Below are 121,896 nucleotides of genomic sequence, written 5' to 3'. Positions count from 1 at the left end.
AAAGACAGCAGAGATATGAAAAGCTAAAAATAGAACTATTTTTCCTAAGTTATTTGTTGAATAGCATTTCAGTTGAACACAACTCAGAGGTAACAATAGATTATTTTTTTTCTCAATCATAGGCATGTGGCACTTAGACAATCATCTTTGCACAGAAAGCTTTAACAGTCATGCGAGGGCACAGTAATTATTTTAAACAAGGCAAATTTCTCACCACAGAGAGCAGTGGGGAAAGAAAAGGAGGCACTGCACTGGAACATAACACCTAGTAAACTCCACATTATACAATTTCAGTAACAAATACTTGAAAAGATCATTAAAAGGTATACAATTTTAAATGTTATTTAGTGCTAGCTTTGTTTGGTTGTCCTAACTCAGCATTATCAGAAAAGTTTGATAGTACTTGACAACAGAACAGTACTTCATGTCACGAGCTCATGGAGGCTTGATTACAAATCACCATAGTGTAGGTTGCAAGAAATGAACTTGAGATGCTGACATGCTGTAGGAGCAAAAGTAAAATCAAACTTTCTCATTTGAAGATGCAGTGTTCCTCTCTGCAAGAATCTGAATGTCAGTGATTAGATTCAAATGTCAAAACTATCAATCCTCATTTGAAGCATTTCATTGGTATGCAGGATGTAGACTGAGTTAATTAACATCATATTCTGATTTCTTGCTTGCCACCAGATACGGCTGCCTTGCCCAGGAAAAGCACTGGCCGTGGGGTCACGGTGCCATCGTGGTCTGTGTTAACCCTTCCAGCACTCAGGGAGCAAAGAGCAGCTGCAGCTGCCACCTTGCCTTGCACAGGCTGTACAAACACTACTGCACGGTAGAACTTTGGGAGTACTATGCCTCCAGCGTGGGTAAACTTTAAATGATCTCTCTTAGGAAAAGCAGGGAAAAAAAAGGTACAAATTTTGTCAATACATGGAAAAATGTTTCTTAGATGAATTCAGTTAAGTTGGGCTCCTATGTAGCTCTTACACTGGATAGAATACCTGTATGTACAGCACAGGACACCCAAACAAGTGCATAAGCAAGATTAACATGAACACAACTTATGCTGCAATCCATAGCATAATGGTACACTCTGCTGGATGCTAACCAACCATTTCTATTTAAAAAGGACGTGCAAAAAAAATCTGGGATGTCACTGACTTAAAGTGCCCTGAATAGTAGCTTTTCTAAAAAAAAATGCCAGCGACTTCAGTAAAGTCAGAAAAACAGTTCATGGTGTAAACGTCTTACAGGTCAATGGATTCTCTTCTTGGACATTGATCCAGGAGTGAAAGGAACCACTGCATCTTTCAAACCAGAAAGCAAGCAGTTAAAACACGGCAGCAGTAGGTGCACGTACAGTACAGTACTGCAACAGGTCAACAATGGGCATTACGCAGAGGAGTGTCAATTACAATTCTTCAGGCTTAAAAGATTCATTGAAAGCATGAAAAGCCAAAACTACCAGGAACCGCCCTCCTGAATGGCTCAAAGGAGTTAGTGGATAAGCTGAGAGAGGCCACAAGACATGACCAACAATAAAGAACTGGGAAGAGGAACAGCAACATTTGAGCATGCCCAGTCCTTTAAGTCCTTGTCCTACAAGAGAGCAGAGACATATTTCAGTGAAGGAAGTTTAACATCACCTTTTAAAACCTTTTCCTATTTCTGTGCTCTGTGCACATTGTGTTTACCATCAGCCAGAGCCAGCAGGATCCACAGATGTTAAAAAAGAATTCAGAGACAGTGGATCTCAGGGCATTCCATTTTAAACTATTAATTCTTCAAAAGATTAGGAAGATTAAACACAACTAATCAATGAAATACATTGTTTGTCTGAACCAAAAATCTGTTATTTTCATATTGCTTCTCAATTCCAAACCCCACAGCTCAGGGGACACTTTGAATCTCGAGAAACAGCGCAGTGAGAGGAGCTGGCTGATGAAGCCCAGGGGGTGTGCAGGGGAACAGGAATGCACAGCAGGACACTGGCACTGTGCATTTGAAGGCAGCTCCTGGGGACTGGCCCTCACTAGGATGCCAAGCAGCTCTGTTTAAACTCTTGTGCTATGGCAGAGCTGGCAATGCTGACCACAAATGACTCGGACAAATTACCAGCATATCCTCACCAAGCTAAGTACAATATTTCAATTTCAGTATTGTGCTGGCCAAATCAACTCTGCATAGTAGCATTTGAAGGTAACATTTTTATCAAACCAGAAATTTCTGCTAGCAACAGATCACTGATATCTTTATCCCTAATCCTTTTATCCCTTAATCCCTAATACAACCTAGGTAAGTATGCTCTGAGCAATGAGGCAAGCAAGAGATCACAAACCATGATTTACCACATCAGTAACCACTCACTGCCCTTCCTTGAGACTGCAGCCTATTAGGAACAGGCTTCATCTTGTTCCTAAAGATTTCTGTAACTTTCTTGCACCATGTGTACATGCACAGCTGTGCTCTCACACACAAAACATGGGTGGGACATGAACACCAGTCAGTTATTGTGTCCCAGGTCTGCTCTATTAACAATGCCAACTAATAGATCCAGTGTGTGAACCTCAGGCTTCCCTACATTTCAATTATTACAACAGTTCCAATATCACCTAGCAAGCTTAAATAAACAAAATGCAGTATTTGTAAAAATTGAAATTTGTTCATTTGTGAGCTTCTATACATCTAAATATTCAAGCCAGTGGCAACAGCAGTTACCCTAATGAAGAAAAACTTTTAAAAGTTTCCCCCAGTTTCTTTTTCTTTCCTATGAATTCATTATTAAATGAAAACCTGAGGATATATGCAATGCAGAAACTGAAATCACATTTTTAGTGCAGAAAAATTATTGCTTATAGCAAAGCCACAAAGCTCCTGCACACTGCCAGCAGAGCTGTGGATTTCTGGCAGCAGGGAAGTGTCCTGGCTCAAAACTTCACCTTCCTGCTGGAGCTGCCCACACAAAGCAGTGATGGCAGAATGCTGCTCTGGGGGAGGAAAACAGAGCACAAAGCAGGAAACCCAGGGCAGCCTGTTGCCTTTTGCTTGTTTTTCCTTTCCACTCATAAAACTTTGATACTTTCCCCTATCAGTATCACAGAAGTTTCACAGGTACTCCAATCAAGTCCATGTTTGACCAATTTGTATGAAACTCCTGAGACTTGCAAGCCTTGTGGTACAGGAAGACCAGTTAAGTTCATTGACTTAAAAAAAAAAAAGTCAGTCAGTGAGTATCAGTACATTCAATCTTAAATTAAACTTTCAGATCTTCAAAATGCTAGGAAGGCTAATCATAATTAATTTATGGATATTTAAATACCTATTCTTATTTACTCACACTATTTGGGAGCTACTTAAAACTAAAGATAACTCCTGCTGAAGTTTTGTGTATGTGTTTTTTCCTTTAAAATAATTTAAGAGATTTCTCCTCTGTACATTACATTTAGGAGTAGGTTTTTTTAAAAGCATTTGAAGCCACATGGTAAAATTATGTATCTGTAAAATCTGAAGAACATGGCCCCCTAAAATGTTTTTTTTTTTTAATAAAATTTGCATTTCAAAGCATTACCACTGCCTTTATTCTAAGCAGCACTATTGAAATGCAATTCTTGTTCCCTAAATGCACCCACACTAAGGTAAACACCTGGGACAGCTGCCTGGATTCCCTGTGGACACTTCCCTGCTGAGGGCAAACAGAAACTTCCCTCAGAAACAGGACAGGACTGAGGTCAGGTCCTTGGACAGGGAGTTCCTGGGTACTGGGAAAGGCAAGTCCCACATTTCACCAGCAGCACCAAAGTCCCACATGTCCCCCCTGCCCGAGTGTCCCCTACTGCTGGGACTTTACCTATGCATGATTTAAGATCGGTATCCTGGCTGGAATCTTGCAGTTTCCTCAAAAATCAATTCTTTCAGCTTTTCCTTCGGCAAGTCATCCAACTCCATATCAAACTTGAAGGGTGCTTCAGCTACAGGCTTAATAACACAAAGAAATATGATTATTTTAATGTCACCATGCTGTTCAATTTCATGCAGTCCTTTTATGGATGGGGAAAAAGTCTGAAAATGTTCTTCACAAAAATATCTAACACTGAGCAGTCTTCAAGGCAGAACTCCCCCTGTTACTCCTATGTGTGCTTTAGGTATTAGTTTATCAAATTTTACATCAAGTACAGTAAGTAGCTGGTCAAATCCAAACTACAAGTTGAAATATTTATTTGAGGCTCTTAACTCAGTATCTACTTGAAGAAAAAAATTATCTTAAACATTTTTTTTAAATTGGAATTAATATATCTGGCCCTTAAGGGAAACCAGGTTATTTCCTCCTTCCCTATTTCTTCACAAAAATGAACCAGAAATCTCCTCAGAACTGTACCTAAACTACAGCCAGTTCCAACTCAGGTTTATAAAGCATAATCTGATGGCAAACGCAGCCACTTTCCTCCTTTACCTCAGACATCATGAAACCAGGCCTCACATGAGCTGAGTCTCCATTTTCTGGAGAGGGAGGACACTTTAGTATCTATTTATTGTGTGGCATCCCCTGAGTGTTGTACTGAAGTGAGAAATACAAATTGTGGTAAATTGATGCAATTTGTTCTTCAACTCTGTTTGTGCAGTAGAAATATTACCCTTGAACCAAAGTAGAAAATAATCAGCTGGATCATTTTATCAATGTTTACATTTTAACAAGGTCTTTACCTCATCACTTGGATCGTAATACTGCTCCAGATATGGATGGGCTAAAGCTTGCTCCACTTCAATCCTCTTATGGGGATTAAAGGTCAACATTTTATCCAACAAATCAAGTGCTAAGAGGAAAAAAAGTGAGCAAGGATTTAATACACACTCCAAAAAAGAAAAGTGTCACAAACCTTGACCTTACCCAGACAACACCCACTGCCCAAGGTGTGTGCTGATGGCAGTGCAGCCCTGCTGGAGCTGTAACTTGGGCAGAGGCTGTGCCTGCCCCTCTCAGCATTCCTGGGGTGCAGCTGCCCTGGGCACCCCCTGCTCCAGCCCAGCTCCCGCCCAAGCCCTTCAGCCCCAGAAGGGATACAAGGCAAGAAGCACAACAAATCCTACAGGACAATCTGGCTTGAACTACAACAGAAATTAAATAGATGAGGCTTTTACTTCTCTCAGAAAAATGCTTTGGATTTTTGTGCCAAAATCCAAACTAAGATGGAGCTTTTCTGAAATAAATAATTATGAATATGTTCTTATTCTGAAAAGAGATCTTGGCTGTTTACAGATGAAAATATCATCCAGAAGTCATTAGGAGTTCTAGATCATCACAGTGAAATATTCTGGCACAACCAGCAGCACAGAAGATACTCTCCAGAGAAGATGCAAATACATTTATATTCAAGAGACTCAGGCAAAATCTGTTGAAGACAAAGAATCCATAAAGAACCTGAAGATCCAGTAAGACAGAGTGAGGTGTGGTGAAACTCTGGACAGACATCACAAATCAGTGCTACTGCAGTTGGTCAGCTACTGTGCCTGTAACACATCTCCCTTTTCCAACAAGAGAAAAACCTGATTCTAGGAGCAAGAAGCCCTAATATATCTGCAGTATCCTAAATTCCATCACATTTCTTTTCCTCACCACATCATTTATGAACCAGAATTTTAACAGAGGCTTCTTGATGCAGCACAGCAGCTGCAGCTTTGCAGCAAGATGAGGAGCACAGCTGTGACCTCAGGTCATGGCACAGCCTGGGGAGGGGAGGCACCATCACCATCACCCCACACTGCAGGGAGCTCCTCTGGGTCTGTGCAGCACCCAGCACTGCACAGGAGACCCAGCTGCACTCGAGGGCAGCTCCAAAAGCCTCAGGCCTGCACTGGAGCCATCACTGGAGCCATCACTGGAGCCATCACTCTGTGCTTTGCTCTGGTTCCCTCACTCAGCCCCAGGCGGGCACAGAGCACAGTGCTGTCCCTGCCCTGAGTGCCAGCCAGCTCCTGAAAGCTGCCCTGGCACAGCTGCCCTGGCACAGCTGCCCTGGCACAGCTGCCCTAGGGGTGTCACTGCCAAGGGGCTGCACCAGTGGCACATTCCCCCTCAGCTGAGGTAGCAGCACTGCTGCCATCTGAGCTGTCAAAGCCCACAGGGAGGATTCTCACTCTGATGAGCACTGTTAGAAAAGCAGAATAAATCACTGCTGTTTTCCTCAATGACAGGGATAATCAGCTCCATACAGTTCCATCTGCAGAAATCAGCTTTTACAGGGTAATTCAGTACCTGATCATATCCACTAAGAGTAAGTTATCATATCAGTTAAAAAAGAAGTGACTTAGGAATTGTGCTAGAGCAGGTAAAAGAGCACTGCACTGTGAATATAACCACCCTTAAACTGCACAAAGTTGAGTATAAAAGGTAAATTAATAGCTATCTAGCAAAAAAAAAAGCATATTTACCCTTTACTAAAGCCTTGTTAAGAAAGGTTAACAATTATTATATTCCTTGCTTTTATAACTTTTGCTCCACACATCCTCACTGAATTTTTTAACCCATTAAATTTTAAGCTGTCATGGTACCTAAGGATCCCACCCACTGAGGAGACCCTGTTTAACCTACAAGTGACTCACAGTCTGCAAAACTCTACCCAGGGCAGCAGCAGGCAGCTGCCCCCTACCTGATGTCAGAAACAAAGTTCAAGACTTGTTTGATGCCAGTGTTGAAATCCAGTGCTGATGATCAGCAGTTGAATAATGAACTGTGCTTCCAAGGGCAGTGACAAGAGTTTGGATCTCACAAGTCAGTTAAAGACCAAACTCCACAACAGGTAATCTTAGAGTTACTAAAATTGCATTAAAAAGATAAACCAGTGTGAGGGCTTTGTGCTGGTTGATGATTTTATATTAGATTTACAGTGCTATTTTAAGGCACCTGCATGTTCTATTTCCAATATAAAGATAAATTCTTAGGTTACAGAACCTCCCCTCCTGCCATTACTTTGATACAATGTAATAGAGTATAAAATACCTTTGGGGTCAGCGTTTGGAAACAGCCTGTTCCATGGTACCTTATTTTTGTGTGGTAGAGAAAGCAAGTAGTTTCTGGCCTTTAAATTTATTATACAATTCAAATCTTCTTGGGAAGGGGATCCAAGTATACCTAAAAAATATGAATACAAACAATATATGAATACAAACAAATGCATTCTGTGAAAATCACATTAACACAGCTGTATCATATCTGCTAAAACTCAGTATTAAAACTGCTGGGAAGGGGATTTCAGACCAAATGTTTTAAGGATAGAGAACACCTGAGTAGTTTTTAGAAACTTTTACTAAAAACCATTTGTTAAATAAATAAATGGATTTGAGTTTTCTAATGTGAAAGATCCCAGTAAGTGGTGTACCTAAAGAAATTCTAAAAAATTTTACCTGGACCTAATAATATATGAGCTTTTAATTTATTTTTTTAAATTTTGTTTTAAAAATATATCTGCTGATGTAGTAAATAAATTGCTAAGTATTCTCCAGTTGTCCCCAAAACAATGGTTACCTGTAGCACTTGCTGCAAAAAGAACAAGAGGGGAGAGCAGACACACCTGCAGATCCACACCCTGCACAGTGACCCACTGGAGAAAGGCCAGCCCAGCTGGCAGAAACGATGGACAGACAGATGGATGTGGGAATGCTGCTTTCCCATAAAGCTTACCAAGGATATGGTTAAGTTGGTCAAGGTAGTGTTTTCCTGGGAAGATGGGTCTGTTGGAGAGCATCTCTGCCAGAATGCAGCCCACTGACCAGATGTCAATAGACTTGGTGTAACCCTGCAAGTGAAGCAGAAACACATTTTTGTCAAATTGTTGTATAATAGCAGCAACATGTTACTTTGGTAAACTGTGGAAGTGCACACAAATCATCTTTTTCTTTGTTAGATGAGCCGTGCTTGCTCACGCTGTTTGATTTTTCTGTACAAATGAAATAGTTAAGAACCATATATCAAAACACTACTTTGAAGGGGTAGCAAGAACTGAAGTCTCCAAGAGACAGTTTTCAAAAAGGATTTTTTTTTAAGTTTAGCTAAATCTGTTACCAACTGCAAATTGTTGAGATTCCCTAATTCTATAACCAATTTAAACTAAAACATTTTGGAAACCAGCTATTCTGAATTGCACAGCCCCTGACAGAGAGCTGAACATGTGTGAAAGAGCTGTCCCTGAGGGGATCTAAGCTGTACTCCAGGATGAGGCCTTTGGCAAAGGGGAAATGGCCAAACCAATGGCTGCTGCTTGGCTGCTCTGTACAACACCCTGTACAGGCAGGAGGAGGTGAAGATGCTGGGAGGAGAGCACAGCAGTCCCTGGGGTGTAACAGCAATGGAACAGTAGGATACCCCCATGTATGGCCAACCTGTGCCATCCCCAGGGACAGGCACAGCAGTGACACCAGTCAGTGACAGAGCCACACCTGCCTGGGCTGCTGCCACTGCCCCTGCCCTGGGAAGCCTCTGTCCCACTGACCCCACAGCCACTGGGCTCCAGCTCCTCAGGATGCCATCCCTTCACCATTTGTGTTCAAGGTGCCAGAATCATAAAAGGAATCACACACTAAGTCAGGAGTTTTTAAGCTGACCACCCTCTTACAAACACAAAATATATTTGTTGTGAAAGCCTTTGATAAGTAGATGTGGATAGCCCAATGCTGTGGCCTCAGTGCATGTTTAAAATACAAGATGTGAGTTTAAAACACAAGAAGCTGGAGGAATACACCCTTAATTGGTCAGATGTCTATTTTCTTAAAGTGCTTGGACACACCACTGACACACCAAAACAAACACACCAACTGGAAGAGCTGTAAATCCTCCAGGAACAACAGCTGTCCCAGAATGTCAAATACAGCTCCAGGTGCCACCCAGGTGCTTTGCTAACAGGTGTCTGACTGTGGGAGTGCACACAGGTTCTGAAGGACACCTACCACCCACACAAGGACTGGATGCACCTTAAACAGCCACAGAACACAACAGTAATTCCAAATACATAAAAACCAAAGGAATGATTTCATGGAGACTATAGGAATGCAATTAAGACTGACACATTTTTTATGTGTCACATGCCTTCATTCAGAAGCAGATTCACCCTCATTATACATTCTAAACCTAAATTAAGATGTCAAGATGACATTAAGGCAACATTTGCAGCCTTGATGGAGGCAGCAGCAGAATGCTCATTCCAGCACTCCTGTCCTGCTCAGTGGCACAGCAGGTGATGGAAGCAGTCTCATGACTGGCAAGGAACTGGAGGTGTGGGAAGCTGAGCACGTGATTTCTCAGTTCTAGTACCCAGTAATTGATTCTGGAATCACAATTTATTTCAAGCCAGCAGCTCTACTGGAAACCATGCCCACTCCTCCCCAAGACTGTGCGTGTGTTCTGATCCTACAAACACACAAGGGCTCGCTGCTCCAAGCACAGCTGGAACTCACAAGGGAAAAAGCAGCAACAGCAGCACCCCAGCAGCTCCCTGTGGCCTTACCTTAGAATTCAGCATGATTTCAGGAGCCCTGTACCAACGTGTGGCCACGTACTCTGTCAGGAATCCTGTGTGATCATGGTCGGGATCTGCAACGCGAGCCAATCCAAAGTCACAAATCTGGTTTGAGAGAAAAGGAAAAAAAAAGGCACATAAGACACACATATAACATTACTGATTCACCATTCCCCAATCAATGTAACACCCACAAATGCAGAGATGGCAACCTATGCTTTTAGAAAAGTTATTGCACAAAGGTGAAGAACAATGTTTTGGATCAACTACAAAGAACATCCAACTGCCATTCAGGGGCCAGTAAGAATAAATAAGAAATAGTTCACAATTTATGTTCCACTACAGGCTTGCTTACAGCAGCTTTGCCAAACAGGCAAAGATACACTGCTCCAACCTCTCAGAAACTCACCAGAAAACAAAAAGAATAGCAATTAAGACTTCCAGAAAACCTAATTAGCAACCAACACATATGCAACCAAGCTCAACACTCTATTTTACAAAAGCTATCATCATAACTGCATCTTTGCAGAAGAAACAACCTATCCAATCATGAGATGATGGTAGGCTGGAGAGATTATGGGCTGTTGAAGGAAGCATAAGCCTAAAAGACAAAAAAAAAAAATCCCCCAAAAACAAAACACAAGCAAGAAAATAGTTCTCAAGCCCTTATAAGGAAAACAGTTTTATCTAACTATGAAAAGAAAAACAAACACCAATTTAGACTAGTGAGTTCAGCAAAAAGTAAAAGGTGGTTTTAGTTATGCTCTGGTAAGGAGGCTCCATGGTTTTCAGAGCTATTCAGTGTCTAGAGAGAAATTAAGAAAATTGAAAATGTGAAGACAGACTGCTGTAGAGCAGAGCAGCTGCTCCTTTCTTACCATCCCAAAGGTCAATGGCAAGGTTGATGAGTGGCACATCAGACACATTCACAAGCTTCTGCTGCCCCCCAAAAAATAACCAGGTTATGATTGCCATACAAAGTGTATTTCCATGAAAGAATACATACTTTCAGGAAAACCAGGCATCAAATGCAGGAGTGGCAAACAGTGGGAAGTTCCTCTGCTACATTTGCTTTATAATATTTACTCTTAGATAGTTAATTGTCTACAGTGATTATATTGAAAATGTGAAGTGAAAATAGGCTGCAGTCAATAAAGTCAGTAATGGAAAATCCTACCACAACCACAGAAACCTCCCTTTGCCCTGGCAGATATTTCTTAAATTTTCTGTAGGGACACCCTGTCAGAGAAATAACTGACAGATCAGTTAGGGAAGAAATCCTTCACCTGACTAAAATCTGCTGACTCAGCAGCTGACTGTTCCACAGAGGGTCTGGAGGAAAGGCAATGGTGAATGCCATAAGCCAAGCTGGATGCCATTACTTTAGCTACATATTAAAAAAATAAACCCAGCTCCTTGGATCCTTAGAAAACAACCCCAAAAAGAACCTTTCTAAAGCATGGCAAGGTTCTGCCAGGCTACAGGAACAGAGGAGCTGCCTTGTGTGCAATTAGCTTACATAAAGTGACTCAGTACAAATAATCAGAAGAGCCTCCTCTAAAGACAGAAACAAAGAAACTGTAGAGGACAGCTTAGAGACTTCAGAAAATAATTATGCAGCAGGCAAAATTGTTGTAATCTCTTCCTCCTAACCTCGAGAAAGCTAGATAAGATTACAGGCAAAGGGACTTGTGCAGAATTTCAGCATTACACAAAAGCAAAGCACTAGGGTTTGCCACATTAAAACAAAAGAAGAAAGACATTCTCTGGTCCAATGTGAAAAGCAAGAACTGAATTACAGAAGATGCCTCTGAATCTCTCAACTCAAGTAGAAAAATGCTCATGGGATGGAAAGGAAGAATAATGACAAAGAGAGCTCATTAAAATGACAAAAAGCCCCTGCTGACTGGAGCAGAAACAGGTTAAGCAGAAAAGCAGAAACACCACTAGCGAGAAAGACTTCAAGGTTGAAGCTGCAAGGAAGAGGTTTTGGCTGCAGAGCTGGCAGGGGTGACAGCACAGGGTGACAGCACAGGGTGACAGCACAGGGTGACAGCACAGGGTGACAGGGAGGCACAGCCCTGGCTGCAGCTGGGGAGGGCAGACCCCTCTCCCCCTGTGCCCAAGGACACCCAGAGAGCAGCTGCCCTGCTGAGGGGCTCTGGGGACACTGGGCCCGTGCAAATGATGATGCACAGCAGGCAAAGCACCAGGAGTTGCTTTTTAGGCTTCTCCACGTGAATGAAAACAATGAAAAAATAAATAATCTGAGAGCAATATAATAACAGGCCAATTTTCTTGGCATTTTCACTAAGTCATAGCGGAGAATAAAAAACTACATAATGAAAGACTCAGGTATGTCAGTCAGTACTTCATGCCTTGGAGAGACAGAACAGATGCTACTGAGACAGAAGAAATTACTTCCCTGCTTAATAAATTTTAAAATAATACATAAAACCAGCATCCTATCTATATATTTAGCTTCCACTTCTTGAAAACAATGTTCTTGCAACCAGTATCAGGGTTTTTTAAACAGAGATGGCTTAAAATTGGATGAAGCTATCAAGCAGATGGGAAGATTTAGGAGGATCGTGTACATGCAACCATTTACTAAGCAAATGAAATGACACCAACAGTACTACTAATATACTGAAATATCTGCAGTTGTATTGTTGAGTAGCCTGGGCCTCTGTGTATTTGTATAAAAGGAAACAGAAAAATTAAGCTTAACTGTTACTGATAAGATGGTGGTTCAAACAGTTGCATCTCCTGTGTAACTGGTAAAATCATGAAACAAACACTAACTTGCAGTTTTCCTTTAAAAAAATCCCTCTCATCACCTTTTCATGCCTGCTGTAGGAAGTAACAATTCTTGGTCATTTAATAATTGTGAGTGTTCATTATATAGACAGAATTGATGATGTAGCCAGTCTTTAGAATGCACCAGCATACAAAGAGCAAGGGATTGTGTGACACTCTTGGAATTGTGACAAACCTGTACAGCCCACAACTGGCTCACACTTTGAAGAGGGTATTTTTATTTTGTGGTTTGCTTATTGAGAAAGTTAGAGCTACACTAAAAACCAAAGGGTAATTAGGAGCAACACAGTATTCCACAAACACAGTTGTACCAGCTGGGATCAAGCACTGTAACTCAGCAATTCCACTCCATCAGTGGCCAGCAGCAAATACATGAAATATATACATTATATTTATATATACACTGAAAAGGGAAACAAATTCCAATGCCTCTCTCATCTTCCATGGATCTGCCACTGTGGGACTCTAAACCACAGGGAGCACTCAATGAGGGTTTTTCTGCTAACTTGCTTGGTGGTTTTTTAAAAACTGCAGTATCTAGAGTGCTCTGTGATACCAAATTCCACAGCTTAACAATGCTGCAAGTAAACTTCACCTGCTCCCTTCCTCCCTCCCAGCCTTTTCAGTAGGTACAGAGAGTGAGCACAGCTGCTCCCCAGTCACTGTCCCTGTGCCACTGACAATGTTATCAATGTTGGCAAATCCTACTGGATTCCTCTGCTCCTCATGCAGCATGTTCCAGCAGAGGAGACCCAGGCTAAACAGCTCTTCGTGTTATGGAGAGCAGTACTTTGAAATCCTGCTCTCCTCATATCACTGGAAGAAATGTAATAACTACAATCACAGACTCAAAACCAACTGAAAGGTAGAGAATGGCATGTTTTCAGTTTTTATTCTCTATTTCTGTTCTATTTCTTCACACTTGGTTTGCTTTACTGAATGCCACTAAGCATTGAGCTGACATTTTCCAAGAATCATAACAGCTCTAAGCTCATCCTTCTGTAGTATTAACGAGTACAGAGCTGATCACTGGAAATGCAAATTAGGAACATTCCCTCCCTAAGTAATTGCCATGCATTTAATCAGCACTGAATCTCACATGCTGCTTTAGCTGCCCACTAATATGAAGTCCTTTTCCAACAACAAAACATTAGCAGTGTAAACAGAGAAACCAAATCTTGAAACATACACAGTTCTGAGTTTTGAGGTAAACATGATGCTGCTTCAGATCAGTATTTTCACCCAGCTTTCAAAGAGGCTGTTTCCAAGTCAGCCTCCAGATGGAAACAGTGATGCACTCATTACAGAAGTCTAACAGATTCTTAGTCACTCAAATCTTGATAATTATTTCATCAAACCAAATAATGTTTTGGCAATCTTTCCAGGACAAAAACCACACTGATACCCAGTAAAAACCCCACATTCATGGTTACAGCAGTTTGTTTATGAAAACCATGGCAGGAAAATCTGTAAGAAATTTCAACTCACCTTGAGATCACACGTGGTGTTAAGCAGCAGGTTGGAAGGTTTGAGGTCACGGTGAAGCACATTGGCTGAGTGGATATATTTTAACCCTCTCAGAATCTGGTAAAGGAAGTAACAAATGTGGTCATTGCTGAGGTGTTGAGTCTTTAGGAGCTTGTAAAGATCTGTCTCCATAAGATCTTGCACAATGTATCTGTGGGGTATTAGATGTAAGGCAGCAAAAAAACTCGGTGTCATATCAGGTATCAACATATAGTACCCAAGGAAACCTCTAGAACATCTTTTCTCTCTTATTTGGATGTTTGATGACAATTATGACATTGTGTAGCTGATTCTTGCTTTAGAAGCTTGGAATCCAATCAATCCTGATACATGATGTAGCCCTTTATAGAATAAAAAGGCACCAGCATGTCATCCTCTCAAATTAATCATCATAAACCTCTATTTCTTCATAGCAGAGCTTGACTTTATTAGAATCTCAATTTCATCTGATTCCTATCCTGCTTGCCAAGAAACAAAGGGTGGGTTTTGGTTAATGAGTAATAAGCTTCCAAGATACTTGTTTGCAGTTGCATAAAAGCAGGAATGTAGAAGATCTCATCATTTCTGATCAATTTTCTCTACCATCTCCTCACTCTAAAAATTCAGCTGTTCTTCTCTATATATATTTATTATGCTACATTGAACACAATAGTCCTTCTCTTACCAAAATTAAATCCCAATATACTCATTCAGATTATTTTTTTAATAAGATTGCAATGAAAATTAAAAGAAGGGGCTCTTTTGGTCTTTTTTGCTTCAACAGGAATGAGTTGAGTAAAATTTTCTTCCCGAGTAATTCAAGAACATTTGAGACAATCATAGCAGTCTGGTCATTTTACTTTCTCATCAAAGCAACCAGTTGTAACAGCAGCTCTACTAAGAGCAAATACAGTTTTAGAATGATGTGACTAAACTAATTCTTCTCTAGAATGTTGAGTTCTTTGCCTTGGAAGATAGAAATTATTCTTTTTTCCTGGAAAAGAAAGAATTAAACTAGTGCTCATCTACATCAAAACTACAAACTGATCAAATACTATTAACTTCCCTTTTGATTTACAATAATAGAGCCAACTTTTATTAATATTTGGGAAGGGAGAGCATGAAGGGAAGAAACAATCAAAAGAGAGGAGGCAACCATTACTAATGATGCCAAAAACACTTTTAAAGGATACACATCTTTCATCTGTTCAATAGTTGGAGCTCTGATAATGTCATTTATTCCAATAATATTCTCATGCCTGAAGCGCAGCAGGATCTTGATCTCTCTCAGAGTTCTCTGGCAGTATGTCTGGTGCTCAAAAGGACTGATTTTCTTTATAGCAACTCGAACTTTGTTGACGTTATCATAAGCAGAACTAGAAGAGAATCAATAACATCAATTACAAAGAACATTAATTAAATTCAGAAAGAAAGAATGTGAATTCATTTAATACAGGGGTGGTGCATTTTGTTTACATTTATTTTTATCAAATGGGGAGAGGTGACAGTGACAGATCTTTTAGTTTGGTGAACTGACAAAGCACTGTTGTTCTTTCACCAGCCTATTTGGGTCTCTACCCGCTGGCTTTCCCAGCTGACTTGGAGTCTCTGATTCATGGGTCCTGCACAAAGGAAAAGGTATTTGGTATTTGTCCTCTTTATCAGCCTGCCCAACAACCAAGTCTGAGTTTTTTTCTACATGCTGCAATCATCAGAAGTTTGAGAAAGTTCATCCAGAGTTAACCCATTCACTGTGGGGTGCAGAAAACCCTTCAGAAATCATCTCTTGAGCAGCAGAATACCACATCCTGTGTCCAGACCCACAAGTAAGAGCAGTTGTCACAATCTTTCATGCTTCCATCAATCTACACTGTCAGCACCTCCACAACAGACATGGAAGAACCAAAGGGATGGAGAATTTGTGACAACACCTTGCCAAGGGCAATTCCAAAGGTAAGAAGAGCCTGAGGAAAGCAAGCTGGATCAGGCACACACATGGAGTGGGAGCAGGCAGCAGCACAATGGGGATCACAGTGACTGTGAGCCATGGTGAGGAACTCACTGCCTCCTACATTTCCATGGCTCCTTCCAGGAGCTCAGAACTCCATTCCCAGCTACACCAACAAACAGGCTCAATAAATAGTATCTCTGTTCAACATGCCTATGCATTCATGGGGAGTATCACAGCCTGAGCCTAATTAAAAGTCTCAGTAAAATATACCTGATTTTCTAAATTCTGGACTATGAATCCTAACAAGTTTTAGTATGTTTTCTATGGTCTTGTTTATAGAAATGACAAAGCATCTCATTATCATAACCTCCACTGTATAAGTATATGTTAATTTAATTAATTAAAATTTAGATGTGTTTGTATGGTTCTTGTCCCTACTCAAGCCTGCTACTGAATTATTAGGAAATTAAAAAATAATCAAGCCTACATTCCATACATTTCTGTTAGCCTCAACTATTTAATATAAAAATATAATCATACTAGCTGAGGAGGCTTTACATCCTACCAGTTTTCTACAATTGAGTCCCAGAACTTTCTTTGATACACTTTTAATTTGCCTTTCTCTGCTGAGATGTCCAGGTACCTGGTGACCAGGTAAAGCAGAATAACATGCAAAAATCCAATTAGAAAAGGAGAACTTATAGGAATTCAAATGCCTGGCCACATCAAGGCTCTTTGACAACTCAGCAGAACTATGGTGTAACAGGGTGTTTTTGAGATGGTACTGTCATCACTGGATGAAAAACTTTAAAATTTCTCACTTTCATTATTCAGATGGGCATATAACTCAGTCAATTAGGGTCATCAGGAAGATCTTCATACAGCACATGCAGTTACATCTGTAACTGTAACATCCTTTTTGCACAGTTTTCCCACTCAATCCCTTTGACCTGCTTGCATCCCCAGCCCTGACCTGTACCATTTATTTGCCTCTAGAAACACTGAACTCAAATGCTCCATGGGGAGCTTTGAAATGCCACATGCTGAGCAAGTATTCATTACAACTGTTGCTGCTGCATATGTATAGATAACACATTAGCAGTTCCTCAGTCCCAAAACAGATAATAACCAAGTGCTGTGAGTGGAACTTGGCAGTGCCTCCAAGAGCACTTGAGCTCCAGTAATTTTCTTAGCTCATCACCTGTGGTGTTTACAATAGACCAGTGAGGTCTGTCACAAGCAGAAAACAAAACCAGAAATAACTCTGAAGCACAAACAACCTGGATTTGGGAAAGAAATGAAAGAATCCTACGGGCCATTTCATCATTATAAACAAATCTCCTGCCTCCTCCTCTGTACTGAACTGAGCATTTTTTCTGCCACAATGCAGAATCTTACTTCCTTTCAAAGGACTGGACAACAGCAGCTATGCAGAGTACAAAAAGGCAAAATGCCAATATTTACCCATTGATGCTGCTTAAATAAAAGCTCCCAGTCTCTTAAAATATTTGATAAATCAGTTATTGCTTTGCAAGGGTTGCTTATTGATGGAAAATACGTTATCTTTCCTTGTACAGATTAAATGAACATGAATTTATCAATTAAATATACCAAGATTTCCTCTCTTGTAGTGTTTCACCTACAGGCCTAAGCATTACTTGTCAAAAGGTTTATGCTGTCATAAATGATGGCTAATGAAAAGGATGGCTAATTTTGCTTTCTGAGAGATCAATTATAATACACCTGGTTCACTGAGGGAAAAAGCTGCATATTTGGAATAAAGATGCAATCAGTTTCCAGGGTACCTTCTCCATACAGTCATCTCTTGCACAGCTAAGCTTCCATTGCCTCAGCTGAGGGGAGCAAAACTGAAATATTATCTAGTTGAAAAATTAAAAGGGACACTGGATTTATTTCTGATGTCACATTTTTTGAAATATAAGCCTTTCTGTAAGTTGATTAAACATCCAAGAGATTATCTCAACTTCTATGAGCAAGAAGCTAATCATACAAGCAGTCACGTACACTTGCTGGTGCATAACATTTTAAATGTCATGCATAATGCAGGTACACTGAGCATCTGTATTACCTAGTTAACACCATTTCACTTTCTCAGCCACAGCCCTTAAAGCACATACTGCTTAAGTAAACTCTGTGACCCTTCAAAAATGCTTTCTCGATTTGACACGTGCTATAGGAAAGTGTCAAAGCTGCACATGAGGCTGAACTTTAGTGGAACTGAAGTGTCAGGCTACAACCAGAGCCCTCCTATGAAGCCCCATGGAAATAAGTGACTGACGATGCAGGAAACCCCTTCAACCCCCAGCCCTGGGTCCTCTGTAGGGCAGACTGAGCCACTCCCAAGCTTTCCCCCCATCCCACCGTTCACTGCCTGCAGATTGACACACTCCTCCCAGAGCTCTGCTGCAGGAATGCGCTGCTCAGAGTGTGCATTCCAGTAGCTGCAAAAAAAACCTCCCTGAAGGAGCAATGCAGGCCCCGGTGCATCGCCCTGCAGCCCGTGCACGGCTCGTCCCTGCGGGCTGCAGCCGCAATCACCGATCTCATGTGCAACTCCTGATCGCCCGTGCTCCCCCTGCAGTCCGACCGGGATCAGCTCCACAGCACATCCTAAATTTAGATTATTTGCATTCTGGTAGTGCTGTCCCAGTGTGCACAGTGTAACCTCTTTGTCTGGGCTGCCAGCTTCTACTAAACCAAACAACAGCTGGTTATATTTGCAATGAAGCAGTTAACTGGGACATCTTCAGAAGTCAGGAATAGTTTCTATTATCTTGACATTTTTTCCAGAGAAGAAAAAAATCTGTAAAGTGGGAATAACAGTTCTCTTATTAAGAACTCTTGGAGTGCCAGTTTATTCCTTTTAGCTTCTAGTAGTTAAGGACATGTACTGATCATCACCCACAGAACCGTCCCATTATGATGAATCTAGACACCAACACTTTCAATATTTAGAAGGGAGGATTTATTTCCACCCCAATCATTTGCAGTCTCACAAGCTGAAGCAACCATTGAGCTGTGAGTGCTATTTATCTGTAATGTCATTAATTTAAATATAGATTTTGCAACTGCCCAAGTGTTGTAGCCACAATATTATTCCTATTTCAAGCCATGGTTACTAAACTGTGACAACCTGCAATGGCACCGTTATTTAGATACTTTGGCAACATCGTCTGAAAATCAATACAAGCCCGAGCAGCAGAGTTTATCATTCCCGATTTTAAGTATCTTGTAAATACATAACAATGTTTTGACTAAATAAAACAAAATAAACAAATGAGCATTTATAACCCAAGAAGTTGCACCACATAACTTCTAAAGCCAGTTTTTATCCTTCTACTGTCTGGTACAACTTCCTTTTTAAGCAGAAGCGCAGGGCGGGGCCGCTTCCAGGAGCAGTGACCAGAGCGGCCCCGAGCCCACAGCGCTGCCCAGGCGGCCTCGGGCCCCTCTGCCACGAACGCCAGGCAAGGCAAGGGCAAGGGGAGCCCTCACCAGGCACGTGTGGCCCAGTGCCAAGCTCAGCCCCTCCTGCCCGCAATGCCTGCCCCATGATCCTCACCCATTGCTATTCCCCGCGCGTTGCACTGGGGCAGAGCTGGAACAAGTGAGAGCACGCTGCAGGAGAGGAGCCAGCCCTGGCAGTGCCTGATCCCTGCACACCGACAACAACTCCCTGCTCCTTCCCCCACCGCGGGATGTTCTCCCAGCATCTCCAGGATTATTCACCTCGTGGCTGTTTTACAGGCTGCTCTCAGCACACACACACAAAATACGCAATGCTACCGGCAAACATCCTAATTACAACTCTAAATAAAAGACTGGTTTGAAGTTTAAAAGGGATTTTTTTTTTGTCAGTAGCTTTGTGTTGCTGTGGAAACACGATTCCAAGGGCATATCCAGAGATAAGAATCTTTGTGAAATATTGGGTAATTCGCCTTACTTACAGAATAAGAAAGGCAAAAATAATTCCCAGCAAGCAAGCTGATATACAGAGATCTTAATGTTTTCATTCAGTCCACATTTAGCTCAATCACGGACATTTCCACAACACGCTGACATTTATCAAGTTACAATGCAAATAGCTTAAACTTATTTTTAAGACTCCTGTAAATACAATAATCCAATATTATGACACAGTAACAACCACCCTAACAGACTGTTCGCTACAATTTTTGGGGATGGGGAAGGTGGTTGCAAAAGTGCAGATTTGCAGAGGGTTTTGGGTATTTTGTTTGGAGCTGTTTTTTTAATAATCAGATGTTAACCCTTGCAGATTCTTCAGAATAATTACTTTCTTCTTCTACATGATTGAACCACAGAGAGCAGCTACAGCGTACAACTTTTTTAATAAAGAGAAAAGACTGGAAAAAGGATAAAAATAGTCAAAGACTATTTGAGGACACTGAGTAATGTGTCATTTTTACACTGTTGAATGTATCTTTTGTAGCCAACTGTAAACACCTACGTTTACTAGAAATATTTGTTACTTTCCTCCATTTATTCATAATATTTTGAAGACAAGTGTATTATTCATTAGACTTTTTATTAGCACTAATTTAGAAAATCAGCACCTGGTTTTAGAAGGAACAAGTGCCTACTTATATTGGGATATATTTGCCATGTTTCAAGAAACCTATTTATAAAAAGACAACCCATGTCACAGTTTCATTTTGATTTCTCAGCTTTCTCTAGAAGAGGTTCTCAATAACAAAGCATTTCTCAGGTTTGTCAGCTGAGAATTCAGGAAATAAGCTACAGAAACAGGGGCATCTTAAAACACTTTTACTTTCCTCCATTAAACATTTAATTTTACAGACTAACCCCTGCCATGGAGGAAAGTCAGCAATCCATGAAAATGGAGGTATCTCACTATTACATTCTTTAAAAAACAACAAATAAAAAACCAACAAGGGAGAAAGGAAATATGATTTCTGAATCAGTGCCCTTTATTGTATCACAGGTCCATAGCAAGGTGCCCATTGAAGCTGAACTGGAGCTGCAGACCCCACTGAGCTTTTAGTGAACCTCTGAGGCTTTCTGAGTCAAACTGGACCAGCACTGCCTCCACCTCTGCCCCTGCTGCTGCAGGCACCTTCCTTTCAACAATCCAAACCATTCCTGACAGTAAAGCTTCCTGCTACAATTACGCCAACTCCTTCCTCCCATGACAAAGGTGAATAATTACTCTGAAGTGATTTTACTCAGATCTGATCTACTGCAGGTTTCTGCCCTTCACACCATAAATTCTTAAGGCACTTTCATAACTTCCTAAGATTTGCTTTCATTTCATTTCATTGTACCTACTCAAATGAATCTAATTAATACTGGTGAGACATTGGCACAGGTTTCCCAGAGCAGCTGTGGATGCCCCATCCCTGCAGGTGTCCCAGACCAGGCTGGAGCATCCTGGTCCAGTGGAAGGAGTCCCTGCAGGGGCTGGCTCTACTTCATCCTTAAGGTCCCTTCCAACTCAAACCATTCTAGGCTCTAATAGGTTACAAAGGCACAATTTTATTTTTCAGAATTTGAAAAGTAGTATTTGATGGATCCTTGCAAAAAATTAAATTTCAAGCTACTTACTATGCACATAATAATTACTTAATAGTATAATTCCTCAGTCACTCCTAGGATTTTGAAAATGAACAGCTAGTCATGCAAAATGGAGTCTGTTAAATTAATTACTTTTGCCAGAAGCTCAGTCAATTCATAATCCTGGGTGTGGCAGACCAGATGATTTGTGTTTTGTTAGCACCTACTAAACAGAGCTATGAAGAGCAGCAGTTCTAGAACTACACCTTAATACTGGCATTAGAACAATACTGGCTATTCCACCCAAGGTTCTGTATTGTTTGGGTAAAGATGTTATTTAATTTTATGCTTTGATTAATCTTAGTTGTTTGGAAAAAAATCAATTCTCTCACTCTCTTCTAACATGTATTTTTCTTTCTATACCTTCAGCTGTACAACACTGACTTCAAACCACCACATATGCCTACTCTGTTTTTTGCCACTTCAAGTTGGTCTTCAGAAAATAGAAAGCTCTTACATCTCACTTTATCTACTTCTTCTCTTCCCACTTCCCTTCCTTATTTTAGAGGTTTACTGGTTCTCCACTGCCAGTATTTCCTTTGATAGCACTGATGCCAAATTTAACAAACTTCACTACGTTTAAAGGCCCCTTGGCATCTGTGAAATAAATTAATTCCAAAGGCACCAACTGCTTTTGATAAAATATCACAATATTAAATAGCACTATCTTTCTCCTCTGTATATAAATTCCTGTGGGAATGAATTTTGGGCTAAAATTGTAAGAGCTCAGCAACATGAGCCAACCTAAGGTCTCAGTGAATTCAAAGGAGGGGCTGTGGTTCACCTTCCCTTTTATGCCTCACATCCCTGCCCTTTCTCACTTTTTTTGTTGGAGCAGTGCCTTTGTGTCAGTTCAGAGAACTAAAGCAGCTCCAAGTTGAAGCAGGAACAGAAGGAGCTTTCACCTGCACAGCCCTATTCCCTTCCTGTGTCAGCACCAGCACTCACAGGGCTTTGTGTCCATCATTTCAATTTTATTTTTTTATGAAGTCACTCTTCAGCTACACCAGCTTTCCAACACAGCAAATGCTCCAGCTGTGCAGGCCTCAGCACAGGAGAGGAGGGAGTGACAGAGCAGAGGCATGGAGGGCAAAGCTGCCCCTGCAGCAGCAGCACAGCCCCAGATCAGCACAGGTCAGCCTGCAAGGCTCAGCCCTGCAAAGCTCAGCCCTGCAAAGCTCAGCCCTGCAAGGCTCAGCCCCCCCACAGCCACGGATGAGGTGCCCAACTCCTGCCCTGTGCTTAAGGCTCCTCAAGGGGCAGCAAAAACCCACCAGGACAGCAAAGGACAGGTCAGCAACATCATCACTGTTACTCCAGAGCCTGGAAAACAACCAGCACATCCCCAGGCAGCAAAGCAGGAATCATAAATGTGTGCAGGAAACACTTCCCCTTTCCTAGAGAGAAGGGAGAGCACTACCAGAGAGCTGTGAGTGGTGATAGGATTAACAAATCCTCCAGTGTGGTTTGGTCTTTTGTCTGCTAAGGTTCTAATTTGACTTATATTCCAGATACTCCTCCTAAAATCAGCTTATTTAATTGATTCCACACCACATAAATCTTCAGAAGAGATAGTTCACAGTATTTCATTCCAACAGAAAACAGAACAAAATCATCCATGCACATTCAAAAGCAAAGATTTTTCTGATGTAGAAACATCAGGTTTAGAATTTTGCATTTTCAGTGCAAAATGAAAACTATCCCAAAGCTCTGATGAAAACAAGGTCACTGCCACTGTCCACTCTGCCACGGTTGGTTCAGTATTTCCCTTGCAAACCAAAACTGAGTGTGCATCTCACCACTATCAGCAGTTACTTCCCTTTGTGTAAGATTACAAGGCATTTTCTGCATGTTTTTTCCATGTTTCTAAAGAGACATGGCAACAGTAAACCCTCAGCATATTCACAGCTTGGTGGTTTGTTCAGAGGAGGCATCAGCACTAAGACATGTTGGCTCCAGTAGTTGAAAGGAAGCTATTTCACAATTATGAAACACTCAAAAAAATCCAATATGAAAGTCAACCTGAATGTCATTTGGGATATTTTGCAACATCCAAATCCCAATAAAAATGGGCAAATTCCAGACTGAAGCATTTTGGGGAGTATTGATTTGGAGTGCTCAAATGACCTGAAATTTTAACTCAGGACACATCAGCAATATTTGGTGAAGCAATCTGCCTCCTTGTGAAGAAGCAAGAAGTGAAGTACTGCAGTGGCAGCTGCAAACATTAAGAAAAACTGCAAAATGAAGTAATTGCACATTATAAACTGCAGCCTAATTGCGAGCTGCTCGTACTTAAAACATACCCACAACACAGACCAATTACTTTCCACCATGTAACAAAAACTCTCATTTGCATCCCAATCACCACAGAGTATTTCAGTATTTTATGAAAATTCTCTTAAAATACAAAAGAAGGACTTCCAGGAGAAGAGATTTCCACTTGGGGAGCTTAGGTTGTGATTTTGGGTACTGCAAATAGATGGACAGTAAAAGCATGTGCACAAACAACTCTGCTAAAACTGAAGTGCCATGAAGATTCTGCCCAAATCTAACAGAAAAATATTTCTACTACAGCCTTTCTCCAGGACAGACACACACAAAGCAGAATTGAATGCAGCAGTGCGAGGGGCACGGCCCAAGGCCAGGCAGCCGGGAGGGTCACAGGGGCTGTCCCTGCTCTGCTCTCCCGGCGGAAACGGGTGGGGACAGGAATGCTGGGAAACAGAAACCAACTCCTGCACCCCGATGGAGCACAGGAAACCCTGCCAAAGGACCCAACAAACCAAATCAAATCACGCTATCTGAATCAGTGACATTTAGTACAAGCTGTAATTATCTTACCCATCTACCTGCTCAAGGCTGACAACGAACTGCGTTTGATTTTTTGTGCACCGTGCGAAAAGATGAGTTTGAGAATAGCTCAAACATTTACCCAAACGTTGTACTAAAGCAAAGGAAAACAAGCTCTCTACTGAAAAGGAGATTCATCCACAAGCAAACCAGCATCTTTAACAACCATCCTGCTAATTAACAAAACACAGATTTCACACAGATAAATCACCTGAAATGAACTATACTGCTGAATTTCATATTATTACACTATTATTTTTATTTCCCTTACAACACAAAAACATAGAAGCTATATTTTTGAATACATTTATAGCTCCATACACTTCATTTGAGTGATCTGGAAATCAAAATAAAATACAACTGAAATCACTTAATAAAATGTTTCTGGGTTTGGGATTTTTTTCCCGATATTATTTTAAAAGTTCCTAAAATACTTCACTTTAAGTGAAATCCTTCTCCAAATTACCAGAACAACATCCAACTTCATCCACAGCAGTGCCAGCTCCCAGTGATGAAGGCTGACCAAGGACTGAGCTGTGCTATGTGCACACCCAGCAGGTCAAGGGACTGATTCCTGCTGTGAGGGCACATCTGGAATTCTGCATCCAGTTTTCCTCCCTTCCAGTACTGGACCAAATCCAGCAGAAAACCATTAGGATGCATAGGGAGCTGAAGGATGTGACATGAAAGAAAAAAAAATTGAAAAAACTGGGTTTGTATAGGCTAGGAGGGGGAAAAGGGGTGGTGGTGAAAAATATCCAACTGCTCTTTAAAGTCACATAAAGGGGAATCACTGAGAACAGTGATCCAGATTCTTCTCAGAGACAAAGAGTACAAAGGACAAGAGGGGATGGTCCCAAGTTGCAGCAAGGCAAACTCTCATGTTTTTAAGGGGAAAAGTATCACTGGACAATTGGTTTAACACTAAAACCAGAAGTTGCCCATAGATGTTGTAGAATCTCCATCCCTGGAGATTTTGGAAATACTCAGTGGACATGTTGAGCAACTTGGTCTAATTTTGACATCAGCCCTGCTTTGAGTAGGAGGTTGCACTACATGACCTCAGAAAGTCCCTTTCAACCTACATTATGCTGTGAAATAGTCCATAACAAGATGGCATAAAATATTTTCATTAAATACCAAATCAATCAGTTATTTTCATTTCTAGATCACAGCTGAAAACTGACAAAGCTTTAACAGAAAAAGCATTAAAAAAACCTTGGATGCTGGTGAAGTACTACTTTTCAACACAAGCTGAGCTCTACACCTACTCAATTGGTAAAGCACCAACTCTTCTCTGGGCTGTAGATCCCTACCCCTGAGAAGCCACTGAACTAACAGAGCCTGGTGTCCTACAAATACACATTTCTAGTCTCAGGAGTAGCAATAAATCCATCTGTGAAACTGGGGCATGTCATGTCTCCTCAGGGAGTCTGATTTCTCACATGTGACCCAATACAGTCTCTTCCCCAGTGGAGCAGCACACAGGATCTCTTCACTCGAGCAAAATACCTATTTTTGTGAAACCTGCAGAATAACTTTCCATCTTTAAGACTTTTACCATCTGTCAGATTTGATGGAAGGCAGGCAACAGGTACTAGAATTCTGTGTAGGGGTATGGGAGATGCAGATGCAGCCACATACACACACTGTGAACGTACAAGCCTTATTTCCTTAATAAAGCATGCTTCTAAGAAAACCCATAAGTTATCTCTGTCCCATGGGATGGATCATGCTGTGCTAGAAAAATGTGTATTTATTCATAAAATGCAAGTGTCCACGAGCTGCACTCTTCAGCTAAGGCAGCATCCCATTGCTCTGGGCTGACAGCACAAGTTCTGCCTCGTATCCTCCATGAACCTGGAAGGCAGCTCTGACACGAGCCAGGGGCTCCTGCCCGTCCCTGCTGCTCAGCTTGTGGGGGCTGCTGTCTGTCCATCCCCGGGCAGAGCAGGAAAAGCAGCTCCAGCTTCTCCTCTGGGTTCCCACGGCAGGTTAGGTAAGTGCTAGAAGCTTGAGTGACTGGAGGGAAGTGCTTCCATCTGCCTTCCCCCAGAGGGAAGAAGCTGATAACCAGCCACCAATTACACTCCCTAATTCCCTCCTCTGATCCTTGCACTGGGGCGGGCTGGCTGAGTTGTATCAGCTCCCTGCTGTCTTTATCACGCAGACAGAACACGTTAATTAGCAGGAATTGACACGCAGACCCAACCTGTGCTCCCTAAAGCGCACACAAACAGGGCACGGACCCGGCTCTGTGTCTCTCTGGAGCAAGGCAAGAGTTAACAGAGCAAATGTGAGCAGCCCACCCCAGGCACCGTGCTGACCCCCACACAGGATGCAAAACCCACCTTTTTATGGAACTCAAAAGCAACTATTATGCAACCATCAATTCCATTCAAATTTCATGCTTTAATATCAATATCTATGCCTTGCAGATTGTTCTATTCCTGATTTCTTTCTGCTTTTAGTTTCTTTATTAATATGCTTCTCTTCATTTGAATTATTGATGCTCTAAAAGTAGGGCAGTTCCATGAAACAGTAGAGAGAAGTGTAACTTTAAAGAATCTACTGCCAAATGTTTTAAGTATTCTTTTCAGTATTACTTCAGCATTTAACTATTGACTACCTAAACTTCTAATATCACTCTTTCACAGCACATCCGTAACACAAAGCTCTCTTTGTAACATGGCAAATTTAGAGCAAGAAATCCAAAATTTGAGCTGGCAGATTATTTTCTTCCAACTGCACTCATCTGCATTCAACTGCTTATTTATAAGCAGTTATTTGCAGCACTGATATTACTTCACATTCATAGAAGCTTGATGACAAAAAAAAGCTTCCAAAAGCTAGGATAAAAATGAGAACATCCCTATCACATTCAATTCATCATTTCTTTCCAAAATGATTATTTGTTTTTCACTATCAAATTATCATCCCTGCCAAATTACCACTGACCAACTGGAGGAAGAACAAGTCACGCCGGAAATGTAAAGCTCAGCTCTATCATGTTTTTATTGCTGTTCCAGTGTGTTTGAAGCACAGCTTGTTAACAGGCTGCTTTAAAACAATACTACTGCCAATAATAAACCAAGCCTACATAAGGAGAGAAAGAAACAACCCCAACAACATTTCCCAATTTGTTGTGTCTGAAAGGTGTTTCTGAAACTCTTAGACCTGGTCTAAAAGTGCATTCCATCTAACTCTGATGTTGATAACATCCTATCACTGAATGAAAGGAAAAGTCACTTAAAGAACTTTGCCCCAATGCCCCTCAAAAGAACTAACAATGCTTAAGTGAAAGCAGAGAGGAAGAAGACAACACAACATTTACATATATTTGGATAAATTAAGTCAGAGTAACAAACATGACTGTGTGACTAAGTAATTGCTCAAAGAATGTCCTGCAGTCCTAGGAAGTGCTGAGGATTTTGGCTCAAACTTTGCTCTGTGCTCAGCCCTTAGTTTCACACACAGAATGACCAAAACAAAAATGGGTTAGAAAGGGGCTCTGACAGGGATCCACCCCCTACCACGTCACCCTCTGCAACAGAAGGCAAAAGGCTGTGTCACAGGCTGAAGGGTTCTGGCAGAGTTGAACTGGAGGACATTAGGATGGGTTTGGCCTGATAACATGCCTTTTCTGCTTACCAAGCTGAGAAAGTGCAACCACAACACAGCAGAAAATACACTGCTCTGCTGAGTTTATTTTTACTCAAAATCTGATTATGTAAAAAAATGACTGCACTAAGGAAAATAGTCAAATGCCTTTAAGGGTTTTCAAATCCAGATGAAAGAACATTCACGTACAGTCTCTTCAGCCAACATCTTCCTCTATTTCCTGTACTGGTATTTTATGGTGTGATCAATATTTCTCAAACATTATTCTCTCTGCTGCAAAATCAAAATGGAAGACTGACCATAACAGCACTATCCTAAGAAAACTTCATTTGCCCTTTTACTCATATAATCAAAAACATTTTATCGTTTTCAAATCCCTAATCCAATAATGTAGAAATATAAGAATTAGGATAAAAACGAGAAAGAGAGTGAGGGATTTGAAGAGTCAAAAGACACTCGTTTGCCATGTCACACCTTATGCACAGTGCACTTGTAAGTAACCATCATCTCCGAGGAGCTCCACATGAGCTGTGGGTCTAAAACAAAACCATCATGGCCTGCTTTGCTTTCCTTTATTAAAGTGTACAAATTTAAATGGATTTTGCAGTTGCAGGAAACATCTCCATCTGCACACTCACAGCTTGCCCTCTACCCCACCCCCTGAGGGAGAGGCTTCTGCAGATCCTCACTGCATCAGCAACCAGAGCAAAACACGGAGCACAGAGCAGTGAAGTGCACAGCCTGCCCGGCTGGGATTGAGGCAATCACATCTCATTGCAGGCACCAGCACACGGCACAGCTGCCATGGCACTGCTGCAAGTGCATCCAACACTGTCCTCATCAAGTACCCGCTATAAACCCAGACTTTGTTCCCTGTCACTTCACACCCAAGGCACAAGAGCAATAACCAAGAGCACAAAATACATATTGTGGCATTTTATGTTAATGATTTCACAGCAGAAAACACAGTGCCAAGTGTGTATTTCAAGTGAACTGGAAATCTGGAAATTTTGATAGTGATTTTGTACTGCATTCACAGCAGACACAAAGTATCAAAAGAAGTTTTCAAATAAAGACCAACCTTTGGGATTTGGAGTGGAGACAGTTTCAGTGTAGAAGTTTACCACACATGAATTGGAGGGGCAGAATCTGTTCACTGGCACAGAGATGCCAAAAAAGGGCATCAACGGCCATCGTGCTGCTTCTGGCAGTCCCTGATCTGTGGTGAAACATTTTAGCTTTTCCCTTTGTTTGTGAAACACAGTGTTTAACACCCCTTGGAAGTGAACTGGCCGGTCCCAGCACACACCTCGGCAATGCTATTCCCCAGGACCTTCAAAAACCTGACTCTTGAGTGCGAGCCAGTGCAGCCACTACTGAGATTATCTGCACTCATTTCCCTACCCTGGTTCAGATGATAAAATAACCATAATAAAGTACAGCCTGTACCAGAAGCTACATCAACAAGTTTTGGACTAGATATATTGCTGTGATTTCTAACACTGAAACAATAACAAGGATATTTTTACACTGTAAACGGGATTTCTGATTTACATTGTGAAGGTTCTTCTCACAGCAAAAAAAAAGTGAAGGCCACAACACAAAACTGAGAGAGAGGCTCATCTCCCAGCTAAACTCAGGCCTAGATGAAAGCTCCCTCCCTGAAACACACAATGACTTCATCCTGACAGGCCAGCACAATTCACTGACTATGTGCAAAAACCTACAGCTATAAAAATCTGTAGCGCACAGCTGAAGGCTGTGAGGTGTCCTCACTGAGAAATGCACTGCTTTACAAAAGATTCCTCATCAGAGAGAGAAATTAATGCTGCTAAAGCTGTCATGAAGTCACAGCCTGTAAGTCGCTTTCAGTACTTCTGGTCAAAAACCATACTGAAGAAACAGAGGCAGTGTTGCAAGAAAGTTGATAAAACCGCAACAAAAAAGAGTTTTTCATCTGCATCCCTTAAGCACTACAGGGTTTTTTTAACTAATGGAAGACAGAATATGAAATCTTAAGTAAGGCCACTGAGCCAGGTTAATAACCCAGTCATTAGATACACAGATCACACAGCATCACCCAGCTCACTGAGACTGCTAAAAAAATCCATCTCACACTCTTAATCCAGTTAGTTCACGGTTTTTGTAGCTCGTTCACGGCGCTCTGTAAGACCGATGTTACCCACAGCAAACATACACGATCGCTTTTCAGCGAGTCTCGGACTAAGTCTTTATAATACAACAGAATTTAGAGCTAGGACAGCTGAAGAGAACTTTCACCTGCACACGTTAACGCAGGCACTACCCCGGCCAGCTCTGCAGCACAGCCAGCACGTCCTGAGCAAAGTCAGGCAGCGGCAGCAACTCCTGCGCTCACATTCACCTTTTTTATCCCCCACGACCTCGGGCTGCTGCAGCCAGGTGAGCCCTCGCAGGGCACGGAAGGGACGCGGGGCTGCCAGCAGCATTTACCACCTTCCCCCCTTCCTGAACGTCTGCAATCGCACTACGGAGACGGAGGAAATAACGAGCGCGACCAACTCCACAGGCAAAAGATTTAAAGAAAATAAATGCAGGAACGAAACGAAACGAGACGCTCAGCTGCACCCACCGACGGAGGGATGGGGGGTGCAGGGAGGGACAGGAAAGAAGGGTGATGCCGGAGAGACAACCCCGGGAACACGGAGGGGGAGGCAGAGCTGAGGAGAGCGAGACGGAGCTGCTCCCCCTCCCCGAGGGCAAGGGCGGGCCGGGCCCGCGGCCGGGCAGGGCGGCGGGAAGGAGGGAGGGAAGGGAGGAGGGAGTTGTCCGGGGCAAGGGCGCTGCCCCGGCGGCCGCACTCACCACACCATGCCGTAGGCCCCCTCGCCGATGTAGGAGAGGTTGGTGTAGCGCGGCCCCACGTCGAACACTTGTCCCCGCACCATCTCCGGGCCGCCGGCGCTGACGGAGCCGCCCGCAGCCCCTGCCCCCGACACCGCCGCCATGTTGTCCGTGCCGGGAACCGCGGTGCCTGCGTGCGGGGGGGCGGAGGTGGGCGAGGAGGGGGGCGAGGAGGAGGATGCGGGAGGGAGGAGAGAGGAGAAGGAGGAGGGAGGAAGAGGCGCCGCCCGCTCCGGCCGCTCCGCCGGTCTCGGCCCGTCGACCCCGTCAGCGCCGAACCCGCCGCGGCCGCTCTGAGGAGGCGCCGCCGGCCGCGCGCGCGCGCACCGCCCGGCCCGGGAGCTGGAGGGGGGGAAGCGGGGGGGGCGAGGGCGCGCGCGCAGGGAGCGGCGCGGGGCGGGGCCGCGCGCGGCAGGGGGCGGGGCCAGGGGCGGGGCCGGGGACTGCGGTAACCGCAGCCGCTGGGGAGGGGGCGCGGCGGCCGTGGGTCACGTGGGGCGCGCGGCGGGTCACGTGGCCGCGCGGCGCCATTAGAGGCGTCAGGTGACGGGCGGGAAATGGAGCCGGGCCCGGCCCCAGCGCCCTCAGTGCCCCGCCGGTCCCAGGGCTCGGGCACCGCGATAAGGGCGAGTTCATCTGTGACACTCCCCGGCTTCAGCGCACAGCTTTGCAAACTCTTTTTAGGATGTTGCTTTTACATGTAATTAAGGTTTCCTGTTTGCTGCTTCGCGTGTAAATGTAAATAAACTTTGTAGGGGAGGTGAAATCTCAGCTGGTTTGTCACGGTTTGAGCGCTGCTTGCGACAATGCCGTACCTCCTCTGTTTCTCTGCGAGGCAGAGTTTTCCTAAAATAGCTTCTCCTTGTTTGCAGGAGTCTCTGCACAAGGATCTTAACTCCACTTCTGCCTTTTTTCCTGCAGTTCTCTAATGACCCTGACAACAATTGCTAACCCCTGGTTACTGCTGACATTTTCACTGCCACTGTCTCTGCTGCTTCTCATCTGTCCCCAGCCACGTCCCTGACAATGTCTTGCTTCTCCCCGAGGTCATTTCTGGCATCCCACCTTCTTCTGGCCATTCCTGCTTCCTCTGCCACGGCCGAGCCCTCTCAGTGTCCCGGAGCCGCTTCCAGCGCTGCGATCCCCCCGTTCCCCTCGCTCCCTCCCCGGCTCCCTCCCAGCTTTGCCCAGGCTGGGGAGGGCAGTCCCGGCTCTGGCTGCACCCCCAGGTGTCCCCAAGGCTCCGAGTGCCACCCAGCCCAGGTGATGGAGCGAAAGCTGTCAGGGATGAGCACCAAAATCTAACAAACTCCCCTCTATTTAACAGGCATTCAACTCTACAGCTCATGCTTTAGGGTATTTGAGTGGGATAAGGCTTCTGATGTATTAATTTTTATGTGTGTATAATGGTTTTTATTTCACGATGTGTTCTGCACTTCAGAAACACAGCATTATTCTCAGAAATTTCAGTCAGCAGTAAATGTGAGCATTTAAATTTTCTAAAGCCAAGTAAAGTATTATTTTAAAGGTTCCCTAAATGAAAATTTGCTTACAGTTCTGATTACATACATAAATAAATCTGTCATCAGCAAATGCAAAACAAATTATTATGGAGAATGTAGCTTAAACACAGCCTGTCATATCAAATTTAATTAAAAATTGGTGTGTATTTAGATTATTTTCTACCTTCACTGGGATGCGTCTGATCAAAAAGGAAACCGACCAGGCAGGCCAGGAAATTGTGGAAGGACTGTCAGCTCCTTTGAGCACTGTGTTCAAATATATGTCTAATCCAATTAAGCCCAAATAAGTGGTCAGAGGCTGTGGCATGCTCTCCCAACAACTCCTCCCGTGGCAGAACTCAGTGCAGTATTTCAGTGAAGCTCTGCAGTTGCTGAGATAGGCAGAGCAGATGGGAGTGGTATCAATCAGTTTTCAGCTTACTTAAACACACTGCCATTACCTGCACTTAATGTTGGGTCTTTTGCCTTAACAAGGTGACATTTAAGGCTCAATTCTGGAAAGCACATAAATGTGTTTTGAGAAAATTATGAGTTCCATGATCAAAATAAAGGGCTGTGTTGGGGGAGAAGAGGTGATACTAAAAATTATACCAAGTAATAAGAAGCAGAAGGAAAAAACCTTTTTATTTCAACCAAATCAAAGCAGTGCTGAGAAGAGTTTGTGTAAGCAGAAACAGGAATATTAAGGAAAAGCTAAGCCATAAGCTAAGTCAGTGTAAATACGTCATGGTTTGGACTGTCTCCATCTTCAGTCAAGTTCAGGAGTCACATGAATGAGTTCATCCTACAATCAGGATCTAGAAATTCCCTGCACTGTTGCTCATTTCTGCTTTAACTGTTAATTCTTGTTCTGTAAATTGGTCTCTTGAAAAAGGGAACATTGTACCACAAGGGCCCTGGGATCAGCAGTGCCGGGTCAGGCCAAGGACAAACACCATGGAGCTGCCCTATGGTGCCCCTCCATAGTGGGGGTGGGAGGCATCTCAGATCTTTGTGCTAATTTAAAACTGAAGCCACATCTCCTAAAATCATCATAATTATACTGGTTGTGTGATTTGCGTGGGACATTGCAGCCATGGCTTTCCTGGTAGCTGCTGTACCAGGATGTCAGCATGAACCTGAAGCTCCCATCATCCCAACAAAGCACAGGCATTAGGTACAAACAGTTTTACCAGAATTGTTTCAAAAGACCTCAAGCCTTTGTGCGGGGGTGACGAGAGAGAGAAATAAGACATGTTAAAATGTTTTATAAAGATATATTTTAACTTGTAAGGCACTCAGGAACCATGGTGATGGTTCCTGAAATTGCTTAAATATGAGCTCTGATCCACAGGGAACTATCCTAAGATTCAGGAAGAGCGTCAGCTGGTAATAACTTGTAGTCAGTACCTACCTGGGCTTGACTGAACAGGTGGCACACATCAGAAATCCCTTGAGACTGATCTTCATGTGAATGTTGACCACTGCCTTGGCAGCATAAAGTGACCTTAATAAAAACGAGGCTCTTGCTGTAAGCTTGCACTGCTGGGAGGTTAAAAACAATCTCTCACCCAAATGGCTGGGCACTTGGTGCCAGAACAAATTTACTTTTCCCCCCAGTATTTCCTTTTTTCCACATTCCGATGGACTTTGCATGGAGCTCACTGTGGCTTAGACACCATGGAGTTAAGATGAGAAAACAGATTGCTGTGGTTGTTCTGTGCATGCCAAGGGGAGCACAAAAGATTATTAATTGCAGAATGATTCTGACAGTAACAGCCTTGATCCTGCACTGGGTATCATTCTGTCACTGTCAGAACCTGTCACTGTTGTAGGAGATGTCTTGTATTATCCATCATGTTCTGGTTGGTTTTGCTGTTCACAAATATGGTTTGAAAACACAGTTGCAATTTCAAGTCATTTTTATGTTCCTTAGTTTTAAACAAGTAGTTTACAATCATACTCTAAATATTTTTAAAGGGATCCAGTTTACAGCAACCTTAAAAGCTTACCATATAAATCTAGCTATTTTAATTAATATACTGACATTTTGTTGCTGTCTATATAAAATTAAGTTGCCTTTATTTTTCAACTGCAGTAGTAGCAGTATTCAGGCACTGTCCTGCAGTTCAGTAATGGAAATTTCCCAGCCTCAAAGCACACTCTGTCTCAGTCAGCTGCAATAAAACTCTGAGTGATTTCAATATTGTTGTGTGCCTTACTTGTCCTCAGTTATCTGGAGCTTGTATCTTTTGAAAACCAGCAACTCCTCATGAGCTTGCTTCATCTTGCCCAAGACTTAAAATTCAGTAAACAAGCTGGGGATGATAAGAGAATTGAATCACCAGATAAAAAGGTAATTTACAGGACTGACAAAATGAAACATACACATATTAAGTATTTACACAGCATATTACAGCAACTTGTGAGTCTCCACTGAGGTCCTGCTTTCATGACCCCTGTTTTCTTGTGCTGAAGCTTTATACACTGGAAGGCTATTAAGTTCTTACAGGAAGATTTAGCTAGTACATAATATCAGACTCTTGCTCTCTGCATTTCTGGTATCACTGATTGCTAAGAAAATTAAAAAAAAGGAGATAAAATTATTACATAACCTCAGAAGTCTAATAATTTACAAATACTAGAACATGCAGTGTATTTCCCCCACACTTATTCTTGGTTCAGCTGTAGGCAGGACAAGTGATGCCTCCAGCAGAGGCAGAAGTCAAAGCATGTAGAAACAGGATTATTAGGATTTTATGTTGTCCAAATATTGCATTTTTAATGCTTTTTGCTCATAGCTAAAAATGTAGGGAACTTTTGTAATGCAGAGAGTGGCTGATGTGAGGACAGAGGAAAAAGGGTGATGCAAGAATGAATAAAAGAGAATATGGGGGGGGGGTGGGAAGAATGTAAATTAAAAGTAAAATGAACAGGTAGTGGGACTGAGCTGTGGGAATAGAAGGGTCCTGCTTGGAGGGGTGATATGCAGACCCCACTGCATCTGGCTGTGTGCAAGTGAGGCCCCTGGCAGACACCCAAGTCTATTCATGGAGAACCAGTTTGGGGAATGATGCCAGGCCTTCTAAAAAGAGCTCACCAGGACCTGCTTTCCCTGACGTGGGTGCCTGCTGGGGTGACGTTGATCACAAACGTGGCTGATGACTCTGATGGCACACGGACACGTCCTGCTTGTCTGCTGGCATTAGATGCAATCTAAACCATGGGCAGTGGCTGAGCAGAAACAAGTGATAGGGGACAGCACACTAATGGCATTCTGAGATTTTCACCAGGGTTGAACATTCAGCATTAAAGGCTGTACATCCTGTGGCTCCCTTCAGGAGCAAGCTGGAGGCTGTGTCGCCTTCGGATGCAAGGCGAGGCGACTTGGTTCTGAGGAAACGGCACGGCAACTCAAACTCTCTAGGGTCACTCGGGCTAAGAACACACGCAGGCACCAGTATGGTGGACGGTTCAAGACCTTTATTGTCCTGTCTCGTCGGGTTTTATACTCTGCAAGTTTTTTCTCTACGTCAGGGAGTCTTACCTTACTGTAATTAGTTAGCAAAGAGTAAAAGTTACTAATGTTAAGGGGAACTACATTCTTGGGTGATCCCTTATCACTAGAAGTTAGGGAGAGAAGAACCCTGCTGCTTTCCGTGACATCGCGAGATTTTCCGAGCGCCTGACCCTATCTACTACAAGGCTGTAGCACAGCAATTCTGCATGAAGGCTCCACATACAAACTGTCACACTGGGCTTTCCTGGGCATGTGGCAAGGAAACAGGATTCCCTCTTTTCTGCTGAGCAGGTCCTGACCTTGCTGACACGGAACTGCAGAAGAGGCAGCTCCAGGTTTATGGCTGCAGGGAATTCTGCATCTTTGCTGTCTTCACCTATGCTGCTGGAGGGAGAACAGGTAATCAGTCTCCTTTCCTTGAACTTTTTGTTCAATCCGCTGATCTGACAGCCCAAAGGGTCTTTACTGCTTATTTTTAATAGATTTTGTATAAATTATAGACATCAGTTTCTACAGCCCAAAACTGATGAATCATCATTTAAAAAAACTAAAAAATTCTTTTGCAGTTTTGCATATCTATAGCAGATAAAAGAGAGATTTCCTAAAGGAAGTGGTGTCACCATATTTTGAGAAAAAGAGCCAAGCTGTTGGAATCTGTGTTGCATTATGGGGTAATGCAATACCTCTGAGCACTTCCTGTTTATCATGAGAGATATAGTTTTCACCACATCATAAAACTTGCAAGCATTTGTTAATAAACACTCCTAGAGAAAAAATAATATCCAAATATACAACCCCTGTGGCATCTGTCATTATAAATAAAAGAAGGCTTTATTATATATATTGGAGGACAATTTGTGAGAAAGCAGCAGATTTTGAGGGTCCCATCCAGCTCTTGCTGAAGGCAATGTCATATCTCTCATTAGGTCATTGCACCCAGCACATGATTCTTCTTACATGTAAACAGCAAGAGGTTTGAATCAGCAAGTGTAATTTTCACTATCATCATTTGTCATTTTTTTAAACCATGTGGGAATACAGAGAACAAACATCTGCAGACTGGAAGGAGAGAGTCTTGTATGAAAATGGCAAAAGTAAGATTTGCTTTTAACAACAATAATCTGCCAGTGCTGAGGTACCTAATCAAATACACAAACTGTGCAGATGTTCAGAGTGGTGCTGTCTTGCTGTGTGGCCTTTCTAACTTGTCATCTTTGTTTCTTCAATTAATTCTTCTGGATAAATTAACCTAGCTGGGAAAGAAAGAGCTGGGGAGCAGAAGGGTGCAGATTTTTCAACACCAGCAACCTCGATGGCACAATTTGCACCCCCAGCAGATAAAATCTTTGGCAAGGAAATGCAAATTATTGTGACAGATTCAGGATGTTCTTGTGATCTGGCTGGGACTTGGTCTGCAGCTGACAGACCCACGGGGTGGGGGCTGGGGGGGGAATTCAAGGTTTCTGCCAGTTCCAAGGGGAAGCATTTTGATAGGCAACTGTACAACAACAACACTGTACAGTCAGACACAGGACAGGCTGGTGCCTCTTACAGCTTCACCACTGTTAAATTCCCTTAAAGTTCAAAGCAAACTACAAGGCTTATCTGTTTGTTCAAGATGGGAACATCTGAACTGCAGTTTCATGTGGTAAAATCCTGCTGCATGGAAATGCAAGATGGGCAATGACTGTGTACAATTCTTGCTTCTTTAAATGGCTATAGCATTTAAAACTCTGCCACACAGACTGTTATCAGTTAGACAAGAGCAAAGACTGAACATCAGAAAGATGTTCCCTCCAGCTACCAGCAATAGATGTAGCAAAATTGAATAATTAAGACATTTGTAGCTTTTAGATTTTGAAAGTTTTAACAATGGGAAAATGATCTGGCTCACATTATCTTTGTCTTACCTGACATATGGTGGTTATTATTGCAGATACACAGAGCCTCATGATAAGAAATGCCTTTTATAAGTCCAATACATCCACTGTAATCAGGCACTGCATTTATCTTACTGCATTACCAAGTCTCTGGGTTTTGTACAAGTGACACAAAATTGTTGTGAGGATATATCAGTGTCCTGAATATCAACTAACTTTTCAATATGATGTCTCATTTCCAACTGACATTAACATCCCAACTGAATCCCTGTCCTGGAAATCCTGAGAGAAAGACAATAAAGGCTGCTTAAAAACCCCAAAACAAACAATTATAAACAAGGACCCCAAACAAGAAAGAACATTATTATTTTAGAAAGCTATGGCAAAATATCTGTAGGATGATGCTCTGCTTCCCATTTTCCATTAGTGGTGGCAGGATAAGGTTAAGTGCTCAGGCTCTGCCAGCAGCACAAGTGGGGGAGCAGACAGCAGATGTGCAGCCACTTAGCCTGTGCCTTGTGCACCAGACCGTGGTATGGAAATGCACGTGGATATTTAATTGCTATTCAACTACAAGTTGCTTGGATTTATGAGTCTGGGAAGTGCAGATGCTGCAGTGAGGAATGAGTGTTTATTAGCACAGTAGCTGTGCTGGCCTCTCCTGCAGAGAGGCAAAGTGCCCCCATCTAGAGAAAATGGATTAAAAGGGGGCAGTGCACCACTCTTGTGTCCCATTTACCTTTGTGAAGTGCAGCTGAAAAAATGCCAATATATGGATACATTTCCATCATGAACTCTAAACAGATTTTACTGCTGCTTATCACAGATAATAAAAATGCAGCAGCTGTCCTCTTATCAAAACCCAATTTAGAGAAATATATGACTAAACAAGGGACATAAGCACCTTCAGGGGCAGCTACATGGACACATGAGAATAAACCCTTTAAGAGCCAGATTAGGAAGATGGGACCATTACCTGTACTCAAGCATTTTCCAGTGGTTGTTGCAGTAACCTTCTGTGGTTACTCTGCATGTGTCCCCTTTCCTTTGTGGTTCCTCTTGCACTACACTGTTCCCCATGCCAGCGTCCTGCTGGGCTACTGCAGTCCCATTCAATCCTCTCTCTGCCCCAGGGGCTGGTGCTGCTGGCTGACCTTCCTTCACCTCCCTGCTCAGGCGTGTTCATCCTGTGCCCTTCTGAGGGAAACCCCACCCAGGAGGTGAAGTGAGGGGTTGAACATCAGTTAGGAGCAAGGCACCCCCAAAATACCCCAAATGTGCAGCAAAATTCTGATGTTCATGCTTCTCCCACTCATTGCAGTCTCAATTCTCACAGTGTCCAATTCTTCTCCTTTCCTGGACTGGTATATTTTTTACTGAATTCATTTTCTTGCAGTTTACTGAGCTGCATGAGCTCATTAAAGAGTCAGACAAGCACCAGACCTGCACAAAGAAAGCAGCATGACTGGAAGCAGAAGCATCATTTTGATACCAGCAGTCCTTTAGATTTGGCTCAGCTGCCAGGTGATATCACTCCCTAAGACTAGTTTCAGCTCTAAAATCAGGAGGTTTGACTGCACTGCTGAGAAGCCTTCAGACACTTCTCTTGCCTTTGCCATCCTTTGCTGCACTTTTTTCTCTTTTTGAAAAATGCAGGAAAAAGCAATCATGAGGGCAGTTTTGTAATGACTTCCTTAACCACCTCCTTTCTGCTTGTCCTCTGCCTCTCCTGTTTCTGCCATTTATGCTTCCCAAAGTCTCCCAGTTGTAATTCTCTGTGCTCCTGGTGACATTGTCCTACCTCTCACGAGCAGCCAGGATCAGGAGAACCTTTCCACCAGAAATTTTCCCTTGCAAACTGCACAAGCAAGACAGACAAACCCAGTCCTCCTTTCTCAGGACAAGTGTTCAAAAAAAAAAAAAGGTATTACACAATCCCCAAGACATGCACATTACTCACCAAAACAATCCTGGGAATCCTATTTATGCCTCTCCTTTCTCTGCAGTGGTACCAGTGCCCTGAAGGCAGGACCCAGTAGCAGGACTGTATAAACCCAAAGCCTGCAATGGAGGGCACTGCTTTGTGCAATGATCAGCAGCCCTACTGTGAAGGACAGAAGTATCTTGCTGTGTTTGTTTTGTGATGTGTTCTGCTAATTTATACTGTTGGATTAATAAAAATAACAAGATAGAAGCTTCCAAATGGAATCCATTGCTAACTGTCCTTCATAGCTCTATTTTTGTTCCACACACATTAGGAAGTGCACATTATCTAGTAAATCAAGACATTAGAAACAAATAAATGCCTTTATATTGTAAGGGTGGGGGGAAAAAGCCTTTCTAGAAATACTGTAGAAACAGTCACATCCTCTATTTCTGCCTTTTATAAAAGGCAGGCTGTGTCTTATTATCATCAAGGAAGAAGTAAACAAATGTAATTTAATCAGTTCGGTCTTTCGTTGATTTGCATCAGCAAGAATAAAAGACAAAGGCAGAATGAAAAACAGCAGCTTTGTGCTAAAAGTTTCAATGCACAAAATACTTCTTTCTCCAGCTGTCAAACATTAAAAAACACTCTGCATACCAGTAATAATAAAAGTGTCAAACAACTGACCACAATGGGAATCACAATGCTTCATTAAAAGCTCTAAAGCAGAGTAGAAAAGGTTCCAGACATTTGCTAAACAGAACTAAATGCTCACATACTTTCAAAAAGTGTCAGAAGATGCTTTCATCTAGTCTAGTCACGCAGATAAATATCTCCTTGCTTATTCCAACCCAGTCTCCAAGCTCCTGCTGTTTCAGCAGTAACAGCTGCATGTGCCACTTGCTGTCCTGAGTCTGAGGCAGCTCTGGTGCACCACAAGAGGTTAATGTCCTCTCCAGTGATGAGGTTCCATTGCATGTGGCATTGCAGGGATTTAATCAGTAATTTTGTATTTACATACATAATTATGTATTATTTGAGAGCCTAACCTATTTGTTCAGCTGACAGGCGATGTTGTGATAAGGAATTTCAGCAGACAGGATATTTATAGATCCTTTATCTCTATGTACAATCAGAGCTAAAACATCAAACAATACCCCAAATGAAGGATTGTTCCAGTTCAACTTTACCCCATTGTTGCTTTTCCTTTTTTTTTCTCCCTCTGTCTAGTTAGTACCTAAAACTTGGCAGTGAGGGAAAAAAGGGAATGTGACTCACACTGACAACTTCATTTGCTGTAAGAGACCTCAGTAATTGCTCTAACCCACTTACAGGAAAGCTACCCCTCCTCTTTCTCTCCTTCTCCACCCTTGGACAGACAGAGGCCACGCTTGTAACAGGAGCAGCAGGCTGCTCCCAGAGGCCAGGCTATCACTTAAGGAGTAACCGGGCCTTCCTTTTCACTTTTCTTCTTCTGCATTTTAAGTTAACCCCTCACAAGAATTTTGAGCAGCTTCAGCTTAAGGGGCATCTTCCCACCACGGCTTTTTCAAGAACCCAATAATAAGCAGGGTTTGCAAAGGGCTCACAGCTCAAACACAGCAGGGGTGAGGTGGCTGCTCCCACAACACACAGGGCTTGGCAGCCAGGACAGCAGCTCCAGGATAAAGCTGCTGAGGAGTCAAACAATTGTGGCCTTTTCCTTTCCTTGTGGGATGGGGGCAGGGAATGGTAAATAGAAACAGAAGAATCAGCACAGTGCCATGCAGCACTCTACCAAAATATATTTTCATTTTTACTTACATAATCAACATGAGAGCACATTCGTAGTGAGGTGGCAGAACAGATGGCAAAGCCTTCGTTTTCAGCAAGACGTTAATTAACAACAACTCGGGTTTCTGTGAGAGAGAGGGTTTGTTCTGCTCTAGCAGAGTTGACATGGATTCTTACTACATAAAGCAAAACTCACTTTCCCCACACAGAATTGTGATTCCTTTTTTCCATTACATCCCTGTTACTTTTCCGGGATACTCTCTGTAACACAGCAACATCCCAAATGCAAACTCTTATAAAAAACCATCATAAGTTTGGGTCCTACCAGTAGCTTGGGATTCTCCTTGCAAATACTTCTGAATGCTCTGTGGACATATAAATATAGAGAGGAAAGGGAAGAAGAGCCTTGAGTAAGAGAGTTGTGTGTAACTTACACTGCAGATGAGGCTTGTGTTATGTGCAGCAGCTTTCACAGAGATACGATTGAAGCTAAAGCTTCTTAGATGCTCTGCATGAGTGCTCTCTCCTCTTTCCTCTGTTCCACACACTTGGACTTCACATCTTCAGCACACTGATGCAGCTGTCCCAAGGGGGACTGAAGCAGAAAGTAGCTATGAAAGATATTTATTCAAACCACAGGCAGAGAATACATCACCCAGACACAATGAATAGGGAAATGGTACGTGAAGCCGAAAAGTCTGGCCTCTATTTTTCATCTGATAAGCTATCTGGACAGCCAGGCACACTGAACAGCCCACAGATATCCAGCTCTTCCCTGCCTGTGCTGCCAGGTGATAGGAGGTTGCTTTTTACTGCTTTACATTCAGCATCAGTGGCTCTCCAGAGTCACACCCAAGTCCTGCAGAGGCCTGTGGGCCACATTCCTCCGGGGATTAAATCCATCCCAGCAGGAGAGAGGGAAGAGATGCAGGCCAAAAGGGATGGGCAAGTAGTGGGGAGGGAGGAGTTGAGGGGAGCAGGGAAGGAGTAGCAATAGGGAACATCCAAATTAAGCCAGGCAGGAGCTGGAGGGCAGTACTGCAGAAAAGGCAGAGGGGAAGCAGTCATACACTCCATTATGTAAAACAGGGCAACAGGGCATCTGGATTGATCTGCTGTGGAGCTTGGAAATGAAGCCATTATTCCCACGTCTCAGCACTCATCCCTATGCTGCCAGCAAATCTCTAACACCTGACAAGAAGTGTCTCTGCCCATTCTAGTGACATGCACATCTAGAAAGGTTGCTGTTCCATTACTCCCACTTCCTCTGTGCAGGCAGTATTTGGCTGTGGGTCTGTGCTACAAGCTGAAAATCACACCCTACTCATTACTCTGAGGGGCTGAACAATATTTTTGCAATTATTTCCTTCAGTGTGTGTTAAAAACATAGTTGAGATAACTATGACATGGAAAAACTACATTACAAGAATACTGCACTTATCAAGTCTAACCAAAAATGAGTATGTGGTTGAGCTAAGAGTGTCTGTTCCACCTTTTGGCACTTTAAATCAAAATTTCAGGTAGGCTCCTGTGCCTATTGCTCTCAACAACAAGAATACACATCCTAACATTGTTATGCTGAGCACAACCAACCTAGAGAATTGTACAAGAGTTTGGCCTCCACCAGTTCATGTTGTGCTAAACCAGAAATGGGCCACAGAGAATATCTTGCATACATCAGATGGCAGAGATTCTTTGCAGGATGATTTTCAGGAGAAGTGCCAGATATCACTGAAACTGTGCTTAGGAGGTGCAAAGTAAAAGAAAGAAAAGAACACCAAAATTGTATTCTGCTTAGCCTGTCCTCCTCTTGCAGGGGGGTTAAGAGAGAGATGTGAGAATCAGCAGAACTGCTTCTGTACTTACAGCTGATTTTTTGGGAGGAGAGAAGAGTGATGAAAAATCCTTTGCAGGTATTACCTTTAAAAAAATATTATCAGCATAACAAGAAGTTAGCTCTTCAATCAAAACCAAAAAGAGAAGCGACCAACAGATGCACAGACAAGCACTGACTTCAGTGGAGCTGCAAGGCTGAATTTGGCTCCAATTCTGTGAAGCACTTTCAAAGCAGGAACATACTGCATACAAATGAGCATTAAATAATTCGCATCATTAAGAGAGCTCTGAGCAGCTCATCTGGACTTTGAAAAAAGCTAAAGCAAATGTAGATTGTTTGAATACCATTAGGGACAGTCATTAATGAGCACTTAGGCATCTACAGTATTGACACAGTGACCCATCCTCCTTCCCAGGTTATTTTCTGTATTGATTTTTTCTATTGTGTATTTTCTTACACATGAGCTTTAGAGTGTGACAAAGCTCAGCAGTTCATGTAGGATTACCCCTTAAAGCACTATACAATTACATTTTTTGTATAGTGCATCTTTTAATTTTGGTTTTAGAGAAACGTGGCCCTGTGTATTTGGTGTAGATACCATAGACAGTTTTAACACCAATGTATATCAAAGAAACAAAGGCAAATAGTTAAATGGATTCATCCAGGGTGACACAGAAGGAGCTGTGTAACAGAAACAGTCCAAAGGCTCTGGATGCCTGGTTTCCAGGCTCAAGCATTTCACTCAATCAGCTCCAAGCAGAGCTGCTGTAGCACTGGGATAAACTGTAGCCTCATACCATATCTCAAATGCTGGGAAACATGTGGGACAGTGCAGGGATAGTGCAGGAGAGATCAGGTGAAGAACACAAATTCTGCAAAGAGCCAAAGGCACTCAGGTGCCAGAGCTGCAGGAGTTGAGAAGTGATGGAATACTGAGAGCTAAATATGTGCAGCAAAGTGCAAAGGGGGAGGCAGGGGCAGGCAACAGCCTACAGGCAGTCGAAGGGGAGCTGGAAGGAATCTTTAATGAAGGCAGAAATCATTCTGGGTGACTCAGAATATTGGTATTCACAAAGAGAATTGAGAACAGGCAAAAATAAATAAAGCTGAAAGCAAAACCCAAAGGCCAAATCCCTCTCAATAGCCAGAACACTGATATAATCTGAGCAACCAAACAACAGGTCCTTGTGAAAACCCCTCTCCAGCTACTTCCTGCACACCAGCCTCTCTCCCAGGCTGGGGAGGGCTGCAGGCAGCTCCCACTGCCCAGCCTGGGAGCTTTGCAGGCTGCTCTTGTGCTGACACCTTTTTTCTGCAAAATGCAGCCCTGGTGGTCCTCCCTCCACACCCCAGCCCTTGGCTTTCCTGTGACATCTCAACTAGTGCATTGTGTAACCTCACAAACTTCCCTGAGCAGCTCTGTGTGGCTTTCATTAGCTGCCAGCTTTTGTACATGACACAGGCACACACATCGGTCCCTGACAGACCCAAAGGCACAGTAGTTTTATTTATGGGTGGGTTTAATGCTAGCCAGCTTCAAGATCTTGCTACCATCAACCAAAAATGTCTGCAGGCAGCATTTAACTAAAACCCCAAGCTCTGTAAGTTTTACAGTGAAGATTGGAAACCAGGCTAGTTTCAGTTTTATACTTTATGCAAGTGTGATAACTTGTGTTCTTTCCTTTTCTTAATCTTAAACTTTTCATTGAAGAGTAGTCAAAAAGCTATAGTTCTATATTTTGGAGCTGAGATCAGTAAGACTGAAGAACAGGAAAGACTTCCTGACAGTGAGGTCTATTAGTCAATGGAGCAGTCTCCCAAAGGAGGTGCTGGGAGCACAAGAAGTGCTTTAGCAGAGCTAAAGGCAGCATTAAGTGCTCCAAGTGCTGCAGGCAGCTGCAGAGGATTGCCATGAGACACAGCAAGGACTCCTGCCATTAGCCTGCTAATGCACATCCTGGCCTGGCCAACTGCTAGTGGGAATACTCACTGACTTAAAAGGTCATTAACAAGAAAATATTAGAAGACAATTTTCTAATGACAGGGGCAGCCTCTGCAATGTGTCTTCCATTACAAAAGGTGATTATTAGTAGGGGGAAGAAACAAACAGTTTTTGTTAGTATTTGTATTATGGCTCATTCATTAGGTCTTCCTTAAACTACCTGAAAGTAAAAACCACTAAATTGCTCAGATCCCCTTCGTGTCTAACTTACCCTGCAGAAAACAGCCCTTCCCCATCTCTAGTATTACCAAGGAAATAAAAAAGTACAAACTACCAATTACAAAGGTTTAAGACTGGCAACACAGATCTATAATCTCTTTACCTTAGAAAGCAAACAAAACCAAGAAATTGAAATGCTACAATTCAGGCAAAACCCAGCCTTATAAACTTTTCCATGAGAAAGAACATAATTGGTGAGGGAAGGAAGATTAAACTATTTTCCAAAGGTTTTAGTGTCAGTACAAAATCCAGCACTTGAAATGCTTTCCTTACAATTTTCTGGTATCACTCTCTGTGCAGCAGGAACCTTGTCTCAGTGGTTTAGCTGGTAACTTTCAAACACCTTGTATTTAGACTTTCAATGTAACCTTAGTACAGGCTGTCTGGAATTTGATACTCACTTTAGTGTCCTGATCCATCAGGACACTAAAAATTGTACAGGCAACCAGCCCATGGTCTATAGTAAGAGTAAGGCCTGTCCATGTATAAGTTGATATTTCTATCACTCTGAAGAGATGGAAATCCTTTGGAGGGAGGACAGAGAGAGGGACAGGATTACTGTTTGATTTTAAGAGCACACTCACCAGTGCAACACCAAAGCCTGCCTGCACTGTTGAATTTGACTTTCATCTCAATGGCAACATTTCTGTTCTTCAGAAAGATATGGGGTAGAAAGAGGGCAGAGTCATCTCAGCAGCTGATCCATTCTCCCATCTCCAAGTCCATCATGGTGGGGTTCAACAGGGGCAGCTGTGCTCCAGAGAGCCTTCTGCCAGCCAGCACTAAGGAGGACACGCTACCTGTGAAGACCAATAACCTTGTGCCAGTTAAGTCTGTCAGAGAAAACTCTTGACGTGCCTCCACACTCAGCCCATGCTGGTCATTCCAGCTGCTGGAACAGTTGTGTGGAATTACCTGCATCAACAGAAAACAATGGGGTAAAATATCTGTTGTCAGTGGCCCAACTCGTGTTACCTGTGCTTGTCTGTAACCCAACAATTAGATCCATCGTTAGCAGCTTGGCTTAATTATAACTTAGAACTTCTCCAAGCATAGACTTTGCTCAAGATTTTAAATGACTATAATTAATTAGGCAGAAAGCCTGAAGTGTCTTCTCATCCATTGTTAGAATTATTTTTCCTTTCCCCACATTGACACCAGAATGTGGTTTCATAAAGGAGCTGGGCTGTCAATTAGAAGATTAAAAAAGAGGCATCTCTTTGTAGAGAAACACCTTTTATATCCTATATAAAGAGAAAGAGGGCTTCAGAATTTTTTAATCTTGACCAAGGGATGCAAAAAGGAGTATCATACTAACCTACACTCGCTTAGTCCCAGTCCTTATAGGAAAGATTTATTTCTTGTCTCTCATTTAAAAAGCTTTTTGCACCCTCCCCAAATTTCTGCTGTTATCAGAGATCTGGTATCAGGCAGCTGGGCCCCAGCCTGAACCAACTGCTTGGATCTTAATCAGTACAAAGCAAGCCACAGAATTACTGCCAGAAAAATGGCAACTTCTTAAAGGACACAGAGGAGGAAAGAAGGTGTTATCTTGCAAAGAAACGCTTCCCCCTCGACTTTCCAGCGCCCACCCCAAGACGAAGAAGTGAAAGGCAGGACAGCACTCGCAGAGGGCTCTCTGGTGCAGATTGCGGCTCCCGCGTTCTCTCCCCAGCTCTCTGGTTCGCTGCGGCCGGAGGAAGGCGGGAGCCCTCTAGGGGCGGCACACGGAGCCCTGGAGGGATCCGGGCACCTGCTGAGCCATTCCCCTTCTCCCTGCCGAGCCCCTCCTGCCTTCCCCGGGCACAGGAGCGCTGTCCCGGCACCTACAAGGGCTCAGCAACTGAAGGTCTACACAGAAAATCAGGCTGGGTACAAGAAAGTCCCAGACTTTTTCCTGGCAGTGCTTACCCTACAGCCCGGAATATGATGTGGGAAGCCTCTTCTGTGGTTGGTTCAATCCTCACAGGGAAAACAGAACATCACCAAAGTGCAGACTGCAGTTCTGGAGCTAGCTTGATTCACCACAGCATAGCTGGAATATTTTCTTCTAGGCTATGCAAAAAGGACTTGGTTTTGACTTACTGTGTGCCTCAAGCATACTGTGAACTCTCATAGAAAGTGAGCAGGTTTATCTTTGTCAAGGCTTGTTCAAAATAGTCCTTTCCAAGAGCTACCTCTATTTGAAGGCTAGGTAACAGCTGCAGCATTTAAACATTTAAATATTTTCTCATTCTAATGAGAACTTAAGATCCTTTCCAAACAGCTCAACATAACAACATGAGAACATGGCAAACTCAAACTTCAAAACATTTTGACTCCAGTAAAAAAAAAAACCAAAACCAAACAACACCCAAAACAAAACAGAAGCATCAAAAAGCATCTAACCAGATATTAAGAATTTACTGTAGTGCAACAAATAACAGATTTTGTTAGTGATCAAAACCAGAAGAGTGCAAGAACAGCTTAACACTTTGAAAAAAACCCACCAAGGTTGTTTTTTTATAGATATAAGAGATATTGACCATAAAAGTCCTGCAGTTACATGAGCAAAACTACGGTATTGGTTTGGTGAAACAGGTAAATACCCATTACAGTCTCTACATGTAATTTACAAACAACTTTCTGCATGACATATTCAAGGTTATGCTCGATTTCTTAAAAAAAATAATTAGAGACAGTAAGATGAAAGCCTGTAATCTACATTAGTGCTACTTGAATAGCAAACTTGATCTAGATGCAGAAAATGTTTTATCTATCCCTCACCAAATGGCAGAGATGTCTCTGAAGAAGTACTTCTGCTCACTCATTTCCCAGGTGGAAAGGACAGGCATTTCCAGGCTGTTGGCAGAGCCTTGGTTTTGGCTGGGATAGAGTTAAATTTTCTTCCTAGTAGCTGGTACAGTGCTGTAGTTTAGATTCAGCGTGAGAATAATGTTGATAACACACTGATGCTGTAAGCAGTTGCTAAGCAGTGCTTACTCTAAATCAAGGACATCTCAGTTTTCCAGGCTCTGCCAGTGAGGAGGTGCACAAGCAGCTGGGAGGGAGCACAGCCAGAACAGCTGACCCAAACTGGCCAAAAGGCTGTGCCTTGACATTCACTTCCATAGGCTTATTGATTGTTTCTTGCTCAAACCCTTCAGTAACAGAGCCTGCAATGACTGGAATCCTGGAGCAGAAGGTTGGCTCTGAGCCCCATGTTGAACACATGGGTGGTGGGGATCTGTTGGATGAGAAGGAAAACAGTCACGAGTACAACAGCACTGCCAAGAATCAGCAATGCCTGGATTTCATCTCCTACTGTTCAAAAGGAGACTGCAAAGCCAATGTTGGGCACCAGCAAGGAGAAACAACAGTGATGTCCAGTCCTGTTCTCAACTGCAGCTGGCTGGGCTCTGACCCAGAGGAAGGCAGTGCCTTTGGGAAGGGAAGCACCAGGGATTCCCATGAGACACTGGAGTGACTTTGTTCAGCTCTGTGTTGTTATTGGCAAAGATCAGCTGTAGCTGCCTTTGGACTGTGGAGTTACCTGGCTGATGGATTCGCACAGCTGCTTTTTACAAAACCACAGAAGAACAGCAGCAGTCAGCTGCTGCTTGTGCTCCCTGGTGAGCCCAGTGAATCACAGGCTGGATTTGCTGCTAAACCTAGTCAAGCAAATCCCCAGCCCACACTTTTCTAGGAATTTGCTGCTTTTTTAGAGATTATTACAAGTGAAGTTTCACCCCAGCAATTCTTCCTGTTAAAAGAATAAAATAAAAGCAAACTAAAAAAAAGACTTTTAGAACCATGAAATGGAAGATATTTTCAAGAGACTTGAGGTTTGATCTGAAGTAGGTTCAAGCATGCCCATAACATCTTGACCAGAACACACCTGATGATTCACTATGGTTATACTTATTTTTGTATTTCAAGAATACTTCATCTGCTTCCCTGTGATGCAGCATTCTGGGTCCTTGTAGACTTTTATTCTCTCTAGGACAAATACAAAAGCATTTAGACAAACTTCCTGCAAGACTGCATCTCTCAGATCCCCTTGTTAAAGCTTGCCTTTTGTCAAGTCTCCCATCTCTGTCCTGCTCTCCTTATGTCTTCCTCTCATGAGGGTATGAACACCTGCACTTCAGAAACAACCACACAGGTTAGCTCAGCTCCCAAGCCTTACTTGTATTTCAGGTTACCATTCCTCTTAGAACTTTCTCTATGTTCTGTAGTAAATTAACCCTAACTTACTCTGAGGATTTGTTCTCCAGCCTCCCACTTCAGTGGTAAAAGACCACTTCTTTAACAAGTATTCAAGTAAATAAATTGTCACCATGTCTGGCTGCAACAGAGTCTTCCAGATCATTATCCTGTTACTGCAGGACACCAGCAGTACACCCCACTTAACCTGCATTGTCACTGTGGTCAGCTGGGAAAAAGAAGGAACAGATCAAATTAGAGGTTCACAGTCCTGAAATGGCTTCAGTGACATTCATCTTTTCAAGTAAGCACACTGTGTAATCCCAAGGATTGCTTCCTTCTAGTGCTGCCACTGATCTCTTTTCCCAGAAAAGCCCTATGGAGGAAGGTAACATGGTGAGACAGGGTAACCACTCAAAGATGTACAACATGACCTACATGAAAAAAGTTGCAACATGAGGCACCTGAAATATTAGAATGAGATAGATCTTTAAGAAAAGAAACAAACAGTGCTTTGAGTCACTATACTTTATTAATACTTCAGAACCATCAGATCCTACAGTGGCAAGTTCTTATCCCCACCTGTTTCCAATCACTGTTTTGAAACAACTTCTTGCAATATGCAAATAGGTACATGAGGCACTGTGTGAATACAAAAGTGACAGTACAAAAAATTCCCAACAATTAAACCTCATGCAATACATACATATATAAAAAACATGGTAATGTAGCATAATACACACAAGCACTATTAGAACAATCCATGTAAATGAATGTACAATATGCATAGCATTTAATGATCAATGACAACAGGTTTTCAACTTGTGCATAAAACCAGTCAGCTTAAATAAGAGTTTTAAGAGACTAGATAACTGGTTAAGCCACAGCTTACAAAACCTGCTGTACTGCAGCTTTTCTGCTCAGGGTCACAAGTGCAGATTAGCATATAAAATAAATAAGGACTATGATTCTACAAAACTTGGCTAACAGCTCCTATTTCAAAGTCACTGGCCCTCTTACTTCCATTCAAGGTTCATCAGCCAACACAGTGGCAAGAAATGTGCCTAAAGCAACAGCTCTGCTCTTGTACTTTTTAATACTGATAAGAAGATATATTTTAGGTCAGCAGGAGTAGTTACAGTGGTCTCACTTACCCCTCCTCAAGCACGGGCGTTACAGTACGGGGCAGGCACTGGCTGAGAGGTGGCTGAGCTGGGGCTGTGCTGCTGCTCCCACCCTGCTCAGCTGGGCTGGGACAGAGAGCTGGGGAGGGCAAGGAAGGCAGAAAGCTTTTCCCCCACTCTCAACAGTGCAAATGTCTGAAAACACCAACTATCTGCAGGAATAAGGAAAGACAGACAAGAACATTTCTGAACTCCTGTAATCAGGGTGAGAGCTACTGTTACCTGAAATAAGCTTAAGTATTCCTATGAAGTAAAATACAAATCTCAGGATTTTCTTCTTACATATCCAATACTGGTCCATGCCAAAGCAACAGTTATTGTAGTCTCTTATCTTCCTAGCTGACATGGTTCTTTTTACACTCCTGGTGTTGCAGGCCTCCAAAGATTGAACCAAATTCACTATGGACACAAATGAAGTGAAAATTGCAAAGTGGCAACTAAACTGACTTAACAACCAACAGATTTTATAGCCTAAAAAGCAGCATTTTGGGGAGGGAGAGGGTGACAATGTAAAAGGGCATAAAAGATAGCGAAAAAGAAAATTTGGAATAAAATAGGGAGGACACAGAGCAGAACTGACTTGCAGAAGAGGAAGTTCAAAGTAATTAAAGTCATTAAGTTAAAGGAACCTAAAAACTTTATACTGGCCTTTTTTTGTCAGTATAAAGCTTTGACCCCAAATTAAAGAAAAATCTTGCTATTATTAAATACACTAAAGAAAAAAAAAAGTGGAGAAAACAGACAAAGAAAGCAGCATTAATCATGCAATATTCAGCCAAATGCCTTTTCAGAAAGGTTTCACCCTGGTTTCCTAGCTATTATCTCCTTATCCTTGGACATCCAAAAAGAAGCATCATTGCTTAGATAAAAGGATAAATAGCTCCTGGCAGGGATCATGGTCACACATTCCAGCTCCATTTGCCACAGCAACAAACCTTTTACCTGCCTAATGTATGGCCTTGAAAGGGATAAATAACTTCAAGGAGTGATCCACTTGATCAGGAAGGACCAATGACATTCCCTTGCATGGAACTCCAAAACCATTTAATCAGTAATAATTTCAGTATTTGATATATTAATATCTCCTGGAAATTAGCAATCAGGCTTAAGAGTTGAGTGAAAAGTCAATAATCAGGATCTAGCATGTCACAAAGCCCAGATATATTCAACTTTCTAAGGAACTGGATTTATCTTGTCTCTCCAACTAAAAGGCACATAATAAGACATAAAACTCTGACTAAGAGGAGTTTGTTATCAAAATAAAACACACATTACAACACAGCCAAATTCATTTGCTTGAAACAGTGGTTTTCAGCTGACAGTGCACTGCCAACTCTTCTAGGCTGCTTTTTTTTTTTTTATTCCATTGTTTGCATTCCAAGAAGCTTGAAAACATTTCTTTTCCTATTGATTTTGTCCTCTACTACTTAACAAAAGCTGCATCTTGCTAAATTTTCTATGTGGCCAACACAGCTGTCCCTTGTTTATTTTTGTGTGCATGAGCAGCAGCGTGTGCAGCGTGGAACATGCATTAAACCAGGGACACTGAAGAGTGTTCAGGTCTGATGGGTCTCACCAAAATAAAGGTTTATGTGATTCTTTGGAAGATGTTGGTTTCCTGTTCCATGCAGAGATAAGGTTATCTGTCACAAGATCCTACCAGCTCATTTTAAGGCATTACTTTAACAAGCGTCTATGACAGATACATGTTCAGAAGTGCAGTCACTCCTTCAAGTCTCATTTGTTTACTTTTCAACTGACATGACTTATATAAATAAAAGTAACTTTAAATTAAATAAAATCTAACCAAAACACATGCAGAAAGTGTCTGGCTTAGCTCTTAAGAGCTGTCAATGCTACAAAACAAATACTCCACAGGGCTGGCTGGTTGAGTGGCTTGATTTAGTAACAGAGAAAGGATCAGCCTCTTGGTTTTGATGCTCTTTGAAAGGTTTTGATGAGCTTGGCAGAAACCCCTCTGGTACTACTCAAATGCAACCAGAGCTGCTATAAATTTGTGTTTAGGAAGAGCACATAACTTCATATAGATTGGGCAGTTTCACATTCATTTGAAAGCTCATTTTTCTCCTTCCCCAATCCTTCCTGGGTGGCCTTTTGTTCATCAGAAGAGTTTGCTCCTCAAAAAGGGGGAATAAACCATTTTTTCCTAGTAGGAATTTGAAGACACAGGCCCAGTTGCAAAAGGGACAGTAATAGAACTAAGCAGGGAAATTTAATTCAGGCTTAACCAGAGCTAAATTATACATGAATCATCTGCAATCTGCTCTGTTGTGGCTAACATCCCCCACCTGCTCCCTAAAGCATTTGCTTGATACTCCAGTACTGTAAGACTAGAAACAGACAATGGCTGGTGCTGCACATCCAGTACCTGCATCCACAAGAACACAAATAGTTCAATCAACAGAGTCAAATTTGCACTAAGAGTAGAGCTGGAATATTAACTTAGTCTTTACTGTCTATGCCCTTCATAGATGGGGGCTGTTTGCTGGGTACCTTTTTTGCAAGGCCATTTACAAATACCAATTACAAAAGTTCTTAGCCACTTGTTTTGGAAACATCTTTTTAGGTTAGTTTTTAGGTGTTGGTTTCTTGGTTTTTTTTTTCACCTGGGAGGGAAGCTTCAACCCCAAATAACTGATTTAAGTGATCAACTGAACACAGGTTTTCCAGTGCTGACAGCCAAGCTATCTCCAGAATTCAGAAAACAAGAGAAGCATTTTTCCCAATATCCAACAAGAAAGTGGAAATTTTAGTGGCTCCTCATGACAGAAGGTTAATGGCACTGGAAATGCATTTTAAAAGAGCAGTATCACATCTGACTCTGAATGGAGATAAGTGTCTATTAAATGCTATTAAAGTCATCACAGTGATTAACACCACTCAGCTGCCAGCACTGCTGTAACCACTCGGTGCCCAATTACTCATCCTGCAGGGCTCACTAGCCCCTCCACTCATGAACATACTCCAGGTTTACTCACAGCAGCATTGCACAGTGACCAGGAACTGCAGAGGCTGGCTGCTCCCTCTGAACACAGGAGGATGTTTGGAAAAATCCATTTAGGAGCATTAGCTGCCATGGTGGTGTTGAGGGGTCACAGAAAGTCACCTTGGACACTTTAGTGCTATTCCTTCTTTGGCTGCTTGAAGACAAGAGTTAGCACAGCTGAGCTCTGCCTTTTTAATGGGTGTGTTTCTAATTCTTTCAAGCACTGGTATTTCACTCTAAAGAACTGACATTTGTAGCTCTATTTTCCAGCCCACTTCCTTTTTAAAATAGGCATTAATAATACTTAAATGCATTCCTGTCTCTCTCTTTCACTCCTCCATCACTCAGAGGGTGGATTTTACTTAATCTCTCTCTGTTCTAAGAATTTTCCTGCTTTTCTATCATCCGTATTCTCAGGAAAAAAAAGCCAAAATGAACCCCCCAAACAAATGTTATTTGTAAAACTTTCATCTTATCTCTGTCAGACCCAGAATGTTCACTGTCTTAGGTGTGTGGCTTGGAAGGAGAGGATGGGGAAAGGAAGGGAAGGTAGAAGCATGAATTACCCACAAGCAAAAGAACTGAAGTGGATACCCACTAAGCAGAAGAACTGAAGTCAGTTTCCAGCCAAACAACAAAAGAATTTAAGTGTGCTCTGTTTTAAAATTTCAGGCTCCTCTGAAGAGCAATCTTTCTTCTACTGAGTGCTAAAATGCACTCAGCAGACATTCATTTGGAGCCCAGTAAAATGTGAAAATTATTGAACATTTGTCTTGAATCCTTCAGCTAATTTCTACAGCTCCCCCCCAAACTGTATTTGGGGTTTTCCTGTAGATGACACATCAGGAATTACTTATTCTAGCTATGGGATACAAACTGCCTTTTTTGACCCATTACAATTTCTGTTGACCTGACCAGCCTTTTTAAAGCTAGTAAGAAGTATCTGAAAATGAGAGAAATACTTTTAATCCATGCTGAAATCTCTCTGACTTCTCAAAGACTGTTCCTGTTCATTTACATCTCAAAGAAATGAAGCACTATGTCAGTCAGAATGAATGTAAATGTAAGGGAACAGCTTCTAAGAACGCAGAATTTCTTCCCTAGAGCATTGCTTGAGAATTAGATTTTATGATTGCCACAGACAGCTTTCTAAAGGCTCACTTCACTTAGCTCCCATAAAAAAGAAATTATCAAATTTAAAACAAAAAACTATATTCTCACATAGCTGCAAGCATCCATCAAAAGACTTAGGACTTTCTTTCCTCTGTAATGCAAATCTGCCCAGAAAAGGTTGAAAAAAATAACCATTACAAAGAGTTTGGCTTGTTCAATCCCTTTCACCTTTGAGGAAATTTGGCAAATTTCAGAAACTAAACCAATATAATGAACTTATCAATATTTCACACCTTCCTTCATAAATAGAATCATTTCCTCCTCCCCTGATAACCCTCAGATAGCAATCAATTCTGCATGATTGTTACTCTATTAATAATAGAACTGTCTCTAAGACACCAAGAAGCACTAGTGGTCATCAGGATTTAGCATGGAATTGAAAATCTGGCTAGAAAGACAGAGGAGAGTTGATAAATCCAAGGAGGTGACTGAACAATCCTAAGGGCTCCCTTAACTGAAGAAGGTTCACTACAAACACTGATGCCCACCCCACCAGGCTGCCAGAATGGAAATCCTTCCCCACACATTTTAAGACACCAAAATGTAGGGTGGAAAACTGCTTACAGCCTTCTCAGCAGAAAAGCCCCTGTGCCAAAAGAAGGCAGTTGCTGTCTGAGCTGCTGTGTGGTGAAGAGGAGGTCACTGAGGAGCTCATACATTAAAAACTGGAGGATCATCCTCAGTAATTCCAGCAAAAGCCTTGGGGTCACTGCACCATCCCACATCAGCAAAGGATCCAGAGACTGGGGACACAGACAGTGCTGCTCTGTTCTTCCTCTGAGCCATTCAGCTCTTCTACCTCAGCTTCCTGCCCAAGCAACATTAATGCTCACCATATTTTAACCAGTAGGACTGACATATTGCAATGACATGTGCTTCTAAATGTGGCATACAGTCTTGCTGCCAGATGCAAAGCACTTCTTGTTTAGACACTGAAATTAATAACAAATTTACCATTGAGCCTTCTGATCTTGTTGAGTCCTGCTAGCCAGGCAAGACAAAACACAACCACAGGCTCTAGCACATCATGAATGGAGCAGTTGTGCAAACACCCTCACATATTCATTACACTTCTTTCATCCTCTGAGCTTCACAGTTCTTAGAAAGTTATTCTGACCCAAAAGGTTCATGAAGCGTGGCCAAATTAACCTCCATGAGGAAAAAAAATGTTACTAAACTGTTTCTAGTTTGTGCTACTAATTTTTTTGTGAAGGCCAGAAGTTACTTTTTACATGAAATCATTACTCAGATTGTTACTTTATGATTAAACCTCTAGAGCATCCGGCACAGGGCACGGAGTAAGTCACAGTGAAGCTTTTACTACAAACCACAAGATTTGGCAACAATGAAAGATGCTTTCTTGAAACCTAGTCACCACAAAAATAATTCACAAACTGAAACATTTAAGTGCATCAATGAAAACGAAAAGTCACATTTGAAAAATTAGGAACTGGCTCCCCAGACCATGATAGGCAGCCAGAAATCCTTGGGTGAAATATTTAAGGCACTTGAGGGTAGTCAGTTTTTTTACACCAGGTAATAAAGACAGAACCATTTGAAAATTCCAGTTTAAATAAAAACCACAACAAAGTAAAGTAACACTGCAAAACATTCCTCAAATGTAGAGTTCAGAAAATTAACAAATAAACACTTAGAAGAAAAATAAATTCATCCTTTGTTATAGTACACAAAATAGTGGCAGGAAGAGGACATTTACCTGCTTGAGCACACAAACTGTAAAGATCTCTCTCAAATACCACAAGAGGGGTCTCTTCAGGTTGCCAAATAGCCAATAATCATATTTGTTAGGGAGAAATAATTCAGTGCAGTTAAATATCAGATTCCAGTTTATAAACCAGAGCATCCCAGAAAGCAGTTGATTTTTTATCATTTTCCCTGGGATAGTTCTAGCTAGTTCTGCTTTTCTGGAGCATCCAGTTTTATTTTCTCCTCTCCTTACACACAAATGTTAAATGTTTCTGTTTGAATAAAGAGGCCACATCATTCTTGTACTATCTTTGGTACAAACCAAAAGCACCTTACACAGCACACTGGTGTCAGCCAGTCCCTGCACCCCAAGTCTGTTCCTACAGAACACACACAGGAAAAAGCTTTTCTGTGGTGGGGAAAGCTTCTCCCCTCCATCTTCCAAAGTAACATCACAGTTAAGTACAACATACAGTGCTCTTTCAAAGCACTAATTCAAATTTTCACCCAGAATTCATGAAATGCATATTCTCATCCATTAGCTTATACCTACTATGGTTTCTTACCCTTCCAGGACAGAGGGCTATGACCAACAGCCCTGGGACACACTTCAGTGTCTGCTCCCAGAGATGAAACAGCTGTACAAATCTCCACGTCCGCTCAGTGTTTTTTGAGGGGAGGGAAGAGAAAAGGGAGAAGGGAAAGACAAATGGGAACTCAGTAAAAGGGGTCTTGCCTTTCTGTTCCACATTTGTCCATTTGTCTTTTTTTCCTGATACATTGTGCCCTCTGCATTAGAGGCTTCTTCACTGGAAAGCAGTTCCTTACATGAACTTACTTGAACCTTCTGGACTAAACAGACTCTGTCACTGTGCAGCTGCTGCCTCACAGCTGAGGAAGGTAAAGGGTGAGCCCTGAGCATCATCATCAGCCCCAGGGCTCTTAGAGTCTCTGACACAGTCTGCCAGGATGTCCTGGGGATCCCTCAAGAAGACCACCAGCACAGTGATGTTGTCACTGGATCCATTCTCCTTGGCAGCAGCCACCAGTCTCTCTGCTGCTTTGAGCCCCACTCCTTTGGTCTGCATCAAATGATCCAGCACCAAGTCTACAACCTCATGGGGCTTGATGGCATCAAAGAATCCATCACAGGCAAGGAGCAGGTAATCTTCTGAGCCAGTCAGCTCAAAGGAATCTCCATCTGCATCACCAGAGACATAGGGCTTCTGGCAGATGTCACCTGAGACAAACATACAAAGCAAAGGCTTGATTACTTCAGATGTAAACAGGTACTTCTTTACCCACCAATTGCTTTTACCATCCTCAAGGATGGCCAGATCCTGTTCCAGAGGTACCTGATGCAGGATGAGAGTAGTTAAAAGCCATGGAATAAGCACAAAGACTTTTGTTTCTTTAAGGATGCTTGGAACCTACATAAATCCGGTGGGTTTCTAAGGAGTTACTTCTAATTAAAAATTAAAAGCAACCCCTTAGAAAGTAAAAATTAAAATAACTCCTTAAACCCCCCCCCCCTAATTTTGCAGGGAAAATAAGGAATTTTTTCCTAAGTTTTTTCTCTCAGAAATATATTTGTGTGGGGAGATAGTTAGGCATTCATTTTGCAGATGTGCCTCCCGTACAGCCTTCAGAATGCCATGAAAATAAAATTTTTCTCAGCTATCCAGATATACATGACAATGTCCTAAGAATCTGCTCATTGTGTTTAGTTTATCAGTTTTGTATGGACATACTTATCAAACATGAGTTGCTACTGATCCAAGCAGCATTATACAAATTCCATACTAATCTGCTCCCACTCATACATTACATTTATCTACTGTATTGCTCAGGGGTTTTTTTGTCTTTCTGCCATAATTAGCAATTAGCAAAGTAAGCTTGTTTAATAAGATTGTGAGAATACTGCAATTAAAATGCCCTAAATTGCTGGATATTGAAGGAGAATGCAGTGATTTGACCTAAGCAGAAAGATCCACAGTTAGGAGAAAGATACATTCATATTAAAGTGGACAAAACCCCCTCACAATTCAGACATTTGAGCACATAAAAAAGACTAGACAAACATTTATTGCTTCCTCCACTTTTACAAATTAAATGCTGCATATTTGTTAAACTACTGTAAAACATTACAGTACTTTAGGCATTTATAGGAAGTAAGATCTTAGTAGTAGGGAAAAAATAGGACTATCATGGCTAGTATGTAAAATAAACCAATATTTTACTCTCATGGTAAAACCAATATGCTGATGTAGCTGCAAGCCATGTGAGTCTTTGCCTTATGGGAAAGACAGTAAGTAGTTTACTATTTGATGCTGAACAAGACACCATTTACAGTAAACACAGTCTCAGGTGCTGTGTTTCAATCAAATTGAATCCAAAGTTTACCGATTTTAATGGTTTATCTCACCAATTGCTCTGGAAACAGCCAAGGTACCATTAACCCGCCAGCAGTCCATGTAGGTTACACAGCCACCCAGAGTCTCAATCCTTGCTCTCTCATCCTGAAAAACAGTGGAATACATTTTGTTTGCTGCTCCAGCTTCTGTATTTCTACAATGAATATAGCAAACACACATATCAGAATTCAGCACAGAAACAGGCACATAGGATTACTGAAAACAAGCCACTGCTTTCCATCCCTGCTACAGCTTGTCCACAAAAAAGCAGAATTCTCAAGTTTCTGTGTCATCATATGCTTTATCATATGGATGAGTAAATTTTCCTGCCACTTCTTCCCATTCCATACAGCAGTTGGGTGAATACATAAGTGTTCAGAATGAAATACACAATAACTAAGCTAAGTAACAATTGTCTTTGCATTGGTATTCCTTTAACTACTCGGTTGTTACAAATATTCATGCAGTGAAGGCAAAGGGTCATGCAATGCCAGCTAAACTTGCAAAGTCTCCATCCAATTTCATGGAATGAAATATCTGGCTATGAAAATAGATAGGAAATACAATACACTTTAAGCCAGTTAGGCCAATAGATTTGCATTAGCTTTTCAATTACAGTACTGCATATAATGAAAGATTTGCATCATGCTAATATGCATGCTATATTTTGAATTGCTATTAATCTCAAATTACTAAGACATTCTGTAACAGGCAGATTTAAATTCACACACAAAAAGCCTTTGAAAGTCTTTAATTACTGCAAATTTTGAGTAGTCTAAGCAGGAACTGAAGTCAGAACTATCAGTACCATTCATTAGTACTTCCAAGCACGTAAGGTGTAAGGATCATCTTGTCAAGACACAGGAGTGAACACAAAACAAGAAATTGTTAATTCCATGCATCCTAACATACAGGACATATAATTATGTAAAGCATCAATCACTTAAAAAGGCTTGACTCCAAAAGGTTTCAGGAGAGAATCTGACATCACACACTTAAGAGGAAAAAACAAGTCAGACTTACTTCTCTTTCTGGTTTGTGAGGTTCCATTAATGTCACAGCTTTCCCTTGCTGCACCAACATCACCTGAGAGTCCCCCAGCCATGCTATGTGCAGTTTGTTCCCTACAATCAATGCAGACACTCCTGTTGTGCCACTCCGCAGCTTCTACAGAAGGAAATCAGGGGTGTCAGGTGAATATTCAACAGCCCTACTGGGATATATGGCAATATTGAAAACTTAGCTTTGATCACACTAAATGCAGCACTTTAGACCTGCTAATCCTAATTCAGATACTTGAAAAAAGGGTACAAGACAGTAGAGAGATGTGAAATAAACTATTTATAAATGTATTTTCTAATATGCAGATGATAAATTTTGTCTCATGTTCTTCCTTCTCCTGCTATTAATTCCAAAACTGATCTAGGAGACTAAGAGCTCTGTTGTTTAAAACAGAGACATGCAGAAAAGCAAAAGGATCTGAATTTCAGTAGAATGAACGCTTCACAAACAAACACATCTCTACAATTCCTTTCACATTCTCCACCCTAGCAACTACAGATACCCTGCTCCACACACAGATCTACTTATCCTTGGGTATTTAAATGAGAATGCAAACAAAGGAAAAACATCTAACTGTCCTAGATTCCCTGAAAAGATGAGTGAGAGTCAGACCTTATGAAATGCTGGTCTCTCTTTTCTACCTCATAGACAGAAATAAAGACATTGACAATGAGTACTTCCACAGCAGTGCTATAATAAGAGTTCTCAAACAGTGTAATGTGGTTTTGAAGACAAAATGTTCATTGGACCAACTTAATTCAAAGTTTAATCAATAAGTTTAATGAACTGAGGAGTCTGATTTAAATCAGAGAACACATTTTTCACTTACAATCACCACTGACACTAATAGTAGGACAAGAAAGAGGAAGATAACAACCATATTATCAGGAAGAAAGAAATCTCTTTTCCAGGTAAGAGGTAAGACAGCAGAACATCTAGAGGCTGCCTGGTTTAGACAAGGAGGCACCAGTATTTTCTCAAATAATTGATATGTCAGAATCATTTAAATCACTTTAGCACTTCTTTTCAATTACTCATCTTGAACTCCCAAGCACTGGTTTTCCTCAAAGCAAGAAATAATTTGATCAAACAAAATCTTTACATGTAGCATAATTTCATAAAGAAGCCAGTGATTGAAATAAACTGTACTGTCAGAATTTTCTGGATAATACCACACATTGTCCAACAGTTCTCAGTGTTATTTAAAAACAATGGAATTAATCTCTACCCACTCACCTCTCTTTTGGCTTTGAAAAGAAACATTTCATCTGTCTTCTGGAAAGAGCATTTCAAGGCTTCACCTGGATTCTTAACAATCTCTTCATGTAACCCAACGTTGACATGTAAGTGTGTTGCTGAGTAATTGGCAGCATCCACTCCTCCATGGCCATCGAACACCGCAAAGTAAGCGCGATCAACATCATCCTTTGGCAGGGACAGAGAGAGGAAGACATTCATGGTCAAAACCAAAATAGCTCAGACTGCTACCAACAAGCAAAGATTCTTTATTCTGGGCTTTCTTCTGTATAAATGACAATTTATGACTTATAAATTTAAGTCCATTTATACAGGTACAAAATGGATAAGATGGGTACTTTGCAGGCCAATTACTTTTCTTTGTTTGCTGTCAGTCACTTAATGTGCTTAAGAATAACCTGGCACTGAAGCAACAGACCGCTGCTTATATAGTCCTGCAGCAGTTTCATGAACTGCACTTGTACAACTGCTGTTCTCCAGATCACAGAATGGTTTGGCTTGGAAGGACCTTACAGACCATCTAATTCCAGCCCCTCTGCCATGAGAAGGGACACCTTCTACTAGACCAGGTTGCTCCAAGCCCCTCTCCTGTAGCCCCTCTAAGCACTGGAAGCTGCTATAAGGCATCCCCAGAGCCTTCACCTCCAGTCTGAACCACCTCAGCTCTCAGACTGTCTCCACAGCAGACGTGCTCCAGCCCTCTCATTATCTTTGTGGCCTCCTCTGGACTTGCTCCAGCAGATCCTTCTCATTTTTGTGTAGTGAGTCCCAGAGCTGGGCACAGCTCTGCAGGTGGGGTCTCACCAGAGCAGGGTAAAGGGGCAGGTTCCCCTCCTTCAGCCTGCTGCCTTCCCTGCTTTTGATGCAGCCCAAGACATATTTGGCTTTCTGGGCTGCAGGCACACATCACTGGGTGACATTGAGCTTCTCATCAACAAACATCCCCAAGTCCTGCTCCTCAGGGCTGCTCTCAATCCGTATTGAGTCAGTCACAAGCACATTGTAACTCCAGCAACATAACACTAGGTGAACTTACCATCTTCCTATATCATAACTTATGACATGAATCCCAAAGTCACAAGATCCTCCCTGCATCACTTCTTTATCAGGGCAGCAGCTGGCCCCCAGCAATCTGAGTCACCAAGTCCTTGCTCCAATGCAGACATGGCAAATAACTTATGGCAACAAATTCACAGCTCATCCATCACCAGGGCCCTGTGCTTACAGCAACGCTGCAAAGCTGCCCAGCCATCCCCCCCGTTGTGTCCAGACTCACTGAGAGGCCGAAGAGCTGATTGAACTCGGGCAGCAGCACGTGGCGATCCTCCATCTTGCGGCGCGCGTTGCGGATGGCGTGGATGGACACGAGCAGGAAACGCGCCAGGGGCCGCAGCGGTGGCAGCTGCTTCTGCCACTCGCAGCACACGTCCCGCAGCTTGTTAAAAAAGCAGCGCTGCAGCGACTCCCCATCCAGCACTGCCAGCACAGAGGCAAAACAGTGAGTGCTCTGGCCCACCTTCCTACACCACTCCATCTTTTGGCCTGTCTTTCCTTCAAGTTTCTTTCCCTATCCAGCACCCTGCCTTTACAGGCTCTGCAAGAATCAAAATGAGGTCCTGAGAATAATGCGGAGAGAAAGTTGCAATGGAAAACAGTGTAACATTAAGTGTAAAGGCAGCTTCTTTACTTGCTAGTTCTTTTTGAAAATAGAGATTTTATCAAGCAGGTGATTACAGTACAAAAATCATAACAAAGACCCAGAAAAATCAGTATACTATATTAGACATAAATATTATTATTACGTAAGTAAAATCAGTAAGATAAAGTGGTAGGGGTTCGTACATACAGAAAAATAAAAGGGAATCATCAAGTGGGCAGAAAAACCTTCAAGATGAGATTGTTGTTGTCTTGGACACAAGGGCTGAAAAAGCACTGGCCTGGCTTTGGGTCAGGTTATGTCCTACTGAACCACTTCCACTGAAACAACAAGGAAGTCTGAAAATGTTTGCTGAGGTCAATAGCTCAACTCACAGTTGAGCTGAACAGATTAGAATTTTAAGCTGTTATCTTTATCTTTTTAAATACTCATGGAGCTGCAGGGACAGAACACTTTTGCTACTCTCCAGCTTTGTCATTACCGAGCAGAACTGTAAACACCCATTGGGCATGGCATGAAAAGCTCCAGCCAGCCACTCAAATCCTTTTCTGGACAGATCCCAAAGATCAATTAATCCAAACTTGCTCATCAGACTGAATGGTTTGGTACTTGGCATTGTGTCTAGCTTTGCAACACAATATCCCTCCAAACAGGTAACCATTTACATTTTTGTTATTTGAATAGGAAACCTGCCCCAATGCTAAATCAACTAACTTCAAAATGCACAGAAAAGAACATTTATAGAACAAAAATAATTTGCCAGTCACTACTGTATACTCTAAAGACCTGCAGTGCATGAACTATCTTTCCTGTATCTATTTTATCCTGACTCCTGCTAACACTGCTAGCATTAAAGCTTCCTCAGAATTCTTTTTTGTAACTCCTGTTTGTTTTTTTCTTCAGCAACAGTAGCTGGCCAGCTTTAGATGCATCTCTGGGCCTGGAGAATTGAAAGCTAAATTTAAACACACATATTTGATGAGCAGCCACTACATACTAACCAAAATTACTTTTGATTTGCTTAATATGTAGGTGTTAATGGACAAGCTATAAAAACCTTTAGATATTAAATCATCCCAAACACAAAATAACTAAACAGGACAACATCTCTGACAGCCTTGCCTACAGCTGTTAGTTTACATATTTCTAAATGTCTAGACTAATACTGACCAGAAGACACATAGTGCTGTTTAAATATTAAGCTTGTGACACCTGACAAAGAATTTAGTATCTTAACAGCAGAAATGCTTCTGCAGTATCACAAACAGTGGCACTCACACGTGCACACATTTCCCCCCCCCCCCCCCCCCCCGTTGCTTTTATATAATCACTTCTCTTTCATTCCAAGAACGCTTTGTTTGGCTGATTTATCACTGCAGTGCAGGAAGAGAGGCCATACTGTGCTGTAGCATGAGGAACAGCTTTCCTTCTAGTTGTACAGTTCAAGTGATGTAATAGCAATTACAAGATCGGGGAAAACAAGTAACAGTCCAAGGGAGCAGAAAAATGAACATTTTTAAGGTAGCTGTTCCTTGCTGAAATTGGGCCGCTCAAGCACTTGAACAATGAGCCGATTTCCATCCTGTTTGATAGGGGAATGAATGGTCAGTAGAGATTTGATCTAAATGGCAATGATAACAAGAACAAAGAAATAAAATAGACAGGAATATGTAAAATGGAAATTAAAGAAGGTTTCAACCATCAGAACAGGGAGGGCTCTGGGGCACTTGTCAACAAGGAATAGTGAGAGAGAATGTGAACCAGTTCAACACAAAACTCATCCAAGGATTTTCCAACTTTGCCTGCACTATCTTAAAAGTAGACTCCAGTCCTATCTTTATGGCCTTCAGAGCAAAACAGCAGCCTGAATGTTCTGCAAATGTCCCCAACATATAGTAACAGAGACATCAGATGCTTGTAGCCAAGAAAACATCCACATCCTATCAAGTTCTTCATTACTCCTTGTTTCTAAACATTATTTCTTTATTATTCAGATAGGGTTCATTTTGGTTTGTGGGCCCAAGATTTACGTAAGACACAGAACTACAGATTACAGTCCTAGGCTCACAAAAGTGTAGCAGTTCATGCCCTATATTACTGCTATAGTTCACCTCAAAGATAATTACACAGGAGTCAATGAAGAGTCCACAGCACAGCGACTGCAGGGTGCTCTGATAACAGTTTCCAACTGCTTTGCGCAAACCTACATAATTATCCTAGGTGAGTTACAATATGCTGCTTCTGACTTTCCTGTAGAGGCTGCAATGACCTGGTCACACCAAATTCATATTTGCCAGCTCCCCCTCAAGGCAGAATGCTGCCCCAGGCCAGGGTAGCTGCAGTGAGTGAAGGCCACAAGCATTAGGGCAAGGGATGACATAATCAGGGTGCAGCACGACTTAATTAACTGAGTTCCCCCTCCTGCCGTTTCAGACTTGGACATGAATGCTGAAAGAGGCTTCTGGGAGTGTCATATCCTGGCCACTGCACTGCTCTGCTTGGGGCACACTGAACTGCCTTTCAATCCATCCCAGGGAAATGCAAGGGTGAATATTTCCTCTTACAGAACAGACTGGTTTGCCTAAGACATCTCTTCTCCATTTCTATCTTCTACTCTGCCTGCATCCTGCTCTGTTTAAATTCTTGGCACTGGGACTAAAGGTCTGGTGAAGTCTAACGTTAAACACTTCAGTACGTAAATGCAGTAGGGCCATCTGTTACACAAGGCACAAACCCAATACTCAGTCACCAGGGTCTGTTCTCTCTCCAGTTCACTCAGGAAAAAATGCAGGCATCAGGTAGAAGACATGCAAAGCTCTTCTTCCCTCAGTATCTCACTTTTACAGGGGAGAGTGGGAAGAAAAGAAGTTATTGATAAAGACACAAACTATTGAGTAACTTGCCAAGAGAAAGATCTGGAGTTTCAGGATATTTAAGGTATGGAGGAGCCAGAATCTGGTTGCCAAGACAAAAGCAAGATGGTTTATTATGGATGGATTGAAGGTGTTGGTCTGACTCTACAACAACTGTGGTGATGGCAATGTCAAAGCATGGGAATACCAAGGTCACTCTGCCAAAGGGCAAAGGACACACTCTTCCCTTTCAGAAAGCCAATGCACAGCATCAGTCAGGGCTCCAGACACTGTTTGCATGCTGCCCACAAAACCAGCACAGCCTCCTTTCATCCCACAGGTACACAGCAAAAGCAAATGAAGTTCCATTCACTGCTGCTTGCCAGGCAGCCTAACCAAATAAATCTGGGAAACATTTCAAAACACTAAACTCTTCTGAAAGACATCCTCTGGGAAAACCACAGACAGAAAAGTATACTTACAGGTGAACCTTTCCTCATCTCCTTCTCCCTCTGTTTCCACATTTTGTAGCTTAAATTCAGTCAAGTCTTTTTGGAGAACTTCATCAACTGCAGCATGGATCAATGATGCTGCAAGAAGTGGTGAAACATCTCTGCTGGTAAGAAAAGGAAAGGAAAGCAAAATAGACTCCATTAGTTTAAACTGAGCTACAACCTCGCAGTGCATGGCTGGTGACCTCAGACTTAGAAACCATTACACACAATAATACAAACTTCATTAGTAAACTAGTAGAGCAAACCATATGTTCAATATTTATTCACACTAATCTTTAGTAAGATCCTCAGTTAGACAACTGCCTTCTCAAGAATGTAAAGAGGAAGAAGTGTATGAATCATATTTTCAAACTGTTGCCTCACACTCCAGTCACAGATGGTACCTCTTTCTCTTGAGCTATCAGATGGGAACTGCTACCTTCAATTCCAGCCTCTGAACACACACATTTTGTTTCTACTCACTACACAGCATTTCTTGCTTGCAGTCAACTATCTCACCACAGACAGCATCAAGATCTCAGCATTGTGGTAGATGCAAATCTCTAAAAAAGTTACTTGGAACTCTCCTTCCCTTCACAAGAAAAGTCATGCTTAATGCTAACCTACAGCCCTTATCATTCAGTTTATTCTGACTGGAAGTTTTCCAAAGAAACCACCCAGGCCAAGAGTTGACACTGGAGACTTGGATGAGAAGAAGCTCCAAGACTTGTTATTTAGACAAAGCTTTTAGGTAGGCATCTAGAACACAATAATGCTACACAGTATGCGCACCATCTCCTGCTCACTCAATGCTTTATTCAAGCCACATGATTTATAAATGCACACACTTGCTATAATGTTTTTGAATCTGTAAACAAATAAGTCCCATCCAACTCCAAAAGGAGGCTACTATAAAATAACTCCTAAATTCACTACAGTCTCATGGCAAGCATTAACAACTACAGTATACATACAAAATACGTTCCAGCCATTTTCTATGAGCACGATGAAGAATAAGCATCAACATCCATAAAAAGCCACTTTATCCATTGTTCATGGAACGTTTGATTTCCACAAGGTGTTGAATTACCCAAGCAAAGCAAATACCACATTAAGGTGCAAGTCAAGGACAAGACTTTGTTTTCCCGGGAAACATTTAGAAAGTTCTGCATGGAACTGGTTTGCTGGGGAGTATGAAATGGTGGAAGCATTTGGTGTGTGGTGTTGCTCAGCAATGAGTGGTTTGTGCGCACAGAAGGGCAGGGAGGGGAAGGCCGCGGGGTTTTAGATCTCAGTGACAACAAGCTGAAATGCATTTTGCCATTGTGCTCCTGAAAGAGGGGCCTTGTCACATCCTCACAGCCATGTATGAGTACCTCCCGTGGCAGAAACAGAAAGCATTGTGTCAGTCAGCAGGCTCCAACACAGGCCTGCTTTATGCCACGCATTCTGTGGCGGTGACGGCCCAATTTAATGGGTTATTTCGGTACTTCAAATAGATGGCAACGTGTTTGCAGCCCTTTCAGTGCTAGCTGCAGTCATGTCACATCAAGGGAAAACAGAATGTGGCTTTTCATTTCTTTTTTAAGGCTGATATGTTTAGGAGAGTCAGTTCCTTTCCTAGCTCATTTAAAGTAACAATGCCTGCTTATAATGGCTCTGACACTGACAGACAATCTTTTAAGAGGTCAGGCAAGAAATACATCCAAAACAGAAATGGTACCCCTGCCCTCCAACAGCCTTCTTCCTGTTGTTGTTCATGTAAGAGAAAAAGAAAGGACTATGAACATATAAGCCCCACAAACAATGTCAGATGTGTTGTTGATGCTGCTGAAAGTCAGAAGTTTTAGTCAAAGCACGTTTCAGCTCCAAGAATAGAGACAAGAAACATTAAGAAAATAGCAATGCATTTAGCTGCACAGTGAGAGCCACAGCTTCAGACATCTTCAGAATTTCTCTGCTATACTGGAGGAAAAAAAAATCATATCTAGCCTGGGTTCACAGCTCAACATCAGAAGAGGGTTTAATACTTTGATTTTAAATTTTGTACATTTCTGCTTTCCAGAGTCCAGAATTGCTCAATTGGGCCCATAAAAAGCAGCTTAAACAAAAGGAAATCTATTAAGTGCTATAATGCACAAGTCATGTATCAACCTCTGCTTACAGGATGCCTATAACAAAGAGAAAACTTACAAATTATGTCACATCCTTCACCTTTTTCCAGTTGCCACCCAGTTCCTAAAAAGGAAATTTTGTGATTCCTCAGTACTGATATGCTTCATTCAGCTTTGCTTCCTATGTATTTCCTCCCACTCTACAGTTCAGCAAATCTGTTAAGAAAGTGGTTGTTTATTGGGATTTTGTTATGCAGACAGCAACAACATCAAATAATTGATTCTGATACACTGAATAAAGACAGAAGTCTAAAAATTACCAAACCAATTTAGTTCAAACTCTGTTCTCAACAGAACATATTTATGATTACTTTATTAAATCTTCATCACAGCATAACCATATTGGCAAGACTGCTTTTCACTTGAGCTCAAGTGAATGGAGGTCCAAGGAACAGCATCTTTCAGTCAGGTTCAACATTTACCAGGTCTAAGTTCACCTTCTAAATCAGAGATTTTAAGACTTAACAAAATGTGTCATTAAAAAGGAGCAAAAACTGCTGCTTTAGTTGAGAGCTACAAGGTCTCACTTGGCTGGAGAGTATCTGGAAACCGCCACAGTACCTATGGCAACCAGTGCAAAAGCAACCCACTGCAATTACCACTGCAGACTTCAAACCTTTCCTGTAAGCAAAGAAGAATGTCACTTATTGTTAAAACCTTCCTTCCAAAGAAGCCCAAGACACCCTGGTGATGAGCTGACCCAAGCATGATTTAATCTCCATGAATCACAAGGAACACTGTAGCTGTTTCCTAAGTGGAAAACCAACTGTATTGGGAAGAAGAGGAAAGCTGCTGGGGTGTGTTACATGCACAGGATGCTACTTCAGGGGAATCTTAGAAGAAACACGTTAGCCTCGTTTCTCTGACATGCAACACTAAACACTCAGCCTCAGCACACACAGGCTGGTAGTAAACAGACCTTGGATTTGTTTGCTGCAGGCTATTTCTTTGCTAACACAAAGGGTGTGTTCTGACCACAATAAAAAATATTTTAAAAGAACTAAAGCATGTTGTAACAGTGCAGATGAGCTTCATTGTAGCAGCTGAAGTCAGATCAACAGTGGCTGGAGCAGGGAGCTCATCTCCTCACCTACTCACAGCAAAACACAAGACTTATTTCAAAAACCTGAGTACAGATAAAAGAGGCAAGTTAAAGAGTAAAGCAATACTTATGCTAATAAAGATGACACTTAAATTTATATGCCACCCTCCTCCTTGAAAGATTCTGGACTGCTGGACACACACAGTACTGGCGAATGGAGCTATGCAAAGCTCCTGTTGATACACATACCTCCGGCCCAAAATAAAGTTACACACAGAAGTAGAATGCAATTATGATGTTTTGCATACTTTAGATTTGGCATAAATTACAGAACAGAATTTACTTCTCTTGTTCACCTTGTTTCTCTTCTGCAATACAATTTAGTTGTCTATTTTTTTTTTCATTTCAAAAGACCAGCTGTCACACCACCACAGCCACGGGGTAATCACGTATGTCAGGTCAATCACAAGACTGTTACTGACTCTTTTAGTACCAGTCTTCAGAAAGAAAAACCAATATATATACACATTCTTTTGGGAAGCAGAAACACAGTAAGATAACTTCTCACTCATTCTTTTTATTTGGGTCATTAATCTCCCCAGTAGACTTGTAGCAAGTGTTGCAAACAAGTCACCAGTTCAAAGATGTTCCCACCTCTTCCCCTCGAGTTTAAGAGGTACATTCAGAAGTCTCTAGCAAAGATTTTTTTGGGTAACAGGGAAGCATCCAGAGCATCAAAGTTCAGGCCACCACACCCTGGCCAGAGCCTGAGCTACAGCTACACTTGTTGTGCAGGCCTGAAAACAGCTGACAGACTTCCTGCAGTGCTCCGTGCCCAGCCTACAGTGGCTTCGGGCACTCAGAGTTGTGCAGCAGATGGCAGACCTCAAAAAGATGCTCCTCAGCCCTGGGAGCAGAGAAATGAGCTCTGTGTCACCTTGGAGGGTGGTACAGCCTCTCTAGAATATGCCAAACACTCCATGTTTCCACAAAGCCTTCTGCATTTTATGCCCCTATTTTGCAAGCAAAAGAATTCACATTCCCCCCACTCCAATTGCACACATTCTCCCACAGTACTGTCAGGAAATCTGTTTGTGTAAAATAAAGCACAAGAGATTACCAGCTGTCTTAGTCAAGTATTGATCACTTACATTTCAGATTTTTTTTTAAAAAAGTGATTAATTTTGTTCTAGATATTATTACCAAAGTCATGGCAACAAGGCAGCAGTGCTACTGCAGGCCAGAGCACCAGTGTGTGATCCTCTTTTCCTTTCAGACTCCACATACACACATGTTGGGAAGAAAGAAGTGTTATATCTGAAAGCACAAGCTCCAGCACAAGTCAGCTGCAGCTGCCTTACATCTGAGGGAAGAGGAGCCCTTATCTGCTCCATGGGCCCTGGAACAGAAGATCCCACAGAGCTCAGCTCTGGCACTGCAGGCTCAGGGTGTGTTTCCAGCATGTTGCAGCTCTATCAGCAGCGGGTTTAGCGCAGATCTGCAAATGCCAGCAGTTCTCCAGCAAGTGAAAGATCCTCTCACACTGCCAAAATAATAGCAGGTCACAAGTTTCCTCACAAACAAAAGCTGCTTGTATTCAGTATTTTCTCCCCAGTCTGCTGCTTTTATTTCCCTTTTGCTTTTTATTCTTATAATCAACTACAGAATGTTTCCACTCAAGCAGCTTTAAGCATTAGCATTTATTAGAGCAGTACCTAGAGTTCCCAGGGTGATGGTGCCCAGAAAAGTACAAATACATATCCATTAAGGAGAGAACATCTGACATTCTACAATGCACAGGAAGTTGTTCCTTGTGCTAATGAAATCAGGTAATTAAAGGAGATGAACAAGAGGGAATGAAAACAAATACATAAACAATGCCACAACACAGAATTTCCATCTCTTATGGTTACATGGAGCAGTTTTCCCCCAGCTTTTCCTATGAAACTACCAGAAGCAGCAGCTTTAGAATCCAGAATCCATCTGTTCAGGCCCTTCAGTCATTACTGAACAGTTTTTATAAAAAATGTGCAGTGAAGAGTCACCTGCCACTTCCATTTTATTCTCAGCAGGAAGAAAAACCCCACAGCAGAACAGGAGAGGCTTAATTCCACAAAAGCCACTTTTCAATTAAACCCTAAACATGTTGTTTCAAAATTGAGTATTTATCCTCAAACAACAACAGAAAGTGTGTTTCACACAGGTTATGAGAGCAAAATATGCAAACATGTTCCCAAGCAAGAAGTACCAGTGCATTACAACAAATTGTTCAAATTAGGAATAAGGAAGTAGGTTTTAGGGAATTTATTAAAAGCAGAGGTCACAGTAGAAAGTAGTTTTCACAGAGGAAGAGACTGAATAGAGTTTTAAGAAGAGATTGGGAAGTCAGAAGCAAGATAAGATAATTTCTTTTCCCCCTCCTCATACTTAAATCACGCTAGACATCAAAATACCAGAATTGCTGAATTAACTACTCTAAAAGAAGGGAATACTGGAAATAAAGATCCCAGGGCCACACCTTGGTGTGAGCACTACAGAATAAAGCACAAAGACACAAAACAGGATGCTGAGGCAACAGCAGATCGCTGGGGAGGGGGCAGAACAGGAAGCCCAAGTCTCTCAACTGTTATTGTGGTAAATCTCCTCCAACAGGAAGGCTGCAGCAATTTCACATTGTTCTTTGGATATGTCACAGGATGGCCATACAAGTTTCAGCTCCTATCAAGGGGAAGATGAAATTTCTATATTTGGGGGTCTGACTTCATCTCATGTTCTGTTGCAGTGAAAGTCAGGAATATTTCAGGTTAATTTCTAAAGCTTGGGAAGTAACTTCATTCACATTCACCTATTTTCACAGACTATCAAAACACAGCTATTACCCAAAAGTATATGTTAACTGAACTTCGGCAAAATAAGATTACTTAAGGCTGCTCTGATTCTTCAAAATGTTATGCATGTGTTTAGCTGCAGTTAGCAGCAGGCAGTTCCATTGATTTAAATGAACTATTCAAAGTAGAATATCTGCAAAAATTTACCAGATTAGTGACTTAGGGACAAGGTATACCAGAGAGCAAAATGGTTTGCTGTTTTAGCTGGTGTTTTGCTAAGGTAGCTGCATTTGTAGAAATTTGTTCAAATAATTCATTTTAGATTAGGCCACTCAGGAATTAGCCTGACACACCCAGCTGCTTCCATGTAAAAAGATGTGTGCAGCCTTGGAGAAGCAGCAGCATTCAGAAACCCCATGTTGAACCCAACCAAAGCTGTTTCTTGGCCCATTCTCTTCTCAATAGAAATCGTGATCAGTAGTGGAGGAACAACGTTCCACACTGCAAAGGCACAAAGGTTTGTGCCTCCAAGCCTCTGGAAGAACGAGCTAAACATCACCATATGTTGTCCTGGGATCTAAGGATACTGCTGGGCCTCCATTGGCCATGGACCTTGATTGGCTTGGGCCCTTCTGGGCACGACCCAAGCACCTGTGCAGGTGAGAATGGAGTAGCTGACAACACAGAAAGGAAAAGCAGAACAGCAGGACTGAGTGTCGAACTTGCCTCCCAATAACACTTTGATCTACACAGAAACCCTTCATCAGTACTAATCACCATGTAAAATACACTCTGTGATGCTGGAGTGTTACAGAAATCTCACACTCAGGAAACAGATCAAGCAACAACACCAGAGGTCAGCAAGGTACATCCAATAACCCCTTCAGTTCAGAGTGTTAAACCTATGCAGAATAACACAGTGACATTTGAGGGTGTGTGTTTTTCACCGAGCTGCCCTCCATGTGTTTGGGATGCTGCCATGACAGCCTGCAGGATCCCAGCTACAGAGACCTCCTGCAGAGCCACTGATCCGGCCCCCTCTGCATCTTCAACAACTTTTATACAAACATTTAAACGTCTTCTAATGTCAGTCCTCACCCTTATTTTTCCATTTCTTAAAATCTTTAACAGCCTTTTCTCTTATTTCCTTACTACTCCCCCACCTATTTTACTGAGGATTCACATCAACAGAAAAGTTTATTTAGCCTTCAAAGCTGTATTTTGAATGGATCCACAGTAGCAAACATGGGAAAAAAAATGTAATGTTGGCAATTTCTCACACAATCGGAGACTTCAGTTTTAGTTCCTAATTACAGGGATTATAAGGAGAAGGCCTGCAATTTCAAAACACAAGATTCCTGTCTTGGCCTTGGGCTGTATCAGTCTTTTTCTACACATGCAAGAACTGAGCCTACCCAACAGGAAAATGCAGCCTTTTTGCAACTGCAAAATGAGATTTCTCTTTGTCTTAGGAGTCCAAACCCGAGCTATAATTCTGTAGGGATCCCTACATTAGACACTTCAGGTACACTACATTACACCCAAACAGAGAGCTGCCTGCAGCCAGCCATGAGAATTCATAAAAACACTTTTCTTATCTACTTCTGTTTTTCACAAACATTTTGTAAAAACAAGAATTAATAAGTAGATTGCTGCATTTCAATTCTGCTTTACTTTCTTCAGCTCTCTTTCCCTTCCTTTTTTTTTTTTTTTGAATTGGGCAGCTCCACAAGAGAGGCTGTGGAGCCAGAACTGGCTGCAGGGCAGGTATGTGAAAAATGAAGCTTCTGACACTGGCAGGCTCCTCTCTGTGTAAACACCAGGAGTGACAGGTGAGGTGAAAGCATTGCAAAACCAGCATTCCTCCCCTGCTTCCACTTGTTACTGTGCCCAATAGACAACAACAGAATGTCAGTAGACATGCAGCTCAGAAATACTGATTTTTAAAGCACTGCAGTTTGAGTAACACATCCCATAACTCTAAAGCCTCATACCTTCCTCTCTAAATCAACTGCAGAGAGCACCAGCCTGGCCCACGTGGCAGAGTGGGTGCCATGTGATAAGTATTTGCTCAAGATTGGCATTACCTTGTTCTTTAAAGCATTCACCCAGAACCACTCTTGCTCCACAGAGTTCAAAGATTCAATGCACGTGATGAATTTGCAATCCCGCTGTGGAACAAAACACAGCTGTGTTTTGTTCAAGAGCAATTTAGTCAAAGCACAAGTAAAAAATGCAATGATTATCTGGGCCTTTTTAAACTACAGACTAAGAAATTGTATTTCTTTGGTATGCATTTTTCATCTTCAGATTTAGGCGTACCATTTAAGTGAGTGATATTATGTCCATAATAACCTCTGTAATATGCAGGAGTAACTTGATTTTTAAGACAAATTTCCAGGGCATTTTAAATATCTAAAAATCACCTATGCACTTTCAACAACAACAATCTATTTGGTGTCCATAAACTCAGTGGATGATAGTTTAAAAGGCAATTAATTCAAACCATGTTTACTAACTAACAAATTCCTCTAGTAACTAGATAACATTTAGCACATACCAGACCAGAACCAGCCTCTCCACAGCACTGATCACCACTCATGCTCTTTCAGACCATTCACGATCACTGTCCAGGTTAGTGAAGCAGATTGTGGTAGGAACTTTGTAACAGCTGGCACAGGCCCTACTGCCAAAGTGCATTAAGAGAGGGGAATTGGGGAGAGATAACCCGTTCTTGATGAAGCACTAACTTGCCAAAAGAAGTAAGTCATACCCAAATTCTTAGCAGCATTAAAGAGTAAGTAAGTCTAAACTATTCAGGATGAGGGTTATTAGGATGCAGTCAGGGGATGATAGAAGCATCACTGATGAGCAGCTGCGTGTTCCAGCAGTGGTGTGACTGCGCTCCTGAAGTTTTAAGTAAACATCAGCTTGAGAAACCCACACAAGCACGTCCCACTCGGGAGGGCTGGGGAGCTGAACACCCTGGAGCTGGCTCGCCCCTTACCCCTGGCAGCCCAGCGAGGCACCTCAGGGCCAGCCTCCCTCCCAGGGCTCCAGCTGACCCACACGGGTGCCCTGAGGGACCCGAGCTCTCACTGCTGCCACCCCAGCACCGGAACGGCCCCATCGCGGTAACTGACTCCGCACAGGGAGCGGGAGAGCAATAGCTTTGAAAAGCACACACAAACAATCCTATGAAGGCACAGGGCCGAAGGCCTATGGCCTCAATAGGAGCATGCTATTAGCAGTCACCAAAAGTAATTCAGAAGGGGAAATAATAATAAATAAATCTCCAAACCTAAAATTCCCTGGAGACGCTGAGGGCTCTCCCCCGCCCCCGGCGGGCCCCGCGTCAGGAGGAAGCGCCTCCCGCGCCTGCACCTGCTGCGGCCTCGGTGCCGGGCCGGCCCCGCTCCCTCACAGCGGCCGCCGGCAGCGCCCCCGGGGCAGCCCGGCCGGAGCCCCCGCCCGCCCCACCGTCCCCTCACCTGCTGCCCAGGAGGCTCCTCGCCCGCTCGGCCAGCGCGCCCGGCACCTCGGCCCTGCTCAGGGCGCCGCTCCCCGCGGAGCTCCACGGCAGCGGCTCCCCCGGGCCCAGCGGCGCCGGGAAGTCCCTCAGGAAGGAGCTGAGGGGAGCCGCGGACGGCTCCACTTCCAGCGCCATGGCGGCGCTGCCCGGCCGGGAGGGGCGGGCGGGGCGGGGCCGGGGCTGAGAGCGGTGCCGGCCCCTTTAAGGGACGCGCGGGGGCGTGGCCGGCCGGGCGGGGTCCGGGCGGGGCGGGGCCGCAAACAATGCCTGGAATGCGGGGCGGGGCTCCGGGGCCCGCGGCGAGAGGGACGGGACGGGATGGGATAGGATGGGACGGGACGGGACGGGGCGGGACGGGACGGGACGGGGCGGGGCGGGGCGGCCGCGCCGCTTTCTGCCCAGAGCAGCTTCTGGCGCTCTCCTTCCACACACACTCTGACCCCAGAGAAGGGCTGAAAGCAGCAGAAAGGAGCACGAAGGTGTTTCACAGAGTTCCTCTTCACTGAGCCCTCCCCGCGCTCAGCACTAATGGAATCCTAGAATAACCTCAGTTGGAAGGGACCATCAGGATCACCCCAAAAATCTCACCACGTGCCTGACAGCACTGTCCACCCCTCCTATGGCTCCCCCTCCAGACCCTTCCCCATCCTCGTGGCTCTCCTTTGCATGCTTTCTAATAGCTTAATGTATTTTTTACATTGTGGTGCCCAAAACTGCACACAGCAATCAAGGTGAGTACTGAGTGAGTGGCTTTTCTATCCTAAAATACTTCCTCTACATTAGATTATGAAGAATTACACACCCTGACAAGTCACCCATGGAGATACATGCAAATGAGAAGAGTGCAAAGAGATTTTACAAGCAAAAGTTTGTCTGCAAATAGCCAAAGTAAAAGCCATGCTTGGAGGAAGAGGAAAGCATTCCCACCCAGCTGGGAAGCCATGGAGAATGACCAATGCCAGGTTTCCCACGGTTCCAGGATCATCTCCAGGCATTTCAGAAATCCCAGTCAGCAGCAGCAGCCAGTTGGGCACACAGGTGTGTTCAGAGCAGCTCCTGGTGTACAAACCAGGCTACAGCTAGGAGAGGACTTGAACAACTGAATCACTACAAGCACCCTGGAAGCTGTTGTAGTTTATGCCAAGACCTATGACTCCGAGGCACCACATCAACTTGATTTTTAAAACAATGGCATAGTTCCCATGAAAAGAAGCTATTTGCTTCAGCCTGCTTTTACCAGATAGAACTAAAAATAACTACAGAAAAAGAAACTTCTACCTATGGCTAGATCTTCTAAGCAGTACTGTAAAACACAGTTCATGTTTGAGCTTTAAGTGTATAAACAAACATTTGATCAGAGGAACAGGCTTGGTGCTGTGGTATTTGGGCTGTGTTCTCTGGTTCAGTAAATGAACACACTTTGCCAACTAAAACAGCAGAGTTATAAATTACCTTTGTAGGGACTTGTTTTTCCTCTCTGTTGCCAATGCATCCCATGTCAGGTCACTCTCTGCACATTCTGAGTTGAAATTCAGCAGCCTTTGCTCCTCCCATCTGAACATAACTAGTGCTGAAACTGGTAACACAAACTGTACTTGACCAGATGACCAGACATGCTCAGCCATGAGCCCATGGAAGGAAAGGAGAGAGTATTATATATTTGCACAATGAGATTTTGCAATGTAGCACCCAGTGCTGCAGTGGTTAGATACAGCTCCACACCAAAGCATGAGGACACCCTCCTTTTGAAACCAAAACTAACCAACACTGAAATGACAATGCTAGGAACAGACAGAACAAACTGTACTTTGTCAGACACGATCTGCTGTGTGACCACAGAGGAATAAACCAGCATGGATACTCAATCTGTCTTCCAGCAGCAGGAGGAGGTCTCATTTCACTGGGCCCCATTAACTGTGAGACACTAACTTGTCTGTGCAGGCCATAATTTGGGAATCACTGCTCAAGGCAGATATTCCCCTTCACATTTATAATTTCCATTTTGTATGTCTGTTGGCATTATTCACTTATGCAGCAGAATGACAGACTTAAAGCAGTGCTCTTGCTATTGCATATGTAATTTAAAAATCTGACAGCTACTAATCATTTATTATTTTTGAAGATTCAAAGTCAGATGAAGCAAGTCTCATGCCACACTTAAAGACTATGCCAGCATAACACTGATCTTAATCAGTTCTTATATTCCTGGCACTAGCATTGCCGACAAAGGCCCCAGAAATGTCAGAAGAGACAATTTCCATTTCCTTTATATTAGCCACAGTTAACAGCCCAAGCAGACTTCTTGAGTCTCCCTATTGTTTGTGAGCTCTAATTGTATCAATGAATCCCAATTAAAAGCTTAAAGGCTTACTCAGTTACTGACAGATCATCCAGAATAGTTTGTTTTGGGAGCAACCTAAGGTGTTAACTGTTCTAAGAACAGGAAAGCAATGAAACATCAAAGATCCCTAAAAAAGAACTCAAAGAGAAACACATTTTTATAAGAAGTTTATTTTCCTGCTGTGTAGCCATTATACAAAGTAAGCAGCCAGAGCTGCCATTTTGTCCTTGGGTTTCTTTGGGTTGAGCCTTCCTCCAGGTCTCCGGCCTTTGCCCCTTCCCCGCCCCTGCCGCTTCCCCTGTCCCCCACGGTGCATGGGGTGCCTCATGGCTGCGTGTTTCAGCTCCACCAGGTCCTGAAACACGGGGTCACAGAACACACAGCCTGAGTGCTGGGTCTCATCTCCAGGTAGGGGGGATTTGGCTTTGTTAAAATCCACGTCCACGAGCGCCGCCTCGCACAAGTCGCACGTCTCGGGCGACACCCGCACCTTGTGGGCGTTCTCGAAGAAGTGCACGACCACGTTGCATTTGTTGCAGGCCATCTTCCACTTGGGGCCTGAGGTCGAGTCCAGCACGAGAACCCCGTTCTCACACTCCACACACTGCCCAATTCCAAGCATGCTAAGGGAGTGCTGGCACGTGGGGTGGGTGCACTCATTACAGCCCATTCCTGGGGAAGAAGAGTGAAACCACACCACCCTTTATCTCACTACCCAGTTTGGAGGAAGTGAGACACAGAAGCCAGAGACACTTGAGTATACTGTACATTTTCTAAATCACTGAAGGTTGGAACTGCTCCCAAAATGGCAACTTGCCTTTCACAGTTTCAGAATAATCCCCTGCTGAAAAATTTTCCTATAATGGTTTTCAGAATTGCCATATACTGCCACTGTACAGTACAGGCAGTTTAGACAGATTAGTGATGAAAACTCATTACATTTTCAATTAAATGTATGGCTCCTGCCTAACTGTTATTTTATACTTGAAATACTCACTGTTGGTCCAAGATATTTTTAATTAAAAGATGGTAATAAAAAGATGCTGAAAAGCTTCAGTGCACTACTTTAAGTCTCAGTCCCACAGTCACTAAACTAACTGCAAAGTCTACCTCTTTTTATATCCTTTAACAGCTTTTAACACACCATTTATCTCTATCAGAACATTCCCAAGACCTGGTCTTTGTTTATACTCCTATCCAAGCCTACTCAAATTTGCAAGGCATCAGTATCTTGGTGTCTTTCACCGTGTGCTGAGTGTTGTGAAGGTCACCTACAGTGCATGCAGGTAAATTATTTTCTTACTTCTTCAAATAAAAAAAAAAAAAACCTTCAAAAATTTGTTAACTAATACATTTTGGTCAGGAAGTTTAACACGAATTTTAGGTATCCAGAGCCTAATTTGAACAGCACTTTATACTAAACAACACTGATTTTAAAACTCCTAAAAAGCCCATTGTATACACTGTACCTAATTTATTTCAAGGGAGGATGATACCTACATGTTTGCACAGCTCCTACCTTTTTTCATGTCCCTGAAGGGAGGATGGTTGTAACAGTATGGACAGAGTGGATAGCTCTTTCCTCTGGATCCAGATGACCACAGCACAAGCTCAAAGTCATCCAGGGGACAACGCAGCTCCTTGTAGAGTTTAATGGTACCATTCTGGGGGAGGCTGTAGGTGTCATCACAGTGAGAGCAGTGCAGGCGACTCGGCTTGGCCTGGAAACAGAACACAAATCTCCTGAGCAACTGCAGGGTCAGCAGAGCTTAAAACTTGTGGTAAACCCAGCTGGAGCTGCTCTCTGGTTTGTTCCCCAAGGCAAACCCTATCAGCCTTTTTGTTTTAGAAAGGAACTTGTGATGACCACATTTGAACTGAAGTTCAATAATAGAAAAGAAGTTTATACTCAGTGCGCCAGCAAGTGAAATTCCAGTTCCAAGTATGAGGTAAACTGACCTGAATGTACTTCATGAATCGATGGCATTTACCACAGCGGGAAAGGGGTTTGCCTGTGGCAGCCAAGGGTGAAAAAGACACTTCCATCAGTTCATCCATACCTGCAAAACGAATAATCACACTTAGATTGGAATTCTGGTTCTTAAGAGGAAACTTTGCACAAAATCATCTCTAGACCTGTGAAGAAGTGAGAATGAAAATATTTTACTCACAATGCTCTTCCTTGTCTACAAAGACAAATACAAAGCATTTTGCACTGAGCATGCACAAACATACTGGTTCAGCTAACCTCAAGTTTTCAAAAATTCGCCACTGTACAGGCACAAAATAAACGTGAAGTAGAGTTTTGGAGACATCATTCAGTCCATCTCCCTTTGGAGAGCAAATTAATTTGACTGGAAACTTCCAGTCCTGGCACAACTTTTCAGAAAGCCTAAACCTCTGAAAGGAGCCTAATATATAAGTATTTTCTATGCAACAACTAAGTAATTGTAGGGAACTTCACATGTAGAAAGTTTTACCTGCAATAGAATCCACAAAATAGTGAAATTTCCTTTTGAAAATGTCAAGGGTGTGCTCCAAAACCTGATGATAATTTGCTTTACCCAGAGCTATTAGGTTGAGTTGCTTCTCTACAGCACTGCGGATTGTAGGAAGAACCAGTTCTGCATCTAACAGGAAACCAGAGACAGCAGCAATGAAAGGTCAAATATGGAGGTAGGAAATCATTCATACCTAAACTGACACCAAAATAAGCATTATTTAAGACAAATGTTACTTAGACATTTACATCAGCCGTTGATATAGTAAAGGGAAAGGAAAGGAAGAGGATGGAAAGGGAAGAGCATTTAACTGACCTATTTTGTAATAACCATGAACCAGAACAATGCCAAGGTTTGTAGGCTTCAGTCTCCGACCACTCTCCACTGTGACATAGTTTCGCTGACAAATGTTGTTAATGTGGACTGGAATGCTGGCATCAGTTCCTGCCACACAAAGAAAAACAATATATCCACACTGAACAAAAAAGAGTTTTCAACAAATGACTTGTTTCTGGCTTCTCTGGTTTAATGTCAAATTACTGAGGTCCTAAGACTGCTTAAATTCAGATACCTTCTCACTGTTACCCAACTTCCAGTGCATAACTTCTCCCTCTCTAGTAACTCTGATGTTCCTTTGCAATTCTGGTAAGTCTGAAACATATGGTTTAACCTTAATCCTTTCATCTCTTCCAAGGAATTACTATTGGGAAGACACCTATTCTCACAGTTATTTACTCTGGAAAAACACAGTAGAGTAAGAGACTGTGTTTGCTCTGATGGGGCAAATTAATGAAAATACATTAAAAGGAACAAGTCAGACTGATAAAGGAAAGTAGAATTGTGGTAAATTGTATAATAAGATACAGAAGGATTACTGAAGAGAGCAAAGCTAAAGCAAGTGTGAAGACAAGAAATCATTCCTAAGAATGAGGAGGTGCTTCCTTCCACACATCAGCTCTTTCTGACAGAGAAGTGACAGGGATGTGTTATGAAAGGATACTGCTTTGGCCAGAAATGTTTGGCCAGAAACCAGAAACTGCTCAAAATAAGGACAAGAAAGGGAAAGGAACGTGGGGGAAGAAACAATCTACCATCTGCTGAGGGGAGCTATGGGCATGGTGGTTTAAAGGGAAAGAGATGATCACTGTACATATCCAAGTGCTCAGGGCTCTGTGTCAGTGCTCATCACTGACACAGACAGTGCAGAGGAGTGACTCAGACTCTGCACTCTTGGTGGATGTACTGCAGAACAATGGAAGTTATGCAAGTTCCTACCAATGCCATGCTTTTCCATCAGAGTGATCAGTTCTGCTTCTGTCAGGTAATCAGGAGGGCTGGTTTGCTTTTCCAGTAACTTTATTTCACCAATTGGAAAAAGATCTCCTTTCTCACAGTGGGGAAGGCTCTCTTCTAATGGGATGCTGTGCCACGGCATAATTTCTGTGAACCCTGTAAGTAAAGAAACAACTTGCCAGTTTACCATAAAAGTCTCAGTAGTGCTGCTGCATTGTTTTTACAGAGGCCCAAGGAAAAACTTCTGCCTTTGTGTAATTTATCCCCTAAAAGGCATTTACTGTTTGTAAAAAGACTGGTCTTCACACTGGCAAATGTGGCATTAAATCTTTGATACTACTACATGAAAAATAACACTTTTTCTATCATAACTGAAATATGAAAATTAGGACAAGATTTTGTCTCTGGTTTTGAGAGCTCAAAAATGTCTTCACAATTGCAATTGTCCCCAGAGCTTCACTTTTATATCCATTCAGTGTATTAATGAGAAAAAAAATTAATCTGCAGCTAATACTTTCTTCTGATTTGTCTTACCTGGTGAAGTTACCACCTTTCCAACACAGGTAAATCTTTCAGGGCCAATACTGAAGGAAATGGTGGTTTGCAGGTACTTGCAGTCAGCACTGACAGTGGCAATGAAGTGCCGAGTGATGTACTCGTACAGTCGCCACCCGTCTCCACCTGGGGAGAAACAACACCTCAGCCACCAAATATAACCAAACTTCAGGACTTGGGAGTTACTATTCTGGGACAAATTTCTCCTAGAAACATAGGTATTAGTTGTTTTCTTTTTCTTGGCGGTACTATAGTCCCAAGGATCAACTGCTAAAGCAGCTCTGAACTTCACTGTCACCAGAAGTTTCAGTGAGGATCAAGTTTGCTCTCTCCTCGCTTCTTGCCATTCAAATAATTTTACTTTTTGTTGCATCTCAGTGATTTTGAAACTGGCACCTTACACCTCAAGGGACTGATTTCCTCACACAGGAATTTGCCTGTACCTAATTCTGCTTCTGTTGCAGCTCTCATTGGGGTGATGGGAGGATGGTCTCCTGCATCATGGCCTTTCCTTGGACGATTGATGCCTTCTGATAGCAATACTTTTACCTGGGTGAAGGAAGAAATGGCTTACTCATATCAAATCCATAACAATACAACATAAATAAAAGAAACTAGAGATATTTTAAGTTTCTGAGGGCCTACAGGTCATAATACACCAAGCAAGATCTAGTCTGAAACAGACTAGAGAATGATAGTACAGCTTTTGCTTCATGTACTCACAGTTTCTGCCCAGTAAGGGTTATTGGCTTGCTGTCTCAAACATCCTTTCAGGTCAAAGTTCTCTGGATAATGGGTGGTTTCTGTTCGAGGGTAGCTGATGTAGCCCTGAGTGTACAGACGTTCTGCTATTTGCATGGCATGTTGGGGGCCCATTCCTGAGAGGGGACAGGAGAAAACAAAAATCATATTCACATCCCTGTATGTGAATACCTTACCCAAGTATATAAATACATTATGATTTGTCCTTTCCATATGATTGATCTTGATCTTGCCAAACATTTCACTTTTGACAAGCAGCTTCCTAAACTTGATTCTTTGCCCAAAATCATGTATTATTTGTTTTGTTTGAGAAGCCAAAATACTTTCTTTAAAACAGTGTGAAAATCTGAACTTTTGTACCTACCTAAAGCAGCACTGGCCACTCGGAGCATTTCTACTGTATTCAGAGCCAGTGGTCTCTGCTTCACCTTCTCTTTTTTACTCACAGATTCTACCTAGAAAAGAGCATTTTCACAGTAAAACTTCTGACATTTGGTAAATGCATAATTTTAATCATGTCTATAAATATGTATCATAACCTACCATTGTCTATTCTTATAATATCTGCTTTGTTCCCTTAAAACAGTAACCACCAGTATATTTTTACTTCAGAAAATCTGACTGGAGATAATTTTATCAAGTTCTAAAATTAAAGTCTGAAAGTCCCTTTGTGCCAGGACTAGATCAGGTCTGTAACTAACTGAGAACACAGCAAGGCAGCTTATTGCTGTCCTTACTTCCCACTTACCTCAGCAGCTCCTGCTTTCAGTGCTACAAGGATTTAGTGCTCGTTCCAAGCAACAGTCCTAACTATAAGAATGCAGATTTTTAAAAGCTTCAAGCAGTCTTTGAACCTTGATGTCTATAAGCACTTAAATCCAAACACACTGTCAAACAAATATTGAACAGAGCAAAGTATAAGTTAATTGGCTATAAAGACTGCACCATGCACATAATTAAATATTTAACTGCAGGAATATTGCCCTACGCATAATTAAATTCCAATTTATTCAATATCTCATGGGAAATAAGAGGTCTGCTTGGAGACATCTGAACAGTATTTCCTAGCAGGTTTAGTAATGAAGAGTTCCTATCATGAGTGATGAGCATTCCCAAAGTCAATACTAAGAAGAGGCTTCTGCTGAGATGACCACACCAGCACAGTACAATCTACAACAAAAAAAAATCTCTTGCCTTTTACTCTCATTTACATAAAGCTGAATGAAATAAAAATCAAAATACAGATATTCTACACTCCTTAAAAAAATGACCAAAAGTCTCAACACACAGCAAATGAAATATTAAATTGTATTTCCTTTAAATGAAATATGGATCTACTGGCACTTGGATAATATTCTTACCTTTGCTTCTTTTGCCATCTTTGTTATGTTCAGGAACATTTGAGCAACCTCACGATCAAACACCCTCACTCTATCCCAATCCAAAGTGAGAGAACTGTCTTTTTCAGGGTTCACCTATTGGTCAAAAAAAAAAAAAAATAGTTCTCACCAACTTTACTCCTACAAGTGTGAGAATGCATATTCCCAAAAAGAGTCCAGCAAGCAAATCCTAGGATATATAGGATTTGTTAGGACAAATTTAGGACAAACCCACCCCAGGACACCAGTGCCCAAACATGCAGTTTTACTCTTTTTTGGGGGGGCTTTTGTGAAGGGTGGAGCACTTAGGGTTCAGGGGTTTGGGGAATGACCAGAATTATTCCTGACTGAACTGAAACACTGTTCTTGTTTAGTGCTGGGAACAGTAAAGACTGAAATAGGCAGAAATTCAAAGTTTACGATTCTGATTTAGCAGACTCAATCTTTTGTATTAAACTGTAACTAGGTTATGTTTTCAGCCCCATGTACAAAAATTAGTCTGAAGTGACCAACATGAGAGAGCACAAACCCCTCTGTAAACAGCACCAAGTGTTTCCCAGCGTGACACACAAGACACATCACAACAGATGACAGCAGATGCTAGATTTCACCTTTTTTTTTTACTTTTAAAATACAAAAATGGCAAATTTTTACCATTAATCCCTCATTTGCTTAAAAAATCCTTGTGATCACAAGCCATAAAACCCTGTTGGTTTGCTCCCAGAGCTTGGACAGCAGCGAGGCTGTAAAACCACTCCAAGCTGCCAAAGTACTCTGAGGACTCAATTGCCAATTAACACAATGAGCATTTTATTTGCTTTAAAATTCCAATACTCAGCAATGCCAATGTTTGTTGGCAGGCTAATTAATTCCTGGATTCAAATTAACAACAGTCAGTCCAAGGACCCCAGGGAACAAAAGAGCACCGTTTTAAGCAGTTTTTTTGGCAGAATCTAAGCTTAGATGATTAGCACTGAAGAATTCTTATAAGCAGCAGACAATAAGCACTCTAATGCAAAACTGACATCCTGGAATCTGTTCTTGAGAGTGGTGACACACATGTGAACAGAATGAGAACACATGAGTAAACTATAGGCATTGTGAATTCTTGTCAGCAGCTAAGAAATTATGAATGAACAAAATACAAATGCATTTCTTTTGTAAAATCAAGTACTGTAAAACTTACTTTAGCTTGCAACACCCAATAAGTCTCAGGCTTAAATGACTGGATTTTGTCATGCCTCTCAACACAGAATCCAAGTGTTGGGGTCTGACATGGCCCAAAGGAGATGAGGGAGCTGTCTAAATTCCCATATTTTCCCTGGAAATATTTAGTCTGGAACCTAAGAGAAAGGCAAGGGGCAAAAACCAAATGAGAAATGTACACATTAATATCCTCATTCCCATGAAAAGCAGAAGTTTTTGTCATCATACATGCACAAAATATGAGTAATCTATATAATCATTCAGGCATTAGGAAAAGAGCATTCTGAGAAATTACAGCTAATGTGGACATAATCATTTTGCCTCACAAGGAGCTGGAAGGGGACACAGCCAGGACCAGCTGATCCCAGCTGAATAACCAAAGGAATATTCCCGGTCATGTGACATCATGGTCAGCATATAAAGCTGGGGGAATAAGGAGGAAGGGGGGAACACTTGAGGTGATGGTATTTGTTTTCCCAAGTAAACATAATGGGTGATGGAGCCCAGCTTTCCTGGGGGTGGCTGAATATCTTCCTGCCCCTGAGAAGTGGTGAATTAATTCCTCATTTTGCTTTGCTTGTGCAGCTTTTGTTTACCTATTAAACTGTCTTTCTCTCAAGCCATGACTTTTCCCACTCCTACCCACCCAGAACTCTCCCCCACCCCAGTGAGTGGTTGGGTGGTGCTGGGCTGGGGTCAAACCACGAGGGCACAGAGGCACTCCTGAACCTTTCCAAAACCTGCAGGCTTTGTCTGCAGGCTGTGCTGTCACCTTGTGAAGGCACAGCCAATCCTCAGATCCAGCTCCTGGCGGGCATCCACGGACAGAGCCTCGTTGCGGTTGGGCTCTCCCAGGTGGTTCATGGCGTTGCAGATGTCGGTGTCGGTGATGGAGCTGAACTTAGCTCTGTAAATCGTCCTCTCCGTGCCACGGGGCTTGTTCATGACAGGCAGAACAGCATCAAGAACCTAAGGAAAATCACAAGCATACTTAAAGAGGATGTGAAGGATAAAGGCTTTCTCTCTAAAGATAAAAAAACATTCTCCACAAAATATTTGTTTCTGTGTCACTGCAAGATGTCATGCCAGTACATTAACTGATATTCCAGAGCAGTATTTGTCCATCCACTCAAAAGCATATGAAGAATTAAACAACTGAAGGGTTCATTTACTATACAGCAACTGCTGGGAGCAAATCAGTATTTTTGGCTAAGGGCAATGACACTCACCAATGCAGCTGCAGCACCTTTTGGTGAACATGTACTAGTGTCTATCTGGGTTTATTCTACTCATGGCTAAGGCACAAGTAACGATACAGGGGTATGTAAAGAACTTACAACAATCACTTCATGAAATGTGTTTCTTTAATCTAAAGAAAATCTCCAAACAAATACTCTTCATGTAGATTTCTGGGAATAGGATATTTTTAAAAAATCCTAGCAAAGTTTTTGTTCTATGCTTTATGTGCAGAGGCCAAATTTCTGCAGTATGCCTACACTCGCAAGCAGCTTCTGTGCTCTAAGGCATCTAGTTGCTTAATAAACAAAAGATAACAGAGATGAAGTTTTACAAGGACATAAAAATAACTACTCCAGCTGTGGAATACAGACCAGTTCTTGAAGCACTGGAATGTTCTAACATTTAAGAGGCCTGATTGTTCTTCTGAGATGAGCAACACCCCTGAAATTCATTTATACTCTTTAACTGACATCTTAAGAGTTCAAAGCATATGAGTTTTTCCACCAAAGCCCTCTATGGCTTTAAAACTTTATTCAACTTTAGTTTGAATTTTACTGTATACTCATAAAACAATGCATTAGTAGTCTTGTCAGACATATATTATGGTGTTGTGAGTCTTAAAAATGGAAACCTTACTTCAAAACAGATGTTTTCTCCTTCCTTATCACAATCCAACCACAAGACAATACAGTCACAGCCTCTTGCCTCCACCTGTGAGAAAAATTAGCACAGTTCTTCAGCAACTCAAAAAAACACCTCCCTTCTCCCTACCTATACATTTCTTTTTCTGGTTTCAGCATGTGTGTGAAGTGTGAGCAGTAACCAACACAGACTTATTTTAAAGAAGGCATTTATAAGCTGTGCCTTGCACTTGCTGTTAAAGCTAAACTTGCATCCAATGCTCCAATTCTGAGAAGCAGGATATCAACTGTCACAAAACTCAGAAGGCAATGGGAAAAGTAAATTAACAAAGATTTCAGACAGTGTAAGAACAAGAAAAAAAAAATATTTCTACTATGTTAATAAAATAGATCTAACTGTGACAAAGAGCCACTCCCTGGAGGAATTCTTATTTAGGAACATAGAAAATGATAACTCTAAATACTACTCATAAGAAAGAGTACCTGTAAAAACTTCACCATGGTCAGTTTGGGATTAGCTTCTTTCTTTTCTGTGGGAGCTTTGCTGAAAAGTTCTGCTGGATCCACTTTGTCCCAGCTGTTATATTTTCCTGAAAAGCAAAAGTATATTTAATGGAGCTCTGAAGAAATATTTATAAAACAAACAGCATTGTTTTGAAAAACACTTGGCTTCCAAAATTTCTATAGAAAATTTTCTACACTAACACATCTTGCTTTACTGTATCCCAAGGAACCTCTTAGCTTTTTCTGAAGGACCTGGCAGCTCTACAAGCCATATTAGTTAAAACATCTGAGCAGGCAAATACCTATGAAATCCAAAGTCATGACGTGACCACACACTGATGTCATCTTGAAGTGGGCACTCTGTCCTATGAAGGACCCGGTGTACTCGTGCACAGAGCAGGCACCGTTGAGTCCCTTGCGAGAGGACATGTTCCCTGTGAAAACAGCATCATAAATATTAATGAGCTAAAAAACCCCAGCTAGTGAAACAAATTGTTTTGTGTGAAATTACATCCCACTTCCCTTAGATCTTACAGCTAGGGTCTTCCTGATCACAAAACTCTATTCATTGATCAAACTTTTATTTAATTAAGTATCAATTCAGGGCTTTCCTAAAGTACATTTCCTCTTCAAATGAAACTATCAATTTATCTCCACCAGCCCTTCCCTCCCACCATGATGCCTTACAAAAATACAGCCAGTTTTCTAGATCACACACTTACAATCAATTTATTTTATTTTCCAGATTTATGAAACTTTTACTTCAAAAATCTCAGAACAGCAACTTGCTACTTGACTGGCACTTTCCAGACACCGTATGCTCTAAGGCACTCTAGAGCTACACAAAATATTGAAACTAGATTCCTTTATTCTTGGATTAAACAGGGATCCATAAAAACAATCTGATGGGACATCCCGTTCTTTAATGAACCTGTCCGAAGCCACCGGACAGGAGGCTCCGGCCCCAAGACAACCAAGCCGCTGCCCAGGTTGTTTCTCCCCCTCACAGCACTGACAGCAGCCCCGGCAGCTCGCACACATCCCCGTGCCCCGGCCGTGCCGGGAGAGCTCCCGGTGCCGCCGGCTCAGCACCGGGCACCGGCACCCGCCCGCCTCCCCTACCTCTGGAGAGGATCTTGGCGATGGACTGCGCCAGGGACGGCTTCTCCGCCACCATGAGCACGGTCCTCATCTTCGGCCGCTGCGGCGCGGAGCCGCGGGGACGGCCCGGCGGAGCTGGGGCGCGGCGGCTCCCGCGCCTGAGGGGACGGAGCGCAGCTCAGCCCGCCCGCTCCGGGGCACGGCGGCACCCGCAGCCCCGGCCGAGGGGCACGGCCGCACCCGCTTCCACCCGAGCGCCGAGCACACAGCGCCAACGCCGAGGAGCCGCCGCCCGCCCCGCTCCGCCGGCTCGGCCGCGCTGCGCGCCTCAGCGGGCGGCCATGGCCGCGTCACTGCCGGGTCACGGCGCCGGAAGGCGCGGGCGGCTCCGCAGGGCTGCGGCGGCGCGGGCGGGCGCGGGACACACAGACATATACGCACAGGCACATGTGCGGACACACGGACACACACACAGACATACACAGACAGACACATGTGCGGACACACAGACACACACACACACAGAGGCATATGTGCGGACACACGGACACACAGACGGACATATACGCACAGGCACATGTGCGGACACACGGACACACACACAGACATACACAGACAGACACATGTGCGGACACACAGACACACACACACACAGAGGCATATGTGCGGACACACGGACACACAGACGGACATATACGCACAGGCACATGTGCGGACACACGGACACACACACAGACATACACAGACAGACACATGTGCGGACACACGGACACACACACAGACATATACGTACGCACACACGTGGACACACACATTTTCACACATACACACACACACATATATCTTTTTATATATATATATATATACACACGCAGGCACTTATACTTTCTTACATTCAGACCCCTCTCGGGGCGGGCGCCCGCCCGCTCCGGCGCCCCCTGGCGGCGCAGGGCGGCGCGACCCCCCGTGCTGCCGGACCGGGCCGGGGCTGGGCAGGGCCGCAGCTCGGGTGACTGACGGTGCCTGACACAAGGACATGGGCACAAGGACATGGGCACAATGACATCGCCACCCCTTCCTTCCGAAGCCCATGTGCAAAGCTGTGCAGCGGGAAGCGCTGGTACCGTGCCGTACGGTGCACAGATGCCCCCCTCCTTCATCCACACAGATGCACAGAACGTGTATCACCAAACTCCTCTAAGAGAACGCGCACACAAATTGTATCTGCTCTGTTCAACCGACACGGACCGCTGTGCCTGTGCCCAGTCTGTCACTTAGGTTCCAGTTTCCGCAGACCTGAAAGACTACAAGGAGTGTCGGACACTGACAGCATCTCTTTCAATGCAAATAAATTCACCTTAGGAGTCTTAAGAGCACCTGGTTCCCTTGCATCCTAATGAGATAATGGAAACAATATTGAATGGTTCTTGAAAAAGTGCGTTTTTTACACATTAAATTTTAGTTGAACGTTGATGTCTCTCTTAGGCAGAAATACAAAGAAGATAAAAGACAGAGGGAAGAGAAGGTTCAGAACCAGGCAGAACACATACTTCCCTCATCCCACCTTTCCCCAGGCAGAAGGCAAGGGCTGCCCCAGGGGATTTTGCCCCTAGGAGCTGCAGCTCCTTCCCCCAAGTCGTGGAGGGGCTCTTTGCCCTATCTGTCACTTCCCAGGGATGCTGGGCCCTATTAAGGAGATTTGGTCAGTGGGCTCAAGCTATTTCCAACCTTTCCTGCAGCTGTCAATTCTTCCACATATCCTGAAATCTGTCAAGGGAAGAGCTAAAGAGGGAAGCCCCAAGTTGATGGATTTTATAAGCACTTTGTGGAAGAGCTCAGCTCTCTATTTTTACCCCTGTGGCTGTGTATCGATCGTTGCCAATGTTTATAGCACTTTTCCCAGAGCTGCTCAGTACCATACAAACCTAAAGAGAAGAGATTGGGAAGCAGCCAGGATCAAGATGTATATCAACCTCATGCTGTCTGAAATAAAAAGGAACTAATTCACCTTCCACTTGACTAGTGGACAATTAATAGACATTGAAGTTGTTAGCAAAAGGAAAAACCAAAACAAACCCAGGCCTTTTAATTCTTTGGCAATACTAAAGTTAGAGCAGATTAAAACAAATGTGTTCTGCTGTTTCAATGCCTTTGACATCTGGGGAACATCTGGAACAATCAAGATGCAAGTTAAAACCAAGTCTTCAGATATGTCAGATACATATTTTTTAATTTCCTCTGGTAAAAGCCCTCTACAAAATCCAACCTTCCTTTTTTCTTTGAATGCTCAACGAAACATGAAATTTCAACTTGCGTTCACCCGGGAAAGCACGGTCGGGGCTCTCCCCCACGTGGCCGAGGGACTCCGGGCGCTCGGAGTCCCCGCGTTCCCCTGGGCTGGCACAGACGCGTGTGGCTGCTCCCTGCGGCCGCACAGAGCTCCCCGGCCTGACGGCATCCCGCGGCCGGACACCCACGAGCCCCGCGGGGCCACCGGGTCACACAGTGGCTTGAAGCGCTTTGAAAATTGTCCGGAAAGCCTCACCCCATTCCGAGCCCTCCGGCACGGAGCGCGCCAGTCCCGGCGGCGCGGGAGGGACCGGTACAGAGCGGGACAGACCGGGAGCGGGACCGGGACCGGGATCGGGACCGGGACCGGGATCGGGAGCGGGCCAGGCCGGCCGCTGGGGGGCGCTGCCGCCGCAGGAGCCGCCCAAGGGCCCCGGGGCGCGGCCGCGCTCGGCGGGAACGGGCGTGGACCCGCGCTGCCATCGCTGCCACCGCTGCCACACACCCCACTGCTGCCACCGCTGTCACCTCTGCCACCCATCTCACCGCTGCCACCCCTGACGCCGCTGCCCCGGCTCAGCCCCGGTGCTCTCGCTCCGCTCCGAGCCGCAGCGTTTCTCCGGGGATGGGCTCCCGTCGGCTGCGCCAGCCCGGGGAGCCCCGCGGAGCCTCGCTCACTCCTCGCAGAGGCTCTGTGCTACTGCCAGCCCTGGCTTGGCCGCCCTGTCCTCAGAAGTGCTTCTCACCATATTGAAAAGGCTCCAAAAAGACATCCCCAGTCCCATGGCAAGCACCCTCATTTCCACAGGAGAAACTCCAGGGAGAAGAGTCCGTGTTTGCCAGCACTGCAGCTGCTCACAGGGCTGGGGCAGGCTTCATCCAGGACCACTGACACCCCATCCTTACTTCATCCAGCTCTGGCTGGTGTTCCTTCACTTTTCCTTTGAAGATCTGATGTCTCTCCAGCTGTACCAACAGGGCAGAACAATGAAACCCCCAAATAAGCAGACTCTCCTGTGGTTTTCTCAAAGAAAATGAAGAAAGTTTCTAGGTTTAAATAATTAGCTTTTTGGTTTACATAAACATGGTAAGTGTGTCAAATCAAGAAACCACCATTCTGGTTAAGCACTTTGCACACTGTGGGCACTTCAGCCTCACCAGTCCTGCTGCCTTTTTGGCTCCCAAGTTTTTCAACACCAATTTTCCCCCAGGTTATACTGGTGCACTGTTATTTAAGCAGTCAAACCCCTCACCCTCACTGAGACATTCATGTTTCATTTGTCCATCAGAAGACCTGAAGGATTAAAGCCCTGGTCCTCCTTGTTCTGCATTGACTCACTGATTTGCTTCAGTAACTTGCCTTGCTTCCTTCTCTCACCTCCAGGACTCAAGTAGTAACTTCTCTCTTCAGGGATGCTGTTCTGATCTATGCATAGAGCTCACTTTAAGAACAAGATAGAAAAAGCTGCAGAAATACCATACTCTCTATTGTAGAGAGCATGATCATTCCTGTTTCACCTCCCTGGGCTCATTCTTGACCTTAGAGTAACTTTTCCCTGTTTGTTTCCAAACACACTTGAAAAGATTGTCATGAAATTAATAAGTATTGACAGGAGGGTCAGACAGGCAAAGCCACATCTGGATGGATACCACAGACATTAGAAATTATTAAAATGCAGGTCAGATTATTAAAATAGCTTTTTTCTTTAAAAAAAAAAAAACTAAATAAGAACTATGAGGCCACAAAAATGTGCCTGAAATCTTGACTACAAATCTGGGCTCCAGATACTTCAGTGCTGGGAAGAAGGAGACAAAGTTCCTACATACAAAGCAACACCAGCATGTGAAGTGTTGTTTCATGCTGGAGTGAAAGTTATGCTTGTGCCCTTATAAAAACTTTTTTCTTTAAAACAGCTTTGTATAATAGAAGGGACAGAAAAGGGTGAATGCTGATGAAACAGGATATTGCTGGGACAGGCACATACGTGGCACACAACACATCACTGGATCTTGACTGTTGACAGTTGTCCTGTCAGAGCCCCTGCCCTGCTCTGGCAGAACAGACTCTCATGTGCCCTGGCCCTGCTGTGCCTGCACTGGATATTGACTATATTTGCAGTTTCAAAGTTCTTGTTCAAGTGATAGAAAAATCTAGATAACAAAATAGCATGCCATTAACAACCTCACTGCCAAAAAATAATACCTAGATGTGAGCAAATACATAATTTGTAATTCATAACCATACAGAGAGGTTTAGACATCACAATGTTTACTGTCTATCTCACTATTCATGTCTCTCCTTTCTAAATATCTAAATTGTGTAAATTAGAGTTGAGGTAAATTCTTGCCTGTCACTTTGCAGAAATAACTTCATTTTGAACAGCAGTTTTTATTGTGTTTGGAATTTGGAATTTCTTCTTTGAATTGCATTGAATCCTCTGTGCTAAAGGCCAGCTGAATCCAGCTGGAGCCAGCCAAAATCTCATCTTTGCCTGAGTTTCACATCTCACTCATCACATATTTTCATATGTTCTTTCCTTCTTGTTGCAACCACATTTTCTTATGGCTTTTCTCTACCCCACATTTTTGAAGTTAAAATGATCGAAACAAGTGCACTGCTCTTTCTTTGGAAGGACCACCCATCTGCCCTCAGGTCTAGGAGCTTGCTGAGGTTGAAGTAGCTGTGAAAAAAATTAAGGACCAGCTTTAAAAAAAACCAACCCAACAAACCCTAAGACCTCTCAATACAAGAAACCTCTCAGAATGTAGTTCACAATGACAATGCTGTTAAATTATACCTGCATGAGAGGTTCATATGGCCTCTTCCTTCTGCTGGCTGACTTTGCCATCCAGCCTAATCCCAAGATTTGTGAGTTGTGGGGTTGCTGCTTCCCTGCTTGTGCTGGCCCTTGAGCTGTGAGTTGATTTTGCATTTTACATTCTGAGCTGACACCCACGCTCGTGCTGAAGTCCAAATTTGCCTTGCATCTGTGCTGTTTGGAGGTTGCTTTGGACCTGTATCCATGCCACAGCTCCCTCAGCACCAGCTCCAAGCACACACACAGTCCAGGGAAAAGAGCCCCTCTTGTCAACCCACCCAGTTGCTTGTGATAAACCTTTTACTTCACTCCTACAGGAAACAGCTCTGCCCTTGCTCTGTAAATAGGAAGTAAAACCAAAAAGCACCTGGGTAGAACTGGTAGAGAAGAAGGGGTTTGACATTAGGTGTTGGAAACAAATTGTCCTGCTTTGCAGCTCTAGCCAGCACGTTGGGGTGTGTGTTGCTACAAACTGCCTTCAAAATCCTCCCAGATAAAGCCTGCAGAGCTCAACATCCTCCTCCTGAGGTGTTACCTGCGATCTACACTGAGAAAGAGCCCCAAATATTGCCTCCTCCTGTAAGGCTCATGCCAGTGCCTGCCCAGCCCTGACCTGCCTGCACACTTCTGCCCAGTCCCAAGGCACCTCCATCCTTCCTGGGTCTTTTTTCCTCACTACACAACAATTCTGAACTGCAGCACAGTGAAGCAGCTAAATAGGGAGATCTCTCAAGCCTAAACTGCTGTGAGTTTGATTAACAGAACTGCTGCATTGGGGCTCTGGCTTGCAGCAATGTTGGCACTTTTTGAAACGCATCCTATCCATGTTTTACTGCAACAATGAAAATCTCTTTACCTGTTTTTTTTCTACTGCTGAGGCTACCTAACTCCACCTGGATACTAAAGGCTGTACAACCTCCATTCAGACTGTCTTCAATGAGTTTGTTAGCCCATAAATAACATCAATCAGCAGTTGTTTTTGAGGTAGGGAAGTAACTTGACAGATTCTTTCAAAGGAGAATTAGATTCCTGATTATCTGTGACCTTGCGTGTTTCAGAATCATTACAGCCATTACAGGACATCACTTGTCTTTACTTTGACTGTTCCTGCTTCCTTTGCATTCTCCAACATTTTTCCTATTGATTTTCAAAGAAACTGATGGGGTCACGCTGTGGTCCTCAGCAGACACGAATGCTTAGTGCCTCCAGCAGCTCATAATCAGCACGTGGAATGAAAAGCCATCTATCGCAGGAGCAGCTCAACTCTGCATCCCTGCCTGGGAGACTGAGGCAGAAACAACGTCCATGGAGGGGCCTTGCCAGTTAGGGCAATTGCCTGGAAAATGGGCTAACACCCATGGGAACTGCTGGGATAATTCAGCCTTCCTGGGACTCTCCTGATTGTGCTGCAGTTAAAGCAATGCCCTGCGAAAGCGACGCTCAGGCACACAGCCCATATTTTCACAGATTTCCCAATTGCCTGCCACAGGCACTTGGCAGGAGTAAGAGCTGGAGCTCTTGCAAAAAAACCTGAGCAGAGCAGAGAGCCCAGTGCAGTGACAGGGTGGTGTGACTGCTCCTGAGTGTTTTGAACCCACTGTCATGTTTGCAGTGTGGTAGCTCTGGAGGTGTTTAATGCACAGCCTGCTGCCACCGTGGTATCACCCAGAGCCCAGGGCAGGGAGCAGGATGAGCCAGTGCAACGTGGGTTTTACACATTTACTGACTCTGAGCTCCAGCTGAAATCACAGAGCAGCCAGCTGTCATGAACACTTCCATGGGAGGCATCTGAGGTAATTTTTCCATAGTTTTCAGAGTAACCCAACATCTCTGGTGAATTGTCTGGAAAATGCTGTATGTGAGATGCTCATTTTTAAGCCTCCATGGGTGCTGTGGTGGAAGGGGTTAACTGGGCGAGAGGCACGGGAATTCTGGAGACTTTTTCAGATACCTGGGGTACCTTGGGCTCCGAAATGTTGACCTCTGACTCTCTAAGTTTATCAGCACATTCACTAATCAGGGGTGTTTAATGGAACAGCCACATGGATTCCTGACATTCTTGAGACGTTATGACCCTGTCAGTTGTATGAAGACTGAAAGTCTCTTGCTTTTGAACTCACTAGAGTTTGCACTGTCTTAGAAGCCTTTGATAAATACTTGCCAGATTTCTTACCTAGCTGCTCTAATCTGCCCAAGGTCATCATTCCAGAAAAAAAAAAGGTTTCATTTTGTGGGCATTCATCACTTAAATTGATCGAATTAATGCTTTCTCTAATTCCGGAATGGTAAAGAGTGTTGTGTGTCATGTTTTAAAAATACCCAGCAGATAAAAGGTTTATTTTCCTGTTATATGTGAGGGGGTTTGTGTTCACTGTCAGTCTCTAAAGACCAGCAAAAAACAAATGTAAAATGTTTTTCCATGAAAAAACCCTAACATTACTGAAACAGATCTCCCTCAAGTACCCGCAGGTTTTATCAACAGTGTCCATGTGCATGTTTTTCCTTCACAGTTCACACCAGAGAGTTTAAGCACAAAGACCTGGATTCAGTTACAATCAGAGACCCAGGCCTGGAGATGTGATCCAAGCCTTGTCCAGAATTTAAATGGACCCAAATTCAAATGGGTTGAATTCACCACAAATGAGGTATCCAAGTCACTTTCAAAAATTAAGCTGGAATTTAGCTGTCACTGAACATATTTAAAATTTTTCCTCAAGTCCAGGATACAAACATAATAGCAAAGACCAAGTAAAATGGTTTGAATTTTGAGCAAAAATTTTTTTTTTTAATTTTTTGTGGATAAACTCCATACAGGGCAAGCCTTGCTGGGCCAGATAAGATTAGATAACTCATCAGTGTAACAAAGCTTTGTAATCAGGGTGCTGGCAACAGGCAAAGAAAAGAGGCTGGAAATATCAAGAGTTAACAGGTGACTTGATATGGATAGCAGTCTCTGCTATGAGCCTTTAAAAGCAAACAGTTCACATAATTTATAATGGTTCCATAGGAAGACTCACATTTATCCAAGAGGCCATGCCTCAGCATAGCAGACCTCCCAGGAGACTTTTCAGATGACTCTTCCTTTATCAACCCCATTTTATTACTCCTAGTTCTATTTTTCTGCTGTTTCTCATCATATCTCTTGATATTTTTAAACTCATCACCTACTGGCAGTTTGTCATTAGGGTACATTGTTCAGCTGAGCTAGACACCCTTATTTTGAAATGGGCAACAGCAAGAGCCTGACCCTTCCCAGGGCAGGGGAAAAGCACATGAAAAGAGCTGAGGAGGTCAGATCCTGAGCACGGTGGGAGCTGAGGTGCTGCTGTAAAGGCAGCATTGAGTAAAAGCCTCTCACTTGCAGGCAGCCAGAACAGTCACCTGTGGTTCCACACACACCATCCTCTGCCTGTTGGCCTTCACCTGATGTTGTGAGGAGCTGGGGAATGGGGACACACAGTGAACAGGTTTAGATCCCCTGAACCTGACCCAGTGCCCAGGCAGACTCCAGCTCACCCGTGGTGCAGCACAGCTACCTGGTGTTTCCTGGTGATCCTCCTTACGTGGGCTCAAAACCTTGGAAGAATTTTGTAGCAGTCTTGTTCTCATTACCTCTCCTGACCCAGCAAATGGGGGGCAGGATGGGAATGATCTTTGTATCTAGGTCAGATCCTAATATTTTTTTTCCTTTACTGAAGAATCACTCCTTCCTTTTTGCTCTAGTTCAGATTTGCCTTTCAACTCTGGTTGAGCCCTTGTCTGTCATTCTCTCCTGCCCTCTTCAGCCCAGGGCAGAGCCATTTGTACTAACAGGATGGCACTTTTCTTCATTTTCTGTCTCACACATTTCTTTTTCACCCCATCTATCATATCCCCACATCTGACTGATGTAACACAATGAGATGTTTAAAACCACAGAAACTGTGCAAACCAATTTTTTTTTCCTTCCTGGAGGAAGGAAACCAACTGGGGACTCACTGATGTAAAACTCACTTTGCCAGTGAGACTCACTTACCTGTCTCCAGTCTCATGTCCCTCTGGTCAGTGGAGCAGGTACAACCACTCTATTTCTGTCCAGCAGCAGCTTCACCCAGTACAGAAATCTGGTGTTGGGCACAACTCTGCTGCCTGACCCCTCCCCCTGCCCTGGACTGGGTTACTGTGAACACAGCATTCACAGCTGCCCTTCCAAGTGACCTGGTCCTGTCCTTGCCCACAGCTCCCCTGGCTCTCACCCCACATAGTATGTGTAAACCCCTGGGCAAACCCCCTCTTTGGAGCCTTGCTTTTCCCTTGGGTAAGTGTCAGTCCAATGCACTAACTATTGCTGATAAAACCCTGGCACACACCACACAAAGCTTTGAGCAAAGTAAAATATAGTCACAGATTTAATGAGTATCAAAATAAAGCTAAAAAAAAATTATGACAGTACAGGAAATTGCAGAGCAATGGCAACTACAGGAGGAAAGCAGGAGAATATCACAAATGCCCTGAAAGTCTGCAGAGGCCAGACAGACACATGGCTCTTCCTGACCCCTCTCTCCTGGCAGAAGGGGGAAAGCTCTCCTCCTCCGCTCTGCAGGGGCCCAGCCTGCTGTGAGTCACCCGTTTTGAACTACTACAAATACATTAATTTAGCCAGCTAGAGAGAAATAAAGCTTTTGAGAGAAGCAGCAAATAAATCACAGAAGCCCCATGTATAAAAACCAGGCAGCATGACGTGACACCTCCACACAGGGCAGCTGTGACCTGTGTTAATCTGCCCAGGCTCTGGCACTTGAAAAACACCAGTGAGAAAACTTTAGAGACAACAAACTCATACAAGAACTGCTGCTACAAACATCCTCCTCTATCTTTCCCTCCTCAGGAAGGGGCTGGCAGGGCCACCCCAAGGCTTTTCTTCTCCTGCTGTGCTTGTGGACTCTGATGTACAACAAGCAGCCGAGCCAGGCTGTGGGCACACAGCCTTTCCCAGCTGCTGGTGTCTCAGCTGAGAGCTAGGTTTCCTGGTTTGCCCTCATTTCTCATCTCCACAGCCTCCTCCTGACTTTTAGAGATTATTGCTGTATAAGTGCTGAGCATCTTGTGTGGCATTCAAGAGGAGATGAGTTAGTTTCAAGAAGCAGAGCTTTGCTGAGCTGACCTGGCTCTTCTAAATCAGACTGCGCCATGAAGGGAGCAATCAACTCCAGCAAAGGAAAGGACAGCAAGCAGATTAGAGCTGGGGAAGGCTGGAAGAGGAATCAGACAGGGGATGAATCTACAGACACAACAGCTCAGAGAGCCCTGGCTGCCAGACCTACACTCTTCAATCAACAGAGACAAGTAGGTCCCATATTTTGACCAGGTACTTATTTGCTATTGCAGTTTCTTTGGTGTGTGTGTACACGGAGGTGACAGTGCCAAGCAGCAGGCAGGATAGATGGTCAGCTTGGACCTCATCTCACCACTTAAGAATTGTGTGGCAGACTGGGAAACCTGCAGGGAAGCCAGGGAGTGCCCCATCTCACCCCTCTCTCAACTTGTCCTCCAAGAGTGAGTTCTGCTCTCCTGGCTGTACACTGAACCCTCAGTAATACTGAAGAAGTTCTGAGGTTTATTCTTTCACATTTGTCCTTTCCTTCCTTGCTCATTTTAGGGAAGGAGCAAGAAAGTAAACTCTAGGCAGCGTGTGAAACCTGCCAGTCCCTAAGAGGCTGAATATCTTTCCACTCACATGACTGTTACTGATTTGAGACTCTTGGGCAAATTGCTCATTTCTGAGAAAGTCAGTGACATGTTAATATACCTCTGCTAAGGCTGAAGGGTACTTTGCCTACTGGTGAAATTTTGCTCAAGCTTAAATGAACAATTTAGCTGAAGCGAACTGTTGGTCTCATGCTTCACCTGCAGAAGTGCTCTGAGCTCTGAGGCTCCCCTTTGCTGTCGCTTGCTCCCCACCTGTGTTCCTTGTGTCTGCTGCTGCTCTGTTAAACTGGAGCAGTGAGAGACTTTGAAGCAGACAAAGTGATAGCTGGGAACTTCAGTCACTGCCCAACAGTGGGCACTGGTGGAAAGCACCACGATCTCAGTGGCTCCCAGCAGAGAGGAAGCTCAGCCAGAGGATGGATGCCTGGGTCCAGCTGTGCACTTGAAGGCAGAGGCTGCTTGCACAGCTCCTCTGTTCCAGCACCTGCAGAGCTCTCCTTCTTTTGCTCCTTGGACGAGAAGTTATTTTTGGCTGTGTTTTGCTATATTAAATATTAGCTCTAGGCTTTCCCCTATGTACCGTGTAATCCTGTTCTGTGTGGGCTTTATATATTGTTCTTTTGACATTATCACTATTGCATATTAATAAATTAAACTTTCAATTCCTGTTACTCTCTTGGGCCAATGTATATTGCTAGGGGGTGAAAAGAAGGGATTAAACTGGCTTACAGTGTTCTGCTCTTGTACCATGTTACAGCAGACACATAAGAAGGATCAAGGAGCTTTCTTGGCTCAGAATTGTTATATTAATAGCAGAATTGTGGGGTCATAATTTTTATTACACTCTTTTAATAAGCTATTGATGCAGACATGTTTTACACCTATGGGAAAATATAATTATGCTGGCACTGTAACACTGGATGTTCTTAGCAGAATATCACAAGGAATTAAGAGAAGAATGAGTCTTCAGTTATGTTGAATGAAGTTTTAACAAGCCTAGTGGGGAGTGAAGGTTCAAGATAGAGAAAGAGGAGTAAAATCAGCCTGAATGTCTCTAAGTTTGGGCTTTAAGTTACTAATAAGCAGAGCCATTGGGGAGCTGGCGACAAACTGACCTCTCCTGAACTCCTCAATAGGAACATACACAGGTGCACCATGCGATGCTGCACACTCAACAAGCCCCAAAAATAAAAATACACTGAGAAAAGCCCCCTGTAGGGTACAGCTTATGCTGGGGCTTGAAGCTGTAACCCTGTGTTGCATCTCTACCTTATAAAATGCAGTGTTGAGTGGTGGAAAGGTGAGGCAGAAAATGAAACAATGCCAGATGCAAGAGCCCCATCAGCCAGTTCAAAAATAAGGGAAAAGTTGAAGCTGACTAAAAGATTGTCCTTGAGGTGGGGTTTGATGAGGTAAAAGATATTAGATACTCTATGAGAGTTCAAATAAAAAGCAGAACGACAGGGTTGAAAGCCACAAATGAGGAGAGGCAGAAAGCTCTGAGGTGGGCAACTACTGTCTGTTAACTCCCACACACCAGAGGAGCCAGTGCTCATCCAGATGTTCTGCAAACACAGCCTCTGTGCAGCCACCTCCACCTCCTCAGTTAAAAAAAAGAACAAACAAAACAATGGAGCTGAAGCCACATCCCAGAAATCCCACACCCTGTTTGGCTGTAGCAGGGTGTCTGCTGGAAAAGGTGACTTGTTTTAAACATATTTGATAGTTCCTACAGCCATTCTTACTCCAGTTTGGTTTATGCTCAAGTAACAAACCCCACAAAAGCCCTGCATCTGTGCTTCAAATATATTCTGTCCATGGTTTAAAGACACTCCCCTCAAAAGATCAGATTTCATCAGATCATCATCATACAATGGCTAAAATATGTACAGTGTCATAAGAAGACAAATACAACTTATTTTTACTGTGACTGTTGTTATTTTATATCCTGTAGCACTACAGATATGACAAACTCTTTACACCCCTTACAGGAAGTCAGTTCCTTGCTCTGAAAACCTCTCCAAGAGTAACTCTTGGTCTTAATTCTTATTTTGTGGTTTAGCACTTGCCACCACACAACAGATGAGATACAGCTTTGATCTACAGACAGCTTCACATTTATGTCCCAACCAGTGACTCCTGGGTTATGATTCCTACTTGAAGTCCTGTCAAACGTATCTTAATTTGTTAACAGTTTTGCTCCACTAGGCTGCCTCTGCTAAAAGGCTATAAAAAGTAATAGTCCATTTGTGAGTTTACTGCTATTAGCTACAAGTGTTAATTCATGTGCAAAACCCCATACACTGCATACCTGCAGTCAGTAACAGAGGGGAGGGGTTACACACAGGGGAGGAAATTACTCCTGTTGTAGATTTGGTGCATATTCATCTGCAAACAGCCACACCTCCTGCCTCAAGAAAGGAGTGATAACTTCTTGGTTTTAATCACACACTGCCAGTTCTAATTGTTTTACAGACAACATCAAGGGGAGGGTAATTGGATCCTTCAGCTTCTCCATCATAACAGCGTGACTACTCTAGAAAGGAAAACAAATCTTCACCCATTCCAAAAGCTAAAATAAAGCAAGTGATGGAAAGGAGGACTTCTAATTTCTGTTCAACATAACACCCACATGTTAATGTTAATTAAAAAAGTAAGAACAGGGGTGTCCCCAGTGAGCACTTGCCAGGGGATGCACAGACAAAGCTGTTACATTTGGAAAAGCTCAGCCTCAAGCTGCACCTGCTTTCACACCTTTGCAAGGGAAGATGAACTCATTGCCACCTTTCACTGCCCTGCTTGCCAGTGCTTTTCCTTTGCCCAGGACACACACAGAGGACAATGGAGCCTGGCAGGTGCTGGGCAATAAACTTTTCTGCAGAAGTGCCCATTGCTCCCCCAAGCACTGACACTGCAACCAGTGCTCTCCTGCCTCAGCACTGCCTGGAGCACTGGGCAGAGCACAGGCAGGGCCACCACAGCAGCTCTGCAGCAGCAGCAGCTCTCCCTGCAAAACCCCCCAGAATGGTGACATCATCAAGCACTACTTCTTTCAAGATCAGCCCCTAAATTCATGTGAAATACTAGGGATAATTTTTCTTTTTGTCACAAGAATAAAGCCCTTCAGAAGTTAAATCCAACAAGGATACCAATTGAGCTCAGTGTTCCCTATCCTGTAGGGCAAAGAGCTATAATTTCCTAAGATGGCTCCTAATTCTCTGCCTTTTCAGGAGCTCACAGAATGAGCAAAGCCTGACAACTCAGTGTCCCATTGCTTCAGCAAAGTAATTGCTCACATGCATTGCAAAATTGCATCAGGGAAAAGCCCCAAGCCAGCAGAGTGCTGTGTGTGCACCCAGCCTGAGTGGTGTCTGTAAGCTGTGCTTCTTGAGGAGCATTTTCTGCCTTTCTGGGCACTCCTACATCAGCACTGTAACACCAAGACATTTTGCCTAACTTTACATAGGAAAAATAAATGTGGCTGTGAAGATAAGATAGAATAGGAAAACAAAAGAACTTATCATTGTTAAAACAAGACTCAAGTGAGACCACATGGAATGAGACAACAGGGAAGCTGAACAAAGGAAAATATTAGAAAAATGCAGGTTGTATTTGGTGGAACAAGATCTTGAAAATCTGAGGATGTTTGCAAAGCAGTGCTAGTTCCTGTGGATACCAAATACTAAAAACCTGCCAGAATTTGTTATCCTGAGTTTAAAAAAAAAAAAGTAACAATAGCTTTAATTATTTGATTTTAAAAAAGTAGCAGCTCCCTGGACAAAGGTCTCCAGAAGAAGAGAAAAACATATTGTGACTATGGGTGCCAAGAAAATATTTAAAAAGCAATATACACACAAGAATCTCACACAACACAGAGCAGAATGCTCACAGGGAGTGTTATTTTGACTTCTATATTGTATAGAAGCAGGAGACACTGAACCCCCTTTTACCCTATATCTGGAGAATTGTTTATAAGCCTTAGGGAATTTATTCTCATCTCACCCTATGAAAAGGAGAAAACCAGGACCAATTCTATGCCACAAGGGTTTTAGTGGCACACAGACTCCTATTTTCTGTGCACTCAAGCCTTTTTTATGGTCATATGCATATAAACATTACAGTGCCTTCTCCATGTTAAATCTGCCCTGAGACTGTCCTGAAAATACTTTGTTCAATGCTTAGACCCTGAAAAACATTTGCTATGTCCAAACTTCCTGCTCATTCTTAAATTAAATTTAAGAGGGTAACATTTAATGATGTTTTCCTTGAATTCAATCTTGTTTGCATTACGTCACACAAAAATGCATTGCAGAAAGGTTCTTCATAATGCCATTATGCTATTAGTGATAGTGGGAGAAATTGTGATATTTAAGTATCAACAGAAATGTCTTCATTGGCTTTCAGAAGAGATGGGGAAGGAAAGAGAAAAAGGGACAATCAGCTGATATGTCAAACATCCATATACAAATGATGATTCAGAGAAGGGTTATGATGGTACTGAGGCTAATGAGACACTACAGATAATACCAGAGACACAAAATCGAGTTCACTTTAGAATCTGAGTATATTATAGAGCTAATCAAGAGGAAGGAAGAAAACAAATCATTGCTTGGAGAAGTGGAGAGGAGGGGGAAAATGCCAGCAGATGATTCAATGCTCCTGAGTCATTCCAGTCCCAGCTATTCACCAACCTACCTGGCGAAGTTTGAAGAACACTTTTAAAAAATGTTTTAAGTCTGCCCTATACTTTCTTGACTGAAAAGGCAAAACCAGGACAAGAGATAAACTTCTAGATCTGCTATTTACAGCCAGGGAAAAAACAAAGGGAGTCTTGACTGTAGCTGGTAGAGATGGCTGTGCCTGCTGCATGAGGTTTGCCCTCACATCTGCCAATCTTGCTCTGGTGATCAAAAATTTTTAATATATAAAAAAAAGGTTTGCATGTACTGGTCTTTTAATAAGAGAAGATATTTGCTTTTGAGTTTACATCCCTTTCATCACCCTGCTTTCCTCGGGAAGGAGCTTTTGATGCTTTTACACTTTCTATGCACTACCCCATAGCCAAACCTGTGACAGCAAGCACCCAGCACACACATATCTGAAGGGTTTGAAAACACCTATCCAGATTCACATCTGAATACTGGACATGAAAACGAGTCTGGGTCAGGGTGCAGTCAGCTCCCTGTATCTCTTGGAACAGAACCCAGCCCAGTGAAAATCTGACCTTTCTGGTTGCCTGTCTGTGTCCTGGGCTTCCCTGAAATCTTGGTACTGAGTGCTGACAGAAACACTTTCCATGCTTTTCCTTCCATATTTCACTGAAGCAAAGAAACCATTTTGCAACTTCTGTACAAAGCATCTGATGCTGTTTGGTTACATTGAATACCTGCACTGGGTTTAGGTATTTCCAGGAAAATTATTTGAAACCTTCTGTAACTGGAACTGAACCATCCTGTATCAAGTTAAAGAGAAATTCACTAATACATAGTAGCCTTGTGTAGACAATGCATTATATTAGCCTGTGTGTCTTGTCATAATATATTCCAAGTGATGTGTGATGATGGCAAATCTGTTATCCATTAAAAAGGTGCTGAAGACCAGCCTGTCGGAAGACATTTTTTCCCCCAGTTTTACTCCTCATTAGTTTTTGAAGCCTGGAAGTTACAGAACAAAGTTCATGTTAAAGGCTACCACTAATATTATCATGCTGCTTTAATGCTGGAGTAATCAAATACGTGAAAACTATATTCCAAATTCCTAGCACCACATTTTTATTCTAAACATTAGAAAAGCACACACATCCTGGAGAGAAAAATGTTTGCAGCTGACTGATATTTATCCAAAAAGTGTGATTTCCTCAAAAGCAGCTTGGTGCAGCTTCCTGCCTGCATGGCTCTCACTGCTGGGGCTCTGGTTCAAGACTTGCACACTCTGCAAGTGGACACTAAGGGGTGTAAATTCATCAACTTCTGCTGAACTTTAGATTCACACACTGCCGTAAAGTGAGCTCAGAATAAGACTGCACACTTCATATAGAAGTGCAATTCTATTTTCATGCACTTAAAAGGGTTGTAAGTTTTGGGGGTTTTTTTTGTTTGAGATTTGGGGTTTTTTTGGTTTTTGGGGGTTTTTGTGTGTGGGGGTTGTTAGGGTTTTTAAAATAAAAATGCAAGGAAGCAGAATTTCGTTTCTTCTCTAAAAAATTAACAGATCTTACTCTCTTTTTTACTTTGTTTTTCCTTTTTTTTTAAAGGAGGAGGAAGAATTTTTTTATATTTATATATCAGACATATTCCTCTGACTTCACTGAGTCATGTTCCTCCTGTTCCAACCTTCACATACCAAATTTTTAGAGCTTTCTCTTTATATCAGCTAGCAAGACATTTTGGCCATCTACTTAGTCCTTCCTCTGGGGGTTCAAGATCCATAGCAAAAGATTTTGCACATCCATCATTTGGAAAAAAATGTCTCCATGCTTAAGTTTTCCAATCATTTTCACACATTGCTTCTATACCTTAACACATGTGATGAAAAGCCTATAATATACTTTCACGGGATCTTTTTGGAGAGATAGCTCAGTGCTATAGATCAGAATTTGTGATGATTTAGAACTATTTTCTAAATCGAATGAAGATTGACAAAGAAATTAGTGTATCTCAGTATAATCTTATTCTGAATGATGGTATTAGGAAGTGTCAGACTGGAGATTAGCAGAAGTAGAAACTTGTGGAATTCAGAGTTCCCTGCAAAGCTACAGTCCCTGGCTGCACTGAGGGCAGGATGGAGAAAACAAATACCTGATAGAGAAGGTCTCTGCCAAGGACTTGGGCACTACATTTCTTATGGTATACACAAAATTTACAGGCTTTTCTAGGTGCAAATAACATTTCTCCCAAAAACCTGTATTCCAGAACATCTGTTTTTAAGCACTCAATAATTAGCATTATTCAGAGTTCTTCCCACCTGAGACACTCACCAGGACTGATACCTGCCCATGCAGCTGAGCACAGCTACAATAGTAGGAGTGAGCAGTGTCAGGGTAACAGAGAAGTGACTCCTGGACCTTTCTCTGCTCCCATGGGAAGAGCAAGCCTTGGAAGAGACCCTCAGAAAGCTTTCCTTGTAAGACACACCTATCCTTCTTTCCTGAACAGCAGCTATTCTAAAATATCTCATTGTAAGGACAGCCCTGGAGAGCACATGGCAGCCTTCCAGTACCAACATGCTTTACTAAAGGTAAAAGAGCTTTATCAAGTAGTTGGGCTTTTCTGATCCATTAAATGATTGCTTGCAAATCCCTCTCTATTTTCATTGAGGTTTTTAAAGGGATGTCTTTAAAAGAGGGAAATACAACAGCAGAAGATCTCTCTGTGGTAGGGCTCCTAGAAAGAAGATTTTACACTTCTATTCCAGTAGTCACCTTCAGCCCTGCTCTTGCCTAGAAAGTGCTGGAGACCTTCGCTCACCTCTCTGAGCACAAGGAAGTTCCAGCACCGTTTTAAAGGGTGGGAGCTGACAGCAGGCACCACCTCCAGATAGGACTGTTTATGCTGAGGGGGGATAAATGGATGGAGATCTCCATTAATTGTAAGCAGTGGAGCAGAGCTGGAAGTGTTTCCTTGCACAGAGATAGCAGTGCAGGAGCACAGGGGGAGCTGGGCTCTGGCTGCAGTCAGCTCCTTGCAAGGAAGGTTCCTGCTATTAATACCCCAGCTATCACAGCAGATAAGGCTGGAAAAGGCAGCAGCTCGCAGGCAGGATTAGGTTAGAGCAAACTGAGGAGTACTCTGGATCACAGGGTGGGGTAAAGTCCGCAGGGTGCTCTCTGTGCAGCGGGACCGTCCTGCTGTGGGTGCTGCAGCAACACCGATAGCCTGCCCTGGCCGGGGTGCTAAACAGCAAGAGCCAGGCCTGGGCCTGCCTCAAAACACAGCTACAAGATAAAGGTCAGGAAATGGGGGAAAAAACCCTGTCAGTTGATGACAGTATGCTGGGACAGACCCTGATCCCTCCAGGGAAGGCAGGTGTGCTGTGACCTACCATGAAAGGCAGATGAGCTCCCCCTGAGCAGTGGTGGTGACTGGGACCAGTTCCACCCATCCTGGCAGTGCTCATGGTGGCAGAGGGGTGTTGTTTGTCTCAGCCAAGGTTTGAACCCTTGGGAGAAGTGCAGCTCTTCTCTTCATGCACCAGTCTTTCCTGATCTACTTTCAGTTCCTTCCTGCAAAGCTGCCCTGTGCAGCAGGCAAGTCAGGGATGGAGAACTTCCTCCCCTGCTTGAGCCCTTTGGAAATAGCTAATTTACTACAACATAGGGAGAGAAAGGAGGAAGGATAGTGAAACACAGCCCAGCCTGGGGCTCGGGGCCATCTCAGGTTCAGGAGGAAAGGGAAGGACAAAGAGCTCAGAGACCCCCCAGTCTGGCTTTTCACAGGACCTCAACATATCAAATTGAAACGGGCCTCTTTTTGCCCCTGGCTGTTCCTATAGTTTAAATGCTTTAACCTTTAAAGGTAGCATTCAGGAACCATGGTACTTAAGTGTTAAAGCTAACTTGCAGGGTATTTTTGCAGAGGGGAAGGAGTTTTACAAGGGCTTTTACCTACCAGACTGGCATTTCATTTCAGCACAGGTCATGTGCAGTGCTGGCTCCCTATATAACCTGCCCATGGTCCCTCATCTCACCAATTTCCTCAGTCGTGTCCTGAGGAGATCAACAGATTAAGACAAGAGAAGATTTGAGGGTTCTTTCCCAGTGGTGCTGAGTGCCTGCTGCTCCTCATAGTCCTGTTAGAAGGGTGCTCAGCACTGCTGCAGGAGGCAGCAATTCATCTCTGTCTGTGCTGCTCTTTGCCCTGGTCTGTAATATTATTTGAGGCACTGGACAAGAAATGAAGAAAAGCCTTTCCTTATCAAAAACCACCAGAATTCTCCTCAATTTTGTTGATCCCAGTATCTCTAGCCACAGACCCTGTTCATTCTCAGAGCAGGTCCTGGACAGCCTTTCTTCCTCTTTAACTTTCTTCTTGTTCTGCTATTAAGAAAGCCCACATCAGATGTGTCACTCCCTCTTTGCTCATGTAGTTGCTCATCCAGTCCTCTAATTCCCATTTTTTATCTCCCTGTACTTCTCTCTCATTTCATCTCTGCTGTTATTTTCTGTTTCCTTTGTTTGCTCCTGTATGTACAGACCTCAGAAAAGGCTCTCTTGACATAATCAGCCTTCTGCCTCTTCCTTCCTGTTGTTCTCTAAACTTTGCTATTTTTCTACATTGAATTGCTTTTCCATTCCTCCCATGTGTCTTGAAATGTCCCCTTTCCACAACCACTATCAGAGGTAGCAGTGGCCTTCTTACAGCCAAGCTAAATGGAGACCTCTTTCTTCTTACACTTGAAAATCACATCCTCCCTGGACACAGCTCAGTGTTCTTTTCTTCCAGACCTCCTCAGCTACTCATTTCCCTGTCTGATGCTCAGGCTTCTGTAATTTATATTCTGTCCTGCCAGTATCCTGGGAGTATCCATGGAATTCTGTCCATTTGCTAAACTCTATTATGCATTTTTTTCCTGCATATTTTACCCACCAACAACTATCTCTGTAGGTGACACTGCAACCATCCAGCAGCGAGGAAGGAGCTTGTCTTCTGGAGAATTCTCCCATTAGGGTCTGTTTGCTGAGCCCATTAAGAGGGCATTTTCTGGTAAGGACACCTCTACATAAAAAACAACAATCAAGGAGTTTGTTTTATGCTCTGATTGTTATTACAGTTCTTAGGTTTGGGGTTTGCAAGCCACAGCCTGCATTCCTTAAATAACATGGACACAGAGAATTTCAGCAGCAATCTCCTCAGACAGGGTCACCAGAAAATATCCTGCCTTGCATGTGAGGGCAGGCTGGGGAGGTGAACATCACACATTTTGTTATGTGTGACATTACAAAACCAGTTTTCCAGTATGGCACAGCAGCCAACAGCTTCCCCATGTTTCCCTGACTGTGGATCAGGAAGTGTAACAAAGCACACACACTGCACAACCAACCCCAACCCCACACTCCCAATTTCAGGAAAGTCTCCAAGAGCAAATACATATCAGATTCTTTGCTAATTCTTCTCCAGCACTGGAAAAGAAGATGTGATAATTCCACTTAACCAGGTATAACAAGTTAAACACACTGTCATCAACACTTCAGCAAAGTTTCCTACTCCTCTCATATCCCCATGATTTTACTATTTGTGACTTCTCAGGACAGAGTAAGCCAAAGCAAGAGATTAACTATATTAGAAACCAAAGTAGGAATTATTAGGAGGGGCTTAGTGGCCTGTGGACATAGACTGCAGTCAGGTTCCAAAATCCCACAAGACATTCCCCCATTAGTAAGGTGGTGGAGCAGAGGCCACACGTTTGCCTCTTCCTCAACCAAGAAACGCAGCCAGGTCTCACAAGCACATATAGGAGTTAAGACACATGCAAACTGCTTCTGGAATGAAAACAAAGATGCACAAACAGGCTTAGAGCAGCCTTAGCCCCAGCCAAGTCTCAGGTTAACAGCCCCCAGCACTCTCCGGAAGCCCCAGACAGTGCTGGAGTTGCCAAAGAGCAGAGGCTGCCTGAACTCAGCACCCTTGGATGCTCCACTGCATGAGATACAAGCAATCCCCGCAGCCTTGGCACCCCAAGAAGACACAGTAGCTGCCCAGAAAGGAGAAAAACCTTAAAAATTCATTAACTGCCTGTAGAGTTGCATTAGATCACTACTAACAAGCCTAAATAGGTTTTCAAATCAAAGGTGGTTGATTGCATTTTGCCTTGGTTTTCCTCTTCCTCTTTTTTTTTTTTTTTAAGTAGGTTTTTACGAAATAATCTTTGTCTTTCCTAAATTCTTTTTTCCCCTCTTTTCCTCTTGTTGGTTAAATCTGGGCTGAGGTTGATTGCTATAGGACAGAGGTATGTTAGGAAATTTGATGCAAAGGACAAGAAAACAAAAATCAGAGGTATTTGGTCTGAAAAGAGGCTTTGTCCAAGGCATAATTCTTGTGTGTTTAAGGACAGAGTAATAGATTTGGAAGGATAAGTCATATATCTTAGGATTTTCTTTCCTGCCCCCTTTGATTGATTCATTCCAGTCTCTTCAGATCTTTGCCTGTTCCCACAAACCTGGAATCTCAGGATTGTTTGATTAAGTCATGGTTACCATGACAATAAAAGTGCCTCTGGCCAGTTTGACCTTTGACTGGATTCAATTCACTGAGAGAAATGGACAGAGACTATAGAAAAAGCTTCAGCTTCATGTCCACTACTGCATAAAACAGGCTCTCCCGCACTTTGAGAGTGTGAGCTGGCTGCCCTTTTAGAAACATAAATTGGGCTGGAATGCTTTGGAAAGCATCTAAGGTTTTGGTAACCAATTTCTTGAGGAACATCACTTCAGATATAAAGAGCACACAGTGGTATGGTTGGAGACTTATTTTAAAATGTGGCATTTAGCACAACAAAAGCAAAAGCTGAAATCAGACTTTGCATGTCGGATCTACACCCACAGAATTTAAAAATCATGTCATATCCATCTCCATCAAATATTTTATAGGTATTTGCAAATACCTGGCTCTTTTTAAGTATGTACACATGTATAAAAGCAGATTTCAGACTTAGAGCTCATTTCCTCTGATCGCAGCCCACCCTGCTGCTGCAGGCATTGTGCTGCTGTTGCTCATATAGATAATTATTCCTTTTCAAATACTTTCATTATAAATCCATTTCAGCAAAAATAAGGAGGGGAGTTGGGGGGAGAAGAGAGAGATTTCAAAATTAAACCTGTTATGTGATTTGTAAATGGGCCTGACAGGATGACAGCCGAGTGGCCGTTGCAAGGCAATTCATGCATGCAAGATTGCAGATCCCTGGTGGGAGAGTACGCGGTGCCCGCGCCCGTGGGGGGCTCTGCTGGTGCTGCTCTCCCCTCCCTGTGCTGGGCAGCCCCTTCTTCTGCTGCTTCCTCTTCGCAAAGGACACAAATATACTCTTTGGTCTAGCTCAGAACAGTAAATAAAGCCAGCTAAAAAGAGGGTTTGCTTCTGGAGCTGCTGGCTCCCCAAAACGCAGCTGGCAGGAGGAATCAATGGCCGGAGCCATTTGGGGAGAGTGGGCTTCACTGGGCACACCATGGAGAGAGCAGCGGGCAGCCCTTCCCTGGCACGTGCAGCCAAGGTGAATGTTAGCCAACAAAATGGCATGGAGACAAGCAGAGAGAAGTAAAATAACCCAAACACTGTGAAAATGAGAGGAAAAGGGTGCCTGGACTGGAGCAATAGTTGCACTGACCTTTCTTAGGTCACAGACGATGCTTGTTTCAAAGACACACCCAAGTGGGCAAGCTGGAAATTAGACATTATTTTTCCCTCTTTTTTTGTTTGATTTGTTGCTCATTTACTGTCCTAAAGTTCTTCCCTCTTCTCACTTAGTTACCTTGCATTCTGAAGCCATGAGAAATAACTGACAGGGATTATTTGAGCCCTCCCACACAGGCTCTTGGATTCAGAATCCTCCTGTTTCCATGCTGGCCATCAGGACCATATCCTGTCAAGTTCCAACAAGTTCAGTAGAGAGCTGCCATTGTTACAGGATTTTGGTTCCCAGACCAAGAATTGGAAGAGAGATTTGTCTAGGAGGGAATAGGGAATGGAGGATTTTGTTTGCCATTTTTATCTCCTCCTCTTTTTTTTGGAAAAAAGCAACAGGGAAAATGTCAAGTGTATACAGGAAGATGAGCAATCTGAAGAAATCTTTCCCTACTGGAAAAAACATTTTTGCTTCCAAGAGAAGTCAAAGTAAAATTTTTAAATGCACTTACCTGAGTTTCAAGGAATACAAGCTCCTAGAGATCCTCTGGCTTTGGAGAAATGTGTTTCAATCTTCCATAGTTCATAAATGAAACTCTTTGATTTGGATGAGGATGATTTCCCCTCTGAAGAAATAGCAGGCACCCAAACCCACCGGCTTGTTCACCATCCCTTGCTACAAGATGGGAAAACACTAATAAGCACAGAATATGCCTGATCCATCTTGGCCTTTCCCTCTCCTCATTCTTTTGATGCTGAGTGCTTCCAGTTGTGCCAGTCTGTAAACTCTCAGCAGTATTTTGTATTTTCCTTCAGTCTCTCTCTCCCTCTCTGTAAGATTTCACCAGCCTATTACTGTTAGAATGTGTTTATTAAATCCAGATATCTATTTATCTATTGCTCTATCTTTATGCAATTCATATACATGTATGTCTGCTGAGGCATGGTCCTGGGTATAATGTTCCATTAGAGTGAAATGTTTACATAAAGGAAACTGAGGAGTTTAGCTATTATAAACCTGGACACTGTCAGTTTACTTACAAGAATGTCACATGCAGCCCATGGCCAACCTTAAATTGAGACCCTATCACATCTCTCCTTTCATATCTGTGCCTTTATGTCTTCACTTGTGACCCATCACAGACTTATTGGGGGTTAGTTCAGATGCAACAAGAATCTTAATATCAGGGAGTAGCATGATTATTGGAAATACATTGTGTCTGTGCAGGGTGAGTATCAGACCATTCCTGTTTGTTTTTCTGAGATGATACCTATTCCCATAAACTCAGAAAGTTATCACACATTCTGTAACATGTCTCTCCCTCAGAAGTAACTTTGCATACAAGAACTAATTATTTTTCCTTATTGAATAAAAAGCTGTGTGGCAAGCCCTCAGTCCCCATCCATGGAAAGTAAGCAAGGATTTGAGAAGGATTAGAGGAGTGGCAAGGGTTGTTAGATGAACCAGAAGTACCTACCATATGGAAAGCAATTTGGAAATACCTGCCTTTTCCTACAAGCTGGATTCTCCGCTCTGGGAAAACCCAGTTTATTTTTAGATCCAGTAATTAACAAGATGTAGGGTGACCACCAAAGATAGGCACTGCTCTGTTTCAAACCCTGCCAGCTAACCATACTCATTTCCAGAGTAACTCCTGGCACAATCACAAGCTGGTGTGATTTTAAACATGAGTGCCTGGCTGTGACCAGCAGTAGCTCCAGCTGAGGAGAGGGAAATCCAACCTCTCTGCCCTGATTCCCCTGCTGGATGCTGCTGATGGCAGGGGGGCTCCCGCTCCCAGCAGTGATGCTCCTGCCTCACCCAGAGCCCAGCTCCCTCCCGCCTCACCCCCTGAAAGGCAGCACAGCTCTAATGACCTCCCATGCACTTACATCCAACAGATACATTTTTGAAAACAGAATCAGACCTCACACATCTACGACCACTTTAAAAGGCTTCTCACTGCACCTTCTGCTCTCTGTTCTCCACACTCAAGTGGAAGAATGGCACAAAGGCCCCTCTCTCGCTGCCCTTTTCACCCAGTTCCTCCCAACAGCAAGAAAATCTTAGAAGAGCCAAAGGAAAGCTAAAGAAACAACTCTGGGTCCTGTCTGCCCAGGAAACAATTTCCACATCTGGCTTTTGCAGCTGCTAGAGGGCTGGGTGCAACTTTACTGTCCCTTCTCTCCCTGTGTCCTCTGCTTTCCGCGGATTCAAGTGGATTTTGTTTGTTGAGTCAAGCCAGTCAATGGGAGAATCCTTCCATCACCAATTTCCAAAGACTGTCCTTCTTTCCATCTGATGCTCACCCTTTCATGAAAAGGAGGGCGGAAAAAAACCCAAAAAACCAAACCAAACAAAAAAAAATCACAGAATCAGTCTTGATTCACTTCTTCTTTCTTTGTTATTCCCACCCATCAGTTGCATGGACTATCTTTTATTGAACAATGTGGGCTGAGTCATGTAAGGACAAATTTGCAGGGAGGCAACAGACACAGCATGTGTCACAAAAGGTGCATGGTCAGAGGCTGAAGACAAACAGGTGCATTGCTGACACCTTACTGGGACTGTTCACAATTGCACTGGTTAATGTGCACAGTCAAAATTGGGCAAGAGCATAAAGGCTCTTCACACTAAAATAAAAAAAAGCTCTGTGGTAATGAGCCATGATATCCCACCTTAGCTGGTACACCCTTGTACCATCTCTGTAACAGAGAGCTGCTATACCTCTGGACACAGAAAGCAAAGCCAAGAGGGCTACTCTGTTCTTAGATAAGTCAGTAATAAAGAGGGAAACTAATTGGGAGGTTTTAATCATTCATTCAGAAAAGCCATAATCTGATAAAAATCACTGCTTGGATATAAATCCCATCTATGAATTCTTAATTTACAACAAACAGTTTGCTAGGGCAGTGCTCGTGTTGAGATGTTTTACACCAGATCAGGTCTCACCTGTCTGTGCCTTTTCCTTGGTGCCATGCCAGGTGTGCAAAGCCAGCAAAGCATCTGCTGGGTGCTCTGGAATTCAGTGGGACCACAACCATGTGGCCATGTCCAGAGTCTGGCAGTGCCTGACGACACCTGAGTTACTTTACTTACTCTAATTGTGACTTCTTTAAATAAACAATTCAATAAGCTATTTTGTGAAAGTAGACCCAAAAGACAGCTACAATCCATGTACAATCCATTTACACTCCACTGGGGGAGCACAGCACACCATTCTCCACGAGCTCCTCTGCTTTGTTACAATCGTCTCCTTCCCAGCACTCATGCTCTCTCAGTCCTGCACCCAAATGGGTTCTAGGATATGGTTTCCAGGAAATGCTTTCCCTTCTCCAGATGAAGACCTGATGTACTGGTTGCTTCTTACAAACCTCATATCTTCTAATATTTATTGCCCTCGCTTTCACCTGCCTGTTGCTCCTTTTTAGTCATCTTTTCCCTAATACCTCTTTGGTGATTAGAAGAGAACAGAAGCAGAGGAGATGATTCATACAAACTAAATTGGGGGTTGAGCTTTGTTCAATTCTGTATTTTCTTCTGAAACAGAGCAGGGGAAACTGCCAGCAAAGCCTCCTCAACCAGTCCATTCCCTCACTGCCACCCCAATGCTACCTCTATTTTTCTGCAAGCCATGAGAGTCACTGCAAAGAAGGTGGTGATTTTTCTGAACCCAATGAAAGTCTCTGGCTTGGCTGCATATAAGGTGGCAAATTTAATTCTCTTCTCTTAACTGCTTCTTCACTAAACCTATGCTGCCTGCTAATCTCCTGCATCCCTGTAGAAAAGTCACGACTGAAGACTCAAGTTGTCAAAACATCACTTGTCTTTTCCACCAACGCTGGTGGAAGCATGGCTGTGCTGAGCCAGAGTGGAGTTGAGAGAGCTTTGAGAAAGTCCCTGTTTCCAATTTAGCCCAGCTCCCAGGAGGTATTACATTTCCTGGTGCAGAGCAGAAAACGCTTTGAGATCCTCAAGCACAAAGCCTTGTTGTTTTATTCATTTGTACTGCTGAGCAAATTCTCTTTTTGAGGCTTCCAGTGGGGAAATTTCCTCCAGTTTCTCCATAGCAGAGTCCAGATTAAAGCTACCTTTACCCTTTTAAGGTCTAGAAAGCATGATTTCTTCAAAGACAACCTTTATTTCCTGTACTCCTAGAAGATCTTTTTAATTACAAGAAATACTCTCTTCCTAATTGCAAAGGCATTTGAGCTCATCCTCTGTTCAGCTGTGTTGGCAGAGCCCCTGGTAGAGTTCTCCAACCTGAAACTTCCAAGGAATCTGTTAGGAAACCCATCACAGCTTCCAGATAACACTCTGCCAGCTTTATTAAAAGAGCAAAGCCCGAGCAGGCTTGCACTCGCATTGCAGTCATTCTTGGCACTCCTGCAGCCTCCTCCATCCAAGAACTCTGCACCGCTCATTCCGCTGGCTGCCTCTTCCTACATCCCCACAAGGAACGCACCGAGCACCTCCCAGGATCACCTGGAGCACGTGAATTTTACAGCACCTCAGGAACTGGTTTCTACAAAGGCTCTGATGTGCTGCCCGCTCCTCCCCAGAGAGCAGCAACCAGAGAGGGCTTTGCACAGGGCGGCTTCTCATGGTCCCAGGACAGCCGCTCTGATGTCCCACATGTTTAACACAACTCTGTCCTCAAGCACTGGGCTACACTTAACCAACCCAAGGTTTTTCTTGAATTTTCCCCAGATTACAACCAGGGCAAGTTTGCTGCTGCTTCAAAACAATGTTTCTCTGATTACAACCTAGGCTGACAATTATAGTGATTTAAACCCTAACTAATTGTGAAGTACTTTGATCATGCTTAGCACAACTTGTGGTTTGTAGGCTGCAAATAGTTGAAAGGAACTCTTGGGTTCACAATTTCCTTGAATATAAATTATATTTTTGATATATAAGGTATGATTTAAATATTAAAATAAAGCTTATGTTTGTTTTTTCCCCTCATCCCATTTCTTCTTTGAATATTATTGCTGGTATAATTTTCTCTCCCTGACCTTAATATTTACCACACAATTTGTTTTAGCTTAAACCTACTTTCCTTGTTCATTTATTTTATTACAAATAATTTTATAAAGGTGTTGTGGTTTTGGTTTTGGGTTTTTGTTTTGTTGGTTTGGGGTTTTTTTAGCCATGAAAATTTTTGTTTGGGGATTTTTTTTTGTATTGTTGCTCAGAGAACATGGGCTGGCAGCACAAATGGCTCTCTCTGGGACAAAGAGAAGGTATCCAGCAGCACTTGACTGACTCCAGACAGGGTTACTGAGAGGATTTCTGCAGGCTTTGCAAAAGTCCCAGCAGCAATTTGCACTGCACCCATTCAGCCCATGCAGTTTTGTTAATGTAGTATATGGGTAGTAAATCCTTCTATTCCTCTCTCCTTTCTTTGCATTTTTAAGAGTTTAGGACACTTGTTTTTACAACAGCAAGGAGCTGCATCCCTTGGTTACAGCCAAAGCTCCTCTAAATGCTCCTGGCCAGGACCTGCACGTGGATCTGCACTGCAGGTCACATTTCCCTGCAGCATTCCTTGAGTACAACTAAAAAGTGGTGCAGATGCTGATCCTCTTAAGGGAAATTTTATCTTTCCCTCCGTTATGTTCTGCTGCTTGTGCCCACTGCTGGCACCAGCCTCCACCCAGGGCAGCCCTGGGCCTTTCCCATCTCCAGCCCAGAGCGTGCTGCCTTCCATGGGCTGGCAGGTATGAGTGGCTGCTTCAAAGGGAGGTGCACATGTTGGCCCCATCCCCGAACTGGCGCCTCTCTGCCTGGGAAACCTGAGAGTTTCTGTCCTTGCTTATGAACCGTGACATCTGCACATTCCTCGGGCGCTGACCCCCGGGGGCCAGAGGTCACCCCAAGGTCAAGCAGTTTCCTCTTTCACCACCAATAGAGACCTTGACTAGAGGTAAATTATGTTGCAGTTTAAGGAAATAATTTGAAACACTCTTGTAATTATAATAAATTTTGCTGTTTACATTTTAATCTTCAACCCTTTCACCCTCTGGTTCTCTTGTTTAAGAAAAAAAAGTGGGGAATTACATATTTAAGAGAAAAATTCCTGCCATGGTGGACAGTTGAATAAATAGATGAAGTTCCAATAGCACAACAGCTCCAAGGTCTTTGTCTGCCTTCAGCATGAGCATGCACTTTTTAAAGTGCAAAATCTACTTACTCTTCAGATAAGTATGTTCATGCAGCAAGAATGGAAACATAATATTGTGTCAGGAATGTCATGTGATTCCCAATTCTCCATGTTGAGTAACTGTAAAGTTACTTGAAGAAAAATCTCGAGCACCTTACTCAGGCAAAATTCCAGTTGACGCCAATGAAATTTTACAGTAAAACAGATTTTGACTCATGGCTATAGCAAGAGCAGCTGTTTTCCTGAGCATATTGTCATTTGCTAATTTTCTCTTGCAGCTCACAAGTGCTGATGGGCTTGGAAAACCTTTCTTTCAAAGGAAAATGATCAAATAATCACAATAAAGTCCTGTTACTTTTCAGCTGGGTACCATTATTCCATTTGATATTTTAAAACAAGACCCTGGACATGTACAACAATTCCTCATTTGTCCAATACGCACCATCATCTGAAAACTAAATTTAGAGCAACACAAGGAAGAAGCAGAGCAATTACAGCAGTAAGATTCATGGTGATGTTCAGAGCTGAGAGAATGAACACTTGAGGAAAGCAGAGAAAACAACAAAACTACTTGGCACAAACACATGGGGTGTTTGTGCCAAGATATCACTTTCAGATATCACTTACAGGGATATCTGAACTTTGAGCCAACCACTACTCTGAAAGAGCATGTACTCAAGTTCCACCTGTAGGTGTGGGGGTGTTTGCAATCCTGCCTCACTCCAAGGACCCTGTTAGTGTATTCCCACAGCATAAGCACAACACAACAAGCCAAGGAAGCAAACAGAGCACTCAGTGCAGCTGAGATCTGCACTCCACAATCTGTGTTCTGTCCCACATGAGATGTGTGTCTGAGGGCAGACAACTTCGCTTCTCTGCCGTAGAAATAATCACCTTTATAAAATGCCTTGGGATTTACAACTGCAAACTGCTGCTCTGAGCAACATCGTGTCTGTGTCTGTTATTGCAGAGTCCACGTGCTTTGGGAACCTCGGATAACAACAGCTCCTGAAGTGATAAACATTGTGTCTAACAAAGGAAAAAAATGAAACACAGAGAAGTAACACAGGCTAAAGGTACTCACTCACCACCAGCAAGCAGAGAGGAACCTGCAGCAAGGAACAGTCAGAATAAAGAGAAGTGGCCTGGACCTGCCAAACTTAAAACCTAACCCCCAGTGCAGTGGGGCTTTCTGGGAAGGAGTTCCTATAGTGGGAGGCTCTGTGCAGCTGGGTAAGTGCTAAGGGCTTTGCCTGTTGTAATCAATAGCTCACCAACACCAGGTGATCCTAAAGCGTAGGCAAGATAAGGCACAACACAGCTCACTGGCAAGAGAAAAGGGAATATAAGGGATCCCTGACCAATCAATTTTTTTGATATTCACGTACTTGCTCCTGGGCTGGCCTGTGTGAATGAATGGTGTCTGCCACAGGATGCCCCTGCCTGTCAGTGCAGCTCTCTGCAGGGGCAGGGCCAAGGGGCCCCTTCAGTTCATCCCCTCCCCAAGCACAGCCCTGGCTGCCCCACTGCTGCTCCCTCCCCACACCGAATTCTGAGCTGTGCAAGTGATGCCCAGGGAGCTGTCTGTCTGTCCTCAAATGAAATAACTTCTGGCCTGAAGGGGTGGCAGTGGCAGAGAGCAAGAGTGGACCTTTTCTGCTGCAGGAGGATGAGAATAAGGTGTCTCTTCTCTACTGGAGAGCACAGGGAGCAGTGAGACACTGCTCTGAAATGTGGCACGATTCTGTAGCCAGCGAGTGCCATCTTTGTGTTGGCAAGACGCTACCAGTCTTTTACTTGTCTTGCCAGAAAAAAAGAATCACCTTGTAGCAAGCACTGAGGACAGTGTTTGAGTAGACACTCTCCTTTGAGACACACAGGCAGCCTCCTCAAAGACAACTGCTTTGTCCAAAAGCACAGTTCCAATCCTCACACTGATCCACAGCAATGATTTTAACAGGAGATGCTGTTGGCTGGGTAGGAGCTGGAAGCTCTCCAGATCTCTGTTCTGGACTTTAGCGGAAAATCTGTTTCTTTAGCACTCTGGTGTACTTTTTGTGCTGCACTGACACAGCCTGACAGTGTAATTCTACCTGCATTCAAAATCAGCAGCTACAGTCTCACTGCTTTCAGATGGAAACTGTTCCAAGCTCTTAATCTTAATTAAGTGTCCAAATTAGAAATTAATCAGCGTTCCATGTTCAAAGAGTTGGAAGCAGTGATACTCTGTGTCTTCTTAAAACATGACAAATGAACCGTTTCTAAACACAGTGTATAAAACAAACCTGGGCAGAAAAGCATTGAGCTGGTACACAGGCAGAGAAACAGAAACTCCTCTACATTGGACAGTACTGCTAAATCTGGTCAGCTCACAGATCTGGCATCACTAACAGTTTGTGCAGAGTATGGGAAATGAAACTTGGCTTCTGCAGTCCTCCCTTTCCATTCATAATGCCCATCTGTTGCGAGAGATTTCTGAAAAGCAAACTCCATCTCTCAGTGCAGAGGATGTCCCAGTAACAGCTGAAATATGACCACAGGGACTGAGAGACGTTTCCTCAGTTTCTATAAGTGCATTAAAATAAAACAGTCTCTTGATTTGGGGCAAACCTAAGTAGATTACTCTTTTGGGGTACTGTGGCCAAAGTTCCTCTGATGATAGGATATCACAGAAATCATGAAGGAATCTGGATCCTCCCAAGGAGTAGCAAATATCCATCATTCCTACCAGTAGTACTCAGAAAACTCAGCAGCAGTGCTGATCCAGAGTCCCACTGCACAGAGGTGCATCAGTAGAAACACTATCAGACTCTTCATAAAAATGAAATGTTTTATTGTTTAACTCCTATGAGGTTTTGGGAAACAATGTCAAAAAAGAAAAGGCAAGTGAAAACCTGTCAATAGACTGGACCACATTTTTGTCCAGCCTTGGGCTGAACTCAGAATCCCACAGTTGCTTTCCCCACAGGAGATGGTGTCCCAGTCAAATTCTAGAGATGTAGTTCTGTTCTCTGGGAATTCAGCCACGGGACTCCTGTCCTGCATTAGCTGCAAGCATGAGACAAAAGGATATAAGCGAAATCCGAGAAGCC

At 43.1% G+C, this 121,896-nt stretch overlaps 3 protein-coding genes across 3 annotated transcripts; all 3 read right to left on the bottom strand.

Annotated features, from left to right (window-relative positions):
• Window positions 1-1,193: 1,193 nt before the first annotated feature.
• On the bottom strand, window positions 1,194-31,030 carry MAPK1 (mitogen-activated protein kinase 1). The gene is made up of 9 exons (XM_054288983.1): window positions 30,718-31,030; window positions 15,029-15,211; window positions 13,818-14,007; window positions 9,498-9,614; window positions 7,679-7,793; window positions 6,998-7,129; window positions 4,705-4,814; window positions 3,851-3,978; window positions 1,194-1,602 (listed from the first exon to the last, which is right to left on the bottom strand). The coding sequence occupies exons 1-8, from the start codon at window positions 30,858-30,860 to the stop codon at window positions 3,862-3,864; spliced, it is 1,107 nt and encodes a 368-aa protein (XP_054144958.1). The 5' UTR covers window positions 30,861-31,030; the 3' UTR covers window positions 1,194-1,602; window positions 3,851-3,861.
• A 21,711-nt stretch (window positions 31,031-52,741) lies between these two features.
• Window positions 52,742-76,133, bottom strand: PPM1F (protein phosphatase, Mg2+/Mn2+ dependent 1F). The gene is made up of 7 exons (XM_054288637.1): window positions 75,944-76,133; window positions 66,397-66,527; window positions 62,682-62,881; window positions 61,385-61,573; window positions 60,110-60,253; window positions 59,098-59,191; window positions 52,742-57,912 (listed from the first exon to the last, which is right to left on the bottom strand). The coding sequence occupies exons 1-7, from the start codon at window positions 76,117-76,119 to the stop codon at window positions 57,539-57,541; spliced, it is 1,308 nt and encodes a 435-aa protein (XP_054144612.1). The 5' UTR covers window positions 76,120-76,133; the 3' UTR covers window positions 52,742-57,538.
• A 2,374-nt stretch (window positions 76,134-78,507) lies between these two features.
• TOP3B (DNA topoisomerase III beta) lies at window positions 78,508-89,688 on the bottom strand. Its single transcript, XM_054288711.1, has 17 exons — window positions 89,528-89,688; window positions 88,708-88,839; window positions 88,385-88,491; window positions 87,897-87,971; window positions 86,794-86,990; window positions 86,002-86,158; window positions 84,798-84,911; window positions 83,801-83,891; window positions 83,398-83,552; window positions 83,118-83,223; window positions 82,654-82,800; window positions 82,102-82,275; window positions 81,142-81,270; window positions 80,806-80,955; window positions 80,285-80,385; window positions 79,845-80,046; window positions 78,508-78,997 (listed from the first exon to the last, which is right to left on the bottom strand). Exons 1-17 carry the CDS (start codon window positions 89,595-89,597, stop codon window positions 78,516-78,518), a joined length of 2,589 nt encoding a protein of 862 aa, XP_054144686.1. The 5' UTR covers window positions 89,598-89,688; the 3' UTR covers window positions 78,508-78,515.
• Window positions 89,689-121,896: the final 32,208 nt, after the last annotated feature.

This window comes from Melozone crissalis, unplaced genomic scaffold, assembly GCF_028551555.1.
Source record: "Melozone crissalis strain CALT ecotype California unplaced genomic scaffold, PUWL_Pcris_2 ptg000063l_1, whole genome shotgun sequence".
NCBI classification, from domain to species: domain Eukaryota; kingdom Metazoa; phylum Chordata; class Aves; order Passeriformes; family Passerellidae; genus Melozone; species Melozone crissalis.
The sequence above is the reverse complement of the archived record's forward strand: the minus strand, read 5'-3'. Positions and strand labels throughout refer to the sequence as shown.

Excerpts from the sequence above, each read along its gene's own strand:
- MAPK1 (XM_054288983.1), bottom strand. The coding sequence starts at position 30,860 with ATGGCGGCGGTGTCGGGGGCAGGGGCTGCGGGCGGCTCCGTCAGCGCC. Across the intron at positions 9,615-13,817 it reads ACACCACGTGTGATCTCAAG|ATTTGTGACTTTGGATTGGC; the intron begins GTGAGTTGAAAT and ends CTCTCAAACCAG. Across the intron at positions 7,130-7,678 it reads CCAACTTAACCATATCCTTG|GTATACTTGGATCCCCTTCC; the intron begins GTAAGCTTTATG and ends CATATTTTTTAG.
- PPM1F (XM_054288637.1), bottom strand. The coding sequence starts at position 76,119 with ATGGCGCTGGAAGTGGAGCCGTCCGCGGCTCCCCTCAGCTCCTTCCTG. Across the intron at positions 66,528-75,943 it reads AGGAGCCTCCTGGGCAGCAG|AGATGTTTCACCACTTCTTG; the intron begins GTGAGGGGACGG and ends TCTTACCAGCAG. Across the intron at positions 60,254-61,384 it reads TTTTCAAAGCCAAAAGAGAG|AAGCTGCGGAGTGGCACAAC; the intron begins GTGAGTGGGTAG and ends TTCCTTCTGTAG.
- TOP3B (XM_054288711.1), bottom strand. The coding sequence starts at position 89,597 with ATGAGGACCGTGCTCATGGTGGCGGAGAAGCCGTCCCTGGCGCAGTCC. Across the intron at positions 88,492-88,707 it reads CATGACTTTGGATTTCATAG|GAAAATATAACAGCTGGGAC; the intron begins GTATTTGCCTGC and ends TTTGCTTTTCAG. Across the intron at positions 78,998-79,844 it reads CTTCAGGGACATGAAAAAAG|GAATGGGCTGTAATGAGTGC; the intron begins GTAGGAGCTGTG and ends CTTCTTCCCCAG.